This window comes from Salarias fasciatus, chromosome 5 (genome assembly GCF_902148845.1).
Source record: "Salarias fasciatus chromosome 5, fSalaFa1.1, whole genome shotgun sequence".
NCBI classification, from domain to species: domain Eukaryota; kingdom Metazoa; phylum Chordata; class Actinopteri; order Blenniiformes; family Blenniidae; genus Salarias; species Salarias fasciatus.
This window is the reverse complement of record NC_043749.1, coordinates 22,745,461-22,886,014: the sequence shown is the minus strand read 5'-3', so window position 1 is coordinate 22,886,014 and position 140,554 is coordinate 22,745,461. Positions and strand designations below refer to the sequence as shown.

At 42.3% G+C, this 140,554-nt stretch overlaps 9 protein-coding genes and 1 long non-coding RNA gene across 14 annotated transcripts in view; 7 read left to right on the top strand and 3 right to left on the bottom strand.

Moving 5' to 3' along the window:
• Positions 1-18,935, bottom strand: part of LOC115388072 (uncharacterized) — a 19,555-nt gene extending 620 nt beyond the window's left edge. Inside the window, exons 1-2 of the long non-coding RNA XR_003931448.1 lie at positions 18,908-18,935; positions 17,146-17,150 (exon numbers count right to left, since the gene is read on the bottom strand). This is a non-coding gene — a long non-coding RNA (uncharacterized LOC115388072). The remainder of the gene's footprint in view (positions 1-17,145; positions 17,151-18,907) is intronic.
• Positions 10,621-24,338, top strand: LOC115388020 (choline/ethanolaminephosphotransferase 1-like). Of its 2 annotated transcripts, none has more exons than XM_030090947.1 (10): positions 10,621-10,788; positions 13,472-13,774; positions 14,868-15,042; positions 15,587-15,734; positions 15,823-15,964; positions 19,236-19,320; positions 19,619-19,750; positions 20,031-20,189; positions 20,842-20,967; positions 21,606-24,338. In XM_030090947.1, the coding sequence occupies exons 2-10, from the start codon at positions 13,584-13,586 to the stop codon at positions 21,726-21,728; spliced, it is 1,281 nt and encodes a 426-aa protein (XP_029946807.1). In that variant the 5' UTR covers positions 10,621-10,788; positions 13,472-13,583; the 3' UTR covers positions 21,729-24,338. The 2 variants fall into 2 exon arrangements, with proteins under 2 accessions (XP_029946807.1, XP_029946808.1); XM_030090948.1 differs by lacking the exon at positions 19,236-19,320 and adding an exon at positions 18,367-18,451.
• A 2,278-nt stretch (positions 24,339-26,616) lies between these two features.
• Positions 26,617-30,530, top strand: LOC115388043 (DNA damage-regulated autophagy modulator protein 2-like). Its single transcript, XM_030090976.1, has 8 exons — positions 26,617-26,821; positions 28,388-28,605; positions 28,723-28,790; positions 29,304-29,446; positions 29,564-29,741; positions 29,914-29,996; positions 30,111-30,203; positions 30,394-30,530. The coding sequence occupies exons 2-8, from the start codon at positions 28,475-28,477 to the stop codon at positions 30,526-30,528; spliced, it is 831 nt and encodes a 276-aa protein (XP_029946836.1). The 5' UTR covers positions 26,617-26,821; positions 28,388-28,474; the 3' UTR covers positions 30,529-30,530.
• A 2,055-nt stretch (positions 30,531-32,585) lies between these two features.
• LOC115388035 (bombesin receptor-activated protein C6orf89 homolog) lies at positions 32,586-38,428 on the bottom strand. The gene is made up of 8 exons (XM_030090966.1): positions 38,294-38,428; positions 36,729-36,993; positions 36,289-36,454; positions 35,731-35,879; positions 35,435-35,586; positions 35,105-35,240; positions 34,851-34,974; positions 32,586-34,244 (listed from the first exon to the last, which is right to left on the bottom strand). The coding sequence occupies exons 2-8, from the start codon at positions 36,915-36,917 to the stop codon at positions 34,162-34,164; spliced, it is 999 nt and encodes a 332-aa protein (XP_029946826.1). The 5' UTR covers positions 36,918-36,993; positions 38,294-38,428; the 3' UTR covers positions 32,586-34,161.
• A 1,802-nt stretch (positions 38,429-40,230) lies between these two features.
• Positions 40,231-47,432, top strand: nfs1 (NFS1 cysteine desulfurase). Its single transcript, XM_030090945.1, has 13 exons — positions 40,231-40,583; positions 41,596-41,672; positions 41,786-41,902; positions 42,375-42,458; positions 42,907-43,059; positions 43,135-43,228; positions 43,316-43,450; positions 43,643-43,800; positions 43,875-43,980; positions 44,151-44,232; positions 44,554-44,637; positions 44,878-44,967; positions 45,536-47,432. Exons 1-13 carry the CDS (start codon positions 40,478-40,480, stop codon positions 45,597-45,599), a joined length of 1,350 nt encoding a protein of 449 aa, XP_029946805.1. The 5' UTR covers positions 40,231-40,477; the 3' UTR covers positions 45,600-47,432.
• Positions 47,433-48,241: 809 nt separating this feature from the next.
• Positions 48,242-57,364, top strand: rbm12 (RNA binding motif protein 12). Its single transcript, XM_030090921.1, has 2 exons — positions 48,242-48,347; positions 53,448-57,364. The coding sequence occupies exon 2, from the start codon at positions 53,476-53,478 to the stop codon at positions 56,191-56,193; it is 2,718 nt and encodes a 905-aa protein (XP_029946781.1). The 5' UTR covers positions 48,242-48,347; positions 53,448-53,475; the 3' UTR covers positions 56,194-57,364.
• On the top strand, positions 48,249-69,851 carry cpne1 (copine I). Of its 4 annotated transcripts, none has more exons than XM_030090936.1 (16): positions 48,249-48,347; positions 63,455-63,580; positions 63,671-63,850; positions 64,806-64,880; positions 65,081-65,152; positions 65,494-65,577; positions 65,771-65,860; positions 65,948-66,046; positions 66,125-66,211; positions 66,568-66,627; positions 66,712-66,845; positions 67,560-67,614; positions 67,771-67,825; positions 68,079-68,212; positions 68,297-68,533; positions 68,685-69,851. In XM_030090936.1, the coding sequence occupies exons 2-16, from the start codon at positions 63,455-63,457 to the stop codon at positions 68,799-68,801; spliced, it is 1,605 nt and encodes a 534-aa protein (XP_029946796.1). In that variant the 5' UTR covers positions 48,249-48,347; the 3' UTR covers positions 68,802-69,851. The 4 variants fall into 4 exon arrangements, with proteins under 4 accessions (XP_029946796.1, XP_029946798.1, XP_029946797.1 ...); XM_030090938.1 differs by lacking the exon at positions 48,249-48,347 and adding an exon at positions 49,108-49,132; XM_030090937.1 differs by lacking the exon at positions 48,249-48,347 and adding an exon at positions 61,800-61,947.
• Positions 69,852-72,046: 2,195 nt separating this feature from the next.
• fer1l4 (fer-1 like family member 4) lies at positions 72,047-97,753 on the top strand. The gene is made up of 49 exons (XM_030090908.1): positions 72,047-72,175; positions 73,610-73,665; positions 76,132-76,220; positions 76,805-76,905; positions 76,998-77,092; positions 77,210-77,260; positions 77,501-77,653; positions 77,768-77,828; positions 78,149-78,280; positions 78,525-78,587; positions 78,663-78,747; positions 78,824-78,992; positions 79,277-79,454; positions 80,345-80,531; positions 81,937-82,016; positions 82,242-82,367; positions 82,947-83,013; positions 83,386-83,480; positions 83,664-83,772; positions 84,349-84,568; positions 84,655-84,787; positions 84,880-84,980; positions 85,072-85,159; positions 85,252-85,368; positions 85,453-85,605; positions 86,070-86,268; positions 86,403-86,527; positions 87,052-87,186; positions 87,377-87,550; positions 87,703-87,813; positions 88,176-88,337; positions 88,570-88,741; positions 88,874-88,986; positions 89,122-89,238; positions 89,535-89,574; positions 89,942-90,048; positions 91,458-91,592; positions 91,667-91,786; positions 91,967-92,094; positions 92,178-92,348; positions 92,532-92,686; positions 93,560-93,741; positions 93,896-93,981; positions 94,057-94,155; positions 94,266-94,383; positions 94,683-94,806; positions 94,952-95,256; positions 95,975-96,075; positions 96,212-97,753. Exons 4-49 carry the CDS (start codon positions 76,837-76,839, stop codon positions 96,390-96,392), a joined length of 5,892 nt encoding a protein of 1,963 aa, XP_029946768.1. The 5' UTR covers positions 72,047-72,175; positions 73,610-73,665; positions 76,132-76,220; positions 76,805-76,836; the 3' UTR covers positions 96,393-97,753.
• A 2,111-nt stretch (positions 97,754-99,864) lies between these two features.
• Positions 99,865-117,546, top strand: unm_sa1614 (un-named sa1614). The gene is made up of 28 exons (XM_030090919.1): positions 99,865-100,232; positions 103,787-103,859; positions 104,342-104,487; positions 104,722-104,796; positions 105,085-105,134; positions 105,309-105,438; positions 105,548-105,633; positions 105,772-105,847; positions 106,370-106,450; positions 106,579-106,676; positions 108,093-108,162; positions 108,650-108,737; positions 108,945-108,993; positions 109,350-109,522; positions 110,013-110,146; positions 110,237-110,328; positions 110,416-110,602; positions 111,186-111,271; positions 111,378-111,493; positions 112,252-112,319; positions 112,491-112,598; positions 112,821-113,109; positions 113,339-113,509; positions 113,620-113,683; positions 114,163-114,206; positions 114,626-114,780; positions 115,000-115,125; positions 115,291-117,546. Exons 1-28 carry the CDS (start codon positions 100,107-100,109, stop codon positions 115,363-115,365), a joined length of 3,036 nt encoding a protein of 1,011 aa, XP_029946779.1. The 5' UTR covers positions 99,865-100,106; the 3' UTR covers positions 115,366-117,546.
• A 1,268-nt stretch (positions 117,547-118,814) lies between these two features.
• Positions 118,815-139,362, bottom strand: st3gal8 (ST3 beta-galactoside alpha-2,3-sialyltransferase 8). Its single transcript, XM_030090953.1, has 9 exons — positions 139,295-139,362; positions 124,894-125,227; positions 124,115-124,259; positions 123,890-124,028; positions 121,868-122,061; positions 121,613-121,792; positions 121,049-121,094; positions 120,748-120,867; positions 118,815-120,572 (listed from the first exon to the last, which is right to left on the bottom strand). Exons 2-9 carry the CDS (start codon positions 125,039-125,041, stop codon positions 120,405-120,407), a joined length of 1,140 nt encoding a protein of 379 aa, XP_029946813.1. The 5' UTR covers positions 125,042-125,227; positions 139,295-139,362; the 3' UTR covers positions 118,815-120,404.
• Positions 139,363-140,554: the final 1,192 nt, after the last annotated feature.

The following is a 140,554-nucleotide window of genomic DNA, read 5'->3' as shown; positions in this document are numbered from 1 at the left end:
GCAGTAGAAAATTCCAGTTACTTCAGTCCATTTGTGCAAAACCCAACAACATTTATGTTGTCTGCATATTCGACAAAGTTAAAGAGCAGAAAGTCACATTTTAGGCGAACAGAATCAATTTAAAGAAACTTTGATACCAGTTTATTTGATTGTTCCCTTCAAAAGTTTCTGTCCTGGATGTTTATTTACGTGTTTGTGTCAGTCGAGCTGATTTCCACGTCGGTGTGTGTGGTTACGCTGTGACGCGTCGGTCAACTAACAGTTACAGAAAAAGTTTGTGTTGACCCGATTTTTAAATCCGAACCCCCTCAAAAGTATTAAATTATATTCCCCCTGATGTTTTGTGTGTGAGGGTGAGTCGGCTTTGCAAGATATTGGATTGTTTCTCTTGGTAAACGTATAAAAATGACAGCGTTATCTGATGACTTTGCTTTTCTTAAAGACTGTTTGGTGTTTTATGACCGTCACAGTGGCAACATGCAAAGCTTTGCATCAGAACGGAAATGGATGTTTGAGTTGAAGTGAATAAGGCCTGAAATCTGACAACAGGGCTGCTGACGCAATAAAAAAAAAACCAACAAAGAAGACACTGAAGTTGAGGGTGAAAACTGCTCACAATGCAGTCAAAAATCAATCGTGGTTTACTTTTTGTCCCCCCCCCACTCTCCAGCATAGAGATCTAAATGTTGCTGTGATGGAGGTCGTAATCAGTCCTGTGCTTGTCTGATAAAGGGCTAAAAGTTTTAGCCTGAAAGGACGGGAGGTTTTGTTTTGTTATAATGAAGCTGGAGTGTCACGTCAGGAAAACTTTACTGTTTAAGTTGATTCAATCTGACTTCAAATCTGTATTTACATTTACATTCCAGCTGACGTGACGGCAGCGCCGGTCAGTCTGTGGTTCACAGATGTGACGTGTCCAAACGTTTCTTTTACTCATTCCTGGGAAAAAAAGTCCCCAGTGTTTGATTTTACTTTAAAACCCAATGAGCTGCAACACTGTTTGAAATTAATTGGAGTGAGTTTGTCAAACTCACAACTGATTTTTCTAGTCTAATGATATTCTTCTGATAATGACGCCTCGTATTCTCGTCGTCTCCTGCCGCACTCCAATGTTCCCTGATGAGAAAAACACTGCCATGAAACTGGATTTCGCTCCATGTTGTTTCTCCGCTGGTGCAGCTTTCGCAGAGCATTCCGATTCCTCCTCGAAATCAGTTTTATCCACCTTTTTTTTTTCCACGCAGCTCAATATTTTTGAATCCGTGACCAAAATACTCAAACTCCTGACATTCCCATCAGTCGAGCAGAGACGAACTCAGTCAAACAGACGACGAGGCCTCGGTGTCTTTGGTCCTGTTCTGCAGATTCAGAGCTTCCGCTGTGATTTGTTTTTGAGCCAAATAAAACTTCCTGTGCTTCCCTGAATGTTTGTTCGAGTGTGTGTGTGTGTGTGTGTGTGTATGTGTGTGTGTGTGTGTGTGTGTGTGTGTGTACTGGCTCGGTGAAGGTGCGTTTCCTCAGTGTGTGCGTCACCTGTTCCCTCGTTCGCTCTCATCGTCCTCCTGTTTGCTTCAATCTATGCAACAGAATCCTCCAGTTCGGCTCCGGTGGTCCATTTCACCTCCTTCCTCTTCCTCACACTCTCACTCCGTGCACTCGTCTCCGTCTCTACCTACTTTGCGTGTTTCAGTTGTTTGTACAGACAGAACTACGACACCTGTACACTGATGTATGTATCTGTGTGTGGATGCGTGTGTGTGTGTGTGTGTGTGTTTGCACCCCGTGTGCTCACGCACACACACGCAGACGCTCACACTGTTTTCTTTACTCTTTTGTAAGATATGATCATGTGGAATGCCTTTGGTCTTAGTGTCATGTCGTTTGAACTTAAGCTGAACAAAAAGATGATAATCAAGCAACTGAGTAAAAGTTGTTACATAAATATATATATAATATATAAATATATATAAATATATACAAATCTATATACATAAAATAAAGCCATTGGAATTTGAAATAAATCCGTGTCAGGGTGTGATTATTCTCAATGTCTTCACATGATGAGAGAAAGACATTCTGTTGTGAGATGTTGCGAGTTTTCGAGTTCGCCGAGCTTTTTGAAAGCTCTCCGAGAGCTGAGCTCCCTCCGCCCGGTCCCGGGCCAACTGCAAGGCAACACTTATGGAATCATCTTAATTATATTCCTGTGCCAAGTCAGCTGAGCTGGAGCCGGCTCCACCTGGAGCTCCTCTCGCAGGTTTGAAGCCCTCGCTCTGTCATGAAGGATTAGGCCTGCCTGCCGCCCAGACGGCGCTGCTGCTGCTGCTGCTGCTGGTTCCAGCTTGAAGCCGATCTCACCGTCTTCCCCTTCGTTTGCTCCTGCTGTCAAATCCTCTCCTCTTTCACAGATTTGGGTAATTTACTGCAATTACAATCCATTTTAGAGGTCACATTCAAGACATTTCACTTGTAAATGTTATCAAGCTTCCATTAAGGATCAAACACTTTTAAGTAACAAGAAGTATCCGATTACTGTCACTATTACAATTTCATTGCTTCACATGGAGCAGTTGTAGAGCTGCTGTCTCGCTTTTTACTTGGCTGGTTGTTAGCTTTAACATTGTCATTAGCTGTGGTCTATAGAGAAGGGAAGCTGTGTTACTATTTCACTTAACTCCTGTTTACTCGAAGAGGAACAATTAAAACATTTTGCCAATCAGATTAATCAATCACAAAAAAAGTAATCAGTTATTTTTTTTTGTTTTATTTTTTTTTTGCTGAATGCTGTCTAAATATTCCAGTTGCAAAAGCGAACTGGCATTTTTTCATGAACAGTGCAGCCTCTAGAGGGCAGTATCGAGCCTTCCTGAGCTGTTGCGCTCGGTGTCCTGCAGCTGTGCGGAAAGCTGAGAATCCTCCCTCTTCCTCTGCAGAGCTCAGCTGCTCGGGTTAACACTGCCACCGTGTGGATGCAGACTGTGTTACAGCCAGAGGAAATAAAAAAACTCACGCTTCATTTAAGCAGCTGAGAGCTGCAAACGACCTCAATAAATCACCAGTGGAAAGTAAGACAGCTCGGGTAGGAGGTCTGAGATGAGATGCGCAGCTTTTTGTTCATCTCCAGGAATCTTAAAACTTCATCAATTAGTTGGTGTCTCGAAAATGTTTTAAAATCTAAGTGTGGATGATTGATGGTCTCTTTGTAGTCGAGCTGCAGTAAGTTCTCTAACATCACCTGGGACAGCCGTGAGAGGGAAGTTTTACCAGACAGCTGTGAGATCTGCTCTGAGGTTTTGTTAGGAGGCAGGGAGGCTGAGCCAGAGATCGACATGTTGAGAGGTTCAGCAGGAGGTGAGCAGGACAGGTCTGTACATGTGCTGAGGAGAGAGGAGGGATGAATTCAACAGAGGATGTAGAAGATGGAGCAGCCAGGCAGGAGGAGAGGAAAAGACCTCCGAGAAGATCCATGGATGTAATGAAGGACGAGGCAGTCGATAGAAAGAGATAAAGGTGGATGATCCACTGTGCAGAACATAAAATACATGAGTCCAGCAGAATTCATCATAACCCAAAGTTAAGCCAAGGCCTTCTTCTCCTTCACTTCAGTGTGAAACACTGTGGTTGGACGTCTGTATCTGTGTCAGAGTTCATCATTACGTCTGCAGTCGACCCACAGCTGTGCCGTCAGCCTCACTGCAAAGCCTTGATTCATGCGTCCAGCTCAGTGGGAAACACAACACTTTTCTATTCAACATCACACATGTGACCTGTATTTCCTATTTTATCTGCAAATGTTTCACCATGAAGTCTCAAACAGATCAAGCTGTGAGACGTGGCCGAGGCGCAGCTGCACAGAAACAGGAAGTGACTGCATCCAGAAGAGCATCGGGATCAGGAAACCTCAAATCACGGCCGAGTATGAAGCTTCACCCTGAAGCCGAAGCAGCTGTGCAGCCTCTCCTCTCCTCTTCCACAGTGGGACACTGATTTTTGGATGAACTGCTGGAAAGACTTGGCCTGCCTCTGTTTCAGGAGGGTTTTGACCGTGACACACTCGTAGTTCATTTCCTGGACTCGTCTCGGTGTCGATGCTCCAATTTCAGCCTCCGTCCAAAGTCAAACTTATTAAGCCAAATCAGTTAAACACTCCTGCTGCTTTGTGCCCTTTTCCTGCCTCGAGTTGTCTTTAAAGTTTATCATCCATGGATCTGCTTTGATCAAGCACTTTCAAAAATGATCCGAGCCTCACCGTCCATCAACTTTCTTCCACATTATTGCAGTGTTTGATTATGATTAGTGCTTATTCATTATGGATTAAAAAAAGTAATTACCTCAAACTTAACGCGACTGATCTTTTTTGTTTCAATCATTTGTATGTTTTTGATTCTTTTGAACTGTGGTGGATCTCCAGCTTGTTGATTTTCGATGGATTAAACCTGGAAAAGAAACATTTTTTCTCTTTGATAATCTGCTGTGAAAAACATATCTAGATATATTTGGGATGACAAAAAGCAGAGAATTAAATACAAAACCTTACAGTTACCATACAGCATGGAGGAATGGGGTTTCCCTGATTGTTAGAACACTATTATGCAGCTCAGCTGAGACCTCTTATTACCTCCGCCAAGGAGGTTATGTAATCACGTCGGTTTGTTGGTTTGTTGGTTGGTTTGTTAGCAACATTACGGAAAAAGTAATGGACGGATTGCAATGAAACTTTGTGGAAAGGTGGGTCTTGGGCTAACTTAGAATCCGTTAAATTTTGGTGATGATCCGGATCACTGTCTGGATCCAAGAATTTTTTAAAGGATTCTTTATCATTGAGAGATAGGGCAGTCTTTGACATAGTTGGGCATAACTCAACAATAAATGACAAGGGGGCTTCGCAAAAAATTACAGTGTAAGTTCTTCAATGACTCTAAGAGATATCAGCTGCTGATCCAGATCACGGAAGAATTCTGGATACCAGGATCCAGAACAGACAAGAATAGGGGGATTCCGGAGTGTCAGTCACTGTGAGGAAACACATCGAGATATGAACATGCGACAAACAGCTTTCTCCCATACATTGTTTGTGTTGGGGAGAAATAAAATGTTTTTTAGTATATATGGTGTTCTTATTGTTGTTGGTGACTGATTTGAGCTGTGGCGGAGGTCTGCGCTCTCTGAGTGCCAAATTCTAGTTTATTTCTGTAATCCCAAATATTTTGCAGTGTGGAAGGACGTAGAAGTGGGAATGGTGAATATTGTTCCCATTCAAGTGGCAGATTCAGATAAAAAGAAAAAAAATTCTAAATAATAAAAAGACAACATTACTGGGGAAAAGTAAAGATACTGATTTGACAAACCTGGAGGAAGGGATAATGATTTTTTTTCTGCCAGCATATAATTCTGAAAACACTTCCAAAACTATTTCTAGGATCTAAAACTTGAGTTGATTCAGAGAAAGCAATCTGTCTGTTCTCTTCTCTCTTTCTATCCCCTCACCCCAACCGGAATAGCAGAAAGCCGCCACCTCTGAGCCTGGTTCTGCAAAGGTTTCTTCCTGTTCAAAGAAAGTTTTTCCTTTCCACAGTCGCTTATGCTTGCTCATGTGGATCTGTTGGGTTTATTTTATTAAATATATAAGATGGAGAAGTTCACATATTCCCTAAGATTACAACAGTATAAATTCCTGGTGGATAAAATACATTAACCCCCAAAGACAAGACTTCAGTGTATGAGCATTAAGCATTCCCCACTGTTCATGTTTGCACTTTAAATACTTCACATTGTTTCATTTGACACCAGACACCGTCTAGACTGGAAACGAAACATGTTGTTTGTACTGCGGCACTCAAGGCTGTGTGAAATTGTTAAACAGCATAATATTGTAATATTGTTGGTAAAATGTCTGGTTGGCAATAAAGACATAAAATAAAATAAATCAGATGTGAAAAACATACTGTGCTTTTTTTTTACATATAAAAAAAAGCTTTTACTATTTCAGCAGCACTGGCTGATAAATACACTGAATGTATTCAGTTCAAGACTTGAAAATTGGTCGTGCCAACTGGATGTTTTCTGGCCTTGAATGAGTGCAACATTTGAACAATACTCTAAACTAAAGGTGTGAACATGGAGTGTGTGAGTTAAAATCAGATGAGAAGATGAGAAGAAAAAGATAGAAGTACCTGCTGTTCCTAAATGGACCAGATAAAGAGTTTGAGCAGGTTTTGGAGGAAATTTCAACTTTCTCCTCTCTGACCCTGTTTTCCTTGAATTTCTACACGCCGCTGTCATTTACCCCTTAATGGACTGAATCAGCTCTCCTCACTCACTTCTCTCCGCCCACGAGGCTCAGACAGCAGTCGAAATTTCTCGGTGTGGGAAACCCTTCCTGGACAGGGGTCGTCAAGATGACTGCATGCCTCATTGTGACTGTGGCGGCGCCACGGCAACCGGATGCTGCGGAGTGTTGCTATTAATTGGCGTTGAGGTGGTCGTTGCAATGATGAGTCGAGCTCCAGGGGACAAACATCCCAACAGTATGGAGAAGTCTAAACCTGAACTCACAAACAGATTGTTGACGTTCAGGTTGATTCACACTCAGTGATTACTGTTGTCTTCACCTTCAACCACATTCCTCCAACAACTGGAGGGGAGAGCAGCCAGGATTGGTCCAGGAAATAGAAAACTAATAATCCCCCAACTTAATTTTGTTGTCCTTTTCAAAACATTCTGTAAAGTGTGTGTGTAAGTGTGTATCACTCCCTCGCTGAAGTTCAACAGGTGTTTTTAGGTCCACATTAACACAAATGACGAATAAAGAGGCAGGGACAAAGGTGCTGACGTTTGTTTCGTGTGTGTGTGTGTGCGTGAGTGTGTGTGTGTCAGAGGGCTTTATTAAAGGTCTGCAGGCTGCATCTGAAGTCATTTCAGTGTCTGATCGCTTGAAGAGCTGCAGTCGCCATCAGGGACAATGTAAGTACCTTTTTAAAAGTTATCTTTGTAGACGAATCAGTTTGTGTGTGTGTGTGTGTGTGTGTGTCTGTGTGTGTGTGCTTCAGTAAATGTGACAGTTTAGGTTTTTGATGCAACAAAATCACCAATGATTACTCCCAAAGTTAATGTGCTATCTAGTTATCTCTGAAAATCAGTGTTTGGGAAGATAAATGTCTAAAAATGTTTGTTAATTGGAATAATAAGAAATATAAGATCTTTTATTTTCTTAGTCCAATGTTCCATCAAATTGAAACTATTCAGTTAACTTGATCCATGTACAACAGTCACTGTTAAATATTCTGATGTCTTCCAATTTTCAGCCCCGGTACATTAAGTAAGTTTAAAAATCAGTCAGAAATTGGATTTCAAACAATATTTCAACTCCTGCCAGAGTTCTATGAGAGCGTGTGTCCCTAGAGAGCGAGCATCACCTGCATCCCGCGTTAGACTCACAATACTGTTTGAATCTGAAAGGGAAGAGTTTCTCTACACTGAATCGAAGCGACTGCAGTCGTCAAATCTGAGAGTCCTCGCCAGATAAGTAGAAGAAGTGGTTACGTTGAGATGTAGTCTGGATTTGACTCTTTATTAGATCCTTCTGCAAAATTGAAAGTTTCCAATTATCTTGGGAAACCCGATAAACCTGAACCGCAAAGAGGTGGAAGCTCAGTCTGATTGTTCTCAAGAAAAAAAAAAAATCTGCTACATATGAATGTTACAGCCTACGTCTTTTTTTCGAATATTCTTCAATTCTTTATTTTAATTTTTTTTCTGAATCCTTATTTTCACCTGTTAATTAATTCAAAATCTTGAATCATTTTCATGTTTGGTTTCAATGTCGATTAAACAAATATTGGAGCTGACATGTAGTGAAAGTAAGGACTTGAATCTGAGCAGGGTTTGTTGTGTTTTTCCTGCTGATGCAGAAGATGCAGATGTCCCACAGGCCTGTGCGGTGGCTCGCTGTCATGCTACTTGTCATCTTTACAGTGTCGTGTCAGTGTCAACAGAACCAGAGGTGAGACTATCGCTGGCATATGGTAATTGTTGCCTCATATAGTGAATATTCCTGGGGAGTTTGCATGTTCTCCCTGTGCGTGCGTGGGTTTCAGGTGAGGTGGGAATTTCAGTGTATGCTGTTGACCGGTGATGGAACTGTTCGCTGACCAGGCAGCCTGCCTGCTGTGTTCTTCTTCTTCTTCTCCTCGTTCCCGCAGTCGCCGAGCTGTGACTGAACACCAGCTGATGCACGACCGAGGACGTAACATCCAGAGTCTGAAGAGGCTCATCTGGCTGTCCAGCGCCATCGAGGGGCTGCACACCGCGCAGACCCGCTCTGCAGCCTTCAGCCCCATGAAGGTCCTGGACTTGGCTCTGAGTCCAGCTTTGATCCCTGCGTCCGGGGGCCCCCAGCCTGCCCGGGTCCGAAACCTCCTCAGAAACTTCTTTAATCCCTACCTGACTCGGTTGCGCAATGGAGAGCCCTAACTTTACACTGATGCACAAAAATTAGATATTGGCACATCAGAAAAGAAAAAAGTTTGTGTCTATTGTTTGTACAATGAAACACTGAAAACACAACAGCAAGTAAATCTTTTGTGACAGGTCAAGAATTATCAAAAAAAAATGTCTCGCGATTATGAAAGACTTAAGAAGGACATCTTTTGTTTTTTGTACTTTATGTGTCATATGTTTATATGTAAAGATATAATGCTATAAAGATGTTTGTACATATTAAAGAAGGCCAAATCTGAAATTCTTGAAAGAATAAAAGGCTTATGCTGCTCAGACAAGCTGATATCAGCTCATCTCCTCCAAGGATGAGACCAGGGACACACACACCTGCCTGTCCTGAAGGGTGTGGCCAAAGGTGACCTTGCTGTGTTATAGTTATAGTATATGGCTTTTGTAATTGTGCATTTTGATGTATATTTTGACTTTGAATCATAGATAAGGAAGATGGTAAAATCACATAAATTTTTAAAGAAGCACAGAATCTCTTGATCACTACATAAATGACCTCCTGCAAATAGTTTGATTGTTTTCTTTTTTTGTGTATGTTTTTACGTTGTTTTAATATTAGGACTTATATCAGACCTGGTTCCATCAGACATGTGGAGAGAAGAGCAGACGAGGATAAGTGTGCTAAAAACACTCTGTCATCACAGTTCAGGAACAAATCCACTGGCTGAACAACACAACAAATTGTACTGGAGATACAGCGAGAGAGAGAGAGAGAGAGAGAGAGAGAGAGAGAGAGAGAGAGAGAGAGAGAGAGAGAGAGAGAGAGAGAGAGAGAGAGAGAGAGAGAGAGAGAGAGAGAAAGAGAGATACAGCGAGAGAGAGAGAGAGAGAGAGACGTTGGTTATTAGTCATGAACTCAGACATCACAATATATCACCAGTTGGTGAGAGGCTGAGCTGCACACTCCACATCTTGTGTATTTGCACTGGGCAGAAAATTACTAACGGGAAACAAACGGAAAACATCTTCAATAAAATAGATTTTTTTTGTTAACTTTCAAAAAGAGGTTTTGATGTTCAGTATGTGACTTCACTCTTAGTGAGCATTAGGTGCAATCCGCACCAATTCCATCTTCTCTCTGTGCAGTTTCATTAACTTCAGGGTTGCAGGGAGCTGGAGCAGATCCCAGCTCATGTGTAAAGGATTATAGCTCCACCTTGGACAGGTCGGCTCCAGCCCATCACAAGGTAAACAGGACACAGTGTCACACCTACAGTCACCACTTGTGTCAAATGTATGTTTTTTGGATGGTGAGAAGAAATATGCAAACTGTCCTGGACTGAAAACATTTCCACCATGAGACCAGGGTGCTAAGCATCAAACAACTACATTATACACTTAAACACTTGGTGAAATGTTTGCACTGATTAAAAATTATGATTGATTAATGTAAATTTAATTAGAAATGTCAATTTTTGGGTTTGCATCTTTTGTTAAAATCTCACAGCTATACTGCACAACTGAAAAGGTTTTTTTCCTTCTAAATACTATCAGGATTGATTTCACTTTAGACAACACTTTTCCACTGCTTGATCAGTGTTACTCACATTCACACAGCACTGGAGGTGGCTGTCACGCAAGGCACTCAATCCAACCATTGGGAGCAGTTTGGGGTTCAGTGACTTGCTCAAGGGCACATTGATGTGCGGACAGGGGGAGATAGGAAATCAAACCTGCAACCGACAGAGCCACAGCCTCAAGAAATCAGAATCATTCGCTGGCCATTGTCAAGTTCCTCACAGGTCTGTCCCTGGATATGAATTATTGACATTGTGTTAAAAAAATGTTCTCGTTAATCCAATATACGGAAATATTTTCTATTCGCTGATGATACAGATTTATTTACCTTACTAGAGTGACATGTCACAAAGGTGAATGGCAAAAAATAAAAATAAATTGTTTGACATGGTTTACATGTCATATTAAAGTTTGAAAAAAAAAAAACTTGACTAAATCTGAAATTCCAATTTTTTTTAGGCGGTTTTGCACCATGAATCCAAGGCATTGAAAAAACTCGTCGGGTGGCTGAGCTGTCTGCCTGACAGAACACACTCAGGGGAATTTCCCCCCACTGTGGATGAAGCCACGCGAGATTTCCGTGATGGCTAACGATACCTAGCCTTCTGCGTGAACCTCAGTGACACCGGTCGTGGTGGTCCACCTACAGGTGCGGATATCTCAGGTCAAATCTGACGGCTCGCAGAGACGCGCCGCCTGTCAGCTGGAAGTGCAGCCACCGCCCCTCGGACCGTCCGCGGCGCTCGTCCTCTCACCGGCCAGGTCAGTCAGCGTTCACGTCCCATCATCTCCGCAGCTTTTTACCCGTCCCCGGGCTAGCATGTCAGGCTAGCGGCGGCTAGCTGCCGTCACTACGGGGGGGGTGAGGTGTCACAACCGAAGAAGCTTCTAATCCCGGTGTTGTGTTTCTAAGATCTCTGTAACTGTGGGAGATGCATTTGTTGGCATTGCCTTGCTGACACATGTCTTCCGTGGCTGCTCGGCGCGCTGTTGCTACACAAGCTAACAGTGAAACTGATGGGAATTCCGCTAGTAGCCAGTTAGCATTAGCAGTCCGCCGGAGTCAGGTTGGTTGCCTGCTTCTGACAGTCACAGTTTATAGTTTATCAAATCACAGACGCATTTATGAGTGGGTTCATCCCGCTGTTTGTGATTGTTCCAGAGGTATCATTGAGCTGATAAACTCAGCGGGCGCTGATGTCTGTCAGCAGTGTTTCTGACTGGTGTTTCGGGCTGACTGGCTTCCCTGTGAACTGGTGACCGCCCGTCGTTGCTGCTGCTCGTAACAGTTGATATCAAAAAGAGACGCGCAGAAGGCGCGACTCTTCGAAACTTTATTGTAAATGCGGCTAAACGGAGTTCTCCTCCACAGCTGCGTATTTCTGTCTGGTTTACTAGCAGTAGCAACAGAAGCTACGTCAAGCTGGTCACCGGTTAGCCAGGAAACCAGCTAATCTGAAACACCGGTCGTTACATGTCACAGACTCCAGATCTTTCTGTTTGGATCATTTCGGAGGTAAACTCCATTCAGACGAACTCAGGTATCGCGGGCAGTCCACACGTCTACTGGAAAACACCTCATTTAAACCGTGTTGTGCTTCACTTTGAGGTTAAATATCTCTCCAATCGTATAGGAAACGTAGTCAAACGATTTTCTACATGTATTCACAGTGCATGACTTATTCTTGGATATATTGATGCATCTTATGATGAGATGTTTATTATAAATATGTAATTTTACACATACCCAAGTGTGTCCAACACAAGCCTTCTACATGACAAATTGATTCAATCCCATGAGTGTGAAGTATGAGAGAGGAGCAGATCCTTTTACATCTGTTGACTCTATTTCACTCTGTAGTCACTTTGTAATCTATATATCTTTGTCGTGTTTTTGTCAATTTGCAACAAAAGAATGTTTTGTGTCATTTGATCAACATTTTGTGTAATTCATAGAGCTGCAACTGCTGTTTTGTTTCTCATTGCAATCCATGACATGCATTCGTCGCTATGTGTCTGTTTTTCTACTATTTTCATAGTTTCCTCATGGTATCTTATATTCACTAAGGCACCCTGAGATTATTTCTTTTCTTTTTCCGCACCAGTCACTTTTTCAATTCCAGGAGCATCTCTGTCATGATGGACTATATCCTAACTTTTGATGACTAAGAGTTTTCAGACATCTTGTTACAGAACATTTTGCTGGTAAATCTGTTTCCTCGCAGTTCTTTGGTGTTGTTCATATAAAGTTATGATGTGCTTCTTAGTGGTGATTTGTTGTCTCTTGATGTAATCCTGTGTCCTCCTGTCACCGTTTTAACCTACATTTTTGTCCTCGTGGTAGTGTTGTGATTTTCTGTGGTTATCTGGTGTGTTTTTATGTCACTTGGAGGCCCTCTGACCCATGGAGAGCCTTGACTTGTGGCCCCTGGGTTTATTTTGCGTGTTTAAACCTGTTTTGCAGCACAGCACTGCTCCTTGAATAAATACACATAACATTCATCATCCTAAGGTAGCTTTTCTAATGTTTACAGTGCATGTTTGTGGTAGGATTTGGAAGTGACAATTCAACCAGCATTGACAAAATATTGTTTTTTTTTTATTGCCAACAGAAGTAGTTGAACATGGACAAGAAGTGCTTCACAGTTTTGTGTAGACACTCATTTTTCAAACTTAAAGCCACATTTTCACTCAAAACTTCTGTCCAGATATTTTTTCTTTCATGGTTTTTAAGTTCACCAGCTTACATGTGCTGTGTTGATAACTGACACTCGTGATTGGTGGAATCATACGTCCCTCAGTGTACTTTGGAAAGGCTAAATGTTTCGGAAATCTACTGAAACTTTAGATAAGCTCCACCAGGAGCTAATTCTAAAACTGAAGATATCTGTGATTATTACAGTGTGTATTTTAAATAGTTTTCTGCAATTTAATGCAAATGTTTTGATACTTTGAGTTTGCTTAATACAATAAAAAGCAGTTGTTTTTTCTTCACTTATAGGATTTGAAATTGGAAAACTGTCATTAACAGTTTTATATGAAAGATGATAACATTTTCAAGATAAAAATAAAAGGATGGAAATGGAGACAAATGTTGGTTTTCTCAGAAGTGAATTCTTTTATTGTAAGTTGTTCCTAAAAGTTTTCTCAAAATGATTGAATCTGGAAACAACCCTTTTGAAATTCAAAATAAATGAGAAAATAAATTAGCCGTGCTTATGCATGCAAATGCCTACATGTGCCGTAGCATGCATGCATGTAGTATTGCAACATTAAATAAAGAATTAAGTCCGTCGTTTGGTTTGGAAGCTGCTCAGGAACCGATTCCTTTAAAACCAGGAACCTTTAGAAAAGCCAAATTGAACTGTAATCATTATTAGCAGGTTGGTGAATGTGTGTTTCTGCAGCAGGTCTAATGATGGTTGGTGCCTTGGTTTCTTCTCAGGAACCATCCAGCCACGTCCAGCCCCACTGTGGATCTTTAGCCCCGCAGGCAGGACAGTGGCAGAGGCAGAGCCGGACCCATCGGGGAATCGTCCAGCAGGCAGCGGGGCTCCATGAGCGCAACGGGGCAGCAGCAAGGGGGGGCCCTGCGTTCTCGCCGAGGCCTTGTCCGGGACAAGGACCCTGGGCAGGGCATGGGCATGGAGGCGGCCTGCTGGCTGGCCCCCGGAGTGCTGCGCAGGCTGATCGAGCTGCCCTCGCCCCCCCTGTCCCGACACCAGCTCAAGAGACTGGAGGAGCACAGGTGACAGCTACTGCTACTGTGATGTCTGGAAACTCGGAGTGTGTGGTTTTGGAATAGGAGAGTACGACCGTGCCCAGGGGTTAAGCTGTCTGACATAGACGGGTTCAGTGTGTGTGTTTGGTAGATTACGCAACGTGGCTTTCTGACGTTGAGATTTTTTTTTTCTCCTTTTGAAGTCCTCAAAGTTGCAATCAGAGCAGATGCGAGTGAAGTTTCTATCAGTCTGAACGAAGCTGTTTTCAGTTGTGTTTTTATTTTCAATCAAATTAAAAATCAAATAGGGAGTTGTTTTTCTGCAGTTAAAAAAACACTCAGAGGTTGAAAATAGATATATAGAAACTTAAACAGCATCAAGAATTTGTTCGTCGTGCACATTTACAGTCAGCTGCAGGATACATGACTTTAAAAGGCTGCTCTGTGTTTGGTCTGTGCTGCGTTCAGGCGTCACTCAGACCTCAGAGGAGCTCCGACCTGCTGTTTTAACCACGGTTCAGAAGGCGGGGCTCACACCTCCACAAATTCATCTCAGTGATCAACAAATCCCACCAGACATGCATTTAATTTATCCAATCTGACGTTTTACATGTTTTGAATCCCCTTTCATATGGATTTCAGTTTTTTTTTTCTTTTTTATATGCATTTGATCTTGATATGTAAAGAAGGAGAACTCTGATCTGATTTTAAATTAATAGAAAGCTTCATTTCTAAATGCTCAGTGTTCACAAAATCAGACATTTCAGCTTTGATGTTTTTTCTCAGCTCAAACCTCATCAATAGATTCAATCAGTGGCCGTGTTGGATAACTGTGTACAGTTCTTTTTTTGTGTGGTTTTTTTTTTTACATTTTTTCAGTTATGGTTACAAAAACAACACTGTTCTTACAGCACTGATGATGTTTTGTTGGACTGACGACAGCTGATGTTGTTGAACTTAAGGACAAAATCTATATTTTTAAGCTGTGAATTATTGAGTCGTGTTATTTTGATGGTGTGAACCTGCTGGGATGTTTGTCTGTTTTCAGTGAAGAATTGAGTGTGTGAGGCTGATATGTTTTCCAGAACAGTTCCTCAGCGGCGTGTGTCTGTCCTCACAGGTACAGCAGCGCCGGACGCTCCCTCCTGGAGCCTCTGATGCAGCGGTACTGGGAGTGGCTGGTGGGACGGGTCCCCGCCTGGATCGCCCCCAACCTCATCACCATCATTGGCCTGGCCACCAACGTCTTCACCACCCTCGTGCTCGTGTACTACTGCCCGACCGCCACCGAACAGGTCCGCTTTGATGTGGAACAGAAAAAAAAAAAAAAGACAGATTTAAGTGCTGAAAATCTTCTCTGCAGCTCAGAAGGTTTTACATTTAATTGATGAGAGGAATAATAAGTGATCAGCAGAATGTTATTTAATAAAACAAAACAAAAAAAACATATTTTATCACTCTGCTCTGGAGTTCCTCCTCCTGAACTGTCTGTTGTACGTGCTGAGTGTGTGAGGTGTCTCTGAGGTTTTTGAGGTCGAGCTGGGTTAATGGTGGTGAACTGAGGCGACCAGAGTTTCAGCCGCGGCGGTAAACATCCCAGCTTCACTGGAATATCCACATGCCTCACAGTCAAGTTTTCTCTTTCACCCACCTTCTGCCTTGTGACGCTAAAACATGTGGAACATGTTTGAGCTTATGATAACACTTTCCAGGAACTCGATAAACCCGAGTTCTCCGATTGTAAAAGCTCAGTAATGATCAGGCTGTCAGCTGCACATTAACTAGTCAATTACCTTTTTGTGCTTTGTTAAAAAAGCTTTTCATGTGGATGTGCTTCAGGCTCCTCTCTGGGCGTACCTGCTGTGTGCCGTGGGCCTCTTCATCTACCAGTCGCTGGACGCCATTGACGGGAAGCAGGCCAGACGCACCAACAGCAGCTCCCCGCTGGGCGAGCTGTTCGACCACGGGTGTGACTCTCTCTCCACCGGTCAGTTTGGCTCCGACTCCACTCCGCCGTGCGCCGGTGAACCCGAAGCCCCTCCGTTAACGCCGCCCGTGTCCGTCTGTCTCTGCAGTGTTTGTGGTGTTGGGAACCAGCATAGCAGTGCAGCTGGGCACCAACCCAGACTGGATGTTCTTCTGCTGCTTCGCCGGGATGTTTATGTTTTACTGCGCCCACTGGCAGACATACGTGTCGGGAACGCTGAGATTTGGCATGTGAGTCTTTGAAAACTGCTTGGTTTTTTTTTTTTCGCCAAGGGAGTCTATCTTCATTTCTTTGTCTTGTCTGTTACTTGCAGTCATTAAGGGACACAAACAGCAGGTCTGAACATGTGCTCTTGAATACTTATCACGCACTTGAGATTATTTCCTTCACTCTGAGAGCGAAACACTTCCTCCTAATGAAGCCGTTTTCAGTCATTCTCCCAGAGAGCCACTTGGCTGAATGACTGTTGTTCCCATTGATGTAGTATGTCTGGGACACTTTCCAGAACTCCCTTTGCTTTTGACCTATATGTACGATCTCACCCAGAAATGATAGATCAGACGTCTGCAGTTAAGCTCTCGTCTCACATAAGTACCACTTTTATGAGGGAACGTACTGAAGCATGTTGCATTAGATGTGGAGGAAATAGGACAAAACTGAAACATTGTAAACTTTGTTCCAGTGTTGTTTTTGGCAGCCTATTTTGATTTAGTTTTAGTCTTAGTCTTTTGGACGAAATGCTCATTAGTTTTAGTCACATTTTAGTCATTTCTACACTTCATAGTCTTAGTCGACGAAAACCAAATGGGTTTTAGTCCAGTTTTAGTCATTAAAAAAAGGCTTAAACATTACATGAGAAAAAAGACAAAGGGAATTTTAAACCAAACAAACATCATAAAATATACTTAAATGGCACAAAACCAACATAACACATCGATGCCTTTTGAATATTAAATAATAAACCGGACTAGTTTGGTACTTTACAACTTCAATGCAGTGCTTATATGAGCTCTGCCAGACAGAATGAGAGGACTAATAGGAGTTTTGCTGATGCTTTCAGGCTATTTTTCTAATGTCCATACTGATATAAAGGCTGAGATCTTTTATTAAAACTGGTCTGTTATGTTTCTGTGTCACTGATTTGAACTGGTAAGAGTAACTGCCTGTTATTACTTTTGGAGGAGCGATAAAACTGATATTAAGATGGTTATTAGGAAAATACTACCATTAAAACAACTGAAATAAACAAAATTAATTCCTTGGGTACTCTTGATGTTATGAAACACTTTGAAGTCTTCAAAACTGAGGCAAACCTAACTTGAGTTTGATAAACTTTGTAAGTATTCCTTACATGAATTTTCTCTATACAAATTTTAAGCAAAAGTGAAAATACATGTCTTCAAAATAAGACAACACCTGAATTATTCTTAAAAAAAGAAAAGAAAAAGTAAAGATTTATTAGGTACTTGGGGGGGGAAAAAATCTCCACTAATCAACGGTGGGCTCCTATTGCAGTTTCACAGTAAGAACAAACAGTCAAACAGTTGGATTAGATCCTCCGTCTCCCACTACGAGGCGTTCTGTTTTATTTTCTGCTGGATTATGATTGAAGTACATCCATAAATCACTACGTGTTTTCCTCCCGCTGAGCCTCTGTTCGGAAGGTGCTGCCACGCCCTCCAGTGCGCCGGTGCATAAGGTGCAGGCGTGGTCAAACAACGACAGGAAGCAGCTCGTGAATTGCTGATATTTTCAGAGTAAAGCAGCCGGTCTGCGTGAACAAGCTGGGAGAATCGCATTTGTTTTAATTTATTTTGAAAGTCAAAATACTGACATTTTCGTCTCATCTCGTTAACGAAAACAACAGCTACGTCTCGTCACATTTCCGTCTTTAAAGAGATATTTATAGCTCGTCACGTCTCGTTTTAGCCACGGGAAAATATTTTTGTTGTCGTCATCGTTAACGAAAACAACACTGCTTTGTTCCAGTAACTTTTATATCCGAGCTGTTCCGTAAGTTTAGATGATAAAATATATTCATGTTCTAAAGATGTTATTAACCCACATTCTTAAATACTGTAAATACTGGACGTAGGAGAACCGGCAGTGAGCAGGAAACCATTATAGGTCCTGTTGAGGGCTACAGAGGAACAACCAGGACGTGAACAAGAAAACATGACTATGCTGCCTGTGTTGATACAAAGGTTTCAGAGCGTGGTCATAAATACAAAGTGATTACAAACTAATAAGATTCAAAAGAGTGAGCGTGTTCAGAGATTCTCTGAATGTCCTTCTTCACTGTACCACATAATCCAAACTGTGAACAATTCACTCGTCCATCACCGGGAAAACCCACACATGCGCAGGAGAACATGCAAACTCCACACAAGAAAGGTCCTGCGATGGTATCCGCCACACCACCTCATGGCCAAACACGTCTTTAAGAGACCATACTGAAAAAGTAAAAGAGGCATGAGGAAAATACTCCCATCTTTGAATTTTTTCATGAACAAAGTGTTTTAAAGCCATTCAGACGTGGAAGCGACCATCAGAGTGTGAGACGTTTAATTTGATGTCGGTTGTTTTCTTTTGCGGGAGAGTGGCAGTAAATGTGGATGTGTTCTGTGTGTAGATTTGACATAACAGAGGTGCAGCTCTGTCTAGCAGGATTACAGACTCTCACAGCCTCTGTGGGTCCCTGGCTGTGGAACGTGATGGTAAACCTCCTGGCTGCTGCCTGCATGGCTCGCTGCCGCCTGCCTCCACAGACGCTGCTGACTTGCATGGAGTATTCGCTGGATTTGGTGCAAACTGCAGATTAAAGCACGGCTCCGTCATATAAAGGCAACTCGGCGTTCTCCAAACTACATGTGATTTTCCCACATTCAGACCTGAGGCTCCATTTTCATGTGTTTCTTTGAGAAGAACTGCAACACTTGTGTGTTTTCCCCACCACGTCACGATGTGTTCAATTAGGAACTGGCCTTAAAAAAATGCTGCTGCCATTAATAATAGTTCCCATTCTCAATTGGCTGTGAACAGGGGAAGCACAGACGCCTCACTGGAGCCGTTAATGGGTTAAAGTGGGTTTTCTTTTGAGTTTGGTTTTGCTGTGGCGAGCGCCTTCATCTGCAAACAGCTGACTGATTTATGCCTAGGTTGTCCACACGTACACACACACACACACACACACACACCACAAAACTTTCACTCACAGAAGTTCAGGTTCACTCTGAGATGCAGCGATTCAGTTTTCATGTTTTTGACCTCACGTGACTGACACTGGCGGGTTTTATTGACGGAGCCTGTGAACTGCAAAGTCGAGCAGCTCTTCTTTTGACTCATTGACCTCCAAACGTGCGCCTGCGTGACGCCGAAGCTGCTCCATGCGCAGCAGTGTGTGGTGTCGGCGCTGTGCTGTGGAGGGAGGCTGCAGGATGACTGTGTGCTGGTTCGTCACTAATCCTCACTGTCAACTCTCTGCTTTCTCCTCCCACTCAGCATTGATGTGACTGAGGTGCAAATCTTCATTATAATCATGTATTTGCTGGCCGCCGTGGGAGGATCGGCTTTTTGGCAGTCACTGGTAATTCAGCTCGGTTTTAATTCCTGCAGATAAACATCAAGCAAGAATGATGCCATGATTATGCAATGCTGTTTATTGTGGTGGTTTTAATGTAATTGTGAGGGCGTTTCTCCTGTTTGGTTTAATCAATTAACTGTAATAGTTTTTAGAGACTTGTAACAGTGTCAGCCCCGACTAACATTACTCATGATGCTGCATATGAAAGTGAACGTTTTGCCCAGAATTAGTAGGATTAATCTGATCTGACTCCTTTGTGTTTTCTTCTTTAAATTCATTATGTTTATCTCTTGATTTTCAGATTCCGATCCTAAACATCCAGATGAAAATGGTTCCCGCCATCTGCACTTTTTTAGGAGCCATCTTTTCCTGCACCAATTACTTTAGAGTTATTTTCACAGGCGGCGTGGGCAAAAACGGATCCACAATAGCAGTAAGTCTGAAAGCTGGTTTCAGGGACATGTGGTGAGAAAGAGGTCAAGACGTTTAGAGAAATGGAGGAAAGATGGATGGATGGAACAGAGATGACGGATGTACCGTATTTGACAAAGCTTGTTGGAGATGGATGGCATAGCAGAGGGAGAAGCTTTGAAGGAAAGAAGAAATGTACTAAATAAATTTGTTTGCCTTGCCTTTCATCAGAGTGAACTTAAGCGTCTGATCTGATCGAAAGCAGTGTTGTCATTAACTGTGTCTCGGTCCTTCTTTCAAAGGGAACCAGCGTCCTCTCCCCAGTCCTTCATATTGGTTCAGTCATCATTTTGGCCATGATGATATACAAAAAGTCTGCAGTCCAGCTCTTCGAGAAACATCCATGTCTTTATATCCTGGCGTTCGGCTTCGTCTCGGCCAAAATCACCAATAAATTAGTTGTAAGTTGGACGTTTTTTTTTTTTTTATATTTTTAGTTTTTCCTGGAATGATGATGTGCTTTTTGTTTTTATTGTTTCTGCTGCTGCTTCGTCCTGAATCTTCATGACCAAATTACAGAATGTTAGTGTCACAAGTTCTCCTGAACTTGGACTGTAAACAGAAACTGAAAACAGTTTTCACAGCCCCAGCTTGTTCAGGTGTAATAGTGAGGGTTAAAAAAGAGAAAATATTTTTATATGTTCAGATTTTTTTTTGTGATCGTTAATTGAGATAAAATAATTGTTTTGGTGCTTCATATATTTCCATTTCTGTAAGAAATTTGCTCACCTTCATCCTGACTGGCTTTCTTGAGCTTTTTAATGGAGTTCAACCACAGCATGCTGATAAAATATTCATACGGAAAACACTGTTGAGGTCTGAAATATTCATGAATATAATAAATGCAAAATAGAACAACAAAAACAAAGTACGTCCTGCGTCAGAGAGAGGTGACACTGGTGTTTCCAGCTACGCCTGGTAATGAACCTCAGCTTCACTATTCAGTCCTCACTTGAACTTCACACAACTTCTCAGTCATTTCACTCTTTCAGGTGATTTTCTTGTTCTGCAGAGATCGTCTGATAAAGTGTGTGTTGGTTTGTCTGTCCTCAGGTAGCACATATGACAAAAAGTGAGATGCATCTCCACGATTTAGCCTTCCTGGGGCCAGGACTCCTCTTCCTGGATCAGTATTTCAATAGTTTTATTGACGAGTACCTGGTACTCTGGATTGCACTGGTGAGTACAGCTTTGAGACAAATGTCCACATCATGTTTTCACATGTCAAGACAGGAAACGATCAGGGCTCCCTCGACAGCAGTTAGCCGAGTTCTCACTGTACTGTGTGAGTGTAAAAAGTGTAAATCCAATGTTTTGGAGGACTGTTTGAGACACTGTGTGAGACTCTCTGCTGTTAATGTTAATAGTTTGTCCTCAACCTGAAAATACCGAACAGCAGTCGTTCCCAGCAGCTGCTTTCAGCTGTAATTGCAGTGATCGCTAATTTTCTAGTGTTGTGAAGGAACGAAGCCTTTTTCCTTCAAATCTATAAAATGACATAGACATGTCAATCTTCATGTGTAAAACTGTTTTTTTTATTCTGATATTACCACCTGAAATTATATAGAAAATGAACAAATATAGCAGTTTTATTGGTAGAGTGAAGTCAAACTGAAGAACAAAATTAACTGTTAGTTGAACTGATCTAAATGTGAAGCAGAACAGTGATTTTCAGTCTAAACTATGATTATTAACATTTAATTTTACTTGTCGGTTTTTATCTTTGACAGACTGTCAAGTTTCTGTTTCCTTGTCAAACGAAGTGATGTGACGTTTCTTTTGTTGCATTTTGTTTCTTCCCCTCTTTTTCCCCGCAGATCATTTCCTTCTTTGACTTGGTGCGTTACTGTGTCAGTGTTTGCAACCAGATTGCCTGCCACCTTCACATTTTCGTTTTCAAAATCAAGCCTTGCTCAGTGCTCAGCGCCGCTCCTCACTGAGGACACGCCGGCCGCTACTGACTCTGCCTCTTCCCGTTAGTCGCACTCATCTTTTCTTCCCTCTGAATTCCACGTAGAGAAGCAGGGGTGTGGGGGAGCGGTGGTGTAAAGTATGTGCTTCTGCCAACTGAATGTGAGGACAAATAATATATATAAAGATACTGGAATATTACCGTCATTGTTTCCTTTTCCACCTGTGCAGAATTGAATTTGTACCAGTTTCCATTTTCTGCCCCGGTCATCAGAAAAACGTCGCACAGACGAATCTTTCAGGAGAGTACAGGTGCTACTCGGTGTGTACGCAGAGAGAAACATGAGTGTGTTTTAATTGTTTATGTGCAACGGAAGAAAAACAAAATGTATAGAAGATAAATCAAACTCTTTGCTTTTCATGATTATAATTTCTTTTGTAATATTTGCATAACTTGACCTTTTTGCTATTGTAAATACTGAACTGTTACAGTGTTTGTGCTTCTCTTTTAAGTTAAAAAAAAAATCCTGCTTTGACACGTTTATAAGGAAAAAAAAAACAAACAACCCTTAATGTGTGCAATTTTAAAGCAACTTCATCTCCTGCTGGTGCAGCAGCGGAACGCGGCGCTGGAGGAAACTCGGTGTCAACTTGATTTCTGCTTCGTGTAACATTTCAAAGTGTCTTAACGGTTCTGTGCAGAAGATCCACTGCCAGGGTTTTCTCAGTTACATTTGCTAAAGGCTTTCTGTTGGCTGTTTTAGGTCAAGTGGGGTTTTGATGAGTCAGTGTTATCTTTTTTTTTTTTTCTCCAAATATATTCAATTGAACATAATATTTCTGTTCATGCTCCATTACAACCATTTCCTTGTATTGTTTTTTATTTCCATTGTGACTTCAGAAAACAAAGAAACAGTAGCTGGGTGAAATCCACTGATGTTTTTGGTTTTACAGATGTGCGTGAAAGGTCTCAAAATACAGTCTGACTCTCAGGTTTGGATCGACTTCTTTCATGTTAAAGTTGTGCACGTTCGGCTTCACACTTCTGCCGTTCTCTTTCAGCCCTTCCTGATGTTGTTGTTTGTGGGCGGTTGGCAGAAAACGGGTCATTTCAGGAAACGGTCAGACAAAAGTAATCTATTTATAATAAAAGTAACTGATAGCTTTCTTGACTCTTTAAACAGAACTCTACTTGCTGCTCAGTAAAAGGAATCTCGTGATTCTGATTCATATCATTAAAAAGAAACTTGTTCAGTTCAGCAGTGACGCTGCATTAATCCTGTTTGATGCCTGAAAATATCCACCCAGAGACACAGATTACACGCATTAGATCGACAAACCGTTGGGTTTTGTTTTTTTTTTTTTTTTTGATGGTATTTGTTGACAAGATGTCTCGAGCGTCGACAGACTGCAACCTGAACAGCACAGTCCTTCCTGCGTGACTTGACTGGATCAGTATTACAGCGACGTGTTTGACACTCGGTTTCCTCCAAAGCGGCCGCGGCGGCGGGTCGGGTTAACCGGTTCAGACGAGGCCGCACACTGAAGTCGACGGTTTACCAGGTTGCGACTGAGAACCTGATCAAACGTCATACAGCATGTTTTGAAACGCGGCCGCTGCTCGCTCTGCTTCCACGTCCTCATCTGATACTGTTAGTGTGTTGAACGCTGCTGCTGCTGGACGGGACCCGCGGTGAACGGTGGCTCGACGTCCACCTGGAGGACATCAGCTTCGTACTTCTGCATCTTGTGCCTGTTATTTTTTTGTCTTTCTGCTCCATCTTCAGTGCTTGTTGCCTCCACGGTGTGTTTGAAATGAGCCGCGATGCCAACCGGCGTCTTCCTGAGAGTGTCTCTGTCTTAATCTGTGGAATTTGTGTTCAGGTTTTTGTTTGTGAAATGTTTTGACCCATAAGTTAAAGAGCAGCTTCACCGAAACGTTTTGCTCTGTGGTTTGATTCATTTGTTGGTAGATCTGAACAGCAAAGACATAACTTTCAGTTCAAAAGCTGTAAGAGACGTTTGTATGTTACAAGAAGGGGAAGAGTCAAAATGAGAATAAAACTGATTATTTTACATGAGAAAAGTTGCAGTTGTTGAAACGTGTCATATTCAGAAATGTTTGAAATGAAGTATTTAAGAACATGAAAGTAAAACAGAAAAAAAATCTGTTCCCTGAAGTGGATGGATGAAAAAATGTTCCAACTAAAGCAGATATTTATGTGAAAATTCACATTTTCATGTAAATTAAATAATCCTTTTTTTTTGTACTAGTACCAGAAGAATGAAATTTTAATGACAAAATTATAATTTATGTGAGTGAAGAATATAAAGCAGGTATAAAATGTCTTCATCAAATATGGAAAAGCTTTGGTTATAGTTGTAGTCTAAAGGTATAAAGAAAAAGTTAACCTTTTCCGAGACGTCTGCATAAAGACACTTAAATTTTTCGTTAATTTCTCAAAGCTTTGGGCTTCGCAGATTAAATTTAGCATGATTTTATACAGCCTGAAACAATAGATGACTGTAGTGTGGCTGCTGCGGTTTCAGGGGAGTCCTCTGTAGTAAATGGGTGTAATTTCATCTTCTTAATGAAAAAAAAAAAACAATACATGACAGCTGTGTCTCACTGTAAGTGATAGAGGAACTTACAAAACTACTCAAGTCTGCCGTTTGGAAGTACATTTTATTTACAAAGAGACTGGTAACTTTAGACAGGGTAATTTCACTTCCAGCAAAATGAAACTGAAAGGAGGAGCTCTGCTCACTTAAGACTCCAGAGAATGAAAACTGATTCATGAGGGGTGTGGCCGGCGTCATCGCACATCAAGCTCCTGCTTTGCTCAAGTGTTTTAATTTAACCGAGTGCAGCTTTTATTTGCAGTAGATTCTCTGCAGCTGGTGTCTGCAGTGTTTAAACCTCACCTGCATGTGTGGATTCCTGCTGTACAGTGTGTAACCTCGTCGGTGTCTCATGATGACTCTGTTAGATGCAGTGTTGAAAGCCGCGGCTCGTGCATTTAAAGGTCTGTGTGTCGGCTCAGTAAAAGTTTGCCTTAAACACGATTGTTCTCTGTTTTGTACAGACACAAAGTCTCTCTCTCTCTCTCTGTCTCTCTATCGGGGTGTGTTGCCACTTTCCGCGTGTGTTTGCTCTGAGAAGCTTTGTGTAAAAGTTTGTTTTCTTTTGGCCAGACTGCCAAGCTCAGGTATTTCACCCTGTGTGCACGTAGCTGTGATCTTAAGACGACCGAGGTAAACCAGATCACCTGGAAAATCTCTCCTTCACCGACCAATGCAAATAAATTTCATACACCCACCTGCAAACAGGTTTCTGCTTGTGTTTTACTGGGAACGCCACGCCGGTGGAGTCTTGGAGGAATGAAAACATCGCCTCACACAAAGATCCTTCAGTCTCAAAGGACAGTGCGGGTGTGTGTGAGAGTGTGCAGGCCTTCTTAACTGGATTAAACAACTGCATTTTCTCCTGACAGTTGTCATGTTTTATTGTTGTGATGGCAAAACATTCATGATTCATCTCCTCTACTGCTTCAGCACACTGGACAGGTCAAGAGTTCATCACAGAGAAGACGATGTAACAAACAATGAACTTTCAGAGCCACCTGTGACTGGAAGGAAACAGATCTCGAAGAGAACATGCAAACTCCACAGGAAAAACCTCCAGTCTGAGGATTTCTTTCTGTGAAGGCGAGAGCGCTGACTCCACTGAGCAGCCTGTGAGAGCAATGATCAAATATACCACAAAAAGAGGAATGCGGACCAACCTAAAAGAGGCTAAATGACCCCAGAGACCAAGACCACAGAAAGATTTCTCATTGAAACACAGGAACACAAAGCAGTTTCAAATGCAAAATGACAAGGAATAGATACAGAACAAACATGATGTTCAAACAAAAAAAAAAATTAAATTATGAAATGTTCAATAAGAGATGCAAAATGATAAAACAAAAGGAATACACCTTCAAAGACAGACACAATCTAATCCGAGAAACTTGATCTCACAAACAAGAAGCTTCAGACACTAAAAAAAATCCCAGAAGAAATATCGACCTCAGTGTGACTCAACACACCTGCAGAAACAGAAAACCGCTCCTAATGAAATAGGCAACAACAGGAAACAAGACTGCCACGTCTTAAAGTAACTCTAAATGACCAGCACTGAGACATAATGATTGCAGAGCTGCAAACCGACAGCCATGACACACAAACAGTCACGGCTATTCATTCATTTGATTAATTACTTTTCCACACTCTCATTTTACACAAATGACTTCCATCCTACTTTGATTGGTTAACAAGCCAAATGTTTTACATGGTTATTTGCATTAATTTCCATTCAGCAGGCCCATTTGTAGACATAGTTTTTGAAGTTTGTAATATTAGTCTATATTGTGTCCATCAAATGGATTTGTTTCAGTTGGCTAAGCAGTCAGTCACAGCTGTCGACAATGTCTATTGAACTGTATTTATCAGAGGAGGGATGATTAATCTTTAAAGAACAATTAAAGATTCAGGAAAAAAAGGTATTCTAAAAACTTTGACTGACCCAAAAGAGCAAGCAAGGAGCAGCAACTGGAATTTCATCTGCTGTGACGAAAGTGATGATTATCATCACATGATCACGTCATAAACACAAGACTGGTTGCTGATAACAGGTGGAAGACTGGTGGTTCTTCAAAGCAGATGTTAATAAGCCATTCTATGTGCAGTCTGCATGTTCTCCCTGCGCACGTGGGCTTTCTGCGGGTACTCTTTCTTCTCCATAACATGGGGTCGAGGTTACCTTGTGACTGTATCTGGGATCGCCTTACCCACCCTGCAGGTCGCACTGAGCTCCCGTGCAACTCCTGGGAGTCTGAACTCGGGTCTAAAACGCCCAATGACATTATCCTGACTTGCGCATGCGCGCTGCATCAAAGAGGAAGCACAGCGAGCCTGTCACAAGTTTTAAGTTTGTATTTTGAAATAAGAAGTTTCTTGATACGGAGGATCACTCACCTTTATCAGGAGTGTGCGGACATGAATTCACTCCTTTAATGACCGGATCTGAGCAGCGCACCGTGTGATCGGACGGGAATGACCGCTGGAGGACTTTGATAACGTGAGTTTCATTATGTTGAGTTAAAAAAGAGAATTTGTGAGAGTTTCTCTTTAAATCTGTCCGTTAAATACTGACAGAACTGCACAGAAAGGTGTAAATATCCAAATTATGCTAATCTCTATGCTAAGATCAACTAGCTAACGATAATAGTTGTTGATAGATTTTTCCATTTTATCCTCAGGTGTGTTTTCTATTTAACGACAGCCGATTTATTTCACACATTGTTAAGTATTCTCTCCACTAATGAGATCTGATGTTGGAGCAGGCTAGTGTCTCAGTTCGGAGGATATGTGTTAAATGTTGGGGTTTTACAAAGGAGTTTGGTCTGTTCCGCCCACTCAGTCAGAGTGAGTTTCTTTGAGTTTCATTTCTTCACTGGGATTTTTTTTTTTATTTCCTCCTCTCTGAATCACAACTTTATCTGTCTTTATGTAACAGTAATTCACTGACACTGGTGGAACTCATGCAATGCTATTACTGTCCAACTTTGCCTGTATTATTTAATTCAGAATATTATTATTCTTATTATTAACTTATAAATAATACAGCTAAAGTTATCAACTCGTGTCTTACAGGGTGGTCAGTGTAGATACAATGTAATGTAGTAGTTAATTAAAAGTCTTTTTAGATTTAATTTCTATGAATCTGTATCCCCTCTGTTATCATCTAGTCTAAGTGAGACTAAAGAGAATTCAGTGTTGAAAAGCTTTTCCAGAACTTTATTTTTCAGGGCTGATTTGGTGGGTCGCATTTGTCGATCTAAAACGTCAATGTGTCCTTTTATAATTTCAGACACACCAAACTGGTTCATACTGAAATGTAAAAGTATTTCGTGCTTCTGAAAGCTCTTCCTTTTCTGCGATTCAGATTTAACCAGATGCAAGTGCTGCTGCTCTTCTGATCACGTGCTTTTTTTGGTTCCCAGCAGCAGCATTCAGAAGCATTGTTGTCTTTGACCTGCTATGATGTTGGAATGAAGAAGTGAAATAAGATCATGTGTCCAGTCAGGTGCATTCAGGCTCCATCTGAATTCCAGACGTGTTGATATGCAGAGTTCATGAAAACACAGTTCACTGCAGTTCAGATAATCTTAGTGATATGTATTTTGCAAGTGTCAATATTGAAATAATGTTTGAAATACATCATGCAGCCCTGCTCAAGACAACGTGGTTAATAATTTTAGTACCCAAACCAGAACACAAATGCAGTAGAGGCGAGCTCTAGTAAAAGTCTGAATACATATTTGTATGCATAGAGGCAAAGCCAAAGTTTTCTTCATGGGTTATCTGTTTAATAATCTGTCATATGTGTTTTTTATATGCTCCATATGCCCTTTATATGCTTTATTTTTGTTTAATACTGTAAATTTAATAATCCTCTGTCTCCCGTCTCAAGTCTCATGCATGCTTTGATTCACATCATGTGGTCATTTCTGCTTTAATACTGGACTATGAAAATGTAATAGATGTAATAATAATAAGGTCCCTCTTTATCCTGCAAATCTATGGCGCCCCCTAGGGGCGGCCCTCAGCACACTTTGAAAACTAATGATGTTGTATTGAACAGGATACAGTGGACCAGCATCACACACACACACACACACACACACACACACACACACACACACACACACACACACACCGGGAGGAGGCCATGTGGTGGTTCCAGGAGGGCCTCTGCATCCTGCCGGCAGCCCTGGTGATCTGGACGGCGGCGTCCTTCGTCTTCGCGTACATCACGGCGGTGGTGCTGAAGCATGTGGACCCTCTGGTGCCGTACATCAGGTCTGACCTGCAACACACTCCGAGTGCACGTGGCGAGCGCTGCACTTTTAATGATGAGGTCTGTAGTAGGTCTGTTAAATCTGAATCATTAAGATGAACTTCTCATCACTGTTGCAGTGACACGGGGACGGTGGCACCTGAGAGATGTGTGTTTGGCATCATGTTGGACATCTCAGCCTTTTTAGGTAACACACACACAAACACGCACACACACACACACACACACACACACACACACACACACACACGCACAGTCTTGTATTTCTATCCTTGTGGGGACCGTCCATTGACTCCCATTCATGTCTAGCCCCTAACCCTGACCCTTACCCTAACCCTAACCCACACCACAACAAAGCCTAACCCTAAAGAAATGTTTTTGCACTTTTACTTTTTTCAGTAACAACAACATGGTCAAGAAAACACTGTTTCTCCTACTTAGGACCGGAAAAAGGTCCCCACAAGGCACGTCGTTCCACGTATTGCTATCCTTGTGGGGACATTTGGCCCCGACAAGGATAGAAATACAAGAACACACACACACACACACACACACACACACACACACACACACACACACACACACACACCTAAATTCTCAGAATTCTTTAAAAAAGGATAAACTAACATCTGGATTCATTGATAATAATATTTTCGCTCCTGGACTTGCTCCACGCGTCCTGCTGTGGCCGTGTTCGCAGGCATAGCCACAGTCTACGTGCGCTACAAGCAGGTGGAGGCTCTGACCGATGAGGAGGAGCCTAAAGTCCACAGATTGAACGGCTTGGGGCTCGTGTTGGGCTTCATCAGCTCCTTCGGGATGTGCGTGGTTGCCAATTTCCAGGTGGGTATGAGTACACCAGATGTCATTTCGATGCCTGTCATTTTGATTGCTTCTATAGATGTGCTTTGTTTGTACAAACATACAGCCAGTGTTAAGAGTTGATGTGTGTCAGAGCAGAAGACCACCCTGTTCTCCATGCACCTGGTGGGCGCCGTGCTGACCTTCGGGGTCGGAGCTCTCTACATCCTGGTCCAGACGGGGCTGTCGGTCCTCATGCAGCCCCACATCCACAGCAGGACCATCTACCTGGTGCGTCTGGGCATCGGACTGTGGACCCTGACCAGCATCGTCAGCAGTATCCTTGAACCGGGCGTCAACGTTCATCACCATCATCAGGAGGGAAATTACTCACGAAGTCAGATTTTACAGAATAAAGTGTATCACAGTAATGAATCAGTGAAGCACTGAAAGCAGTGAGCCACTGAAAACATTTTGACTTTGAGTTGTGATTCTTAAGAGCGGCTCAGTGTTCATATCCTCCGTCATCATGTACAGCAGCCTGGTCGGAGTGGACGTCGTTAACAAGCTCCACTGGACTCCCGGAGAGACGGTCAGTAGCTGCCCTCCAGCTGCAGATGACTGTTTTCCTTCGATTCTGAGTTGAAGGTTCAGTTCTGGAAGTAAAAGTTTTCTGACACTCAGGTCGGTCCTCTGTTCCTTTCAGGGTTATACGCCTCACATCATCAGCACCGTGTCTGAATGGTCGCTGGCTTTCTCCTTCATCAGCTTCTTCCTCACCTACATCAGGGATTTCCAGGTACTTTTCTCGCCGTTCAGCAGCTGAAGGTTTCGGTACATTAGGCCTGGTGTGACGGATTGACTGAAAACCGTCACATTCATCATTTTAACCCAGCTGCTAGGAGGAAGATGAAATTCTTTCTCTATCAGTTGGACAACCTCAACCTTCCCGCTGATCATTTCTTTGATCTGTTCTGTTCTTGATGAAGAAAATAACCCTGCGAGCAGAAGCAGACCTGCAGAGCAGCCACCTGTACGACTGGCCACACCACGGCGTCGTCTCGTCACGCCCCGGCAAGCGGGAGGTCTCCGAGTCGTCCCCGCTGCTGGCCGGAGCCACATGACCGCGGCGGGTTTCACCGTTTTTAGACGTATTTGAAGGCTTTTTAGAGAGTATATCCTAACGCTGTGGTCCGTTCAGCCGAACACGTCTTTCCTCTGACGCTGCTGTTGGTTCGGGTCAGAGGTGATCTGAACGAACCCTGTAAATTCAAACATGAAGCTTTTGCACTTTATGATATCAGATTTGAAAATTTATATTTATAAATCTTAACCACTTTTTATTTACATCTCTGATTGAAAAAGTAATGTATTAAATGCTGATTCTGATCCAGTTGATTGATAAACTGTTTACAAGTTGAGTCTATTCGCTTCAGTTTAGATTTCTAATGGATCTGATAATGATTACTTCACAGAACATTTATTGAAGGTAGATTTATGACTTCACCAAAACTTCTAAAACAAATGAACAGAGCAATAAAACCTGCGGTTAAATATATTTACCCTTTTTGTTTACAAAATCCTGAAAAGGAAATATCAGGACTTTTAATAAGTGCTGTCTTTTCTATTTCATGATTACAGCTTTTTCTATTCATAATAAAAAATGCTGTTTATCTAACGAGCCTCACAAATGTGTTTTTCTCTCCTGAAATGCTGCATTTTATATTTTGATATGAGAATCGGCCACCTGATATAATCTTTTACGAAAGAATTGTCCTGTGTGTTTTAAAACTATCATGTTTAATGATCGTATAATTTGGGAGTGTCCTGTTGCAGTGTTTTAAGACGGATGTGAAGCATACCTCTTAAAAAACTGTGTCATGTTAAAAGAGTTAAATTGTGGCTCATTCGTGTTACTTGAAAAAACGAACTGGATTCAAAACATATTTCCATAGTTCCATTGTTTCTTCTCTTCAGCTGTGCATTTCTAGTTGATTCTTAGTCAAGGTGTTTTTTTCCTCATGGTGGACTTCAGAGTCCTGAATCTGCTCAGTGTCTGCTTCTTGTTCTGGTTCACTCAGGTCACTTTGCTCCTAAATAGAAGGAACTTTAAAGGTATCAGTTTCAAACTTCAGTACAGGCTGCTCTCGCATCTTGCTGGTGCTGAGATCCTTGTGCTCCTCAGTCTCTGGAGGTTCTGGTTCTCCATGGTCCTCTGGAAACTGCAGAATCCTGGTTCTTCCTGTTTCTCTTTGATCTGTGGAGGTTCTGGTTCCTCCTGTTCTAGACAGTAGTTTGTTTCCCGTTTAAAGAGCTGCTCCTCCCTACAGTGACGGTGCTGTAGAAGCTCTGCAGGGACAAAAAAGTACAGGATAAAATTTTAGTTGCATTACTTCTCCAATTCCAGTTAAAATAAAAAAATAAATAAATAAAAACCTGGGACTCCATGCTTCAATCTAATTTAAAAAAATAAAATACAGCTTTTAAATGTTTTCAGGAAATGCCTCTTCAGAAAACATCAATGTCCACAACCATCAACCACCACCTCCATCACTACCAGACCCATGAGCAAGGCAGTACTGGGAGCACTCTCTAACAGGCTCAGAATAGATAAATGTCCCCTGCAGGGTTTATTATACTTAGAAAATAAGATTTACAATAAGGAGTAGCTGTGAAGTAGCAGTAATGTACGCGTGTGTGTGTTGTCCTGAATACGACAGTAAGCACACCTGGACAATAATCCTGTTATCTCATCAGCACCTTATCATGGATTATCTCAGTGAAGGACAAGTGTTCACGAACAGACTTAGACAAATTTGTGAACAATATTTGAGAGGAGAAGGTCTTTATAGGCAGAAAAAGTCTTGGATCTTTGAGTTCAGCTCATGGAAAAAAAAAAAACCCTTTGAGTCTATTTTTTTTTCTTGGTGTATTTACAGCCGACTTGAGGAGGAATGTTTTATTGAAGGGGAATAGAGATGTGTTTTTCATTCAAGTGTAGTGCTGGAACTCATCTTCTGGTTGCTAATTTGTTGCTGTGGACTCTCTGGAGAAGACAAGACAAAGTCACTGATGTGATGGATGGATGAGACGAGACAGGCTACATTTAGAAAGCAAAGTCTGCTCATTTCTAGAAAACTGGCAGTAACTGTGGGGTTTACAAAATAAATGAGGAAACTCATTCAAATACATGGCAAGTTTTATTTTTCTCAAAAAACTATTACATTTCTATGTAAAGCGGACATCTTAACAGCAACCCCCTGATTTAATTCCAGCTGAGATGTGAAATTTGTGGAATACACAGACACTAAAACAAGATCAGGGAGTTTATCCTCAAAACACAGAAGCCGATTTAACAAGCATTAACTTTGGCAACCTGACCCAACATCATTCAGATTTGAAAACCCTGATTACGCTGATCTTCTCCATCTATACTCCAAAAATATAGACACCTGGTAATTAAATTTATTATTTCAACATATATACAATCATAACAATAAATAATTATGCTAAAATTAGAGAAGCAGTTTTGTTTATTGAGCAAAATCAAACATCGGCTTTCACCTCTGATGCTGTAGGCTGAACTCGTCCTACTTAACCCAGTTCGGAGATCCCTGCCTCTCTGTAAATGAAGCCCAGTCTTAGAAGTAAGACAGCTTTTGAAATACAGCAGCAGCATCTCGTCCTCTATAGACCCACAAGTCATGTGATTTTCAACAAAAACCAAATTTGTGCCGCAGAGCATTTAGTGAGCGCTTCAGCTGAGATTCTGATTTAAGACGAACAAAAACGAGGAGCTGGTGTCTGTTCACGCTCCAAAGAGGCCCCTCCCTGTCCCACAGATACAAGAAAAATCGCTGCCTGCATCGGTGGTTTTGAGTTGTTGCGTTGCGCCAACACACTTGTTGTCCTGCAGAGCTCGAAGAGGTCACATTCAGCTGTGCTGGAGCAGAGACATGTCAAGCATCATTGTTGCAATGCTGCTTCTGAATGTCAAACTTTCAGCCGACTGGGAGATTTGAGGCATTGTGATCAGCAGCACTAATTCAGCATTAAACGTGACTAAAGTACAGTAATGTACAAAAGTTTTAACAACCAGAAAGAAAAGGGTGATTATCACCATGACTAATGCATCGTTCTTCTCTTCATTGCACGGAACTGTCCCAGATAAAACTCAAATCAGGCCTTCATATTTGGAGGACGCTCTTTTCTGAAAACTTTTGCACAGTACTGTAAATCACTTGAGGATTCTTATAATGGATTTGCTTCAAACTGTCTCATTTGGAGACATTTTCTGGCTTTGGCACAAAACGACCCAAATATTGTGCCCGGTCTTGTTAGTTTTTCCCCTCTGACCAGGGAAAAGGCATCGGTGAGCACAGCAGCAGGCCAGTGTTTAAGCCACTGAACACGTTGCACATGTGTGAAGGTCTGGGATCATTGCAGCAACCATCTAGGAGGGGAAAACTGGTTCAATTGCTGGAGGTCTTCATAAAGCTATGGCACGGACGCATCCAGGACAGCTGCGGGGAGTCAGGCGCTGATCTCCACCCGCTGTCGTGTTTGCAGACGTGTTCAGTTCTCTGAGGGAGACGGGAGGCGGAACCGGGCAAGAAACATCGGAGGGCGTCATTATAAGGCATCAGTGGGCGGAGCCACAGGAAGGCAGTGGAGCTCCGAAAGCCTTCCATCAGAGCCCGTGTCTGCGTCACCCCTGCCCTCCAGCTCTGAACTATACGTTTCGTTCGGCCGGAGGGTTAAAAGGCCGATCCGTCGCAGATGATGTTCTGGCCTCGGCCTGGGAACAGCTCCATCTGCCAGTACCGAGGGTCCGCATACACTGCAGAGACAGACGATCACAGCTATTAGACTGCAGTTTCAACGCTCATGTTCTTAAATATTTTACTCCCAAATATATTAACGTCTCCCGTATAGAAGATATTACATTAAATTAATTTAAACGCAGCCATATGTGAACTGGAAGTGATGAGTTTTCACCAGGGGTAAAATGAATTCTGAACGGTAGAATACACTGAATGGTTCTGTTAGATGGGAGATTAGAGTCATGCCATTTCCTTTTCTGAAATCTCAAGTAATACTTTTATTTTCCTTCACTCAGAAATATTATTTTAAAAACAGCTGTGCTACTTTTTCTCAGCTTTGTGCTTAATAATAAAAATGTTTTGGTAAATGGGTAAAAAGAGAAATGCATTTGAGAATTATGTGAAATTCTATTTATATTTATTACTGCTAACAATCAAGCGGCATGATGGACATTTTGTAATATTTTTGTTGTAAGTGAGTTGCAAACAGAATTAATGGTTTAGTCAGGGATCTCAGTCCTAAGAGAGGATTTTCTGCTTTAAAGTAAAAAAATAATAATAATAATAATCATACAACATCACACTGGACTAATACGTTGGTGTAGAGGTGCTGCAGAACTTACCCATGTCTCCTGGTGAGAGCCACAGGTTGAAGGAGCTGCAGTGTTTCTGGCAGCGTTGAACCGGCAGCACTCGAACCGTTGGTAGCCCCTCGCCCACCACCAACCAGCCCAGGACCCCGACACCCTGAAACAGAGGCAGTGCAGAGCTCACACAGCCTGAGAGTCTGTTTGTGGGGGAGGACTCAGTAGTGAGATCATTTTTCGATCCACAGTTCAGTGCTGCAGTGACGCGACGTCCGAACCTGTGGACTCACCTTGCTCTGGGAGTTTGTGCTGTGAGTGACGAGGCAGCGCTGCAGGATGGTCCCAGCACTGTCCAGCAGGGGGCAGAGTTCAGCCTTCGGGAAGAGCCACCTTAACACTTTCTCCCTGGTCCCAGAGCTGAACCTCCTAGAAGACAAGCCAGCGGATTACTGTCTTCATAATAAATCACCTTCATCATCAGCAGCAGCACTGAAACGTCTTTGTACCCTGAAGAAAAGCAACTTTAACTACAGGTACCAGGTACTTTTGGCTGAAATAAGACAAATATGGACTTTCAAAAAGGGAATCGAACATAAAGTGAGTGGAACTGCGTAGCGTACCAGAGCAGGGTGAAGTTGGCGGGTCCCTGAGGCAGGCCCTGGTTGTTACTGTGCAGTCCGTCGTCGTCCTCCAGTAGGATGGACATGGAACCGGAGTGAGCCAGGTAGAGCTCCTCCAGCTGCTGCCGCTGGATGCTGAGGGACTCGCCGCCCTGCAGGCAAACACACACCAATGGAAAATATATCCCACTGAAGAGACGCAGGATGTGCAGGTGAAAAGAAAACTCAGAGAAGCTTTGAGGGAGACTTTCACTTCATCGTATATGACTTGATAGACAGACTGATTGACCTCTGACCTTGAGCAGGACGAGCTGTGGCCCCCGGCGCAGAGTCACGGTCCCTCTGAGGCTTTCTGGGACCTCCAGAACTGAGGAGATTTCTGCACAGCCTGAACAGTTCACCAAACTCTGCCTGAGAGAGCCGGCGCTCCACCACTCATGGAAACCTGCAGCAGAGGAAAAAAAAAAAAAAAATCAGTCAGTCAAGCTCATCTTTTATCACAGAGTAAAGAAAACGTAACTAAGCCAAAAAAAAAATCTGTGAATATTGTGTCAATATTTCAAATCTGAATTTTGTGATTTTTAATATTGTTTACAACACACTTGCAACATTCATCCTGACAGACTGTTTAAATGAGGAAGCAGCCTGCCACAGCCAAACCTGGCTGAATGAGCATGATCCCTACTAACTAAGTCTCAAATCTTCCAGTTCAGCACATGAGATAGTTATGGTGCATTGAAAAGAAATCATTTCAAAACGAATTACGTTGCTAATCTGTCCAGGGTAAAGAGGTATTGAACCTTGTCCTTTACAGAGTAAAAGGACATCTGAACCACTGCAATCGTGCCACACACCCTGCAGGTTGTACTTCTTGGCGATGGGCAGCGAGAGCAGACGGACGTGGCTGAGAGGGGACGACCAGTTGTAAGAGCCCAGGTTGACCAGTCCCAGCTGGGGGGCATTTTGAGGGTAGGTGAAGGCCAGCACCACCACCAGCAGGAATCCCACGGCTACCACAAACTGCAAAAACAGCCAAGATGAATTAGATGAGAATGCTCCATCTCTCAAGACACATTTAGCACTGGTGCAGTGTTTCTTTTAAGAGCAAATTAACAACAATACAATAAGATGTTATTACTAAAAAAAAAAAAAACTTTTTGGATACTAAATGCTCACACAAACAGTCCATCAAACTCATCTTCACAGGAGATACATCATTCAGATATATTCAGTGTTTTCATATTGATCGTAGTCATTGACGGAAGGCATCTTGTGCAGATTTAGAGAGCCTGACCTTGATGGTGGCTCTCAGGATGGGGAACTGTGGGGGCTCCCTCCTGGGCTCGTTGGTTTCCAGGACCTGCTTGATGAACCTCTCGATCTCCCTCTCAGACATGCCGTAGCGGTAGCCTGACTGGCGAAGGATGTCGATGCTCTCCGACAGTTTGTCGTAGATGCACGGCTCGCTCGTTGTTGTTCCCATGACGACAGGAGACCGGACCGGCTACTTGTTGGTCAAACACGTCGGTCTTCGGCTGGTTGCAGGAGCATGGTGTCGCCTGTGAAATCATTTGAGATGTTAAAAAGTGCCAGCTAGTTTTCATAATGTCTATCAGTGTTTGTTGGTATTTGGATATTTATTCTGCTGCAGTGCACACATTAAAAGGAAAGAGATCTAATAATTTTCATACAGTTAAAAAATTCAAGCAATGAAACTGCTGTATTATTTCTCATTTCTATGCACTTGTTAACCACCATTTAAATCAAAATGTTATAACATCTCACAGGTCTGGATTATAAGGATAACCACAACAATGCATTTTACAGTTCCAAAGAGGGATTGTTGTAAATTTAGAGATGTAATTTTACCTTGTAAAGGATTACAAGGTTGTTGTTTTTATTATATAAGAGCTGGATGATGCACCACTTTGAAGTTTGGCTTCCTATTGTCTTTATTTTCAATGCTGATCCTGATTGTAACCCCATCACACACTGCTTACAGGACACCAGAGCAGTTTAGGATGTAACAACTGGATTGTGAAAGTTTTATTAAGACACACAGTAGGATGTCTTGTGTCATTAATAGATTTTTATTTTTTTTTTAACTTTTGGACAGTTTTCAGTTCTAGGGAAATTGTATTTTATTGTTTCTTCATATTGACTTAAAAGAAAACAAAATTGAAAAGATATTTCAGGACAAAACGTGAAATTAAGAAAATTGGAGATATTTTTATGTTGACCCATTTGATCCAGGACATGAAGCCTTCTTTCCCTCGTTTTAAAAGTCATTTTAACTTTATATTCATTAGCAATCTGTCAGAGTTCTGTGATCCAGTGATGGATTATTCTTTGTCGTGTGTGACTGAGATGTTTCCCTGTTTTTAGAGACTCCAGATTCACAGAGCAAACTGCAGCAAGAGTCTAAAAAACACACTGAGGATCGAGGAACCAACCTCAGGGTGACAGCCCCGCTCTGCTGGCATGACCTTGGCAACTGTATTGTTATTCTCAACTTTCCCTGTCAAACTGAAGGCCTCCCACATCTTAAAATCTGATAACAGCAGACTTGAAGAAAAAGACCCAGAGAGAATCAAGCTGGAACAGGAAACAAACGTAACGTAAAAAGCCCAACGACACAGTGTCAGTTAACCTGACAATCAGTCAATTCACAGCAAAGCCAGTTTATTCACCCGATCCTGTGAGAAACAGGTGAAAGCAGAGCGCTTCAGATAAGAGAAGAGTGTTGTTCAACAGAAATACTGAAGTCCACTGACAGGTTAGCTCGTCTCTGTTAGCGTCGTATTTCTTCAAATTCATGACCGTAAACACACTGCAGAAACAAGCTGAAGCCCTCCTCACCTCAAAGCGAGATCCACCGCCGCCACATGAGCCCTCTCATCTCTCGCGTCGTTAAATAAATATGTTTTTATGAGTTTAAATAGAAACAAACTGCCTAGCTAGCCGACATAGCTGCTACACACGGACTATTTCTTCTTCGGGCTTGCAGTCAAACAGCAGAATACGTTTTTAGCGCCACCAGCTGGCTACACGTTGATTTTTTTTTATATGTTGCAAAACAAAAAATACTTCTAACAACAAGCACGTTCTTTCATCTGGAAACGTTTCAAACTGCAATAGAATAGAATAGAATAGAATGCCCAATTTTCTAAACCTTTTATAAGGAAGTATTCTCTTTTGATCTAATCAGTTATTTCTTCCATCAAAAGAGCCTCCAATTTAAACCTACACTAAGGAACTTTTCAACCTTAATAAAACATTTTAATATCTTTTGTGATGATACTTCGACTTACAACTAGTTGAATGACCCCTCTGTCACGGGCTGAGGGCGTCAGTATTGCTTTCACTTGGACTGAGCAGCTGTGAGGAGGGTGGTAGGAACCCTGCACACTAACAAGCTCCAAATGTGCGAACTGCTTTACGGCATGCGTCACATCACGATATAACATTGTTTAGCCACCGTTAGATTCATTTAGATTCATTACCTCGTCGCTATCCGTCCTTCACACAGCCACTGGAAACAAATGTAGGCGAGTTTAGTCCGACAGCATGCCACCGGGAGCAGCAATTTACGACACCACGTGCTAGGCCTCATGGGAACTGTAGTATTCGGTCAGGCAAAACACTACCGCTTTTGTCCACTGGCGCCGCCAAAATCAACGAAAACTGAAAGTTCCTTAGTGTTGCTTTAAAGTAAAAGTATGGAAACTGACGGAATAAGATACAGACATGAGCAAAATCCAGCTAAAAACATATGTTTATTTTCCTCCTGATAAAATGTCCGTCTATTTGTTCATCAGTATGGTGCAGAGGTACCATCACAATTGTCCATTAAATTATCTATCTATCTATCTATCTATCTATCTATCTATCTATCTATCTATCTATCTATCTATCTATCTATCTATCTATCTATCTATCTTCATTCTGCCTCTCAGCTGTTTCACAGCTTCCTGGGGTATTCTTTTCTAATTTAAAGCGGGTGTAGGAATTGCCGAGAGTAATATATAACATATGTAACATGGGCGGAGAATTATTTGGAGATGAACTTGACCTAAAATCAAGTTTTGTAAACCTGTGTCAAGCCAATCAGGGAGCGGAAGGTCGGTTTAGACCCCGCCCCATATTAGACCAAAACAACGCAGATTGGCCAATTAGAAGCCAGAACGCTCAGGAGAAGTCCCGCCTCCGTTTCCGTTTCTTGTGCAACAGTGAAACAGCGTCGGCAGAGCTGCATCCAGGGATACACATGGTGCGTCAATTTTCACAAAATTACAACAGGAAGCAGCGCTGAAAGATTATGCCTGGAATATAAACCTTCACCCTTGTTTGTAATACTTAAATTCCCAAAGATACACAAACGATAACCAAATAGAATAGACATAAAGGGAACAATTTATTAATCCTAGGGGGATACTTTAAAGTGTCTCTCCACACAGAATATGTGGAATTCAAGTCAAAATATCAAATTCAACTAAATAACATTTAGCATGGACCAACAGAGTCCAACAAAATGTGAGGGATCTCTAATCAAAAGGGCCACAGATGTTTTACATCCGTGTGGTTAAAAAGGCATTTTTTCCGTTTTGATTACACTTGACTGATTATTGAATATGTCTCAACTTGAAAACACATTTAAGTATATTTACTAATTTTATGAGAATGTATTTTACTTTTATGAAGATTTCTACTTTTACGAATATTTATTGTACTTTATGTTGATTGTATTTAGGGGAACCTTTGTTTTGTAAGGCCACACCGGAAGCTTCCTCCCCGTGACGCTGTACTTGACGTCGACCGTCCGCAGCCTGGAGAAAAGTGACAGGCGGCAACGCAGCGGGCATCAAACCGTACCTCACCGTGAACTTTTGTTGTTGATCTCGACTTTTCTCCACATTTGTTCACCTTCACCCGCGGCTGGAGCTGCCCCGGGTCGGCTCACGCTGCTTGCTTGTTTGTGCTCAACGTGCTGTTGTTGTTGACTGAGGTCAGCGGTTCTCCAGCTGAAGTCCATCCGCCGACCAGATGCTCTCCCCGGGCAGGACCGTCTCCTCTCGGCTGCTGAGGCCGGCCTCGTGGCTCCCTCTCCGGCTGGGTTGTGAGCGGACGGCCGCCAGCTCTTCACGACAAGGTAACCGGCATAGGCTCCGGTATTGGTCCCACACAGCAGCTAGCATGGAGCTAATCCCAAAGTGACGCAGTTTAATCTGCTAGCAGGAAACTTTATAGCACGAAAACTGGGAAAATGTGTTTATTAATGACCAGTGTGAACCGCGCGAGTGATCAGAAAGCCATCAATATCCGTTTATCACCCTCGTAAACAAGTCAACAATAACTGTTAAACCTACAGAAATCAATCAACAAATCTGTAAATTAAGGAAAAAATTTATGAGTTTATTATCAGCATTATGAAACTATTAAAAAACTAATTTAAATGCAGCAAGACTCTTAGTAGGCGATCATTTTAAAGGGTAAGGAAATTAATGGATCAATATAGGCATATAAAGTTATCAAACGAGCTGTCATCATATCAAATAAGTTAAAAATTCCTATTGACCATTATGCCATAGCAAAACAAAAAATGTAAACTGTCCAGTTCAGGAGTAAATTAATTGTTTGCTTACTTTAACAAAACATTCACAGTGCTTTACATCAGTCTTTTGGTATGCTTGTTAAAATACACTCTATCCCAAAGAAGGAAATGGTGATAAAGAGGACTGATGGGAACGCTTGCTTTTTCAAAATTAGGCAAAGAAATATGTGCTATGTAAGTGCAATCTCTATTATTTATTTGCTGCTAGACTAAATAAGTCTACTTGGATGCATAAACGTATTTGTTATGAATGAGACCTCATCAGTGACCCTCCTGTGACCTGACATTTTTTCCTGAATGTGATGAAACTCTGAGGAAACCCAGCAGAATGACTGTTATTGTTTGCAGGGTTCCTGCAGATCTTGCAGGCAAAAGGGATGTTTAGTTTTCCCAGTTAATCATTAAATGTGTTCACATTTGTGGTGCTTTTGGATTTTACAAATGTAGTTGGTAAAGTTGTGAAACAGGCGTGAAGTTACATTGTGCATGCTTTCAATAACTAAAACCCGATATTTGCTTTAATCCTGAGGGAATGTTGTTTGTCCCACAGAGTTGATCAAGAAGCACGAACTGGAGAAAGATGAGCTCCGCCCCCTCTACATGGACTTCCAGGCTACTACACCCATGGTACCTCTTACACCCTTTTTACCATGGTCGCTGCCGGCTCAATGGACGTCTCAGCAAAGAAGTAAAACCTAGTTTGAACCTAAACTTGTGTGTGTGTGTGTGTGTGTGTACAGGACCCCCGGGTGCTGGATGCCATGTTGCCGTACCAGGTGAATTATTATGGTAACCCTCACTCCAGAACACATGCCTACGGCTGGGAGAGCGAGACCGCCATGGAGAATGCCAGGAAGGTAAAGAGAGAAAATTATTCCTCACCAGACAATCCAACGTGGAATCTCGTCCCCCGTTCACATCATTTCAGGGTGTCAGTCACACTTGAACAAAACCTACAAACCGAAACAGCCAGAGAGGCTTTAAGGTCCAGTGTGTAAAATTTTAGGAAGTGTAACTGCCATGTCATGTTGCTTCCCTCAAACTGATGCCGCTGCCATTTTCCAGTCATTGGCAGCTTTTATATGCTCAGAGTCCACTTTAACTTAGACTAACCATTCAACGTCTTTGATTAAACTAAAGCTTAAGTTACATTAAATGAAACCCACATGATAAAAGTAAATTTTCAGATTTAAAAGAATAAAGATTTTGGGGTGAAGTAGTTCCTGAACAGCAAAGACTCGTCATCCATAGTGACAAGTTGGGCTTTTGCCTGTGCTGAAAGACGATACGAACAGAGTTACTGACTGAATGATGTCTCCCTCTGAGCAGCAGGTTGCTGATCTCATTGGTGCCGATCCCAGAGAGATCATTTTCACAAGCGGAGCCACCGAGTCCAACAACATGGCCATCAAGGTAACGCTCCGCTGCTCCTCTTCATCACATCTACAGATGTACCTTTCTGCCGCCACATCTTGAGTTGTGTTTTTCCTTTCATCAGTAGGGAATCACAAAGCTTCTTTTAACCTGACTTCTGTCATTGACCAATTTTTTTTCTTTTATGCAATGACTTAAAAGTTGGAAATAGCCTGTTAGTTTAACAGATAAGATTATAAAAGACTCACTTCTTTTGGTCAAAGTTTCTTTGTGCACTCCTTGAATCATAGTGAGATGGTCATCATTGTTGCTTTAATAATCTATGAAATAGAGTGCTTTAAGTTTTTAGGCTTTTTTTTTCAGAAGAAAATGACAAGAAGGGAGCCCATAGAAAACTCATGAGGAAGTGGACGGAAACAGTGAAAATGCAGTTTAAGAAGAAAAAAAGTGAAAGCATTGATTTCCAGCTGTTGTTGCCGTCCTGCAGGGAGTGGCCAGGTTCTACCAGGCCAAAAAGCGCCATGTGATCACCACACAGACCGAACACAAGTGTGTGCTGGACTCCTGTCGAATTCTGGAGTCAGAAGGATTCGACATTACCTACCTGCCTGTTCAACAGAACGGACTGGTGGACCTGGAGGTACGCTCCAGCAGACACACGTTACATTTACACGCAGAGGTGACTGAATTTAAGAAAAACGTTGTGTCTGTTCAGCTGTTGGAGGCGTCTATTCGTCCCGACACCTCACTGGTATCGATAATGACCGTCAACAATGAGATCGGCGTGAAGCAGCCCATCAAAGATATTGGTAAATAAAACATCAGGCTTCGTCAGCATCTTAGATCACAGTTCCATTTGGACCGAAGGTCTTGACCCTCATTCTGTCTGTTCGCAGGTCGGATATGTCGCTCCAAGGGAGTCTTCCTTCACACCGACGCTGCTCAAGCCGTTGGAAAGATTCCCATCAACGTCTCGGACTGGAAGATTGATCTGATGTCCATCAGCGGTCACAAGATCTACGGACCAAAAGGTTAGCTTCATCGTCTGAATTTTGAAAAACACCAAAATGACAAGTTGTGAGTTTATGCCTTACTAGTCACTTGGTGAAAGAAAATGTTGTATCATGAAAGTCATCATAACAAATGTGCATTGATCAAACCGAATGGAGTTGCGATTCCTGTAAGTTAGACTGTAGCGGTTCATTTTCTGGCTGTGTGTGCAGGTGTGGGCGCCCTGTATGTGCGTCGCAGGCCACGCGTGCGTCTGGAGCCGCTGCAGAACGGAGGCGGACAGGAGAGGGGGCTGCGCTCCGGCACCGTCCCCACACCGCTGGCCGTCGGGCTGGGAGCCGCCTGCAGCATCGCGCAGCAGGAGATGGAGGTCAGCAGAATGCATGGGCTCAGAAAACACTCCGAATGTCCTGCTGCTTCATGTGAGCCTCGCTGTGTTTGCAGTACGACCATCAGAGAGTGAGCTTGCTGGCCAACCGGCTGGTTCAGAGGATCGTCTCTGAGATTCCTGACGTCGTCATGAACGGAGATCCAGAACAACGCTACCCGGGTGAGTATTGACGAAAAGGACAAAACAGTGATATGAGCATTTTTATTTTGTTCCTTTTTGTCCCTGCTGAATACACAAACGTGAAACTCTCTTGCTGTCTGACTGTTCAGATTCTCCATGGATGTTCTGACTTTTTCTGTGTGTGTTTATCATTTTGTGTGTCTTCTCAGGCTGTATCAACCTTTCCTTTGCCTATGTGGAGGGAGAGAGTCTGCTGATGGCACTGAAAGATGTTGCTCTCTCATCCGGCAGGTCAGCAGTGAATTTTTAAGATATGTGAACATAAATTAGTACTCCAAAACAAAGGTTCATTTCAAAAGACCAGGGAGGTATTTTGTTATTTACCTGACAGTTTCGGCAGCTGTCAGCTGTCTTCTTCAGAGAGTCACGTGAAGAAGACAGCTGACAGCTGCCGAAACTGTCAGGTAAATAACAAAATACCTCCCTGGTCTTTTGAAATGAACCTTTGTTTTGGATTATAACTTGTAAGACCAATGAACCTTTTTGGACTATAAATTAGTACTTCTCGACATTTTTAAAGGTAAATGATTTTTTGTGTGTGTGCGTGCACAGTGCGTGCACATCGGCGTCTCTGGAGCCGTCCTACGTCCTCAGAGCCATCGGAGCAGATGAGGACCTGGCTCATTCCTCCATCAGGTACAGACTGTTTTTAATCCTAATCCTGGAGCCAATAATAGCTTCTATAGCAATATTTAATCAGAGCCTTGATTGGAATCAGGCTTAACCTTTCTTATATTTTCAGTCCTTTTTATGTCACTCCATGGTGATGTCCTAACAGTCCTCTTTCTTGGTTATGTGTCTTACCTTCTCTCACATCTGGTCGTTCGGTTGATACTCAGGCCCATCGCTCTGCTCCTGTGTTTGTGTCTGTATCAGGTTTGGTATTGGCAGATTCACCACAGAGGAAGAAGTGGATTACACCGCAGAGAAATGTATCCATCAGGTCCGCAGACTCAGAGAGATGAGGTGAGTCCAGCTGACTTTTCATTGTTGGTAAACTTGAGCTACTTGGCAGAGGTTAGATAAACCTTTTAGATGAAAATACCTTTGAAGACTACCTTTATGTCCAGCTCTGCTTCTTTTATTCTTTCCTTAAATCCATTGGTATTTCACACTGCGCCATCCCAACTGGCTTTGCATGAGAGATACCCTTGAGACATCAGTAATCCTCGAGGCATGTTATTGAGCTGTGGGAGAACCAAGAGAAAACCCAGGAGCTGCGTACATTTTGCTTATAAGACAGGAATGCTGACTAATACACCACTGTGCGGACCTTATTATTTTAGTTTGTAGCAATATTCCTGGAGCTTGACACCAGCACAGCAAGTCTTAGTGTGTGTTATGGCTATTAAAAGGTGGATCAGTAGCACATTTCCTTTCCTTTTCATCACCAGCGCACAGACTTCGGTTGCAAATGTACATCAAACGCACTGCTGTCTGAATTAGATTTTTGAAAATCTTGTTTGCATTAATTGGCGACGGCCATGTTGTGCATATTGGCCTGTAAATATTTCCCCCCCTCTCTCTCTCTCAGTCCTCTGTGGGAGATGGTCCAGGAAGGCATCGACCTGAAGAGCATCAAGTGGACGCAGCACTAGACTTCCTCCACCTCTCGTCAGCTTCCTCTCCTGTAAAAGACAAAGGAAACCTAGGATTGGACCTTCTTTTTTTTCCCATACAGAAACACGCACAAGCTTCCTGTGTAACTTGAAGTCCATTTTTAGTTATGTTCCTCCACTTACTTTACCTGGAGATGATTTTTTTTTTCTTCCCTCTGGAGAGTTGAACACCACCACAGTCCCTGCTTCTGTTGCTCACCAGGTTGCTTCTGAATATTTACTGAGGAGTTGTCAGAGGTTGCGATGGCCTTGAGGGATTTTTGGCTGCAAACGTGTGTGTGAGTCACTCCAAAACAGTGGTGAAACGCTGACGGTCAATTTGGAGCTTTGACGAACGTTAAGCTGCCTGCCACAAAATTCATGACACAAGTTCCTCGTGGAAAAATTCCAAAACAATCGGACTGCGGCAATTTAACGAGCGAGATTACACCAGCTGCTGCTACATGTTACATGTACCTTTTGGTCTTTACTTTTTATGCACGTCCATCTCAATAATGGATGCAAAAGAAATCCATGTGACTTTCGTATACATGATGTTATGATTCACCCTGCATCCGTCAAACATCATAACAAGCCTGATTTTCTGTAATCTTACTTAAACTGACAAACCTCGGGAAACGTCTATAAACAGCCTTGAACTCACGCAGTGTAACGGCATCCTTTGTTTGTCTTTGTGGGGCCATTAGCTTTCTGTAAGCCAGACATCCTGATCACTGGTTAACAGCGGGTTCATTAAACTCTTTCACTCACTTCCGAGTCTTCTCATGAAACAGGAGATTCTGATTGAAGCCGGTCACATATAGAATGATCAGACACATGGTTGTGCAATGTAAGAGGCATATTTACCCATCTGGAATAAGATATGTGAAAAATTCATATTTATACTTACTAAGTCAGATTGCAGTATGTAATTTATGTTTATGATAGTGTTGAGAATGTATATTTTTAAAGCTACACTGTTGGTTACTATTATCATTACTATCAATAATAATATTGTTTCTGAAATAACTTAAAATCAATATCTCCCGATAAGACACAGGCAGAAAAGAAACTGATAAGATCGAAGTGCTCCAGAACCTATGTGCCACAGTTCAGAGAGCAAAGAACAACTGAGAAGAACTTTAAAAAGAAACTTATAAACTATGATTTTGTAAATTCAGAGACTGGTATCAATAATTTGAGGTTCTGAAGCACCATGAGGAATATAAATGTGGTGAAATATTCCCAATGTGATGTTAAATCCAGGCACGGCAGACTAAGTTAATAACGAAGCTTTGAGCTTTCGCCATCAAACCATTCAGATGATATGAAACAAAGGAAAGAGCAGCACTGTTTCAAAAATAAATAAAATAACAGCATTTCTCAATTTACAGTGTGATCGCATTCCCCCTGATATTTTTAGTCTGTTTCCTCCATCTCAGCTCTCAGTCTTTTGTAACAATAACGTTTGAACAGTATGTCAGTGTCACATCAGCTCTTGGTGGATGCAGTGTGAGCAGCAGCAGTGTGATCATTGTTCATCAAAATACAAGTTCACTGTGAAAATAAGATAAAAGCCATAGTTCAGTCTTTGGTCACACACACCTCAGAGTGTTGGTGGAAATGTGTTTGATGATCTCAAAGGTCTGAGCACAAACTGTACAGTTATTAAATGTGAATCTCCACAAAATGTCAGTAGATTTAGAAAAGTCTTGCATTGCACTGATGTAGACTAAACCTCTGACCATCATATTTACCATCGTATCTCCAGCTTCCATGGTCTTCTGCTGTTACTCATTGATCCAGTGTTCAATAAAGTTGCTGCTTCATGAACATACTTTCTGCTTTTGTTGCGATTTTTGTTTAGGTTCCTCTCAAAGGAGGGTAAATGGATATTTCTAGTTAGTATGCAACAATCCAGCAGCACTGTCACTGGCATACATTGTCTAACAGGGTGTTTCTGACTGTCACAGAAATGTTTATTATTCATCACGTTTCTTTTAAACAGCAATTTTTATGCTGAAGTGCATGTTTTTGTATTTTATGAAACTTTCACATTTTACAACATTATAGATAAAAGATAGTAGACCCAACATCACTATAATACTTCAATACTTTCATTGCTTAATGTATCACAAGATGTGTACATTTTCTGTTATTTTTTTAACTTCAGACAGTTCTCATGTTGCAGCACTTTGAGAGGGTAATCTTGCAGCAAATGTAAAGCACACCGCTGTGGTGTCTTCTGCACAAAATAAAATATACGACAGAATTAAAGAAGATGAAACCAAACTGTGTAGGCGAGGAGAGAAGCCCAAATCCTTCCTGTAAATAAACATTACCGTAATGGAAATAAAGATAATAGTTACAAGGAACAACAGCAGAGTGAGCAAATTAAATATTATGAAAAGTTGATGTTTGGATGTGGTAAATGACGGTATTTTATGACAAGAAGGAGAACTTGTAGAAAGTGCCTGGAAGGTGTTGTGTATTGTTGATTAATCTGTACATAAATGTAGTTTGTTCAGTATTATAAATGGATTTGGTAAAAGTTTAAACTTGCTATTTAACTCTTTAGCCAGCAGGGGGCGACACTGTTCCGAACCTGCCTCTTCTCGTTTCATCACGCCTGCTATCGCGATATTTGCGCCGACATTTCGTGCAGCCGCAGCAGCACTGCAGAGGGAAGAAGAGAAAAGAGCTCCGTGCATGAGTTAATCACCAGTGTGTTTGTTGAGAAATTTCTCGGTAAGAATTCACCAGCGGCAACCCGCTTGATGACGCTCACACACCGGGAGCGGAGTGCGCCTTTGGCCGCTGAAAGCACGGCCCTTGTCGCTTCTCCGCTCCAGCACACTCATACAAAGCAGCTAAGTGGCTAAGTGAGCGTAAAGCCAGTTAAGACAGCTAATTTAAACCAGACTTACCAACAGTTAATCATGGTAAATACCTAGCAAGTTTCGATCCACTGTGTATCTATTTCTTTAGGTGCCTTAATGCAGGTTTGTGCGGCGTGATGTTTTTAAAGGAGTAGATTAGAAGGGCTTCGTCAGGCCTAATAAAATGGTGCCTTAAGTCGCGCTAGCGTGTTAGCCGTAATTCAAATTGGATGCCTTTCATTGGGAGTTAGCTCGTGCAGTCTCCTTTATGTATGGACCACAAACTGTATGTACTGTATCACTTTATGGACTCATAAGGATGATTTTGTGTTCAGTTTTTGCTTTACCACGGTTTAGTTTTCGGCTCTCTGATCACACAGGCTACGCCCCCAGTGGCATGACGTCACAATCCATAACAAAACAGCCACTGATGGGTGTAGATATTTGTTTAAAAAAAAAAAAAAAAAGTGTTCTGATGGTGTTGTTTGAGTGCTTCTGATCGATTTTGGACATCAGACACCTGGACGACCTGCGCTAGACGGTGTACCTGAACGCCTCCCGTGGTGACACAGCTGCTGCTGTTCTGCTCAATGTGCTGATTCTGGTCATTTTCCTTGCTGATTTGTTCTGCTGCTGCAGCACATCTGCTTCCAGGTTTGACATTTTGCATTCGGATATGGTCTTCTGGAGATTTGGTTTTCCCGAATGAATATTTCAGTGTCTTAATTCCTTGCTGTCATTTGGAACCAGTCTGCTTACTCTCCTTTGATCTCTAGCATCAAGAAGGGATCTTCTCCCAGAGAACTGCTGCTCGCTGGATAATCTTTCCCTTTTCACATCGTTCTGTGTGGAGCCAGAGACGATTTCATTTTAATGCTTTGGATTGCTGAAATGTGATTGACTGGAGCAATTTAGCAGATTTTTGTAAATTTTGCAAAGTTACAAATAGATGAATAGATTTTTTTAATCAAACCAAATTTTGAATCTAAATTAATATGCAGAGTTTCTAATAATTAATATTTGCAGATTTTTTTGTAGAATATAGAATTAAAATATGAAGCATAACAAGGAGAGATCAGATGAATTGCTGCATGGTGTATGTGTAATTGTTATTGGTTTTATGCAATGATTGGAGCTATGCTATACATCATCTATCATGCTAAAACATTTAGAAAGACAAGAATTCACCTTATTTAGGAAATGTTGGCCTAAGCCTGTGGTGTAAATGGACCACATGCAGTGAACAAGATTTCGTCCTACTTCACTCATCTCAGCCTACACAGTGTTTAGCCCTCTGTGTAACATGAGGGCTAAACACAATAACATTTCACAAAATAAAAGATCACTTAATTATTTTCATATTTTTTTCCTAAAAATTAACTAAGTTTAAAAGGCTAAAACTTATTTTTTTTATGACTAACAGATTCCAGAGATAAACAGATAATAATCACTTCGACCTGAAAATATTTACACTGTCATTGCAAATTTCCTTTTTTTTCCACCATCCTCTTCAGTTCTTATGCAAAACACAGTTGGCTTTTTGCCAAAAATGTATTTGCTGCACCACCTGTTCGGATGTGGTTTTTCTGTTTTGACTTGCTAATGTTTCATTTACACCACAACTTTAAAACAGTTTTCATAGTTGCACGACACCTCTAAACCAGGGGATTTAAGCTCTGCACCACATCGTTCAAAACACTTCTGCTTAGACACTGTGGGTGAAGTACAGAGAACCCTGAAGGCAGACCTGGCTAAAGTTGTGTTGTTTGTGAATCCCATTTTATAATTCTTCGTTTGTTTGTTTTTTATGAACAATAATAATTGCATAATTGCAATATATACAGGTCAGAGCGGTTTGGCATGCAGGTCAGTATTTGAGAAATCTGATGCAGAATAAAGAAAGGTGGACTAACCTTTGCAGTTGCTTGGATGTTTGTTTTTTCTTTTTTTTTTTTTTGTATCAGGATCTTGGTGTTAAATCTGCAGGTCAGTGGGGCTTCATGTAAGCTGGACAAGAAGGTTTTTTCAATTGTGAAAGAAAGGGTTAAGGTAAGGTGTGAAAGATGGGCTGTGTTAAAGCCATGTAAGGTGTAAATAAAGGCTGAAGATGACAGGTTATCATTCCAGCCTGTTTTTCCACATTTTTTCGTTGTCTTTGTGGGACGTAAATGTGGTGTGGTCTTTTGAGCGATGGATCTTCGATCTCTTTTGATTAGATTCACTCTTCAGTTGTTTTCCTTTTTTACGTGTAATACGAGAAGTGAATTGAGAATTCTGTCTGGTTTTCAGACTTTGCTCGAGGTTGCGCTTTGCGTCCTTTGAACTCTGTTTTTTCCTTGCTACCTGACTGGAGAATGATGCTTGAATTGAACTTTTTGTTTTCCTTCTTTGAATTTGTCCCTTGCAGTTGTCTCTTTTGCAGTTTTTTTTTTTCTGTCTCTCACTGCTGTTGATGTTTCTCAGGGTTTGGTATTCAACACCAAAAAGCGATGTGAGGGGTATTGTGAAGGAAACTGACGAGTGTGGAAGATATATTTTTGGCAGGGCTACACTCTGCATCAACTTACAATGGTGGTGATAGCAACTGATTTTAAGCTTTTAATAAGTTTTTTTTATGCTGAGTAGGGTGTTTAGAGTTCATTAAAAGATTCATCTCGGGGTGTGATACAGTCATTGGCGGAGCGAGCCTTGTTCCTATCGCTGCTGCTCAAATGGATGTTTTGTTTTTCTACTCTGCATTGGCTGACATACTCCTCTCCACTTCATCGCTGTTGAGATGCTGTCTTTATTGCTGTGCTGGGAATCCCTTGCTGATGACGCTGTGGTTTGCATAATGCTAATGTTGCTGTTGTAATCGTAACGTTACTCTAGTTGAACTTGTGCTTATGTGTTTGGTTCACATGCCTTCGACATCGCTTTTGTCAAAATGTTATTGTTTCTCTTACTGCTTTGATGACTTACTGCTGTTGCTCCTGAACTCAAGATGCTGATGTTTTGTTGATGATGTGCTGTGTTGCATACCTGCTGGTTTGAAACTTTGTCCATGTGGTGAACATTCGCAGTCAAAACGGAAATGCTTCCTGATTTCTCGGTGATGCTGAGGATCGAGATCTCATCGATTTTGTTGGTTGCCAGATGGCTTTGGGCTTGTTATTTTGCGTTTGCAGATTGTTGCTCTTTTTTTGCTGGTTGGATGTTTGTTGGCTATTGGACTGTTGGGAAAGCTCAATCTGTGCTGTATGGTTTATTCTTTGAGGGAAGTTTGGGTTCTATATTCAATTTCTACGATATATTTGCGTGATGACATGTGACTTTCGCTCTGCTTTCCAATAACATTAAAGAAAATCACATTTTCTGTGGTTAAACTCACCCAGGTTGATCGTGCCTATGCTGTTATTAAAGTCATCATTTTGTTTTTAGGCAGAAATCTTGTATCGCTTTGAGTTTGATCGGGAGCCAACCGCTGATACTGAATTGACACATTGAATAGACACACTGTTTGATAGGAACAATCCTTAAATATTACCGTTATAATAATATGTGGTGTAGAAGGCTAATTTTTTTTAATGTGTTGAATAAATATGTGGTTTTCTAACCGTTTCACTATCCTACATAATAGTTTAGTTGCTTTGCTGAGTTGCAAGTTGCGTGAGATTTGGGAAAGTTAAACAGTTGCACTAAATATGGTGCAAAAGCTTACTTCTTGAACAAGTTCACAGCTGTTGACTGACTTGGGTTAAACTCATCGAGCACCTCAGCTGAAATTGAAGGTCAGATTGAATCCAATGGGAACTTAAAAAAAAGTGAAAATGGGTTTCAAATACTTAATCTTACCAATAAGCATACTATACATTAAGGATCGACCAATTATCGGCCGATATTGGGCATTTTTCTAATAATCGGCATCTGCCTTTTTTTCCACCAATAGCTGATAAAATACATTTATTTAAAAACGTGCGCTTTGAATCATATATACAGACATCTCTCTCTCTCTGCCTGAAGTCACTACTCTGGGCTGTGTAACAATGTCCCACCCACAGCTAAATTTTGATGCCAAAATGTTCATTTTTACTGCAAAAGAATATCGGTTCGACATACAGTACCCCGGTTATCGGTTTCCATAAGTATCATTAATTGGCATCGACCTTAAAAAAAGCCATATCGGTCGATCCTTACTCTAGATCCTAATTTCCAGAAATGTAAGTTGTATTAAAAAAAGAAAAACGTAAAGTATAACTGGGTTTTTCAAAGATAGCCTTATAAGCAAAAGAAGCTTTGTAACTTCTTAATCTTAGACCCCATTGTGATGGCTTCCAGAGTGTAATAAAGCACTGCTGCATGCTCGCATTGCAAGCAAGAAATTGCAAGACAAGAAACTCAACATATTCTGTTTAAGTTTGTATAAATGAGGAGGGTTGAGTGGGAATGTACATATATCGATGCAGGGTTGGCTATAAGTTTGAAGCATTTTGTTAACCTGAAAATGTTTACTTGAAGTCTTCCAGTTGATGTCTGTGCTATTTAATTTTATCCATGACATATTATTTCATGTTTAGGATTGCATATTTTGTGGTCTAACATAAAGCTGATGTGCAATGCTTTGGTTTATTATTTCTGAGACAAGTAATTTTAATATCTTGAAGAATACCTGCAAAGCGTCCGTTTTAGTTTAGTTTTTGGCCGGCTTCCTCTCAATTTTGCTATGCTGTCACCCGTTCCCCCAACCCTTTTAAAACACCACTGGTTTCCAGATGTTGGCTCCCATAAATGGGTGCAAAATAATTTGGGGGTGGGAGTTTGTTTTTTGTTTTTAATTACTGTTCTGAAATAAATTTAGTGTAAGGGAGCAGTTGACTTGTGGCTTGATTGGTCTGCAAAGTCACATCTGCATGCACTCTAATGATATCTGGACACCACTGGTCTCCTTCTTTCTGCTCTTCATCTGACAGTAGTGTTGCTTTTTCCCCAGGTTGTAGGGCTGTTGTTTAGCAGTCAGTATGGCGGTAGTCATCAGGCTACAGGGTCTGCCCATAGTAGCCGGCACCATGGACATCAGACACTTCTTCTCTGGCCTTACCATTCCTGACGGGGGAGTGCACATCGTGGGGGGTGAACATGGTGAAGCCTTCATCGTCTTCGCCACTGATGAGGACGCTCGACTGGGGATGATGCGAACAGGTGGAGCAATAAAAGGCTCTAAAGTGTCACTTCTGCTTAGCAGCAAGACCGAAATGCAGAACATGATTGAGCTCAGCCGTCGTAGGTTTGAGGCAGGAGCAGGGGCTGTCGAGATGGCTGCACCTGGAGGGGGAAATGCCAACCGACAAGCTGGAGCTGCCCCCATACCCACAGTGCAATCTGTTGCAGGAGGGAGAAGTAGCGGCCATGGAAATCAGGCATTCGGTAACACTCCTGCCTCAGTGACTGCAGCAAGTTCATCTCAAGAGCCACCAAGCAACAAGGCAACTGCAAGTTTAGCCAGTGTGGTACCCAGCTTCCCGAACAGTTACAGTTCTGCCCCCACAATTACAACAGCTTTGCCATCACTCAATGCAGGTCCACCACCCATCCCCCCACTTCCCAGTATGCCATCCATGCCCCCCATGCCCACGCTTCCCACCATTCCTGTTCCTCCTCCCGTGTCCTCCCTCCCTCCTGTTCCTACCGTCTCTCCATTGGCCCAGGGTCCACCGGTGCCCCCGATGTCACATCTCCCCCACATGTCTTCTCTACCTCCATTCAACCCATCTCTTCCTCCACCTGCAGGACTGGCCTCTGGCCTCCCTTTAGGATCACCTAACCCGATGCTGTTTAACCCTCTCTCTCCTTTGGCTTCGCTTGGACTTCAGGCCCATATGAAGGCTGCTGCTGCTGCAGCTACTGGAGTAGCAGTGGGCAATCCTGATGAGTTGTTTGTTCTCCTGCAGAACCTGCCGTTCTCCTGCTCAGAGGTGGAAATCAGAGACTTCTTTCGGGGTTTGGGGGTGGATGGGGTTCGTCTGTTGCGAGATGGACAGGGTCGGCCAACTGGCAGAGCTATTGTCAAGTTTTTCTCACCACAGGACAGTTTTGAAGCTGCTAAGCGAGGAGGTGGCATGATGGGCCAAAGATTCATTGAAATCACTCCAGGCTCTGAACGTCAGTGGGCTAGCGTCACAGACAGTGGCACAGGTCATATTCATCACAACAGCGGCAAACTGCATACCAGCCATGAGCCCCATGATCATCACCACCGCCGTGGTAATGTTGGGTCTGGAGGCAGAGACCAGCGAGGACGATCACGATCTCCTCATCGACAGGACTACTGTGTCTACCTTAAAGGCCTTCCATATGAAGCGGATAAGAAACAGATTAAGGAGTTCTTCAAGAATTTGAGTGTTGTGGAAGAAAGCATTTATATTGCTTATGGTCCTAATGGTCGAGCCACTGGAGAGGGCTTCCTAGAGTTCAAATCAGAACAGGATCACAAGAATGCCCTTGGCGCCCACATGCAGTACATGGGTACCCGCTTCATACAGGTTCATCCAATCAGCCGAAAGGGGATGCTTGAAAAGATTGACTCCATCCGCAAACGTGAAACAGTGGGTGATGGAAAAAATCAGGATGGGATGAAAGCTCCTAGGAATTGCGCCCATATTACCAACATCCCTTATAATATTTCCAAGAAGGATGTTCGGGCTTTCCTAGAAGGTTTAGGCATTTATGAAGACACCCTTAAGGTACTGACAGATGACAATGGCAATGGTCTAGGACAGGCTATATTCCAACTGCAAACTGAAGAAGATGCCTGCAAAGCCGAAAGACTGCACCGCCAAAAGCTCAATGGCCGTGATGCATTTGTGCATCTGGTGACCTTTGAGCAGATGAAGGAAATTGAGAGAAATCCCCCACCCCAGAACAAGAGGGGCCAGCGCAGCCACAACCAACAGCATCAAACTCAAACGCAAAATCAGCACCAGCACGCCCAGCACGCCCAGCCTGGCCCGCAACCAGCACAGATAAACCCTTTTCCTGGCATGAGTGGGGATGAGTTTAGCTTTCTCAGAAACACTATGGGCAACATCAATAGTGCCCCTTTTGTGGCTCCATTTTCAGCCCCAGGGAATGGGCTTGCTGGCCCTCCTCCTCTCCCTCCATTGGCCACTGGGCTTGGTGATGTGAATCTGAGTGTGGCTCCACCTCTAGTTGCGGGCCTTCCTGGAGCACCAATCTTGGATCCCCCAGGTTTTCGGCCAGGGGCTCCGGGAGGAGCCCCTTTCAGTCAGGATGGACTGAGAGGCTTAGTGCCTTTTGAGAATACCAACAGAAAAGGAGCTGGAGGACAAAACCGAGGTGGAGGGGCAAACAACAACCAGGGCCGCCCAGGTGGTGTACCAGCTGGCGGACAACAGGGCTTCTCTCCAGGGCCCGAAGGTCTGCGCAGCCCGCCTCCCCCCGTAGGACCCAGCAACCCAAATGATCAACGTGGTGCTGCTGGTCCCACAGTAGTAAAGCTTCAAAATATGCCGTTTACTGTGACTGTGGATGAGATTATGGACTTCTTCTATGGTTACCAGGTGCTGCCAGGCTCGGTGTGTTTACAGTTCAGTGACAAAGGCCTCCCAACTGGTGAGGCAATGGTCGCCTTCCAAAATCATGAAGAGGCTACTGCTGCAGTTATGGACCTTAATGACCGACCGATTGGCTCTCGTAAAGTCAAGATAAGTCTGGGTTAAAGCTGCACAATAAAACCGAGACCTGAAGACTGTAAATAGGATTTCATTGTTGCCTGGATTAATAGTCCAGGTATTGCAAAGCCAATTTAAACCATATCTCTTAACTGTTAGAAGCCCATCTTAGAACTGTCTTTGTCCTGACTGTCATTCATTACTGAAACACCTCCCTCTGTAGATATCGGCAGGTAAGCCCACCCCGCTTTTTGTTCAATAGGAGGACTGTGATTCAGATTTGTCTTTTTTTCTGCCGCTGCTCTGACTCTAGTAGCACAAACTGATGACGATCATGGTTTGATGATGTTGTTGATAAATGTAGTGGCAAAACTGATCCTTTCTTACTTGGTTTCTATCATAATGTCAAGTCCTGAGTTGGCACGCTGAACACTCTGCTGTTCGTGTTGGTAACATGATTGTAAAGTGGCTGATAAACATTGTTGCTCTATACTGTTAAGTATGCCGTGCTGCTATGGTTTGATATTCACATGCTCTGATGCCATGGTAATATCTTAACATGCTCTCTTACTATTGCTATTGTAAAGTGATGAACAGTATGTTGCTTTGATAAAAAAAAGTATGTGCTGTTTCAATGGTAATGTTGTACATGCCCTGTTGCTACACACACACACTGCTCTGGTAAATGCTGTTACTGTGGTTTAACATGCTGTAAGTGGAGGCCCTTCTACTACAGTGCTTTAATGCTATGGTAAAGTCTTTACATTTCGCATTGGCATGAAGAAAAATTGATCCATCATGATGACATTTTTCTGTTCTTATATGGTAAAATGTTGATACTGTTCTGTGCTGCAACATCTCTCTGTTGCCATTGAAAGAAGCTGGAATGGACAGATTACTGTATGTCAATTAGGATTCTGATTTATTGCCCTCCCTTTGTCACATTTTTTATAATGCTGTATTTAAGTGATGCCACCATCTCCGCCGCTTCCTTTTCCACAGCACAGGCTCACTATTTGGACTTAAGAGCACAGAGATGAAGTTTGTGTTTTTAGTTTGGTTGCTTTTTGTTGTATGTGTATTTTTTCTGACTGTTTTACCTTTTCCAACTCATTTTTGTTCCTAGTGTCATTTTGACCAAACTTGTATCCTGGAATAACCATACGTGATGTGGAGTGTCCTTCGCTTTGGCAAATAAAAGGATGTTCCCCTACCTGCAGTCAGCTCTTTCTGACTTCTCACTGTGTGATGATGGAAACTTGTCTGATTAGAGATGAAGAGATGGAAGAATGGCTGATTTGTTTTGGAATGCAGATTGCTTTTTTTAAATTACCACTTCAAAGGCAATATTCATACCATTAAATGTCATTGTAAAACAACTACCACAGCATGCCAAAGAAATCGGAAATAGCTTTTTATAAATCCCACAGGTTAAATATTCCTTTCTGCTAATTTTTTTCCCATTGCCAGAGGAGAAAAAACATCTACCCTACAATGATGCTATTTGAAGATAACGTAAAAAACTGATCTTTGTATGGTGTAGCAATCAATATGTAACCATAATGTAATCAGTAATATAGTGTTGGCTCTTAAATGTAATATAACCAGTGAAATAACTTGCCAATGAAACAGAAGAAAATAAAATGTTCACAACTATAATGAAGAGTAGCGTTGTACATATCTTCAATGAATTAATCACAGTTATACCTTCCAGTGCACCTATTTTTGATAATTAGTTCAAATATTTGATGATGTACTTGTAGCAAGATATTACATTTAAAAGGACCAAAATCATTGTGTTATGAGGTGTTGTGTTATTTTATGTTGTATTACTGGTTGCTACAGTAGTTAAACTTTACAAACCAAGGTTTTGTCTGATGCAAAGTAATTTTTAGTTTGTCAGACCTCCTGGTGCATAATATTGCAAGTGACCGTTTCATATCCATTAAGTTAAAAAAATAATAGTTCTTCATAAATCACTTATTACAATCTTTTACTTTAGTTCCTGTAATTAATAGTTCTGTCCCCTTTAGTTTGTAAAATGCATATAGATAAGTTATTATGCAACATAACACTTGAATGTGAACTTTATGTAGCATTATGGTAATGCTGTAGGGTTTCTTTTTAGCTAAATAAATGCTAATGTTAATTACTTTAGAAAAACAATCATTCAAGTAGACTTCATCAAGTCTTCTTGTCTTAAAACAAAAAAGTCTTCCTTTGCACCATGAAAAGAAAAATTAAGGCTGAAAACAAAGTGAACCAAACTTATGTCCGATTTCAGCGTTTATCACCTCAAACTGCTGTGAGCTTGTGTGATGTGCTTCATCCTGGTCTTGTTTCCTTTTTAGCTCTTATAGTTTGTCATGAATTTTGTTGTATTCTATCAAACCAGTAGAAAGCATCTGCAGAGATAGTTTTGTCTGAAGAGGAGCCGTCTGCTTACAGGAAGTGCTTACCAGGTATTAAAGAAGTGTACCTGTGAATGTGCATGCACTTTGAAAGTCTGTGTGTGAAAGAAGTTTGATCGGTCTGAATAAAGTGAAGTGAAACACCATCCTGAATGATGGGGGTGCAGATGACTGTTGTGCTGCTGGTGTGTGGACACAGATGACGAATGCTCTGGAATATTAATATGTTGGGATGATAGATTTGTGCAGCAAATCAAGTGTGTGTGGGAGAATTAAATTTCTGCTGAGTGACTGCACTGACCTGTTATTCATGGAGCTGCTGAACCCCCCGCCCCCTTTCCCTTCTCCTGATTAACTTTCAAACCAGGCAGATCTGCAGGTGAGTGACAGACATAACAGGATTCATAGAAGCACACAATATCAGCAACATGTAGATGTGAAACTTTGATCATTAACAACGCAAATTAAATCTTGGGGTCTAGTTTGTCATGCAGCATTAATGCTTTGTAAGAAAAGTAGCTGGCCAAGATGTGTAGCTGCATGATACAGTAAAGCCTGCATTTCGACGTGAGTCGATAATGGATCCCATCCTGTTGATAGTACATGTACTTGGTAGATGTCATAAAATAGCCAGTGGGCAATATCCTGCTGATTGTGCAGGGTCATTGAAAATGGATGGTCTATAAAGCATAATATCGTATGTAGATATCGATGCATTTGTATCTGGTAGCTTGAGGTCTGCATATTATTTATGTAGTATATGCAGACACTTTGATAAAAAAGACTAGGTCCTGTACAAATGTATAATTTTACTCATATTGTCACTAATGTGTCACTGTCATCTGACAGAAAGAAGGTCTGACTTCAAACCCAGGTTGAAGGGTCTTTTATGTGCAGTTTGCGAGTTCTCCTTGTGCTCGCATAAGGTTTTTCAGCTTTTGCCCACAATTCAAAGACATGCTTGTCAGTTGGCAGCAGGTGTGCATGAATGTATCGTATGTCTGTGTTGGACTTGCCCAGATGTCTGTCATCCAGTCAGCTGGGATGGGCTTCAGCTCCTGCAGTTTCACTCTCGATAAAGCTGTTTGGAAAATGGATTGATGATTAGTTTTGTTTTTTAAGTACTTGTATTAATAAACCTGCGCTCTGAAAGCTTTGGTGAGGTTTTGCTTTTATATATGTGCTTCATTTCTTACCGAGTTGATAATTATTTCAGTGTTGCTTGTGATTAGTAACAAATATGATTTGAGGACAAATGACTGCCCACATGGTCTGGTCTGGACTTCAGTTAGTCCTCAGCTTTGTATTTTCTCCAGAGTTTACTGTGATGTATTTAGGATTCTCACATAATGAACGATGGTCTGTGTAGACCTGAAGCAGGAGGTCAAGGTGTGTTTGAGAGTAATTTACTGAGATGAACACAGTTTTTCTACAGCTCCCTTTTTTTCCCCTTTGGGATTTATATCTTTTGCTTTTCCTGCCAGTTTGGTGATATGACACTGATTAGTTCTAATAAACTCAAATGATTTATTTTCTGATTGAATATCAGCTGCTCATGTGTTCAGGTTCTTTATTTCTCACTGTTGATTTTCCTTAAGCTTTTTCCATTTTCTCTGTGGTCTCCTCGGTGCATATTTTAATTTCACACATAAGGCATCCAGTGGCATTTTAAGTATGAAAGCTTAAAAACCCTGGTACAGCCATGATTGGTGTGAACATTTATTCTTCAGTGTGAATGAAGATCAAATTATTTGGATTTGTGGAGATTTCATTGTCTTTATGGCACCTATCATAACAGTCACACGTCCCCACATTTACTAATTTTGTGCCATATCTGTGCCAATAGAATAAACTTTATTAATCTCACAGCAGAGAAATTTACATGCAAAGCAAGCATCAACAGAAGGCCTTGAGATAGTACTGAGTGTTTGATGTGGTGTCATAATTATGTCACTTACCTGATAGCTAAAAAAAGCAACTAAGATATTTCAAATATGCTGTACATCTGGGTATCACCAGAGAGTCCATAGTGTCTTAAGATAGTCTGTTTGCTATGCAGTCTTCCAAACTGCATCATTTTAGTTCAAGTTCCTCTTTATCTTTAAGAAAGACACTAGAAGCCCAACTAATTCATGGTCAGCTTGGCATCTACATCTCATCACACTGAAATGAATTACACTCAAGAGCAAACGACTAATCTGTTGCACATAGGTAATTTTTCTACGTAAAACTTGTATGAATACCTAATTTCATGGTCGACTGCAAACATTTTTCAATTTCTATTAGGAGGCTGATACTCATGTAAATACAAAGGTTCATATATGCTAAAAATACAGAATATTATAATTATATCCAATAGCAGTCTGCAGGATAGGCTTTCTGCAGCACTCCTTACTAGTTAAACCAGTAGTGCCAATCAAATATTTCTGTGGAATGAACTCTCAGATGCTGATTGCTTCGTACGGTGCTGGCAGAGAGTGAGCAGCTTTGGTTCGGTTCATCTGGTGAAAATTGGAACTTTATTGATGGCTGCTGTGCTGTTCTTGCTGTTTGTTCTGCATCTTCTACACATTACTTGAAATATGTATATATTTAATTCATAAACTTTTAGGAATAGTATGCAGGCATGGTTTAAAATCCATATGTTCCAGTTGTCCTCTTTCTGCTGTGGTGCTTGTCGTATGTTTCAAAGTCTGATGTTCAGTTTTGGGACGGTTTCTGTTCCTCCCCCCCCCCCCCCCCCCCCCCCCCCCCCCCCCCCCCCCCCAAAAAAAAAAAAAAAAAGACTGGAGGTTGAAATCTGTTTGGGCCTGTGACTGTGTGAAAGGCTTTTGTGTGGTTTTCTCTTGGTGTTCCTGTTTACCCCCACAGTCCAAGCATGCGAATGAGGTTAAGTGATGAAACTGAAAGGCCTGTAGGTGTGGGAGTTTGTGGCTTTCTGTTTGTCTGTGTGTTTGATACGTGGTGGTCTGCAGACCTGCCCAGCCTTTTACCCGCGACCCTGAACTGGATGTGTAGAAGAGGGGAGGAAGGTGTTTTTGTTTTTTTTTTTGTTGTTAAATCTCTGGTGGTTTTCTGTACTCATAATAATCAGTCGATGCTGCTTCCTTTCTGAGTGGGCGCGTCTGGTCTGTGCGTGTTCTTATGACACGTCATCACGTTACTTGTCCGTGAGGGGCGTGATTGACAGCCGTATCCTCCAATGAGCGAAGCGGACTGCAGCGGCTTGTCCAATCAGAGAGTCGCTGGTGTTGCTGCATGTTGCTGCCGCTCCCTGTTTGCTGAGGCAGATGAAGCACGGACACCAGCGGGACTTTCCTGCATTAGTCGCGATAAAAACACTCCTCTGTGCTTTATTTCTTTCTTAATTAGAGAATAACGCCATTTCCAGGTAACGTCCAGAGCACTTCTAAGTGTGTTTGATTTCACTCTGTGTATCTTTTTCCTGTTCCGGCCCGAGGGAGTGGTTGTTCCACGCCCTGCTTTTTGTTGTTGGGGGGCTTAAGAGAGAGGAAATATAACGGCTCAGTTGAATTACAAAGTTTGTATTGACAGATGTCCTTGTTTGGAGGCGTGTGTGTGTGTGTGTTTGTAATTTCAGCTGATTTGGCAGTTCTCACAGCTTCTTGTCAACCTCCCATGTCTTGTCATGCTGGTGATGCGTTCAGGCGCCAGTGCAGACTCAGTTCATTCGAGTTGAGATGAATTTAGTAAGAGTTGATTCTGTAACACGTCAGGTGTGTTTTCTGAGAGTTTCAGCATTTAGTTTGGTCAGACCACAGTTCATCATATGAGCAAGTTATCTAATGAAGAAATAGCAAAAAGAAGATCAACTATTATGACATTGGAGACTGACTGAAAAAAAAGTTTTTATTTTCCCCCTGCATGGTAAGAATACTTTAAAAGAAATCAAGTCTTAGAACAAATTTTAACGTTCAAGTAAAGCTCTTAAAAAAAACAATTGTTTTTTTTTTACCATATACAAATGTTTTTAAACAGTTAAAGATTAAGGCAAAGCATGACATTTTGGGTCATTTAGTGAAGGTCACTATGAAATTCTCCATAGTGTTCATCCAGCACATCCCTCTGAAATGAGGCAGGTAGTAATTGATCCATTGAAGCTTGTCAGCTTTTATAGCATGTAGAAAAGATAAATTACACGGTGATATATTGTGAGTCACACCATAATAGGTCAGTGTGTTGTTAGTGAGCAATTAAAAGGTTGCGGTCATGGTAAAGTGTCTGTTGAGCTCTTACTACTCCAGATAACGAGAGAAACTCCTTTATTATGGTGCACAAGTGGACTGTTGATGATTTATGTGCAGGAACTGTGTGTTATGATGAATCGTCGGTGTTGAAAGTGTGTAGTAGCTTTGGTTGCTTTCTTGGTTCATGGCTGGTTTTGTTGGTAGTAATCAAAAGGGACAATAGTGCTTCTCTAAGAAACAGATACAAAATCTTATGAAATTGTATTTGTTCCTGGGGGTCAGTCTGAGTTCACTCAAGGTACAATTTCATAATATGAAGAATAAGGCATTTTTCACAATATTGCGACAGTGTTGGATCCTCTTTCTGCTTACTAGGACTTTGAATGTGAAGCTACTTGAAACTTCAATGCTGCAGAGAACACAAGGAAGCTGACGGCTTATTATGAATAAACAAACCTGTTTTAGCAAAGTTTGCAAAAACCTTGTTCACATAACACCGCCTTCAAAAAAGATACCTGATTTACACATCTAATGGCTGCGGAGAAGCATAAGGGTGTGTTGTTTTTGCAATTAATTTCTTTCGGTGATGAGGTTGTCACGCTGGATGCAAAGCTTATATGCTAATGTATGGTTGTATGCAGTTTACCTGCTCAGTATATAAAGCTCGATTCTTCATTTGCCCCCTCTCAGATGGCGGACTGTGTCTCAAAAGTGGAGCTGAGCATCTCCTGCACTGACCTGCTGGATAAAGATGTCGGCTCCAAGTCCGATCCTTGCTGCGTGGTGCTGCAGAAATCAGGAGGGAACTGGATCGAGGTAATGTAGCCATCAGTCCAGGATTGTATTTGTTTTTATTTTCTGTAAGATGATTAACCAAAAGCGCATTCCCCGCTCTTTCTCTGACAGCTGGGCCGCACGGAGCATTTGACCAACACCTCCAGCCCTTCCTTCAGTGAGCACATCAGAGTGGATTACCACTTTGAGACCGTTCAGAATCTGAAGTTCGGGGTGTACGACATCGACAATGCCACCTCTGACCTCAGCGATGATGATTACCTGGGAGGGGTGGAGATAACGCTGGGGCAGGTACAAAACAGAAATAAAACACACCTTCCCAATATTTAGGCAATTTATGTTAAATGCCTGTTTGTGTGAGCCAATTGTTTCAGTTCATTCTGTGCAACAGCCAATCAGCATTGTCCTGTTGTGTGAATAATAATGTAAAGGCACCTCCCTTTTGAGGCCCATGAAGTCAGCCGAGTCATGACAGTTTGTAAGATTCGATCTCAGAGTGATGAAATTCATGAATGAATGAATGTTCATTTTTTTCTTGAGCAAATCCTCCATGTCTTCCCAGTCTTAACCAGGTCTGGGCTGTATTGTCCAGCCATGTTAAAAGTTTTTACTAATGTCGGTATTTATGTCAAATCATCTTTGATACCTTTCATTCAGAAGGTCTTTACACAGCCAGCAATGTTTTCTCAGCTTGGGATTGATTCTGAAATCATTCCTATTCAATGCATTGTGACATTGTATTGAAGGCAATGCACTGTGGTTTGTTTATTTTTTTCTGAGATAAAATGATACTTTTTGAAAATGTTTGAATCGTGAGATTTACATTTGGGCTCATGTTGATCCTTTAATAGTAGATAATAAAATGTAAAACATGACAAAAATGTTCTCATTTAAAATATTAGCAATGGATTTTCAGGAAACAAAATTATCACTAAAGAAAGCTATGCAATACTGAAGTTTTTTTTTTTTTTTTTTTTTACAATGCAGCCCCAAAACCTGAATAAAATATAAACTCAAATAAAACTTCTCTATCACAATTTGCAAATATGTCATAACATTTTGTCTAAACTCAAAATAAATCTGTATTACCAGGTATTACTGAAACCGTTTTTTGTTTTTTTTGTTTTTTTGTTTTTTGTTTTGAAGAGTACTACTACTTTGCTCTGTAATACTCACACTGCCCTCTGCTGGACTTAATGTGCAATTATATTGTAGCTGAAGCTTCTTCCTCTTCTGTGTGTTTCAGATCGTTTCCAGCAAATCTATCACCAGACCTTTGCAGCTGAAGAAGGACAAACCTGCAGGGAAAGGAGCCATCACTGTATGTACAAACTGTGTGTGTGAGGAGGTTTCTCACTGTAAACCTTTTTTTTTTTGCAATAGAACTAAAATCCACTGATTCCATTTCAACTCAGATATATCGAATTGGACTTTTTGTCCTCTTGGAATCAGTGTCAATAAAGCATGATGGTGATCATTGCAACTGTTGTGTGAAGACTAATTACCTTTTTAATTCTGTAGATCACAGCGGAGGAGATAAAGGACAACAGAGCGATTGTACTGGAACTGGAGGCGAAAAACCTCGACAAGAAGGTAGTTCTGCTTCTGCTATTGTCGTTTTTGTTGCTGTGATCCAGTCAAGACTCTGCTGCACCAATTTAAATCTGTATTAAGTTTTAAGTACCTACTAATTAACTGTCGTATTGTCATTTGAGTCTGACACAGTAAATCTAAAATTTGAGAACAAGCAACAATTTGAAAAGTGAAATCAATTTAAAAAAAAATAAATGACCTTGTAGATAGTTTGAACTGTAGCAAAACTTGCTACACATTCACGAATCCTGTTTGTTAATCTGCATTGTCACAAAGCCAGGAGACTGTTTCTGTCATCTTTCTGTATAATTTGACAGCATGTTTGTCTTCTGTCTATTCAGGATACGTTTGGAAAGTCTGATCCATTTCTGGAGTTCTTTAAAGAAGGACCTGATGGAAAGTGGAAACTGGTCCACAGAACCGAGGTGCACACAAACAAAACATACAGTATAAGGCGATATAGGCAATCTTTTACAAACATGGTAATCATCTGTATTTACAAATATTGGAATTTGCGTGAAGCAGATTTTAAAAGACATGAGTGATTTTCTGAGATGTGAAGAAATTGCGCTAAGGCAGATCCCACATGATGTGTATTAACTGTGTTTTTGTGTGTAGGTGGTAAAGAACAATCTGAATCCCAGCTGGAAAAAGTTCACCGTCCCTCTGCAGACCTTCTGCAGCAGCGACCTGGAAAAGCCCCTGAAGGTCTCACCAGTCTGAACCCACCCTCACTCATAGCTGCCAGGCACTTCCCCAACAGTCCCATTAACGCCGCTCCTCCTCCTCCTGCAGGTGAACTGCTCCGACTACGACAGTGACGGGTCACATGATCTGATCGGCACTTTCATGACCAAAGTGTCTGAGCTGCAGAAAGCAGCACACGGCTCACCGGTGAGGGAGCCGACCATCATGGGCTTTGTTTAGTTCTTATTGGCTGGTCAGACGTTTCAACAGTGTGCCGTTTTCCAGGTGGCGTATGACTGCATCAATCCTGAGAAGCAAAAGAAGAAGAAGAGCTACAAGAACTCAGGAGTCGTCTCAGTGAAGAGCTGCAAGGTAGAGAGAAAGCATTGCCCACAATCAGTGGTTGGAGTTACTGAATATGAGCCGGGATAGTTGTCAGGTGGAACTTTCTGTCATTCAGAAAAAGATTACTCCGGCTCTAAACTGGTTGGTTTATATTATCATGTCACAAAAAAAATTCATCTTTGAGGAAACCAGTAGAAGAACTAGTCCCACCAGATTATGACCACAACAATATTAAGCAACCTTTACAGTCTGACATTAAAAATTAAAGTGTAAGTCACAGGTCTGTGTGCAGGACTTTAACTTACCACTTTTATTTTCTATTTGTTTTCCTCTATAAAATAATAATGAAGCAATAATGATCTATTCCCTGTGCTTTCTTTCAGATGGAAACTACCTACTCTTTCCTGGACTATGTGATGGGTGGCTGCCAAATCAACTTCACCGTATGTCGTCACCGACAGACCTGGGTGTTTTTGACGTGTTACGTTTTGAAGATTTCCTCTGTTAATCTTGTCTGGACTCTGCAGGTTGGGATTGACTTCACGGGGTCGAACGGCGATCCTCGGTCTCCCCAGTCTCTCCACTACATGAGTCCAGATGGGCTGAACCAGTACCTGTCAGCCCTGTGGTCTGTGGGTCAGGTGGTCCAGGATTATGATGCGTGAGTGGACACTGAAAGCACAAAATACACACTCATGACGACGGCATCTTTGGCATACATTCCAAAGTTCGTAGCTAATTGAGGTTGAGACTCATTGCACGTAGGAGTGTGTTAACAATCACCCTGTAACACGAACCTGAATGGGTTTGTGTTACTGGACACTAGAAATCCCTTTGTGTGGCTGCAATGTGAATGAAATGTATTTTTGTGTTTTTTCTTGGATTTGGAAACATTAAAAAAAAAAACCTTTTTCACCTGGGCAGATATTGTGTGTAGAATTGTGAGGAAGAAGTCGTTATTCATTTTGGAAAAAGGCTGCAACATAAAAAAATGTGCAAAAAAGTGAAGTGCTTTCGGAATGCACTGTAAAACCAACCCTTCTCAGTCCTTCATCTTGCTTTTTTTTTCGCTGCTCATGTTGTCTCCTCAGATTAGTTAGACTAATGGTTATTGGGTCATGAGGTAAAGGACTACAGTGACCAACCGACATCTCCAAATAGATGAAGACTTGATCTGGAGAGGGAAAGATCAGGAAGAGACTCAGCAGTCAGTGCATCGGTAGTTCTTATGAATAAACTGAAAAGGTTCCCAGATTATACATGTGATATTTTTACTTTGACTCTTGTTCAAACTCTGTCTTGATTGTTCCAGAGAATAAAAGTACTTTGATAAATTTGGAATTACATAGTATTTCTCATTGATCATATTTTTCAGTGACAAGCTCTTCCCAGCGTTTGGTTTTGGAGCGAAGCTGCCTCCAGACTATAAGGTCAGTTATACTTTGTATAAGACTGTATTTATCAACGCAATCCCACCTTTCTTTTTATCCCAGAAACCACTCTGAGTTTTTTTTTTTTTTTTGTAATTCATTTTTTTGATCAAACTATATTTCATTCATATTGAACTTGTGTTATTGATCTTGCAGGAGGCGAACCACGAATTTGCCCTCAACTTTAACCCCACTAGTCCTTACTGCCAAGGTAAACAGACACAATAAAGGCTCAGAATTCTGCTCTTCTTGGTATCTGATCAGCGTGTTGGTTTGGAACAGCGTCCTCTGGTGGATTGAAAATCAAACACTCATTCCAGCTCATTAGACCCTTAAACGTATAAAAGGCAGTGAAGTGTTTTCTCTCTTTTCTTGGTTCCCGTATTTCAGTTAATTTTTTTCAGCTTCTTACCAAGTCGAGCATATTTTCATTTATTGTTCTGCTGTGTTTTGGTCCTTTTCAGGCATCGAGGGGATTGTTGCAGCCTACAGGATGGTGTTGCCTAAGCTGGGGTTCTCTGGACCGACTAATTTCTCTCCGCTCATCAACCACGTGGCTTCGCTCGCCGCCAGCGCTGCACAGGCCAGCACCGCTTCTGTGAGCAAACACAGAAAAAGCTCAATTAAAATATTACCAGGAAGACACAGCCTGACTTTGACAGATACTCGTATGTTTCCACAGCAATACTTAATCCTCCTCATCCTCACTGACGGCGAGATCACCGACTTCGATCAGACCAGAGACGCCATCGTCCGGGCGTCCCGGCTGCCCATGTCCATCATCATCGTCGGGGTGGGACCGTACGACTTCAAAGCCATGCAGCTTCTGGACGGAGACGACGGCGTTCTGAGGTCGACGGTCGGGGAGGCCACCGCCAGGGACATCGTTCAGTTTGTCCCCTTCACAAAGTTCAAAGATGTAAGTGGAAAACAGCGGTGCAGTTTAAACCCGGTTCAACACATCACGCACTATTTTCTTCTTGAACATATCAAATCATGACGAAAGGCTAAATAATGCTGACACCTGAGCAGACAGATCAAATATTAACGTCCCCTTTCTTTCTGTCCAGGCTCCCATGGCTGCGCTGGCTCAGTCGGTCCTTGCCGAGGTTCCCAACCAGCTGGTGTCTTACTATAAAATGAGAGGCCTCCCTCCACCAAACCCAGTAGCTGCTCCTAAATCCTAAACCCTGCACCTCATCCCCACGGTCCCCCCCACCGCTCCTACACACACCTCCTGCAGTCACAAAGCCCCCCACATGCATAACGTATCCCCTCCTTCATTCCAAACGCAGATCCTGCCTCCCACTTCAGCCTCGAACATTCTTTGAAGACCAACCTGATGTATTATTAGCCAATCAGGGTGAAGATCAGTCATCCTGTTTTTGAGGGAATGCCAGTTTTATAGTCACTTTGTTTCAGGTGCTTTTTGCCGATAGGATGGATGAATTAGTGTAGATTAGAGATTATATTGACTTCTGCTGCTTCAGCTCTTAACTATGCAACTCACATGCGTTATCCTGGCGCGTGTTTGATAATCACAGAGCCACACCTGCACGCAGAGGCGGCCATTTTGGCTCAACATTCCTCCACCACCATCCCAATATAATTGTGATTCTTTCCAGAAGTAATTTACCAGCAGTGAAGTTTCAGTAAAGCTGTTGAACGTTTTTTTTTTTCCCCCTTTCATTCCTTCACACCCAGTTTTACTGCAGCCTCTCACAGACGCTGGAGTCGCTGCACATTCATGTTTTGGTGATGGTGGTGTTCTTGGACCAGCCCTGTGTGCTTGTGCCAGGCTCTGAGTAGCTTCCTAGATCAGGTGCCAATACTTTGCACGTAGCTTTTGCACTTAATGCTGGAAAACTGTAAAATGAATTATGTTTTCTACTCTGAAATAGCTTTACTCCTGCTGCCATATTATGATCTGTACTGTTGGCATGACTGTTGCCGACGAGGTGCTACAGTGCAGCCTGAATGTTTCGAGACTATTCTTTCAAGATTCTCAGTGCTTTAGCTTCCATTTTGGCTTCCAGCGCAGAACTCGCGAGTCACATTTACAGTGACATTGGCATTTTTGTTCCACACAAATTCAATGATCAGGTTTCTGTCTTTGATGAATGTAGCTTCTTCTGAATGTTATACCTCTGCTATCGGGTCACACATGTCAAAAACCAGGCTCTTGTGCATCTGGTTAAAAAGCAGATAGATTAAAGCAATGCTTTCAGAACTGTAAAGTGCCTTATTGAATTCATTCTGACAGAAACTCCTGCTGGGAGCCAACATGGCCGCCGCTGCAGCACAGTGACATAACAGACCGTAGCGCTGTTAGGGTCCTTCAGAGTCACGTGATCGAGCAGCGAATGTCTCAGAAAGTCAGCCATGTTTCTTTTTGTACCAAAGACGTTCCTAATCTACATTCTTCCTGTAAAGTCGAATGGCCAAGCAGTAACATCCAGTGTCAAAACGCAGGTTTGCTGTAATAACATGCTGTGCTGCACATGGCTCAAGTGAAGCCACTTTTCACCCAACAGTAAAAATTTGTTGTGACGATCGAAGCCGGCTTTTAAGTTTCTTTAATTTCCTTCTGGTCACATATTGTGCTGTCGATGTCGAATCAGTTTGTCATCCCTAACTTTAGCTTAATTTTTCTTCTTTTGGAGACATTTTTGTAGGTTATCTTAGGTCGGATTTTATATTTCATCTTGTTTACAGAGCTGAGATTGCTTTCATTACAGAAACTGCTGTTAGGAAGAAAACCATGCCTCTGTTTGGATCATATAGACAGACTTGTTTTAGCTTTGTGTGTATTTGTATGAGGTGGGAAACTTGGGAAAAAGTCTTGGTAGGAATTATTTTGCCAAACATATCAATCTTGTATTCTTAGTTTTGTTGCTTAGTATTTCGTCCTCAAGTTTTTCGTCAGAATTTTCAGAAAAATTCCTAATAACTGCTCTTGAAAGTTTGTATTAGCGATGGAGCTTGAAAGTGTGAAGAAACTGTCAATTAAGAAAAACCGAGTAATTAGATATGTATGATGATTTATTTGAATTACAAAGAACTACACCTCCCACATCGTTCCTTTTTTTGCACACTTCGCTTAAAGCATTTGACCCACAGCAATATATAACCACCAGCTGTACTGCTTAACATACAACTAACCACTATTTACTAACCTGTGTAACCAGTATAACCAGGAACATCCGCTGTGTTTGGAGTACTGTTAGAATTTAAAGATTTAAAACAAAACAAAACAAAAAATGAGCTGGAAAAATGTATAAAACAAAAACAAACTTTGAGCTGGAAAAATGTTGATTAAAATTCAGAAATATAGCAGCTGCTGTTAAACCTTTTAATTCCAGTTTATTCCAGCCTGCTTTCCGTTTGTTTGTTGGTAAAACCTGAGCAGATCTCAGATATCGGGGTGGATGTTCAGATTTCTGTGTGAGGATCGCACTGGTGGCCAACGTATTGTTTCTATGTTACACTTGGGGATCACATCCTATTCCGTTTGGAACAAACAGGCAGCTGTCATTTTATATAAGTTCTGTCCTCAAATGTTTTTTTTTCCCCACAGATTTCACTCCAGACCAAGTCAATTTATTTGTTAGCCAAAGTTATGAGTGCATTTATTCTGAAGCCAGGATCCTGTTGAAGTGATGCACTTGTGTTAGAAATATTTAATATTGTTTTATCTCACAATAACAAATTATTAGCTCAATGCAATAATGGAAAACTATTTTAGAACAGAATATGAGCAGTTATTTGGATACTATAAAATAATATTTAAATCACAAGGTTACATAAGCCAAGTATTGCAAGTATGATGCAATTTCTTTTTTCTAGTTTTGGATAATATACCTGGAGAACTTGTGACATTGTTATGCAAACATTGTATCCGGTTGTTTTTGTCTGTTTTCTGCCTTTGAACATTGCAGCTGAATGCACGCGATCAGAGATTTGTTCATTAAAATGAGTAAAGAATTCAGAGTAATCAAGTTTGACTTGTTTTCAACACCGTAACCTGAATATGGTCAGAACAGAGATATTGATGACCCTGACACCCATGTGCATGTGCTCATTGCTGAGAATTACAGACAAAATAAACTCTTTTTGTCATTATTAATTGTCAGACTCATTTGTATTTTGGTGTTGTTTTTACTATCTCCATCTATTTATTGATGCTTTTTGTAACTGCCGTTCTATTCTGTGTTCTTTTGTTAAATGTGATGGTTGTTGAAGAACCTGTCACTTCCGTGTGTATTTTTCAAGGATGGAACTAGTTGAGCAACTCTGTTTGCTTTCTCAAACATTAGCGAGGACCTGCCCCGACACACACACACACATACACACACACACACTTTAACAAGCTCCACAGTCAGGTTTCCCCCTGCTGAGGAGGAGAGACGGAGGAGATCCGATGGCTGGAATCCACACAGACGCCATGCAGACAGACTGACCGACTGACAGCTGACCCTCATCATGTCCATCAGCGTCAACCTGAAGAAGATCTTCAACCTGCCGGGTCAATCCGACAGGAAGGTCGAGCTCTCCTTCAGAGGTAACAAACCGGCCCGCTTCTCTCACCTGTCTGGACTTCTCCCTGTTTTATTATCTGAAAGCCGCTTGATTGAATCCTATATGAAGGATTTATCTCATCCTGTTCAGTTAGAATTCACTCAACATAACGCAGCAGCAGGCTGCCGTGCTGTGAGGAGCTGCTGGGGTTGAGGGTCCAACTCCAGGGGCCGCAGTGGGATTCAAAACTTCAAATCTCCAATCCCAAATTGACTTCTCTGACCTTTAGTTTAACCACTGCTCTTTAACAAACCAGTTCTGAGTGAAAATCCATTGAAGAGTTTCACCTGTCCCACAGTGCAGTGCAAGTTACTGAAGGTTACTTATTTCAAGGTAATAGTTCTAGAGACTTTAAAAATAGTTTAAAACTTCATCACTTTCATATTCTCCTCTTCAGTCAGCCTTCACCTGAACCGTTGATGTGCACAAATCTTCAGTGAGGAGTGGACACAGAACAGAAACATTGTTACAAAGGACAAGTTGTATTCAGTTACATGAATAATTGCTCACTTTAATAGTTTTACACAACCATACCAACACTGTCAGTTTGTAGCATTCCTTTCAATTTTCTGTCTAAAATATATGTTTTGAAGCACATTTCTCATCCACATAGCAATGTTTATTTTTCATTGTATTGCAACAATATTGGGCACTTCAAAAATAACACAGGTTGACTCAGATTCACACTCAGTAATCTCTACTGACATGTACAATGAATAAGAAGTGAAAAATGTAGATTTAAAAAACAGGAATTTCCCTTTTTTTTAACAAACCTAATTGAGTACCCAAAAAAATCAGCTAATAATTGATCTTATAAGGTAAGGGTAAAAAACATGTGGTGCTTTCTCTTGTAACAAAAATAGCAAGTCTCATGAAACTGACTGAATTTTATCAGTCACTCACATGTTCCCATGAAAAGCTAAGGCATACATAAAGAATTAAAGTGGCGTTGTTCCCAGTTAATGTCCAGTTTTTTGTTTTTGTTATTTGTTACAGGTGTGGAGAGGACTTGAGTGCGCCACTTTTGATTGATACTTGATTTCTTGCTCTATATGAACATATCAATGTCTCAGTTTGTTCTTAAAGTGTTGTTTTTTTCTAACAAAAGAAAGCTGCTTATGATGCACACTTCTTTAAGAAAGAGATTCGTTGAATGTCTGGTAGATCCTTTCCCCTGTCTCCGCTCCAAAATCAGAACTTATTTAATGGATTTTATTATTTATTCATTTATTTTTGATAATCATTTTGTCAGTGTTGACATGTACCAAAAGTCTTTTTGATTTTAGTTTGTATTCTTTCTTCTTTGTTTTCAGCTCTCTTTGCGGTCAGATTAATCCTTACAGATATTTAATCAGAGGTAAACAAAGCCTTGTGGTGTCAGTGCTGTTTCCATGTTGACGGTCTTTATTTCTTCCAGGTTTTACCCATAAAACCAGAATCCTGCACTGTGAGAACGTGGCCATCTTCAACGAGGTCAGTGACATGGATTAATACCTTTCAAACCTGCTCGAGGAAAAACCCCGTTCAGCTGTATCCGAGCTGACGAGATGCGATAAAACTCAGGAAACCAAAAGTGAAAAAATATCACCCAACATTTGTTGTGCAGGTAAAGTGGTGAGGACAGTTCCAGCTGACTTTGGATGAAGAGTGCAAACATACACAAACTCACACCTACAGCCAATTTAAACTGTCAAGTTCACATAGGCCTGCTGTTGCATTGTGGGAGATAACTGCAGAATACCAACACCTTCAAATGCAGAATATATAAACTCCACACGGGAAAGGCATAAAACATTCATCCTATTTGCTTGCACCGGCTCAATTCTTCAAACATTTTTGGACTTTTGGGATTAAGATTCACTTCTACATACATTTTCAAGTTGTTTTCAGGTTGTGTCCTTCATTTTTAAGTTGGCATGATAAAGATATAAAGAATGATTTGTGTCAACAAGGGTCCTGAGAGCCAGAACTGCTGTGTTTGAGCAGGTAGCCGTTGCTGTTTGCCCGCTCCAGATTGAAACTATTTTAATTGAGCAGATGGGAAACTGTACCCCTCCTCTAGTACACATGGTCGCACACAGACACTCCTTCAAAACACACATTCACACAACTGCCGCCATCCTACTGTATCCAGCGGCAGTCTATGGAAACCAAAGCTGGATTATTCATAAACTGTTGCACAAGAATGAGGTAAATATGAGAGTAATGAAAACAAGATAGGAATATGCACATATAAACCGATGTGCACAGGTGCTGGATTAAAAATAATATTAACAGAGTCCGTTTTGGTTGGTGATGGAAAAGACAGGACATCAGATTAAAAGGGTTAGAGACTCGTTTTATCAGTGATATTAAAACACAATACTTCATATTTTTTTTAATAAATAAATGTAATGTAATATTTATTTGAAAAATTAAATGCCAGAACAAATGCATTAGTTCCACAGTTTTAGTAGCTTTAGACTCTAAATAGCTCCAGTGCACTAATGTCATTCATTGTTTATCGATCTGTCATTTGAAAAATGCAGAATATCCATTATTCAATCAAAATGCATTAACTGGCCTGGGGTAAACATGAGCGTGATGAGAGAGAACAAAGTCTTTTCGCTGTTGAGAGTTTTAAACCCAGATTCCTTCACTAAGAAATGTTTTGATGTGTTTTTTGAATCTTCTGGTGAAGCAGCTTTAATCACTATACAGAGGAGATATTTTTACCCACCCCCTGAAGTTCACTATGAATAGGCAAAGGGAGAATAAATCCACCAGAGTATAAATCACATCCTTCTTCTGTGCTTTATCTGAGAAACTCCTGATAATGAGCAACAGTTTTCTATGTAGTCGTCTGGGCGTCTTCCACTGAGTTAATGTTGCATTTGGGGGCTTTCATTTCTAGGTCTCACTCCATTCTTGGTGTTAGGTTCGCTTTTTGGAGTTTGTGTGCTGATTCTCTGCCTTTACCGTTATTTAATGTGTATTTTAATTGTAAATCTAGAGGGGAAATTACAGCTTTCTTAACCTAAAACGTAAACATTCATGTCACAATCGCAGTACTTAAAGGTGCTGTAGGCAGGATTCCGCATCTCCGCAAGATGGCGATTTGACCAATCTAGGATGGCCATTTGAAACCCAACACAGCCAATCCTGTCCTGTTTTCTCTGACATCACGCCCTTACGCAAGTTAAGCCCCTCCCACAAGAACGTGCGACGAACACCCCTCGACCAATCACGGTTAGAGACTCATGGGCTCTTCTGATTGGTCAAAGATACCTGGAGCTGTCGAGATTCCTTTTCAGCTCAGAACAGAGATAGACAGAAACGCTGCGCCCTCACGGTAGTGCAATTATGCTACACTCCTAAAGGATTATCAATGGATACTCTAACATTTAATCCAAAGAAAACACAGAAAAATTAGCATTGACTAGCAAAATCCTGCCTACAGCACCTTTAACATTCAGGCAAAACCATGTAGGAAATGTGTTTGATCATCTCTCAAATACAGCTTTATAAGTCTGTTAAAAGCCTGGCGTGTGGATATAAGAAACAGAAAATGTTCTACAGTAACCTCAGTGTGATGAGAGCCTGTCTGTGGTTTCTGAGTATCGGAGTTGTTTTTCAGGTGAGTGTTTGTTCTTCAGGTGTGGCCAGGCGAGTGTGAGTCGGCCCCTAAACACACAGAATGGCTTTGATGGGACTTTTTTTTAATCTGGCTCCATTTTTTGAGGGGGAAAAGATTCATTTTGAAAATCACAATTAATCACAGCATTTCCACCTCTAATCACGATTAATCACATCTCGAATTTCATGTATAAAATTCTGATGTTTTGCATTTCAAGGCCGCTTGAAGGTCATAATATGAAGCATTTCTCACCAGAAGTGTCCTTAGTTATAACAGATTTTTTGACTGTTTGCTCTTGTGTGTGTGTCTGTGTGTGTTGGCAGTATTTCCGATGGCCTCACTACGGTAAAGGGATCGGTGATGAAGTTTTGTCTGTTAAAGTGTACAACTCCAGTAAAGTCTTCTCTAATAGGTAACACACACATACATACACACACAGACACACACACACACACACACACACACACACACACACCATTCGCCAACATATACTTTGAGATTTTGGAATTCCAAGTATTAGAATTAGTATTAGTTGACAAAATTTGTGTTTTTATTATTAACCATCAGTTAACAGTGTATTTAATTCAACAAGGGAAGTCACTCCTTATCAATTCTGCCCTTCGCACTTCTCAATTAGGAAGAAATATTTTCGACTGTGTAGAAATGTGAGCCAGCCAAAAGGTCCTTACTTCCCTGAAATGCCCTTTTTCAGATTTATTTTTTTTTTAAAAACACTTGCTACTGTTCTCACATTTTAGTAAGTAAAATAACACAAATACACACAATTTGGATGAATTGAATCACACAATTTAATTTTCACATGCAGTAATAAATTGGTCCTGGACATGGACAGAAAATGCAACAATTACATATTCAAATGCATGTTGAAGCTCATAATTTGTGTGTGTGTGTGTGTGTGTGTGTGTGTGTGTGTGTGTGTGTGTGTGTGTGTGTGTGTGTGTGTGTGTGTGTGTGTGTGTGTGTGTGTGTGTGTAGACTGCTCGGTCAGCTGGTGATCAGTCTCCAGCATGTGGTCACCTCAGGGGAGGTTGTTGCTCAGAGAGCCCCTCACTGATGCCAACTACAGCCTGACTGATGTAAGGAATCACACAAACACACACAGACACACAAACACACTCTGCTGGGTAGACACCGTCGGGGTCGTGGTGACTTCCTTGACTTGTTGTAGATCTTCATCGAACTCGACATCCGGTATCACCCAATCGAGGGAGCAGCAGGACCGTGGGACGGACTGGACTTCCTCAAAGTGGAGGACAAGGATGAGTAAGAGGGAGACTTTAAATCCAAGTACAGAAACTTAGATAAGCTGAGAGACTTGAATCAGAGAGAAAATTATTTTTCATCTTACTGTGGTTTTTTTTCTTCTTCACACATCCTTAGATCAGCTCTGGTCATCAGAAATAAAGCATTTGAGGAACCTGGTGAGAACAGGTGAGAACCATGGGAATCTTTATCTCTGGATGTGAGAGGTTCAGGAGTGTGTGAGCCTGGTCGGCACTGAGACTGAAACATATCACAAACTTTGGGACTTGTTAACAGCTCAGAGGTTCACTTGTTAAACTGGCGTGTGCAGCAGTGGTGCAGGAATATTTTGGATGCAATGTGTGTAGTTACCCGTGAAGACAGATAAACACACACATACAAATACAGATCTTCTTGTTTTCTTGTCAGTGTGAAGCCGGTGACCCGTCCAGACCAGAGGGAGAGGGAAGCTCGGCGAATCGGCCACAGTCTGTCTCCACTCGGAGAAGACGATGACGATGATGACGATGACTATTATGACGACGACTTGGACTTTAACGTCATTTTCACCTCCCTTCTGAGGTCAGTCTGGCTTAAGTTGCGTCACAAATTTTGTTACTTGTTGGTCTTCAAAATAAAATGTTCAACCTATTTGGTTGATGGATGAAACTGTCCTGCTACATACTGTCGCTGCAGTCGTTGCAGGCCGCTCACCAGAAGTGCAGTTGCTGCAATGCCCAGAGTTAAGAGCTTTCAGGTGAGGGGTTTTTTTTGTGTGTGTAGATCATTTATCTCACTGAGTTGTGCAGCTCAGACACAGTTTCCCCCGGGAAATACTCAGTGGCTCTTGAACCCTTTTCAAACTTAGTTGATGTAGTAATTATTATTATTATTATTGTACATTTTATTTGCAATGCACTATATATAATCAAACATATTAAAAACATATTTTGAAAAAATCTCAAAGTCCTGCTTGTGAGGATAAAGAAATAAATGCTTAAAAACAAAAGCTAAAATCACATAAAATCAGTACGTAACTGTCCCTGGGAGCCGAACAGAATCCTTTGGTGTGTGTAGGTAAACGTGACCATCCAGGAGGCTCAGAAGTTGGCTGGAGTAAACATCAACCCTGCCGTTTTTGTCAGACTTGGAGGTCAGAAAAGAAACACGGGGACGCAGAAATCCACCAACTGCCCCTTCTTCAATGAGGTGAGTGGAGGGCATGGTGGGAAAATGACTGACCACAAGAATAAGTGCTGTGGTACAGTGGAATAATGGTTATGGTACAATGTAATGTGAAGTCTATGGTATTAAACAGCAGTGAACAAAAGAGGTTAGTACTATAAAGTGGAAATCAGTAGTCTAAATTAATTGCTTAATGTGACACATAGGATGGATCAAGGGAAGGATAGGATTAGTGTAGAGCTTTTTAACTTTTTTCTTCTTTTTTCAGAACTTCCAGTTTGAGTTTCAGGAGTGTTCTGAGGTCTTCTTTGACAAAGTCATTGAGATAAAGGTGAGTTCCACTGTTTTAATATAACTGCTACCATGATGGCAGCCTGAACTAAACTGGGATGCTACTTCCTGTCAGGTGGTCCATCGGGGGATTCTGGCTTTCCTAATGACACACATTGGAACTTTTAAGATTGACATTTCCACCGTGTACAACCAGCCAGGTACCAGTGCTGCTCATACTGCTCTAACCTTGCCCAAATGCTGCAGTGGCCTTTGACTCAGAGTTTGCTTCTTCAGACCATCGATTCTACCAGAAGTGGGCTCCACTGACCGACCCGGCCGACACCAGGTCAGGGATCAAAGGTTATGTTAAAGCCACCATCAACGTGCTGATGAAGGGCGACGCTCTGACCATGCCCAGTCTGTCACCATCGTCCTCGTCTGGAGCCGCTGAAGACATCGAAAGGTCAGCGATAAAACCTGAATAACAAGTTCTCCCTACCTAAAAACAAGAAATGATGGCGGAAGTCAGGAAACACTAAAGTCTTACAAGGTCAGCTGGTCCCAAAATAAAAATCACCAACTGAACAATGAAGTTAATCTATTATTTTTACTTGTGATGTGCTAATTCAGCACAAACTTTCAAATCTTTAGAGAAAGTAAATCTTTGATGATATAAACTATATGGTATGAACTTATGGACAGCTGGTTTTATCTGCCCAACATTTCTGATGCTGGACTTTCCTCCAGAAACCTGCTGCTTCCTCGTGGCATGCCCTCCGAGCGTCCGTGGGCTCGGTTTCGTATCCGGATCTACCGGGCCGAGGGTCTTCCCACCATGGGGGCGGGACTAATGGCCAAGATGTCTGTCTCTGACCGGGCTGTGTTCATTGACCCCTACGTGCAAGTGACATTCGCAGGTCAACAGGTACAGGAATTTGCTGACCCTGAGTGTGAACAGGAAGCAATGTAGAACAGCTGTTTCTATATTTTAATCACATTTAATGGGACTTTGCGTTGAATAATGTATAATTTTGTGTTTATTTGTTGAGACAAGGAGCACGGAGCTGGAGAAAGTCCTCCTAATCCTTCCTTCAATTTTCTCTCAAAACTCCAAAGTCTGCCTCATCCTACAGTCAGGGACCAGAGTTAAACGATTAAACTCCCAAGTCACCCAATCAAAATCAATAAATCCTGATTCGTGTACAGTGGATGGGTTAGTGGTGTGTGTATTCGGTGTGTTTGAATATTCTGAGTCAATGTGGGTTTTTAACCACAATGCCAAGGCATGCTTGTTACAGTTGCTTGGTGGCACCGCATTAGCCAGCAGCATGTGGGCGTGACGTCTTTTGTGGTTTTCTCAGTGGGCTCTGAAATGAAATGGTAACTTGTCACAAGTGCCTCCCCTGATAATTACACTGGTTTGGCTTGAAACGGGCTCCATCAGCCCCTTTACAAAGCAAGCCTGGGTGAAGAAGCTCAAGAGGATTCATGGATGACAAAAGATAAAACTGAATATGGTAATGAGATGGAAATGAGATTAATTTAATAAATGGCTGAACTATGTGGTCAGATCATAGTTCAGTCTCAGAGTCTGTAAAATCACTTGCTGCATCAGTGTTTATTAATTTGACCTTCAGCAGATACAGACAAGATCTAATCAGGTTTTGTACAAAAAGCTTTTCTATTCTTCAGTATAGTTCTCTTCTATTGCTGTTCATCAAAAGTCATTTTGTGTTTCTTAAAATGTCAGTGTTTCTTCTCTCTCGCTCTCTCGGCTCTCTCTCTCCTACGTGGGTGTGTTTTGTGTATGTTCAGGGGGAGACATCAGTTGCCAGCGCCACCAACTGTCCGGTTTGGAACGAGGAGATCTCCTTCATTGAACAGTTTCCTCCTCTGGCTCAGAGAATTAAAGTCCAAGTCCTCGATGATGCCAAAATGGGGGACATCGCTCTGGCAACACACTTCTTGGACCTGCAGCAGATCTCAGATCCCACTCGAAATGGTACCAGTTAAAATTCATTTCTTTGGTGAAATAAAAACTGTCGAGAACCTTGAAGGAGTGCCTGCAGATACCCGTGTCTCTGTGCTCTCTCTCTTTCTCTTTTTCTCCTCTCTCTCTCTCTCTCTCTCTCTCTCTCTCTCTCTCTCTCTCTCTCTCTCTCTCTCTCTCTCTCTCTCCCCTGCAGTGCCCTCCACACCACCAGTACCCTTTCCTTTTAAAGGAAAGTTTCTTCCTTTTAAAAGGGAGTGTATTGGTTTTAAAACCAATTGTTACCAACTCCTCAGACAGGAAGGTTCTAAATGACATCATCATCTAATTTGCATATCTAGGTCAAATTAGATGATGATGTCATTTAAAACTGATACATTATTGTGAACTCCTCTGTCAGGAAAGTTCTAAATGACATCATCATCTAATTTTCATAGCTGGTCTTTCTAAATCAAATTGACCTTTATCATCAAGACCAGTGATGGGAGAAATTGCATTAAAATCTACACCGTTACTCATGGCGTTACTATTTTTAGTAACAAGTAATTTAACTAATTACTTTTCCCGTCTGTACAATGCTGTTATTGTTAGTGACAATAATATGAGTCGTGGTTCTGTTACTATAAGTCACCACTCTGTTTGGTTTTTCCTCCTCGAGTCCAGCTGAGCTGTGGAGCATGAAGTTTGTGTTCACAAAGAAGGAACCGTATTGATGCAAAGTGTGTCACATGGCGGGACAGATACAGTCATAGATCATTCAAAGGCAGCTATTAAATGGAAGTACGGACATCTGTTGACATACATTCATTGTGTTTATTATTCTTTTCAAATATAGAAACACTATCTACAGTTACAAATCAAATTTTTATGCTGTCTTGTCTCACACAGCACCATTTGAATAATTTAGAAATAATGTAGCATTTCCTTTTTGGAATTTATTCTGCCAAGTGTCCATTATTTTGATTTATTGATTGTAATAATCATATATTCAGTTTTATAATAAGTAATTGAACATGCATTTTAAAGTTCCATTAAGAGGGGTTTGAAATTCTTTGACATATTTAAACACTTTTTTTTTAAGTGGGGCAATAATTACTTCATGAGTTACTTTGAAAATATTGTAACTCAGTTACTAACTCAGTTACTTTTTTGAAAAAGTAACTATTAACTATGCCTAATCAATTTTGAAAAGTAACTTGCCCCACACTGGCCATAGTGCTTAATATAGTGAACCTCAAACACATATTTTTGGACTGTTGGAGGAAACCAGAGCACCTGAAGAAAAGCTGCTGCACCCTCAGAGGAATATGCACCACACAGAAATCCACTGACCCAACTCAAACTGAGAATTACTGTAACACAAAGAATCCCTCTTAATATTGTGCAAAGTGGATTTTTTTTTTCCTTTTGTCTGCAGGGTTTAACCCCACCTTTGGTCCAAGTTGGGTAAACCTTTATGGCTCTCCTCAAAACTCCACTCTTGGAGATGTGCACCAGGTAAATAGCATCATTCTTTAATAACATCATTGTACACAGAGAACTTTATTCAATCCAAACATTACAGATGTCTCTCTGCCTTTAAATCTCACTTACAGGAGAAAAATGCAAAAGAAAATATTCATCCAAAACGTGAAGCATTTAATTTCCTGAAACCTTGTGATTTAATTTCATTTAATGACGAACAGGAAATTAAACAGCGAGAGTAAACTTTCTTCTGTCCAGGCTTTAAATGAAGGTCTGGGTCAAGGAATCTTCTATCGAGGTCGAATCCTCCTCGCTCTCTGCATGGAGGTTTACTCGTCCCCCGCCGCTCTCAACACGGACACAGGTTCTAGTGCTGCAGCAAAGGTATCTTACACCACACTCAGGCTGCTTGTGCACTTTAAACATCACTGGAATCATGTAACATTGAGTCCTAAAGGGCCAAAGTCAGGCAGCAGATGTAGCTCTGCTTCTGCCTTACTGTAGTGAGTTGCTGTTGAAATTGATCAAGATAAAGTCTCTTTATTCTGGTACTGTTGGAGCAGTAAGACATCAAAATCATGCAGGAGAGTTGCTCCAATAACAAGATCATATCTCAGATATTTCAAAGGCAGCAGTATAGTGATGTGGCAATTAGCAATATTACATCCAGCAAAAGTTTTCTGTGCTCCTTCCCTTCCACACATTGTCATCTCACCTCATCGCATCTTATTTCTTCTAATTATATCTCACTCCATCTCATCCCATTTAATCTCACCTTGTCTCATCAAGTCATATCATCTTATTTCATCAAATCTCACCTCATCTCATTTTGTCTCACTTCACCTCATCAACTCACTGCTGCAATGGAATCTTGTTGTTACTTAAGTAGTTCTCAGCTCATTTCTGCAGCTGTCTCATGTTCAAGTCGAATAATCCTCTGTCAACTGTGTGTAATCTGTGAAGATGAAAGGAGCTTTGGGGAAACTGGGATTGAAGAGGAAGAAGAGCAGCATGAAGGACAGGAAGGGAGGTGAGCCCACTGACTTCACAAAGAAGTCTTGTATTTTGTTTTCCAATTGTTATTAAAAGAACAAGCAGCCCATCTATAGACTTTTTGAGCATTAGAATTGCAATTGCTCTCTCATATATTCATGTTTTCATAACCCTTATATGTTTATATTATTGTATAGAACTGTCAAGGTTTAGAAATATCTTATTTCTATATATAGAATGCAATGCAATGCAACAGCTTAGTTGTTTAGCTTAATTTGTTTTCCTCCAGTTTTGATTCACATGTGTGATGCTTCTCTACATAAGCAGGTTAGTTCAGGTATTTAATCATTTAAGCAGCACAGAATGGAGCATCGCCCGTCTGTTTACTCTGCTGCTGTGGTGCCTTCAGGTGGAGGTGGAGCAGATGAAGATTTGGGTGAGGCACGAGAGGAGGTCCCTGAAACCGTGACTGTGGAAGTTGAGGAGACTCATCCTCTGCCCGAGGTGACTGCTGCCCCCTTCACTTTTACCGTCTCTTTTATTGGATTTGTTTGCCTCTTTTGTCATTTGTACACTTCACAGGATCCATTAATGGATCCTGAAAAATCCTGAGTTTACCCAGTGGGTAGAAGAATTAAAGTAAAGGAATTTAACAAGCTTCACTTTGTGTTTGTTTGTCATCTTCAGGGCTTTCTGGGACAGAAAGAGGAGTTTCTGCTGTTTGCGTCTCTGTTTGAGGTCACGATGATGGACCCGTCTGTGGGAACCAAACCGCTGTCTTTTGAGCTCTCTATAGGTGAACAGTATTATTCAATACAGTGCAAAATACTGGAAATGAGAACCTGAGTCCCAGTTCCTGCTAATGACTTTAAAAAAGGAGTAGGATCATTTTTAGTAGTTACTGCAAATAAAAAGCAACTAGTCTTGTTACTATTACTAGTCTTGTTCGAAGAACTGTATGGATATAGTGTCAAAGCGGCATAAAAGCCCAACTAACTACCTCTAAAGTTACATCTGTTATTTGGAGAAGATGCTACGATCATTCAATGCCGGTTCTTCAGATAAACAGAGTTACAATGAGTCACTGTAGATCAAATCTACTCAACTGAAAGCAATTTTAAACGCACGGCAGCAGTAGCAATGTTGCATTCCTCTGAAGATCCAAATTTCACTGCAATTTTCCTTTTTGTAAAAAAAAAAAATAAATAATACAGTATACGTTATTGGTCATTTTGGAATAAAACCCAATTTCAGCCACACTTGGAGAGTTTCTTGCCCGTTAATAACTTTTGATCCTGAGCTCAGCAACATTAGAAAGGTGTCATTATATGTCCTCTATCATGGTCTTGAGCTGTCTAACTGTCCCCTGCAGGTAACAACGGAAAGGTGGTGGAGGTCGGGGGATCTAAAAAGGGCCAAAGCAAAGAGGATCTGAGGAGGAGTCGGGAGGAACTGATGAGGAGCAGGGAGGACCTGAATGAGGAGACGCAGATCCTGCTGGAGTCGGAGGACGAGCTGGAGGTGCAGAATCCTGAACCTGAAAACAGATCTTTGTCTGCTGCCATGAGGCCCCAGTCCACCGAGTACGACGGGTAAGCAAGTAGTTCATTCCTCAGTTCCTAATAAATTCCACCTGCCATCTGTAATCTGTGTCTCCTGTGTGCTTCTTGTTTCTCAGGTCATTCAAGTGTCTTCAGCTCCAGCCTCCCTCTGTGAAACTCAAGCCTTGCCTCTTTGTCTGGAGTCAGTTTGAAGATCACTGTTTTCGTCTCTATCTGGTCAACTTACTCAGCAAGATGGCCGACAGACTAGTAAGTATAGTTCAATCATTTCTGCGTAAAAACGAACACAGATGAGTATCAGTCCATGCTTATGTGTCTTCCCTGTGACTTTCATCTTTAAGGAGATCGGGCTGAACGAAGTGGAGATTCTCTTGAGGAGGCCGAGGAGCAAAGTGAAGGAGCGTCTGGTGGAGGTGCTGCTGGAGCTGGTGGCCTCCTGCAGGTCAGCCTCCCTCTGATAGCCAAAGCATCGCTTCAGTCTGGTTTTATCTGGTTTCACCATTTTTTTGTTCTCTACTCTCTTTTCTCTGCAGACAGTTCAGCATTTTTTCCGAAAAGAAGTCTCAGTGTCGCCCGAACTTGCTGGACAAATGCAGGAAGGAGTTCATCAAGAAGAAGCTGGTGAGTCTGTGTCCCGCTGCGTCTCACTGTTTCCTCATCAGCGTCTGTCCGTCTGTCTGTCTCTGGATGACTGACTGTCCGTCTGTCCTCAGGTTCTGGTGGCCAGACAGGCGATCAGAGCCAGGAGACGCCTCACCAGAAAGACAGCCAAACAGCGGCTGACTGACAGCAGGAAGCTCCTGAAGAAACTCCGTCAACTGGCTGCAGAGGTCAGAGGTCACACCGAAGTCGTAAATCATACATCAAGTCACACGTCGTCTTACGCGATGTCTTTCACACCGCGCTCTCTCCAGCCGCAGAGTACAATCCCAGATGCTTTTATCTGGTTACTGAACGGAAACAAGAGGCTGGCCTATGTCAGGATCCCTGCCCACTCCATCGTCTTCTCATTGGTCGAGGAGCAGAGGGGGCGGGACTGCGGCAAAATCACCACACTCTACATGAAGGTAATCGTCCAGCCTTAGAGTTGTTCTTATTTTTGTGTTTTTCTTGCTTGCTCCATTAATCCGACTGGTCTGTCTTCTCTGGATGTGGATTGCTGCTGTTAGAGGGGGATTAGAGTTCAGACTCGACCAGGCAGGAAATGGGTCCTTCGGTGATTTGATTTCACAGACATCAGGAAACAGACTGAGAAGCAGGGGACAGATAGTAGAAACCAAATCCAATCATAATCAGTACTGCCATCAGCATCAAAGTACTATTGTACCAAAGTAAAATTGCCAGTGTGTTCCAATATTTGCTGTTTAGCTTCTTGTCTTTCATTTAAAGTTTCTTTTAAACATTTTTTTTAATGAAAACATTTTTCACCCAAGTTTATTTGTCATTTTGCTGAGTGAGATTCCTCAGTGATTTGTTGAAAATGTGAATACTTTGCTTGTTGTTCTGTCTCTGAATATGTTTGTCTCTCCAGTCTCCTGGAGGCTCAGCGATCGAGATTTTTGCAAAGCTGGAGGTTTACCTGTGGCTCGGTAACGTTAAGTACAGCAAAGATGTTATCAGCGGCCTGCCGGAGGAGTTCACGCCAGTGTTTGAGGAGGAGTCGGAGGAGCAGAGGAGGCCCGGCAGCTCTCAGGGGAAGAGGGAGCTCCCCATCAGTCTGTCCTGTCAGGGTGAGTCAGCTGGACATCTGCAGACTGAGCACAGCTTTTTCACTCCATGGTTGGTCTTACATGTTGGGTATGGACAATAAACTGCTTTTAGTTTGGGAAATTTCCGATTTTTTTATCTGCCATTGTCTCTGCAGACAGCAGATACTTCCAGCTGCGGTGCCACCTGTACCAGGGGAGAGGCTTGCTGGCTGCAGACGATGATGGTCTGTCGGACCCTTTTGCCAAAGTGATCTTCTCTACGCAGTGCCAGCGGACCAGGGTTTGTACAACATTTACAGAACTGATATAGTGGAAGATAAATTAATCTCTCCTCGAAACATTGCATTTATTGATGAACTCCGCCTTTTGGTTTTTCGTACAACACTTTGCGGCTGTGTTTCCGCTCTTTAAGGCCTTACTTTTGTGATGCCAGTTTTCCAACTAAAGACCCACTTAGACACTCTTTAGTGATGGAAATTTGTATGTGCATTTGAGACATTGTCATCTGCCACTGCCTTCATGCAGCACTCCCACACATCCTTACATTGGCGTGATTATCAAGAAGCACATCCAAAGGACTGCAGCATGTTATTGGTTATTTCTTCTGATGCCAAGGCAACATGATATTAGACATTCTTATATCCAAGGACACATTCATACCATCTTTCCTGGAAGCGATCCACTATTCCTGTTGTCATCCAAGTTACCTTGGTTGCCTTTTTTTTTTTTGCATGAGAAATGCTGCAACACAGAAGCCTGAGAAAAAAGGTGTTTCACATGTTTGTTTCTTGTGTTTGTGTTCAGGTGTTGTCGGACACGGTGTCCCCCGCCTGGTGTGAGTGTTTGCTGTTTGACAGAGTTCTGCTGGAGGGAACAAGAGAGCAGCTGGAAGAAGACCCGCCCCTCATCATCATCAATATTTACGACTACGACTCTGTGGTAACTCTCCACCCACCTTCTGTTTTGTTTTTTGTACCACTTTAAGTTGTGAGGAGTTAAAATCCCTTCACTTTTTGTCATTGGAAGAGTTTCATGGCATTCAGTTGGAGCTTTATTACATGATCGTGAAATGTATGTGTGTGCGTGTGTGTGTGTGTGTGTGTGTGTGTGTGTGTGTGTGTGCGCGCAGGGCCGACCGAAGCCTCTGGGACGAGCTTTTGCCGAGCCGCAGTTTAAAACAGTGGAGCAGCTCTACCAGAAGCCGCGACTCCGTTTCTACGACATCAGTTTGGGACGCGTCCCGGCTGGAGAGCTGCTGGCCACCTTCGAGCTCATCGAGCTGGACTACTCTGGGTTTGGAGAGGTGACGTCTCTCTGTCTGTCGCTGCTGATGAGCAGAGTTTATCAAAATCCATTGACATTCATCCTAAACCGCTACTATCATTAAAAGAGGTCAGAACAGACCGTGTGAGCCGTCTGTTGTCAGTCATGCAGAACACCGTGTCCTCTCTGCAGCCCTGTCTTCCCAGCAGTGTGGATCCTCAGAAACTCACCTACATGGAGGAGCAGAAATATTATATCATTCCAGACGGCATACGGCCCGTTCTGAAGACCTTCAGGATCGAGGTCTCTTCACACACTCACGCACACACACACTTTTTCTAAAAGGTCACAAGTCATGATGATATTTACACCAAAAGAGAAGAACAGGAACACTCAGGAGAACCGTGTTTTCTATCTGTCGGGGTCATTGCATTGAACGATCATTTCCTGTCAACTGAAACAAACTCAGTCGTTAGTAGGCTTCTATTTGGCAAAACCAAACCGTAATCTGACTTCAAGCCATGTTTTCACCTAAGAATAGTAGAACTTAAATTATAAAGACCTCATTTTGCTCTCAACAAGGTTTATTGGACTTCGTAAGAATAGTGGACCCTACAAACCAAACACGCTGCAGGATTACACGTCTTTTTCTGTTTTTTGTTCAGGTGTTGTTTTGGGGCATGCGGGATTTGAAGCGAGTGCAGTTGTTCGAGGTGGAGCGGCCCCTGGTGAGGGTGGAGTGTGCGGGAAAACAGCTGGAGTCGGAGGAGATGGAAAGCTACAAGGCCCACCCCAACTTCAAAGAGGTGGTCGGCTACATCGATGTGGTCAGTTTCATGATATTAACGCCATGAATATTGCATTAATGCATAACAACACCATGGAACATACCAAAGGGAACAAATAGAGATGAAAATCAAATTTTTACTTGAGATTTGAGGTACTGACACCACCTTGCCTACTCAGTTGCAACACATCATGGAGAAGGATTTTTTTTAATACAAAAGTTTACTTACTAATTGTCACCTTCCTACCTCCTCTCCTCATTGCCGTGAGCAGGAGCTGCCGGAGCAGTCCTACCTCCACCCTCCTCTCACAGTGTTTGTGGTGGAGCATCGGGCGTTTGGTCAGCTGGCCCTGGTCGGGTCGCACGTCGTCCAGAGCCTCATGGACTATGGTCCGAGGGTCGACGAGGAGCCAGATGAGGAAGAGGAGAAGCCAAAGCCAAAAGGTAAAAACTACAACAGTGATAGAGGCAGAAGAAAATCGGTCTATATCACCATGAAAACTGCTGTTCGTCAGCCTGTTTCGTACGATATGATTTTCAACACCTGAGTTGAAAAAGTTTGTCGCGTCTCACCAGTGAAGCAGAATCCACCCAAGGACAACCCGTTGACTTCAATGAAGAGCTTGAGACTCACCAGCCTGTCGGTCGCGCAGTCAGTGATTCCCATCAACCCCATGAAGCTGGTTAATGTACGTTTATTAAACTCACCGTCAGCTCCTCCACTCAAAATTAAAAAACCTTAAACCTTAAAGGCTGGAACAACATGAACCAGAGTTTCCACAGCTGTTGATTCGTTGCTCGTTGATGAGATGAAACTCTTTTAGGGACATTTTCAAAAGCTGAAGAAGAAGATAGATGAGCTTGAGGAGGACGCGCCTGAGAAGGAGGAGCTGGACTGGTGGTCGAAATATTATGCATCAGTGGAGGAGCTGGAGAAGCTGGTGAGTCACTGATTCACCTGTTTGTCTGAATGTTTGTGATCAACATCACTGATTCAAAGAAATAGTGTTGGTTTTTTTTAAGTGGAAACATTTTCATGAGTTTTCCAAATCATGATAATCAAATAAAGGATTTAATGAATAAATTTGTATTCTCATGATACAGAGAAAGCATGATCCAAACCAAGGGTCAAAACTAAGAGAGAAAACAAATACATCAAAGAGAATTTTAACATCATAACGTGTCCTTTGTGTAGACGTCATTATTGAAATAATAAATATTTTGTACTCATTTGTAGGCAGCTGAGCAAGAAGAAATGGAGGAACAGGGAGAGACTGGTAAAGTTGATTTCTGACGGTGAAATTCTGTTTGCCCCAAAGTTCTGGTAAAATGTTGAATTGATTATGTTTTTAATAATTTTGGAGTTAAAGTACAAAGATCAGCCACTGTGGTGATCAGTTTACAGGGAGTGCACTCAGCTGCAGTTCCTCTAATGTCCACTTGAGGCTGCTAAGATGAGGTGAGAGCTGGAACCAAATACAGGAAGTGACAGAGGACTTGATGATTTTGACTTGTTATGCACCACACAGACTTTTATTCTGATATTCAGATACAATGAACCCAAAAGACTAATACATCTTATTATAACAATAATAATCAGGGGTTGTGTTTACCACTGTCAATAAAGTTTTATTCTTTACACAGATGGAGGAAATCTGAGCATGAGGAACATTGAAGAGGAGGAGGAGGAGGAGGAAATAGTGGTGGTGGAGGTTTCGCCTCCCAAACGCAAGAAGATTGCTACTCTAAAGGTGGGAGTGTCAAAGTAGCCTAATCCTTTGATCTCATGCCAACCTTATGATCAGTTCTGACTTACATTGTAACAGTGTTTGAAAGAAATCTTAAAACTGATTCGGGGAGTATTTTTCGACCATCCGTCTCTCTTTTATCCCAGATTTCCTTGCTTTGAAGTAATGAAAACACCAAAGAAAAAAAATGCATCCATGTTTTATAGTGATTAATCCAAGTTGGCATTATGAGGCGCCTTGGAGGCAGGATACACCTTAAAGAGGTCACCAGTCCATCACAGGGCAAACACAGAGAGACAGACGGCGAGACACACTCACATTCACATCTGCGTGCAAGCCAGAGTCACCAGTTAGCCGCAGATATTTGATCTGTGTGAGGAAACCACAGTATCCACAGACAACCCACACATGCTCAGAGAGCACATGCAAACTCCATATATGCTTAAATATATACACATCTATAGATACTTACATCTATAGATGCCTAAATATAAGAATATTGTCAGTGTGCAGTGAGAGTCCTAACAGCATGCAGCTCAAAAGAAATAGTAAAATGATAAGATCAAATACACAAACACAATAAATGAAAGCTATTTTGAACTAGAATTTGGCACTCAGAGAGCGCAGACCTCCGCCACAGCTCAAATCAGTCACCAACAATAATAAGAACACCATATATAATAAAAAACATTTTATTTCTCCCCAACACAAACAATGTATGGGAGAAAGCTGTTTGTTGCATGTTCATATCTCAATGTGTTCACCTCACAGTGACTGACACTCCGGAATCACCCTATTCTTGTCTATTCTGGATCCTGGTATCTGGAATACTTCCATGTAATCTGGATCAGCAGCTGATATCTGTTAGAGTCAATGAAGAACTTACACTGTAATTTTTTGCTAAGCCCCCTTGTCATTTATTGTTGAGTTATGCCCAACTATGTCAAAGACTGGCCTATCTCTCAATGATAAAGAATCCTTTAAAAAATTCCTGGATCCAGACAGTGATCCGGATCATCACCAAAATTTAATGGATTGTAAGGTAGCCCAAGACCCACCTTTCCACGAAGTTTCATTGCAATCCATCCATAATTTTTTCCGTAATGTTGCTAACAAACCAACAAACCAACCAACCAACCAACAAACCGACATGATTACATAACCTGCTTGGCGAAGGTAATAAAAACAGATATAATGATGAAAGTTTCCGATAAGGAAGTATAATACAAATAAGATAATCAAAGAAGCAGTCTGAATAGATTGTTTTACCTTTCACACCCATTCCTTATGATTCTGATATTTTTATCTGATGTGTCAACAAACTGTAAATTAATTGCTTCAGTTCAATCCTCCCTCAGTTACACCAAAAAAGAGAAATAAGCAATTGAAATAAATTACAAACATGTGCTCAGCTGTATACAGGGGAGCTGGAGTCCGAGTTCAGGCAGTTTCAGGACTGGCTGAAGATCTTCCCACTCCAGAAAGGCAAGGCCAACTTCAATGACGACGACGATGATGATGAGGAGAAGGTTATGGGCAAATACAAGGTACTGCAGACATGGAGCTGTCTGTCTGTTAATCCACACAGGAAGTGTCAATGCTCTTTATTTTCTGTCTCCAGGGATCTTTCAAGGTTTACCCAATCGATCTAGAAGACACAGAAAACCTGAAGTGTGAGATCACCAATGGAATCCCCAGAAACACTCCGATCAAAGTCTTAGTCCGCGTCTACATCGTCAAGGTTCCTGTTTGACTCAAGCTCATGTGAACAGACGAGATTCAATGCTTTTAAATAACTGAGAAAACATTTATGTCTCTGGCTGAACCATGTACTGTAGGACTCAACGCTGTTTAAAGTCGGTACAGCGTTGCTCCTCTACTGTCGCTTCCACTGTGTTTTGTTTCTGTTTGGATTGGACAGGCCACCAACCTGGCTCCTGCGGACTCCAACGGGAAGGCTGACCCATACCTGGTCATCCAGGTGGGAGAGCAGAGTCTGGACACCAAAGATAGATACATTCCCAAACAGCTCAACCCGACATTTGGAGAGTCAGTACCGGTCCGTTTAACCGTCAGTCCACCAATAAATGTGCGACTCTTTTCCTGACTGCCTGCTGCTGTTGGTCTCCCAGGGTCTTTGAACTCACCGTGTCCTTCCCACTGGAGACCGAGCTGCAGATCAAGGTCATGGACCACAACTTTGTTGGCTCCAATGACGTGATTGGCGAGACACGGGTTGACCTGGAGAACCGGTTCTACAGCCGCCACAGAGCCTCCTGCGGTCTGGCTCTGTACTATGATATGTTAGTACCACCGATAAACCAAACCATGTATCCAGTAGCAGAACGATAATCGAAGATCTGAAACAAGCTGATGATTATAATATTTTTTATGGTTTACTTCAAAACCCACTTTTTCAGTTGGGATGCTATGTATGTATTGTAATACTCTCTCTCTGTCTCTCTTTCTCTCTCTCTCTCCCCTAGGGACGGTTACAATGAATGGCGTGATGCAAAGCGGCCGTCAGCCATCTTGGCAGAACTCTGCAAGGAGAACGGCATCTCATCTCCTGAATACAGGACGTCTGTTGTGAAAGTCCTCAACAAAATCTTCAAGATACCACCCGATGCCGTACCTGAAGGTAGGACAGGCGGACAGCAAGACGAACTAGCAGCTGGAGAGGCAGGTTAAGGTATCCAGTTGCTTCAAATTGGCCCGAGGTGATCAGAAAAACAAATAGGATTCTGGATATGAAAAGCTTAAGTGAATCATTCCAACAGTTGAATTAGTGGGATGTGATTGGCAGTTGTCATCAGTAAGGATATTTTGTGTAAACTGGGTGAGGAGAAATTTAGCCAGCCAAGCTAACAGGAAGCTGGGTTTTCATTTTCTCCTGGAGCGTTGAGCCCAGATGATCCACATCTGGCAAATGACAGTTTTGCTGTTAACTTAACAGGAATTTCTTCTCCGCCTCAAACCCTGGTTTTATCTGCTTAGGCCTGAGTGTCAGTTCACCGCAAACATATAATCAAGCTTAAAGAGATAGAGGCAGGGGCCTTCGCATGCTTTTTACACTCATGGTAAAAGCTTTACACTTTACACTCATAGTGCAAAAACAATGGATAACAGAATATACATGAACGGTTTGCTTTTTCATCTGCTGACATTGTTTAACGTGTCCATATTTTTTTTCATTTCATCAAATCTACAAAGTGGAAGAATTCCTTAAATTCATACATTTGGCTGATTCCATTTCTGCTTTTTTTGGGTTGTCGCCAACATTTAAATGCTGGTATTCACACTGTCACAAATTTAATGTGTTAACATTGGTGCTGTAGTTTTCGAGACCACTCTGGACTGCAGACCACATTTTCAAGGCCTTGGTCTTGACTCAGGTTTGGTGGTGCTGAGTACAACACCATGAATAATAATAGTAATAGTAAAATAAAACTTTTTGCTCAATCATTGATATCAAGCGTCAAAAATCAGCCTGTTGTTGTTGTTGTTGTTGTAGCTCTGTTGAAGAAGAACAAGCGGACCGAAGATGAGGATACAGAGATGGAGGAGCATTCTGCCCTGAGTGTGCTGCACCGCTGGGGGGAGATGAACGAGTTTCTCCCCGGAGCCCTTCCCCTGGTCCCGGAGCACGTCGAGGTCCGGTCTCTGCACAACCCGGACAGTCCTGGTCTGCCGCAGGTGATCAAAGCTTCTCTTGAAAGACTTCTACCCGAGTTCCACTGTCATGAACCCTGTGTGTGTGTGTGTGTGTGTGTGTGTGTGTGTGTGTGTGTGTGTGTGTGTGTGTGTGTGTGTGTGTGTGTGTGTGTGTGTGTGTGTGTGTGTGGGGTAGGGTTATCTCCACATGTGGGTGGACATGTTTCCCACCGACGTTCCGGCTCCTCCTACTGTTGACATCAAGCCGCGGCTTCCTGAACAGTACGTCTCCACATGGCTGCGGTAGACTGGGGCGGAGTTGGACGTCTCACGGTGTTGTTGTTGTCACTGCGTCAGGTATGAACTGCGTGTGATCGTCTGGAACACCGACGACGTGTTTCTGGAGGACGTGAACCCGTTCACAGGCGACCCGTCCTCAGACATCTACGTGAAAGGGTTCGATTTGCACTCACACTGATTCGGTGTCTCTCTTCTGATCAGTTGTCTCCGTCGAGGTAACGTCGTCGATATCAGTCGATCAGCTCATGGTTGTTTTCTCTGTGCAGCTGGATTAAAGGACGCGAGGACAAGAAGCAAGAGACAGACGTCCACTTTAACTCGCTGACCGGAGAGGGAAATTTCAACTGGAGATTTATTTTCCGCTTCGACTATCTTCCTACTGAGGTTTACACACACACACACACACACATACACACACATAAACACACACACACACACTCCAGATTTCCACTGTCCTTCACTTTAGTGCCTCTTAGACTAAAACTAATGACCGCTTTTCTTCTGTCATCTATTTTCTTATCTGTAAATGATTAATTGTGTAATTTGAGAAACGCCTGTTCCATTATCACGGTCACCTACAGCCATGCACAGATAAAGCGCGCCTGGAAGTGATTTGGACTAATCAGTTAATCAATCAGTTCTTTCTGCTTGTCAGAAATAAGTGTGATCCTCTCCCCCTGCAGAAAGAGGTGGTGTATAAGAAGAAGGAGTCCTTCTTCTCTCTGGAGGAGTCAGAGTTTCGGCAGCCGGCTGTTCTCACCCTGCAGGTCTGGGACTATGACAGAATTGGATCCAATGACTTTCTGGGTGAGAAACAGACAGATCGGAACTCAGATATGGATTTGCAACAAGCATTTACATTTATTGAAACTTCAGTATTTGAAAAACACTCATAAGAAGCTTTCCTGTTTCTCCCCTGATGCCCACCTTAAAACTAAACCTCCTCCCGAAGGCTCCATCGACCTCCGTCTCAATGACATGGTGCGACCCGCAAAGACATCGAGCAAGTGCACGATTAAAATGGCGAAGGACCGGGCCAGTCCTCGGTTCTCCATCTTTCGCGCCAAGAAGATGAAGGGCTGGTGGCCGCTGATCCGCCAGAAGACCGCCAAGGACTTCGAGAAAGAGGAGAAGGAGAGGGAGGAGGCCATGAAGAAGGGCGGCAAGAAGAAAAAGAAGCGCAAAGACAACAGGAGCAAGTTGAGACCGGAGGACATCCAGTACACCGACAGCTTGGGCAACACTTTCCTCTTGATGGTACCGAAAAAAAAAAAACACTTTTAAAATCTTATGGCATCTTAGAAAAAAAAAACAAATTAGAGTTAACTTTTACCAGCAAAACAAACAAAATGATCAAAAGTTTTTAGAGGACTTTCAAGGTAAATTAATCTCATGTGTTTGGTTTGCTATGCTAATGAAGTAGCATTAATCGCTATAAAGGAAAAGATTATTAAACGTTGCAGCAGCAATAATATTAATATCAACAGTAATCAATTCCACATTAGCTTGATTTATATATATATATATTTCTTTAGTGGCATTGATTTGAATTCGGGAAATTCCACCCTGAAAACCATTGAATAAACTTTCTGGCTCAAATACTGCAGCAGACAGCAGACACCTGTTGTTTCAAGACTGCTGAAGCAGCAAAGAACACTGTGTGTGACGTCCATTAACAATCTGTTCTAATGTGTTGAAGAACACAACTGCAGCAACACGGTGGTTCACATTTGGAGTCTTTGAGGTTAAATGTTGTCCTTTCTCTAAAAAAAAAGTTGTAATATAAAATGATGTCTCACAAAGCAGAGTTAAAACTTCATTTAATGTTTATCAGTCCTTCTGAGGAGCTGATGCTCATTTATTGAAGCAGCTGATTTTAGCATAAAATAAGTATTATTTATAGAAGATATAATAGTAATTCTGATTTAATGATCAGTTTTAACTCCTTGTGCTGACACTGATTATCTGTCTGAAGGGAAAGGTGGAGGCGGAGCTTCAGCTGTTGCCGCTGGATCAGGCGGAGGCCAATCCAGTGGGTAAAGCCCGCAAAGAGCCGGAGCCTCTGGACAAACCCAAGTATGACTCCTTCATGGCAGCACCTTTTCTGCTGTGGATTTTCAAATCTACTGGATTTAATGTTCTTTAGGACAGTTCTTTTGATTTCTGCAGACTCTGTCTGAACACGTGTAAACTGTCCTCCTTCGTGTTTCAGACGTCCCACCACCAGTTTCACCTGGTTCATCAACCCGATGAAGACCTTCGTCCACCTCATCTGGAAAAAGTTCAAGAAGTACATCATCTCTCTGGCCATCCTAGCTGTGCTTTCGGTCTTCCTGGCTCTGATGGTCTACACTCTGCCGCAGCAAATCACCGCCCTCATCGTCACTGGATGAAGAGACCGAAGGGGGGGTGTTCATGCTCCTCATGCTGAAACGTGCGAGTGTCAGAAATACTCCTGTAAATCTGTAAATGAAAGCTTCGCTCTCACTGCACTGCATTACACAGCATCATTAGTGGCGTCAACGCCAGCAACTGTTTTATATCAGAGTCCATCGTCACTGAAGAGCTGATTGGAAAAAAAAAGTGATGTTAAGAATCAGCTGATTAAATATTTGCTTTCCAGTTATTCTTCTTCTTTCCATTCCATGCAATTATAGTTTTTTTTCTCCATAAATTAACATGCATTACAAGATACAGTCCTCACTGTTATTTTGATACTGTGACTTCAGTGCGTTGAATCGTTTTGATACCAGTGTGCATCTCAATGAAGTAGTGGTAGTATTTTTTATTTTTTTTTTTGTATGGAAAAGTTATCTCTGAATGAATGAATATAATATGAAACAGTCAAATGACTATAGTAACTACTGGATTTAATTCTTGATGCATCACCTACGTATTCAGAGGCTGGAATTGCTCGCCACATTCTGTGATTAACATCAGATCACTGATTGAAAATAACACTGGTTAGATATGCAAAAATGTTTCTAGCTTGAATTTCACTCAGATGAAAATTCAGCAGGAGACTGATCATAGAAGGTGGTTTCTGTCTCTACAGATTTGTGATCAGTTTATCGCAGGATTGTCCCTAAAGATTCATTCACCAAGTGATTACTTATTTAGGAATAAAATGAAGTACATACATCATATACCACAATACTTTCCAAGTTGTTTTGAGTGACATAAATCAAATCCATTTGAATCAAACATTTAAAGTGGAAGTTGATACAAGTACAAATTTAAACCTTTCCTTCATCAATACATTCCTCTTCTACGCTGCTTTTTCCAAATTTCATTTACAAAGCACTGCAGTGGATTTCAAGTCAACAAATGTAGACGGCGGGGAAGGATCTCACCAATTGTCGACTCGCCAATAAACTTCAAGTGCATGTTTTTGGGCCGTGAGAGAAAGCCCTCATGTGCTCAGGGAGAACATGCTGACTTCACTGGGAATATTGTCTCAGTGGTGTGAGCATGCAAACCACTACTGCCCAACTTCTGTGGTTATTTGATGTTTTCTAATGGTTTTTTATGCTTCACCTGTGTTCTCATAACTCTGCCAGATCTGTTTTCTTCTGTTGTGGTTTTCCTTCTTCGTCTCGTTTTAATAGTTTTCTGCTTTGCAGCGTGCAGGCCTGACATGAAAACACCGCTTGTTGTTCATGCACCGTCTCAGCTGCACTGTGTTCTGTTATATGTCCTTGTTTTTTTTTTCCTTCTTTACAAATAAATTATGAGATCAGCTTGTTCCATTCAACATTTATTGGCTGAGACGTTAACTGGTACGGACACACATAAATATAGAAACCTCAATAAAGTGAACTGTGTTCTCAACCCTTACCCAGAAAAGATACTGAAGACGAAATTTTCAATTTCTGCCATACCGATCAGTTAACTTTATTTTAAGAACAATGTGTTCTCAGCTGTCTATGTTTTTAACCACTGGAAGCACTGGAGGTTTTCTCTGCACCTGACAGGTCACTTCATCTTGTCCTCACTGAGAGGATCCATCATTATAGACGAGCATCGGTGCAGCCTCCAGGCCGTCCCATTACAACAGCAAACCATGCATCGCAGTTTCATCATAGTTTGCCCTGTGAGGGCAGTTTATAGACAGGCATCAAAGGGCGTCTGACATACAAACAAAGGTCCCTTATAAGAGGAAATCACCTTTAGCTATACCCACGGCAGAATTTTGGGCTATTCTCTCCTTCTGGGCATCTCAGAGGACTTTTTGTTGCCTGTTTTGACCTGAGTGCTTCAGAGGTAGACGGGCGCAGGCTGCATTAGAAGGCTGAGGAAATCTGCGAGAGAGTCTGGTGTGCTGGTCTGTCTGAACAGCAGGAAGTCAGAAATAGTTTGTTTACTGAGGTTTTCTCTGATTGTTTCCTTTGACATGATGCTGAATCGTGTTTGGACAAACTCTGGGTCTTTGCCTCCAAAAGGAAATGATTCCAGGAGAAAAGTATGAAGGGAAAGGGCTGTTGGGAGGTTTTTTTTTTTTAATAATGCTGGTCTTGTGACATGAGTGCAATGAACTCAGCTCATGTCTTTTTCTGTTTTCACGTCTTTGGGTGGTCATTTTTCCTCTTTTTGCAGTCCTTCCTACTTCGTTTAGGGTTTTTTTTAAACTTGTTTGTTTGTCCTGATGATCAGACAGCTCGATGTGTCTTGATGTTTTCAGTCTTATTTGAGTTTTTTTTTTTTTTTTTTTTTTACCATTTAGATCTTGTTGCAGTCATTTAGACCATATCTGTTTATGGTGATTTGGCATATTTATTTATATACAAATTTATTTTTGCTAATTTTGTTTTGTTCCATTGCGGTCTTTAACTGATTTCTATTAGTTTTGTTTTTCATCCTAGTCGTTTTGTGTTTTTTGGTGGTCATTATGGTCATTTCTATATTCTTTATGGTGATTTTATATTATGTTAAGATATTTTTGCGCCAATATGTGGTGATGTTTACTGTTTTTATACTAATTTGATGTAGTTTTGTGTCTGTGTGAGATTAGTACTAGTCTTTAATGTTTTTTTTTTTTTTGCTTTTTCCTCTCTAACCTGTGCACATCTTGTGCATGTATCCGGATAAGCATAGTTGAAAAAAATACATTAGTGGGTTTTTCAAATGTAAAATTAGTATCTTAATGAAACCATAAACAGGATTTTAGATTAGGGAGCTTTCAGCGGTTAATCCTTCTAATCCTATTTGCCTGCTTTTCTTTCTTATCCTGGGGGAAATAAAATAAAGAAATAAATGAAATTGGCCTGTAAATGTCTTCCAGCTGAAGTCCGGGTTCGACTCTGAGCACAAGCGGTGATGTAATGCGGTGCGGGGGTCTTCCAGTCCGCCCAGTCTTCCCACTGCACCCCCGTGTCAGCAGGGCGCGCCGCCGCGGCAGAGGGCTCCGCCGCTGTGCACCGGGAGCGCGCTTCGGCATGCGGTTTGAATAAAGAAGCGAAAAAGCTGAAGGGAAACATCAGCCGGCTGGAGGCGAAAAGACATGAGAGCGTGGCTGGAGAGGAGAGCAGACGCCGGTTCGATCCCCTCCTCTGAAGCCGGTCCCGGTGTCCGGTGCCTCCGGTTCTGCGCGCGGCGGCTGCTGCGCTCTTTGTCAGCCGGCCACTCGCTGCCTTTTCTCTGAATGAAGACGTGCCGCCGGGTGTAATGTACTACTAAACCGGGAGTGTTTTAATTATTTATTTATTTTTCTCTCTGCAATCGGAGCAGCTCGGCTTCTTCTTTTTTTCTTCATCCAGCTGGATTCATTCATCTTTTGTTGGGAGAAAGAAGCGTTTTGCGTCCAGACTGAGGAGGAAACATCACATCTCCAGTCATCGCTTTTATTATCAGCGTTTTTTTTTTTCTTCTCTGCACGGTGGGAGAGTGGACCTGACTACAGCTGGATGCTTACACCTCTGCATTGTGTGTTTTTGAAACCATTCAGAAATTCTGACTCATTGTCCCTGACTCTGCGTCTCGCCCGGCGTCCTCGCTCTTTTGTGTGGATCTGATCAGTCGGACCCGGTCTGTGTCCGCCTGTGTCCCGGTCCCGTCCCGGTCCAGCTGGGTGTGTGTGTGTGTGTGTGTGTCCCGGGCTGAGGAGCACCATGCCAGAGTGTGTGTCAGTGTCCGAGTTCGTGCAGGAGGTTCAGGAGGACTGGAGCTCCCCCACCACCTCCTCCTTCACCTCCAAGATGGTCAGCTGCAGGAACACCGTTTACCTGCTGGAGGAGGTCAGTGCGCACGCGGGGGAGGAGGGGGGGCTGATTGTAAGGGCAGTGGTGTGCAGCTGAAGGATTCAACAGGATTCATACAGTTTATGCATGAGAACACCCATCCATCCATCCATCCATCCATCCATCCATCCACCCATTCATCCACCCATCCATACCACAGTTAAAGGTATAAGGCCCCCAAACCAGAGCATGCACAGATGATGACACCAGCTGGACTGAACTGCTCTCAGGTCTTCATGTCACTGCTTTGACCCTCAGTCACTTCTCCATACCTGTCCTTCAGTTCCACGTTGACTCCTGCTCTGTTCAGTGCACCAGTTTTATTCCAGGCTGGGTCCTTTCTCTGCAGAGTTTGCATGTTTCGCCTTCGCGGGTTTTCACAGAGTAGTGTCGCTTGACTGGTTTTTACTCAGGGTGGGGTTGGCAGTGAAGCTGAATGGATGAATGGATGAATGGATGAATGGATGGATAGATGAATGCATGCCCTCATTGGCTGACATTTCCAGCACAGCCTGAATCAAACTGGATTTATGTTCTGCTTTTATACACAACATTAAATAGATCTTTTTAAAACACGGGGATGGTGATACAGCTGCCAGCCTGGTTGATAATCACTCTTTTATGGTTTTCATTGGTTCATGCAGCCTGGTGACACCATTTGGTGCCAAACCCTTTTAGTGAACACCTGCAAATTCACAAAAGATTCAGAACGTACATCCGTTTAACATTCAACTCAAATACTCAATGTGAACAGGAAGGAAGCAGGATCTGTTCACTTTAATGGAATTGTACCATAATATTGAAACCAGATTTTGTTTCCTCCTTCCATAATTTCAGTACAAGAACGACTCTGCTAGTAATGTAAAACTGTGAGGCCTGCTGTAGCTCAGGTGAGAAACTGAGGACCTGCCAAACAACAGACACAGTTTCAATCTTTGTAGTAATAACAACTGAAAACGAAAACATGTTCCACAAATACACATATACAGTAACAGTATATTTGCAGAGATAGAAGAGTTCACTGCCAGACTTCACTGGGATCTCTTGATCTTGAGAAATGTCTCTGTTTCTTGTCAGTTCCAAAAATTGCAGGGAATTTTTAAACTTGAATGGTTCGTATTTAAATCTAAATCTTAAAGTCCAGATTCAATTTGTCAGTCTGTTACTTTTCTGGATGGAATCAACCTATTTGAGTGAAATGTCACTATAGTTCACATTTATATTTCACCATCACTTGTAAAACATTAAGGTGAAATGCAGAAAATGGAGCGATTGATTTATTTGACATTTTAACTTTATTTGTGTGTCAGATGGAAAATTGTTTAAATTATTTTTATTTGCCAAAATGAAAAGAAATGACGAAGATTTTGCATTAGATGTAAACCTTACAGTCATTTTCACCATCTTGCAATGAAACAAAGGTAAACATTTGGGATTATGATGTGGCTATTTCACTGGAGGTCAAGCTGGCTCTACTGAACAAAATGAGTCTGAACCCTGACCTCAAGACCTTTCCATCCAGGGAAGGTAAACGTTCACCACACAGATCACAAGTCCGTCACATGTTCAGCACAGGGAGGCAGACAAAGGTCCACTCACACAAACACAGCTTTCACCAATTTGCTCTCATTTCAAAGCTTCTGCGTTGTGGAAAGAAGCTAATTGGATAAATCGACATATTGGAAATTATACAACCCCCTCACTCACTCTCTGTAACACTTCCTCTTCTTCCTCCCTCTTCTTCAATCACACTGTTTTGATAAAATAGTGTGTTTTACTGCAGGGAGAAACTGATTGATCCTCAGTTTAGGAAAAAAGATGATCATCCAGTGCCTTTCAAACAGAAGCTTTACCACCTGTAAATGAGGAAAGTCAGGAAAAAAAAAGAAAAACCTGATAATTTGCAAAAGTGCAGCTTGATTTTCTCAACGTGACGCTCAGAGTTTGTGCCTGTCACTGTGAGGCTCTGAGGAAATCACAGCCTCGGCTGTATCCCACACTGGGCTGGCGAAGAATTTAATGAGTTTTTGCAGCAAGAACTTCTTTTTATAGGTACATTATCTGCAGAGAAGATTTCTTGTGTGTGAATATCTTCTTCCTCCGCCTGAAAATGTCAAATCCTGCAGCTTCTGACAGCAGCGATATCACTTGAGATACTTCAGACGCTGAGATTTCTTCAACAAGAATAGACGATGAAATGCTTGAATTTCAAACGTGCTCAGGATTTGTTTCGCACGTCTTTTCTCATTAAGCAATTGCAGAATAGTTACTTCAAGTGGGAAGCATTTCTTGTTTTTTTGTGCACAACCTGTTGCAACAATACATTTATTGAGAGACAATTTAATACTAATGATTGCTTCACACTTGATATTTCGATCTGCTCTGAATGTTTCACTGAAGATGTGGCGGTAAGATGATTTACTTGTGTGACGTAGCGTATTTAGACTCAGTCCACACACTTTTTATTCCCTCAGATCAGAAATCCTCAGTGGGTCGAATGATGTTGGTTAATAAACAAATGTGTTCAAACATTTCGAGTCCTACCTTTGACTTTCTGGAACTTTAACTACCACAATCTCTCTCTGCTGACTTTCATGTACAGCATCTCTCTGTTTCCTTTTCTTTTGACGATCTCACTGCTTCATTTGTGAAGTTGCTCTGTTTCCGCGTGACGTGTTTGGGTGGACGCCTTAAACCAGTTGTAAGCCCCCTCCTCCTCCTCCTCCTCCTCCTCCTCCTCCTTCTCAACGGAGTCACTGACCCGAAGACTGGCCTGAAAAACAGACTCAACACTCCCCCAACACCCACCGCCCACCCCGCCTCTTGTGTACCACCAACAGAGTTGGCATATGTTACCACGGCAACAGATTATTCCCAATTAGAATTCATTGTTATTGTTATTCTATGGTAATGTGGAGTCGTCAGAGCGATGGCTACTACCAGGATTGTAAATTAATCTGCAGCCTGCATGCTGGTGCTGACTTCAATTGGATGTTTATTGATTAGAGCCATTGATGCTGCGATCTGCAGTAATTGAGACAGAAGCAGCAGCAGCAGCCATTTTCCCATGTCAAAAGACGTTATATGAGAGCATCTAAACCGGAACTCTCAGAATTAACCACAGAGGTGGGGATTATTTTACAGAAATGTCAAAATGCTTTTGTTTTTTTTCCACATTTGAAGACTCGGTGTTGGACTGAAGCTTCAGTTCAGGTCAGGAGCTGCTTCATGTGGAGATCAGTGTCAATGAGTTGATGGTTTTCACCCACAGGAATGTAGCTGTCTGCTGTCAGAACAAAGCTCGTCCTCTGTGTGTGTGTGTGTGTGTGTGTGTGTGTGTGTGTGTGTGTGTGTGTGTGTGTGTGTGTGTGTGTGTGTGTGTGTGTTGAGTCAGCAGGTGAAATGCCGCTGCCCCCTACACACACACAAACACACACACACACACACACACACACACACACACACACACACACACACACACACACACACACACACACACACACACACACTGTCGATCCACAGACGAATCATTTGTCTGCCTATTTGTTTAGGTTCTGGACAGTGACCGCTTGGTGCTGCAGAAGATGAAAAAAGCTGCAAAAGCCAAATACACATCAGGACAAGGTACTCACACACACACACACGCACACACACACACACACACACACACACACACACACATATGTATGTATATATATATATATATATATATATATATATATATATATGTGATCACTATTCTGATCCATATTGTTTACCTGACTCCCGACCTTTACATAACTTTGAAACATGTTCTCACTAAAGAATTTATCTGAGTTTAGTCACCGGCTTAAAGTTAAATCCACACAATGTAAGTTAAACACACACAAACACACACATTATCTTAGCGTTACTTATGCGGCCAACTCATTAGCATAATGCATTCTCCAGCTCCTTATCCTAACCTTAATCACCTCAAGTGAGTGCTTTACCCTGACCCTTCCTCTGACACACACACACACACACACACACACACACACACACACACACACACACACACACACACACTCATGCATGTACACAGGTACTACATCCTTTGCTAAGACTTTGTACTGATTCTCTGTCAGACCACGTCTCCCACCTGGAGCAGTACATCAACTCCATGGAGAAGCTTTCGGTCAACTGTCACTCAAACGGAGAGACGGAGGTCGGCTCGGCCTTCTTCCGCTTGGCGGATTTCTCTAAAGAGCTCCTCTCCCCGATGAAGAACCAGGTGAGGCCGGGGCCTGGTTCTTTGGGTTTTACAAGTCAATTTTTTTATTCTTAATGTGTCATCAATGCCAGTGTGTTTGGGCGATTGTGTGTCTCTCTATGTCTGTATTAGCCCTGTGACAGACATGTGACCCAAGACTTTTTTATTCATTTGCATTGATGAAATAACAGTTCTTTTATGGTTCAACAAAATCCAAACAACAGTTCAATTTTCCTGACTTGTCTTGGTCTACAGTTGAAGAGCATGCTGCACAACATCAACTTCTTCCTGGACTCTCTGGTTAAAGGAGACCTGCGGGAGGTGAAAGGGGTGAGGGCTTTATTTTTACCGTCTCATTTCTTCTCCGCCATGCAAACAAACTGCAGCAGTGAATCTGTTGTTTCAGCAAGCAAATCACTGTTTGGTGCTTCAGCCTCTCAGGATAGACTTTGTAATAACTTCTTGTTTTATTCCTCCTTTATGTTGGCCTACGAAGAGCTGCCGCGCACGTTTTCACAATAATCTGTAATTAAAATAGTTAAGGAATGTGTTCAGAAAAATTCATTAGATTCATTATGTTGAATGCCGAATGCAGTTTTTCTCTTTACATCTCTGCAGGACCTGAAGAAACCTTTTGAGAGAGCGTGGAGAGATTATGAGAGCAGATTGTGAGTTACAACAGGAAATTATTTCAGACGTTCCCCGCCTGCCGATATCTGTTATTATACTTCTGGAGTGTTTTTGTAAATCCTGAATAAACTCTTATCAGCAGCAGACAGTCGGCTCTCAGATGAAGCATTAAATGTGTGTGTGTGTGTGTGTGTGTGTATGTGTGTGTGCAGTAAGCAGGTGGAGAAGGAGAAGCGGGAGCTGGCCCGGCAGTACGGGATGGTGAGGAGCGAGGTGAGTGGAGGAGAGATCGCAGAGGAGCTGGAGAAGGAGAGACGCTCCTTTCAGCTGAGCATGTGCGAGGTCAGTCAACCTGCCGTCACTTCTCCGTCTTTCATTCTCCGTCAGCGTCTCACGCTCTTGAGACGTCCGGCCTTCTCTGTCTGACAGTTCGTCTTCTTAATTCTCCCAGTATCTGATTAAAGTCAACGAGATCAAGACGAAGAGAGGCGTGGACCTGCTCCAGAACCTCATCAAGCATTACCACAGCCACAACAAGTACGAGCTCACACACACTCCTGGAGCTTCAGGCTGTCAACTGGCATGGCTGTATTTACTGCTTCTGTGTGTGTGTGTGTGTGTGTGTGTGTGTGTGTGTGTGTGTGTGTGTGTGTGTGTGTGTGTGTGTGTGTGTAGCTTTCTGCAGGAGTGTGTGTCCACCACTCAGAGGTTGAAGCAGTACATGGAGGAGCTGAATGGAGTCCTCAGCACGGTACGGCACTACGTCACAGATCAATGAAGTGGACGATCACATGACTGAATCTTGGATCTGATTTAGCAAATTATTAAGATCTGTCAGAGCCAATGTCATTGTCTCTTTCTTTCATAAAAGTTGTGGCATTAATGTACCAGTAACTGCTAAAAATTAGCCATTATAGAATGTAAGTGTTGAATTTCTGTTTTCCTATTTATGTCCGTCTCAGTAATATGCATCCAGCTGTGTTGTTTTGTTGCTGCTGCTGGGACGTATTAGCAGAACCGTCAACGCTCTGTGAGTCAGTCTAATGACTCATTAAGTTAATCTAAAGTTGCTCCACTTTTGAAGGAAATTGCTGTATAAGACTGAACGCTGAGAAAAATTGTGGCCCCCTGGACAAACGCATCTGATTCAAGTCTAAATGTCATCATTGGAGAATCTTAGTTATAGACATGAAAACAGCTGCTGTTTGGTCGACTGGTCTTCGGCTCTGTTTCACCGCTGGATGAAAGCGCTGAGCTGTTTGTGCGTCTGCAGGTGAAACAGCGTCAGGAGGAGGAGAAGCGGCAGCTTTGTGTTCTCAGAGATCAGCTGAGGCCCGTCGTCCACACTGATCAGGTCAGAAAACGCCGCCGCCGCCGAACATGACGGCACACTGCTGTTTGATGGCTGGTTAATGTGTATGTGTGTGTGTGTGTGTGTGTGTGTGTGTGTGTGTGTGTGTGTGTGTGTGTGTGTGCGCACAGGACTCTCTACCAAAGCAGGTGTACAGCATGCATCAGCTGCTGGGGGACAAACAGTATGGAACAGAGAGGTCTGGGTTCCTCTACAAGAAGAGTGATGGGTAAATGTTTTACTTTACTCCGGTAATTTTTACTAAGTTTGAATGGTCTTTTTCCTTTCTCAAATTATACACTCAGGCAATAAGTTAAATTAGAGAATGTGAAGTAGATTTTTGGAACAAATTGCCAATGGCATTAAAAAAGGCTCTATAAAAACAAACTAAAGTCGTGGAAATGTGTAAATAAAGTTTAATTTGAATCACAAAGTGTGATTCTCTGAAGAAGCTTCCCCATTTATATATCTCCTCCATTCTACTGGATTGTTTTTATGGCTGGTGAAGAAAAAAAACAACAAAACATTATTATTTCCCCTTGTTTTACAGATCATGTATATAATCCACATTAAATGAATATATATTAAAATGTAAAGAAGTGCTGCAACTTCAGAACAATCTAATTTAACACTTATCTAATTACACTGTTAAAGTAATTAAAATTTCACAAAACAAACCATTTTCGTGTGAAATCAGAAGCAACGCAGCTGGATTACACTGTAACCATAAAGAATGCAGCGGGATTACCAGACTCACTGAAAAATACTGTTTACGTCAACGAGTGCAGTCGGAAAACTGAATCCTCTGAAAAATGTTCGGACTTATCCCCAACAAAACCCCCACCGGTGTTTCACCCCACGCTGAGCGGCTGCGTGTGTCCTTTGAAGATCAGATCTGATGTTTGCTTGTTCCTGCAGAGCCGGATGCAACATGTTTTCATACTTGCATTTTACATGAACCATGATGCATTTCAGTAGTCAGGCTTCCTAAAAACTACAGTATCTAAACATGATTCAAGAAGCACAAAATCTTAAGTCTCTGTGTCTTACAGGACAGTGTGAGTATGCACCATTTATAATTATGCAGTGTCTCAATAGCTATCAACGCTTCTCCACATCGAGCTTGATGCTGTTATCTAACATTGTGTCCATTAAAGTCGGATGGAGCTCTCGCCTTCAGCAGTTGTCTCTGACGGTGTCGGGAAACTTTTCTTTGTTTTGCTGACAAAGTTTAAGGCTGCACTGAAGTGTCGGATGAAGTTTTGTATCAAAGTAAGCGGTCGATCCTCCAGGCTGTGTTTTTCCACTGGATTTAATGCAGCTTCATCAAGATGCTCGTGTTTCCTCGGAGGACAAAGCTGAAGAACGACAGTCTCGCTTCGCAGTAAACACTGCAGATTTCAAACAATGACAGTACGATGCTTGACTGCAGCAACTTTTTAGTGTACAGTAAATGAGTACACAGGCTTCAATTACACAAATGCTCCAGAGCAAATCCAGCTACATGAGTCTTTACAAGGTGAGGAGAAGCCAAAGTCTGAGCCCCAGATTCATCCTCAGAATGACACGATGAAGCACAAAACACACAGAGATATTCAGTATCATCGCTTTTTAAGGAATAACATCGTGTCCGTTTGTGTTTCAGATTGAGAAAAATGTGGCAGAAGAGGAAATGTTCGGTCCACAACTGTTACCTGACCATCGCACACGCTACCGTGAGTGCAGCTCATTCAAGCTGTTCATCCTGCCTCTGTCCTGTCTGTCCTCTCTTCTTTCTTTACTGGCTCTACAGTCCTCTGCTCAGTGAAATTGGAAATTAAATATTTTTTTATTTGGTGCAGTGAAACTATCGTGTTTTTCTGAAATGGTTGATTTTACCATTAACAATATTGACTGAAACTCAAGCACAGAGAGCTGAGAGAAAAAAACACACAGTGGTTATTGATGGTCATTAGTTCTACTTTGTTTTCATTGGAAACAGACACACACACCACTGGATTTGTCGGATGTGCATTTATTTATTGTTTAGTTGGACTTTGGTCAAAACTGCTGCTCAGTAAGGTTTTGTGAAAACACTATAATGCTTTTTCTAATAATGGCAGCAGTCACTGGCTTTTGGTTTTTGTTCTTTTACAAATTTTGCACAAAAGGTAAGAAAATCTGTTAGATGAAGATTAAGCTCCTCCTGTTTTTCTCTTTCAGCCTAACAAACCTCCTACCAGACTGAACCTGCTCACCTGTCAGGTTAAACCCAGTGTGGAGGACAAGAAATGCTTTGACCTCATCTCCCGTAAGACTCACAGAAAAATGAAAAAATAATCCGACGCTGCAGCCGGAAAACCTATCTGAACAACTTCCATGTTATTGTATTTAGTTTATTTCATTCTGGAGACCTTTTTTTAAGTGTTTCATACATATGAGTTGCATTTATGTGTAAAAATTGACTTTACTGATGAACAGTTCACATCATTGTATTTAATCCAACTTTCTATTTCAGATAATCGAACCTATCACTTCCTGGCTGAAGATGAGGCGGAGTGTGTCGCGTGAGTCAGAAAAAAAAATCCTAATTTGAAAAGATTTATCAGATTTTACTTGTCATTCAGCAGTTTTTGAAGATTTGCTGGTGTATGAGTGGAAGAGGTTCCAGATGTGGGGTTAGGGACCCTCTTGGTGATGAAACCAGTCTTTACAGGAATGAGCCGAGGTTCTACCTGATATTAGATTATCAGAAAGAATCCCGATGAAACTCTTCATATCATCTACATCAGAGCTCTGGAAAACTGTCTTTTTTATTTTGTTTATGTAAAATGATTAAGAGCACTTCTGAATGATCCAATAGCTGAGTTGAGTCTAACCCCTGTCTCAGCGCCGGGCCTGACTCTGCTCTCGGTGTGTTCAGGTGGATCTCGGTGCTCAGTAACAGTAAGCAGGAGGCTCTCAGCGTTGCTCTGGACGGGGGGAGAAAAGGAGGCGGGGGTCCCGAGAGCAGCGTGGAGGATCTGACCCGAGCCATCACCGACGACATCCGACGAATGCCTGGAAACAACAACTGCTGCGACTGCGGCGCCCCCGGTAAGGATCAGAGGAAACACATCCACTCAGCAAACAGTCAGAGAAATCAGTGAGATGATTTTTATCATTAATCATTTGGAAGATACTTGAAAAGCTGCTTTAATTTATCTTCAATGTTACAAAAATTATCTTGTCAAGGTCCTATAATTGTATCTTGATAAATAGTGTGAATAAACACTGAAGGTGATCAGATTTGTCTGTTTTATCAAATTTTACGATAAAAATAACCAAGAATGTGTTAAAAATTTAAAAAATGAACAATTATCAATCTGCTATGAATGTGTGAGCTGCAGTCAAAGATGCAATCAAGCTAAGATGAATTCTCAAAGTGTTCAGTCATGTCTACAGAAGAAAAAACCCAAAGTTGTCAGGTGAAACATTTCTTTAAGCTATATATTCCTGATTGGGATTTTCACTTCTTGATTTTCCTGATTCTTCTTCATTCCATTCATTGATCCTTCATGCATCTCCTGGGTTTTGCTCTGTGCAGACCCCGGATGGCTGTCCACTAACTTGGGCATCCTGACGTGTATCGAGTGCTCAGGGATCCACAGAGAGATGGGGGTCCACGTCTCCAGGATCCAGTCTCTGAGCCTGGACAGCCTGGGGACCTCGGACCTGCTGGTACGCTGGACCAGTCGGTGCATCGGCAGATCTTTCCTGCATCTTGAAGAACGCAAGTGGTGATAAACTTGAGTTAACTCTCTCTTCCAGTTGGCCAGAAACGTTGGTAACTCAGGTTTTAATGAAATCCTGGAGGCGAACCTGCTGAGTCCGTCACTGAAACCTTCACAGCACAGCCACATGTAAGGCCCTCCATCACACACTCACACACTCACACACTTAAAAGCTGGGGAGATGTTTTATTTATGACCAGCGCGTTTCCATCGCAGGGCGGAGCGGAAAGACTTCATCTTGTCAAAGTACCAGGATGTTCATTTTGTGAGGCGGGGCCACAACTCTGCCTCAGCGCTGCGACTCGGTCTGCAGGAGGCGACGAAGAGCTGCGACATCTACAGTCTGATCCAGCTGTACGCTCAGAAGACCGAGCTGAGCCAACCGCTGCACGCTCACATACAGGTACGCCTCAGTGCACATGCAAATACACACACGGACAAGTATAGGCAGATGTAGGCGGCCGTACGCAGAAACAAACATGTACAGACTAAAACACACAGACATACATTGTTTAAGCAGACAGTCAAGTATAAACAGGTTGAGTCGAGCGCAAACAAAGGAAGGAATCATGCACTATTCATCACAGTATACACATGCAGGTATAGACACGAGTGTATGCACACACAAACACATGTCTACACACACATTTACATATACAGGTATGCACACAATTTCAAAGAGATTGAGGTTAATCTGCACAAAATTTGCACACAGTTATGCAGCTTGTAGAGGCTTTGAACATGCAGATGCATACACAGGTATGTGTACAATTTTAATGTGCCTATAGACATTTACACAGACACAGATATAAACAGACAGGAACGTAGAACCAGAGCTCAGTACTGACCACTGTGGCGAATGTCGAGAGTTACTATGTAGAAAGATAAAAGAGGCATAATAATTAACAGTTACTCACATGATGCATACACATAGGCATATGTCTCTATACTTAAATGAATACATGTCTTTTTTTTATTGTGACCAGGAAAAAGGAGAAACAGCGCTTCATCTCGCCGTCCTGTTGGCTGACAGGACGTCGCTGCACATCCTGGACTTCCTGGCTCAGAACTGGTGTGTGTGTGTGTGCTGTGACCACGTGTGAGAGTTGTGTCATTGTTCACAGCATCATGTTTAACTGCGTGTGTTTGCTGCTGGGCGTTTTGTCTTTTCCTTTCAGCTCAAATGTTGACGCACAAACATCGGCAGGAAACACGGCGCTGCACTACAGCTGTCTGCACAACAAGAGCGACTGTGTGAAGCTGCTGCTGAGAGCCCGGGCCAACCCACACATCAGTAATACACACACACACACACACACACCAATTATTAATATACTTTATCCCACACGTAAAGAATCCTGTCTGTCCCGGGCATTTTATAGAGTGAGGAAATTATGACACATGCTGCATAATTAAAAATGGAGAGTGGTTTAAGGGAAAAAACGTGTCATTCCTGGATGGCAAAATCATTTTCTGCTTATTTCAAATTTAATAGTTTTATTCACAAGGAGCCAATTATACCCAAGTAATTTCACAAGTTTAATGACATTAAAGTTCCAATGAAAGTGTCAAAAGAAAAAGTCCTGCAGCAGCAGTAAGGATAAGAAGCAGAAGCTCCCCTTTCCACAGGGGAGCAGTGGTGGAAACAGGCTCAGAAGTTAACAGATATCTTCTTCAATGCATTTGGGATTCAGAGACGGTAAAAGAGTGAAAAACAAGTTAGAAGACAGGAATAAATCAGCGTAGCGGAGGCTGACAGAGTGAGGAAGAGCCAGTCAGGAAGATTTAATTCCATAGTCTCAGATAGCAGGAAAGGTAGAATAATGAATGAACTGCAGGGGCGGCATTAAATGGATTCATCAAATATACTTTGAGAAAATGTGGAAATGCACATCTGATCAAAGCACTATGGCATTAAATGAAATGAAATGAAGTTTCTGCAGCAGAAATATTCTTTCATTTGTCCTCAAAACGTGAAAAACATTGTAAAAACATGTTTTCCTGGTTTTCTTGGTGACGCCAGTGTGTTTGTTTGCTGTCGGCGTGTTTCAGAGAACGAGTTGGGGGAAACGGCTCTGGACGTGAGCCGTAAGCTGAAGCACGGCCTCTGTGAGAAACTGGTGAGCTTCTTCCCCGTTTCCATCCATCCAGCCAAGGCGTTCGGTTTGGATCACTCCCTTTAATTTATTTATTCACTTTATTCAGTTATTGAAACAAAATCCAAATCATTCCAGCAAAATAAATTGTTCTCCAAAGTGAAAAGTTCTTAGTGACTCTGACTGTGTGTGCAGCTGCAACAGGCTCAGTCCAACCAGTTCGACCATCACGTGCACGTGGAGTACGAGTGGAGGCTTCGTCACGACGACCCCTACGACAGTGACGACGACTTCGACGACAAGGTAGTTCAGTAAAAACAGTAAAGTTTGATGACTAATCAGCATTAAGTGACACAATCTTCTTTTTAAAGACAGTTTCTTTCTGTTATTTTGTTTATTTTACTTTCTGTCTGTTCATTATTTTACCTTTCAAGATTTCTACAATAGCAAAATAGTGAATGCAGTTAAGTCACACAAATGCCAAATTCACCCAAAAGTTTGCCTTGTTCTCCCCATCCTCCCCAGAACGGCCCAGTGAAGAAGGAGCGCTCCTCCTCCTCCTCGTCCTCCTCCTTCACCCCGTCGTTCTCCTTCTCCTCCCGCCCCTTCAGCTTCAGCCAGTCGTCCTCCTCCTTCGTGGCCACGCCCTCCTCGGGACCGCCGTCGCTGGGGGGAGCGGGCGGCGGCCTCCTCAGCGTGGGCAGGCGGTTGGCCATGGCCATGGAGCTGCACAGCCGCCCGGCTGGCTCCGCCCCCAGCCCCCCACCTCCGCCACCGTCCTCCCCGGCACCCCCGCTGCCCCCGAGGGTCAAAGGTCAGCTCAGAGTTGTAACATGGATAGAATCGAGCCAAACTTTTCGGATTCCTAGATATGTGTCCCTTTATTATAACTGTACAATCAGTCTCATCAATCAAATGTTCATTTTAAAATATTTTACTGCTCATTGGAAGAAAATCGGTCCCCCAGCTCTCATCGCAGGAGCCTGGAGAACAGTGTGAGTCTGAAATGGCGACGTTTCCTCTCCTTTCTCTCTCGCCTTCAGCTCCCAGCGTCCCTCCTCCTCCTCCTCCGCCAGCTGGCGCCGATCAAACCGGGGAGGAAGAGGAGGAGGAAGGCGAGGTGTTCTTCTCCCTGACAGGACACAAAAAGACGACACCACCCCCTCCGATCGCCGTCCGGCACAAGAGGAGCTGCTCCGAGTCCAGCAAGAACGGTAGCATCAGGGAGACGCGTGGGGCAATTCATCTGTTGGACTGATACTGTGTTATTAAGTCTGAGTATGTGTGTGTGTGTGTGTGTGTGTGTGTGTGTGTGTGTGTGTAGATTATGGGTTGCCAACCAGTCCCAGGATCTACAGCGGTCCAGACTCCTCCTTCAAGAAGTGTGTGTGAGTATCGGAAACAGTGAATTTCAAACAGCTCTGCAGGAAACACATCCGATGAGTCTGAAGCTCTTCATGGCTTCACAGATTTACAGGCCAAAGCAGTTTCAGCTCTTGATTGCTCTCCAAAAACACCACACTTTTGCAAACTTCACTCAATATTCATTCAAGAAGCGACGTTCGCCCTTCATCAGTCGAATGGTTAAACAGTCATGACACATTTTATCCCTAAAAGCGCTTCACAATTAAAAATGTAGACTGAAAAATATGAAAGTATGAAACAGACAGGAATAATATGATCGCAATAAAATATTTAAATCTGATGAAACAAACATTTAAGTAAAATGTCTTTAATATTGAGCTAAGTATAAGCTGATAGTAACTGGACTCTCAGTTCAGACCACACTGCTCTGGAGAAGACGGGCTGAATCACTGCAGGTAATAAAAAGCGTCTCCCTCTCCTCTCCCTGTCTGTGTGTCTGCAGCCCGGCGTCTCCTCTCAGCTCCCTGACTGAACGACCAGACAGAGGTATTTCCTGTTCCGAGCCTCAGTCTGCTGCAGCCGTCGTGCTTCACCTGTGACTAATGCTACCTGACAGCCTGCAGCCACGAGGCTGAGCAGCGACAGAGGCGGTCCGGAGTGGAGGGAGCAGGCTTCACATCGCAGGGTTATTCATGTTTAAGTCATTCGCACAGGTTGATGTGACTCACGACAAAATTGGTGGCTTTGAACTGATGTCCAAACAGAAAAAACTAAAACAAAACCCAAAAGAAATAGGCCCTCACACACTTTTTTTTGTATACTAACACAGATTTATTTATATGCTATATGTTAGCCTCACTGAGAATTACTGACATACCCAACTCATCCAGTTGCTGCCTCGATAAGTTACAAAAGTTTTTTTTTGTTTTTTTTTCAATAATAACAGTGATTTCTCTCTGTTGGAGGTTTTCGGCGAGCGGAAAGCGACGGGGCCTCCTCCTACATCCTGCATCCCGCCAGTAAAGCTTCGGCCAATGGCTCTCCAACCAACCAGCGCTCGCAGAGCTTTGAGTGCGACACCAGAGGCCCCGCCCCTCAGCCCCTTCCTCGCAGGTCATTGGTGGGTTCCTCAGAAACGCGTTAACTGAAAACATCCAACACTACTTACACGTTCTCAGACCTCGGATACATTAAATTAGTTGTTCATCCGCTCTGCACTTATTTGGAGGAAGTCATTTTACATACCATAGAACTCTCTCTCTGATGATTTGAATTATTTACCTCATACATGACTTTATTGGGAGGAGCTGTTTCAGTGTTGCTTGTTTCCGCCCGACAGCCTCGGGGGTCGAGCACCCGGCGGGTTCAGGCGCTGTACGACTGCCAGGCGGACCATCACGACGAGCTGAGCTTCTCTGAGGGCCAGGTGCTGGTGGTGCTGGGACAGGAGGACACCGACTGGTGGGTACGTATCGCCGGCCAGCCGTCTGATCACCACGGAAGAAGGCTTTACAGAGCTGGATCTTTCAGGATTTTGTGTATAAAGCAGGGGTTATATGTATATGTGTGTGTGTGTGTGTGTGTGTGTGTGTGTGTGTGTGTGTGTGTGTGTGTGTGTGTTCACCTCCAGCACGGTTACATCGAGGAGGAGCCCGACCAGAGAGGATTGTTCCCGTCCTCCTTCGTCCAGCTGCTCACTGACTGACAGGAAGTGAACCTGGAGGTCGGCAGGCCGCCGTGCAGCCGGCACCAGATCACATGAGAACGAACAGATCCAGAACCCCGGAGCTCCAGATGAGCACAGCTGATCCCTGACCTTCTGATCTGGGTCCTGCAGACAAAGTGGGTCCAGCATCCATGAAAACGTTTCATGACCTTGGATGGAAGAGTCGGACTCTGCGGCTCCGGTCAGGTCAGAGCAATGCTGCGGAAGAGACTGCCTATTTAATTTATTTATTTTATTTATTTCCCCAAAAGAAAGAATATTTTGATAAGCACACTGATGAAGTCAGATCCCTTCAAGGAAAGGGTTTATCCACAAATCTTTTATTTTGAGGTTGGTCTTGAAGTATTTTTATTTTATTGTATTTATTCTAATTTAAGAAACGTTAGATTAGCAGTTTACTCTTTGTTGATTAAAAGACTTGAGAATTTCAACAAACCAGAGCACAAATGATATTAAGGTAAGTGAAGACCAAAGCTCCACATTCAGGTACAGCCAGTTTTTGTGAATAGAGGATGGATTTCACAGCAGATGAGGAACAGATGTTTGCAGCTGTGCGAACGTGGACTCAGAGAAGAAGAGAGTCTGGTGCTTCGCGTTGCCTTCAATGGCACGACATTTAAAAAGACCTCAGCGAGCATGTTTGTTCTCAGTGTCTGCTTACAAAGTGTCTAAACGTGGCTATCTCCCTGCCCGGTTCCATTATAACAAGACATTTTCCTCATCACGCCGTTAAAACCTGTAAACAAGACATTTTTACAAGACAAACCAGCAGAACTACCAGGAAATCTCACTCGGGTTAAAATACTGTTACTTAAAAGATACTTTACTCTGTAAAAGCCATGCAAGTTCTGAGAAAATCTAACATTTCTGAAGGAAAAATACTGTTTGGTCTTTTTTAACAAGTTTTTTTTTTTATTGTACTGAACACATCAGTATTTGGTCTTATCTGTATTTATTCACAACAGTGAAAGAATTAAAGAAGGTAGAAGGTTAGAGGCGTATATGAAACTGTTTTACTACAGTGAACTTGTTACTCACAGTTTTTTTCAGCAACTCCTCAGATCTCAGTAAAATAATTGACTCACACCACATCCTGAAAAACTAAATGATTCCATTTTTTTTATACCTTGTTTTTGTTGTTTGCGGGCTGCTGGAGTGAATCTCAGCGGACTGGGTGAAGGCAGGGTAAACCAGACCACAGGGAAAACACACAGAGGCCGTCACACAAGCACACCATATTGAGCAAATGACCAAAGACGTCCTTGGAATGTAGGAGGAAGCCGGAGGAACCAGTTAAAACCAGGAAACTCCACACACGAAGACAAGACTGGTTTGAAATTGAGCCCAGATCTTCCTGCTGTGAGACAGCAGTGCTAACCACTGGACCGCTTTATCTGACATTACACTCACACACGTATTGATGTTTCCACCTGATCTGATTGTGACTGTTTCACTGGTACTGGTTCACTAAGCTTTCCAGTAGAGACGGGCGATTAGGTGTGTTCACAACTACCCCGACATACACTGAAGAACATGCAAACATCACATCTTTGTGGTGTGATTGCTGTGAGGTGGCAGCGTTGATCACTTCACTCGTTTTCTCTCAGAGCCTTCTTTCCTCTGAAGCGCCGTCCGTCCATCTACTGTACCGCTCCAGTGCCTCACGCCCATGGGCAATTTAGGGTCGTCAGTTAACCCCACATGCACGTTTTGGGACTGTGGAAGGAAGAAAAAAGTAAGAAAAAAAAAAAGACACACACATTCAAAGAGGAAATGTAAACTTTGCACAGAAATGCACAACCCTCTCACACACAACCGTCTGGCTCTGAGGCGAGAGTCTTCACCGCCACCTGATACAAGGTTCCCACACACTCTTCATCAGTGAATTCTGACAATGTTTGAATATTTGACTAATTTCCATGAATTTGAGTAGTTAATACGTAGTTTGTGTAGCAGAGCATGAGTATTTGAAGAATGTATTTTGTATGACATTAGGCATGTTTTGTGTATTTTCATGAATGTTTTTTTTTTAATTAATGGCCTAAAACTGTGGTTTATTAGAGGCGATTATGATGAGGTGTATTATTTCTACACTACGGGAACCCTGTGTCTGTCATGAAACACTTTCATGTTGATGCTCACTGGGAAAATAAAAACAAACAAACTGAGGATGAAGTGATGAAAAATATCTTGTTATAATGAGACTCAGCAGAAATTCACTGCCGCGAGTTGAAGTTTTTACAGACACAAAGCATCTCAGCACAATGTTTATCATCTGGGTTGATTGTTCCAACTGTTTTGTACAGTTTTTTTTTTTTTTTTTTTTTTTCTGAAATAAAACTCTCAAAGTCAGTTTGAGTTTTGAGTTTCTTTATTTCAAAGTGACGGCGTTGGATCGGAGTTGCTTTCTGTGGTTTCTTCTGAAGGGTCACAGTGTTCCTGTCTGTTTTGGCATCTACAACTTAAACCGAGAGTCAATAACGGCAGGCTGCTAAATGACGCTTCACTCTGTGACCTTTTCGACGTGATGAGCTGGATTAAAGCTATGGCGACTGAACACACGTCACGCACACGTCCCGTTTGGTCAGTGGTTGTCGCTCTCGATTACAAGCAGCTGATTGTTCGATTCGATCGATTTCCAGTCTTAAGGCAGTCTGAGGATCACAACTTTGGATTTAAAGTTACAACAAACTTAACAATTAGGCGTGACGAGGTAAAATAGGCCCGCGGCAACTTGGCGCGTCACTTCAAAAGACCTCGCGTCCAGATGTTAAATCCAGCTCGTTACGCAGCGCGGCTGCTCGCTCTATCATTTAGCATCTGGACTCCAGTTTACGGCACCTTCAAACGCTCCTCATCGGCTCGTCAACTGGATCATTTCCCAGTTTTTTTTTCCAGGCAAGGCAACAAAGTGTTAAAACTCAGGAAAGTTGGGAACAAGGAAAAAAAAAAAAACACAAACCCAGCAACAGATGTTTCATATTAATCCAAAAGCTTCTGGAAACTCAGCAGTCAGATTTAAAAGGCCACGTGATTTCAGACAAACCTGGTGAAACAGTCCAAACCATGAAAGCAGCAGAAAACAGCATCCAGATACTAAATCAGCATTCGTGATTATTCGTAAATACACAGTTTGTTTCAAACTACGCGTTTTAAACCTGGTATTTTATTGTTTCTGCGGGAAACAGGAGCGGAGCAGAGGGAGTGGTTTGAAAAGGAAACAAACGAGAGGAAGGTTCAGACTGCGGCTTCGTCATCGTCAGCGTGTAAACCGAGTGACGCCACGGACATGTTGGAGATTCACTGTGCAGATTATCAGTCTCAGGGCGGTTTCACACTGACATGCACTGATTTAAAATCAAGATAACCGAATGCCACCGCAAAACACAAAAACAGTATGGCATCATAACGTCAGGGGATTGTGCAACAATGCACATTCTTACAGCTAAAAGGCACATCAGCTACTACACTTTCATCTTTACCACCAAAATACAGATTTTTTTTTTTTTTTACTGATAATGACAATTCCAAAACATAAAACTTAAAGTTTAAAATTGCATATAACTCATATAGACATCATAATCTAATAAACTGTTTCCTTTCTCTAAAAAATGTTTTAATCTTTGAAGAGCGGACCGGATTATTAGGAGTGGGGTTATATGAGACATTTATCAATATTCAGCAAACTACCAGCAGAGAGCAAATAAAGTGTAAACCTAAATGTGTTTTGTTGGTGATCTCCTTGCTACATGTTTTATCCTTCTTATAGTTTTGCATAAAGACCTTCTGTTTTAACTCCCTGTGTGTGTTAATCCAGCAGTGAAGGCCTCGTGCATCCCCGCTACATATAATCCGACACCAGCTTGTTTCTGCGATATGTAGCATTCAGAAAAGGAAAAATAAAAAATTGAGCTAAAATTGAATTTATAGGGGAAAGTCTTTTACATCTTGAGTGTGAAAAGGTGTCGAAGCTCCTCACAGTGTAAACATTCAGATGACTGCAATGGACAATCTGATATCTCCTTTGTACATTCACAGTATCGCTCACGTGGTTATTTTTGGTTGGACTTTTCTGGAAATTGCACTAAATCTTCTACTTATAGACGTGTCATTTGATAGAATGTGTTGAAATCTCTTTGTTTTCTTGCTCCAATAAGCTGATACATGTTTGCTACTACGGTTTAACAGTCTGCAGCATCTCTCACATCAACTATGAATTTGTTTTTATTACTTAAACCAGCGATCTGGAAAGTGATTATTTACTATCACACTTTTAAAACTAATAATTTACTCTTTTTTTGTTGAATGAAATCAATTGAAACCCTGCAGAATAGAAAAACCAACAGAAAGACAAACAAACAAACAGATTTCTCCTCCTTGTTGCCTCCAGGTCCATATTTGGCCGTAACAGGAAGTGTAACATTGGCTTACAGTCTGAAATGGCAAAAACAAAACAAAACCTTTATCTTCAGTTGGCTTCCTGCAGGTCAGGACGGCTAGTGATAAAAATTCACTTAGAATAAAAGGATGGATTATAAACGATAAAAAATGCAACGATGTGGCTGCGCAGCGAAGCCACAAGACAGACTCAGTGAACAGTTCCTTCTTCAAGGCAAAGTGCTTTCATTTAAAAGAAAAACAAAAAAGAAAGAGGCTAAATCTGTGTCTATAAAATCCAATAAAAAAATAAGTGAAAGGTCTGTGGTTGTTTCCCGCTCAGAGCAAAGCTTTCTTCGTGGTTGATCCCAGCAGTCGCAGACGGCAGGACGGCTCCAAAAAACGTCTGATTCTTTAAACTGAAGTGGAGTTCTTTTACCCATCCACCCCAAAGCTGCTTCCACAGGCTCAACAGCGCCCTCTACCAAGCAAGGCAGATGTGGTGATTGATAAAGAGACAATGCAGGATCGGATTCTTCTTAAAAGGTCCCTAAAGCAGAGTCAGACGCGGTCCAGAGCTGGCTCAGATTTGGGTGCTTGGTGCCGCCGGTTCGCGGGAACGCGTCCCCGCAGCCGAGTGGTCACAGGTGCAGGCTGATTTTGCCTTCCTTGGCGAGCTGGTGGATGACCTCCGTCTCGAAGTCGGCGCTGTGCACGCCCGTCTTCCTGAAGGCTCCGGCGTAGCGATTGTCCTCCCAGTAGTGATGCCAGTTCCCCTGCTGGTCCGCGCCGTAACCGAACACCGACACCTGGAGGCAGGCACGATGGGAGGTCAGGAAATACAACATAATCCTGAATAACGCACTGAGCTGCCAATAAAGATGCTCGACCCGCTGTTGAAAGTTTGTCGCTCTCTGAGCGAACCGACAAACATACTTCTGCTCGATGCATTTGGATCAGTTCTAACTGGCTTCACTTCCCCACCTGGTCGCAGATGTGAAGAGCGAAGACGATGGCCATCATGCCGGTGGACGGATAGCGGCCGTGATGCTCCGTCCAGTGATCATGAACGTATTTGAAAAACACGGGGTTCACCACCAGAACCTGAACACACAGAGATGGTCAGCAGGTGCAAAGGAACAGGAGTCTGACAAAACTACTGAGAACACAGTTTAACTTTCACTTAATTTATCATTAAGAAAAACTAGCTGATGCAAAAAAAAAAATTGAAAACAACACTGAATGTTTTGAAACTGCAGCAAATTAGTATGGAAAGTTTATTTACCTTGTCTTTATCAGCGTTGATTCTCTCCCTAACCCTCATGTAGGTCCTGAAAACACACACACCACACACACACACACACAAGATTCATTCGAAAATCTGCAGTGTCAAATAATTATTGTGAATTCCATTCACGTAAACTCTAATGTAGAAAAATGCACGTTTAAATCTCTGTATTTTCATTTCCATCTCTGATAGTTGCAGGTTGAACAGCTGACCTCCATACAGAACATATCAATAAAGACATAAAGAATATCAATACGTTGTTACTTCTTTTTGTTTCTGCCCTCTGGTCTACTTGATAAGTTTTAATGACTTGCAGTGATTGAACAGACTCGCTCTACTGTGTGCTTATTTTGGAAGCCTTTTTTCAAACAAATAAAACAAAAGCAAGAATATTATAGGTGCTATGTGCGTTAGTGCATACAGTCCAGTAGGACATGGCACATTATTTTTATTACAAGGCATTTAAAATCTGGAACAAAAATATTGATTATGGAATAAAAAAAGCCTTTACTGTCTGTTTAAAATACATCATGGAGCGTAAACACATACTATATGTCTTACATTTTGACCTGGCCGGTCGATAATGCGCTCGTCACCCACTCCATGTCTCTGAGTTTGAACGGCAGCAGAACGAGGCTGACGCCGTGCTCGATGTCGACGGCGCTCTCCGGGTACAGGAAGTGATGCGTCGTCCGGTTCCCCACATCGTTTTCAAACCCTCGAGTCACCGCCTTGTTCATCCTGAGGAGGAGAAGGAGGCTAAGACCTGTGTGTGTGTCTGTGTGTGTGTGTGTGTGTGTGTGTCCAGAGCCATACCGGATCACGGTGTCATGCGAGTTGATCAGGTTGCCGTGTGCGGATTGCCGCAGGTTGCCGGAGTTGCCGACCACAGCACAGCTGCGGCACCGGGAGGGGAGGGGCCTGTAGTCCACAGTGGGCGGGGCAATGACCTTAAACATCTCCGACATCATTTCCTCTAAGGTTTGATCGTTACGGGATCGCTGCAGACTCTAAAGAGAAGCACAGATCAGAAAATCACTGTTTGAGATGAGTTTGAGCTCCAATTACATTTAAAAGTTACATTTAAAAATTAGTAAAAACTAAACAGTTCTCTGGTCTTTACGTGATGTTAAACTTTTTGTTTCATTTATTTCTTCCAACCAACAGGGGACAATTCGATGTTCTCTTAATCCTTTTTGCTTTAAAATGAGCATTTTCAATTTTGTAGAGTTATCAGATTGTTTAACTGATCACGTAAACAGCATAATTTGATATATTTTTATCAGATTAAAGCCAGTTATCTATTTATGACATATTGGATCGTGTGATTATAAAACACAATATATTTTCTCCCAAAACTCTGACATCTTTGTGCATTTATGCCTTTGTCTTAATTTCTTCCTGGTAGTTAATTCATTAGGATCTCGGTGTGCTTTGAGGTAAAATGTGGAAAGTAGAAGTGACGTAAACTGACGCACAATAATCGTGAAGTGCAGCAAAGAAAAACGTGACCAGAAGTCCAGCAATGAAAATTAAGTCACCACGCAATACATCCTGAATCTGGATAATTTGAACTAAACTCAACAAACAGACTGAAACATGTAAAAGAGAGATTTTCAATGTGGTATGTAAACATCAGCTCAAAATATCACAACTATGTGATTGCTCTCAGTGATTTGATCAGGAGTCTCACTGATCCAACATTAAATATCAGACAAACTATGACAGATCATGAACTTTTCACTGAATCATTAATTGAGAAACATATAATGGAAAAAGTTGTTTTTTTTTTTTAATCATACTGTATTATATTATATTACAGTATAACTGTATCTTGCATCTTTGGAGATTTTTATTTCATTTTACACATAAACAGTAGAAACTGCAAACTCTGGACTGCGGGGCTGACTGATGATACTGGCAGCATTACTCCCCCCTCCCTAACGCCCCCTCCTTCTTTTAATCTACTAATGGTCTCTGCAGAAAGACCTAATCTATAAAAACAGGGGGAAAAAAAAAAAAAGCCTTGGACGTTTGTCTGCTTATGCAGACCGCTGACAGCATACACTGGGAGACAAACATGAAACGTTTCAATCTTCTGAAAATCCTAATTTGCATTTCTGGTCCTGAATATTTACAGAAACGTCGTTAAGTTTGAGGCACTTCGTCACATTGCTGTCAGATACCAAGAGTCTTTCTTCCGCGCTTCAGCAGACGTCTCGGTCCGCAGCGTCGGCGCACCGACGGCTGCAGCCTGCAACCGTTTCCTGTGAGATGACTCACGCTTGATCGCTATTAAACTACAGCCAATTACTGAGCAAAGCGAAAGAAAGAATGGCTTAAACCATTCTCAGTGATTTACTCAACAGTTAGAGCCTCAATATTGATTAGACCCAATAGGATTTAAGTGCATAATTTATTAGTTCAACTGTAATTTAAGGTGCTTTTGGAAATTTGCAGCTAAGCTGCTGTGTGTTCTAAATTTGAAAATTAGCCTGATTAATTAGATAAAAATTAAAAATCTGCAGAAAACTGATCCCATAATCTGTTTAAAAGGACCGAGAGTTTAGCAAATGATGGACGGGGACCTGCGCAGGGTCTGTCATATGCTAAACTTTCCCTTTCATAGACGGATGAAATCAGACAATCAATACTTCAGCTGAGTAAAAACTTGCAGCAATAATTAGGGTTTCAATTGATCACAGTTAGTTATCATGATTGATCAGATGTCAGACCGAGGTGAGAAACAGCTTTATTGCAACTAACTGACAATTCCCAAACTCCTGCACAGCTCTGGGAAGCATGAATAAAAAGCAGTGGAGTTTTTTTTGTGCTCACCAGCCACCATGCCAGAGCCTCGGGGTCAAACTTGTTGTTTTTGTATCGGAGGACGGGCTCCTGTTTAGGATCGTAGCGCTGAGCGAACCACTTCGAACCATCCAGGTCAGAAATGCAAGACTCAGAACAACCACAGGGCCTGAAACAACAACCGACACAGGGAAGTTAAGCCGGGGACTGAACTGGAATCATGGGATATGAGATCCAGGACGTTGAGTGTATCACCTCTGGCTGGAATCAGGCTTCTCTATGAGCTGCTTCTCTCCCTCCCCCTTTATGATTTCATCCTCGGCTTCAGACAGGAGAGTTTTGGGAGGACTGGGTGTCGGTTCATGGATCTGGTGAGCATGAGACGCTGTGGGTCTGACTCCTGCAGGAAAGAAACAAGAACGAGAGTCATAAACCAGTGCATCATGGGAGCTTTTGTGTCCTTTTATGTCTTGCAACTTCCTCAATTGAAATGACAATATTTTCCCCCTTCCCAAGAACTAAATTTAACCTTAAGACAAAAAACATATAGCAGGTTAAAAATGGATGCTGGATGCTTATTAAAATCGAGTAATGGTAATGGCAATGAATACGTTCACTGGTCAGCATCTAGATTCACTTATATAAATAAACACAAAAGTGTAGCCAAATGACCAAATCCCCAACATATACATGGAAATTACTTTTAAAAAGGAAACAAAAAATGTGGAATGTAAAATAAGAATCCCTTTCAAATGAAATATCATCTGCTATGCAGGAGAGTTGATCATTTAAAAAATTGTTAATTATAACATTTACATGTAATTTAGTGGGTTGAAATCACAAACTGGTCAAGAATATCAGTTTTTTTCCTCTCAAACTCTACATGAATAAAATTGAACAGGAATTTGTTTACAGGGCAGATTGTGCAGATTGGGGTGTGGTGGAGCAGGTAGACATTTAAAACATGGTGATGAGTCGGACCAGGACTGCAGAACACACATTTCGCCCTCCTCCTGGTCAAAGCGCCTCCTCACCTGCCTCCCTGCTTGTTATCGTGGTCCGGCTGTTGGGCAGGGCTAACGGCAGCTGGAAATGTCTCTTGTGGATTCCCTGACTAGCGAGCATGAGGATGAGGATGGCAGCGATCACCACGGCAACACACAGTTTCTTCCTCAGCAGCATGGCTGCACGGACATGGGCGGCGGGCGGACGGACGTGTCTCTGAGCTGTCACTCGATCAGGTTAAGTCAGCATTTTGGGCTTAGTCGCTTGTCGTCATCTGGACATTTTGAGCTCTGCTGTCGTCGCCCCGCTCTGCTTCACCTCCATGAAGCCTGAGCGCCGCGTTCTCACTGGCCGGGATGGAATCTGAGGTAGGACATAAAAGAAAGCAACAACATCATGAAAACGCATGTCAAATAAATGACAAATGAAAATATATTTAGATATTAAGATATTTTTCTTCAGGGACTTAGTTACACTCACTAATTTTCACAGTTCTCCCTGGATGTATTTTTCATTGTCAAAACAGTCAAATCATCTGCCGACATCGGACAAACTAATCTTCATTTTGTGTAACTCGATGATGAAAAGACAGAAGTGACGGCGGCCATGTTTCAAGCCGGCGGCCATGTTGGTGACGATGAAAGGCACAATCGCATCATCCACAACATGAACAAACGCCTCAATCTCGGAAACCAAACAAACGGAGGAAACAGAGAGGCCCAGCCCTGGATGTCTATTAAGAAACAGTCGCCCATTTCCCCCCACTTCCTCCCCCACAGCACCTCCTCTCCACCTCCTCTCCACCTCCTTCCCTCTCCTCCCCTCCTGCAGGAATGTCTCCCTGCAGACTCAGGCTCTGAATACCAATCAGATCTGGACTCAGTTCAGCTTCTCCTGTTTCAGCCCGACACTCCGCTTCAATATAGCTGTTCTTGTCCCCTGTGAGTGAGTGTGTGTGTGTGTGTGTGTGTTCTGACCTGTCAATTTGTTTCTTGACTGCTGTGTAACCGTTAGCTCTCACACTTTATTTCACACTATATGATTGTTCTACTGGGGGACTTCAACGCCCACGTGGGCAGCGACAGTGAGACCTGGAAGGGGGTGATTGGATCGCACGGCCTCCCCGATCTGAACCCGAGTGGTGTTCTGTTATTGGACTTCTGTGCTAGTCACAGTTTGTCCATAACGAACACCATGTTCGAGCACAGGGGTGTCCATAAGTGCACTTGGCACCAGGACACCCTAGGTCGGAGGTCGATGATCGACTTTGTTGTCGTGTCATCTGACCTCCGGCCGCGTGTTTTGGACACTCGGGTGAAGAGAGGGGCAGAGCTGTCGACCGATCACCACCTGGTGGTGAGTTGGATTCGCTGGCGGAGGAGGAAACCGGACAGACTTGGCAGACCCAAACGTGTTGTGAGGGTCTGCTGGGAACGTCTGGCGGAACCCTCTGTCAGCATGGCTTTCAACTCCCACCTCCGGGAGAGCTTCTCTCATGTCCCGAGGGAGGCTGGGGACATCGAGTCCGAGTGGACCATGTTCTCCACCTCCATTGTCGAAGCAGCTGCTCGGAGCTGTGGTCGTAAGGTCTCCGGTGCCTGTCGTGGCGGCAACCCCCGAACCCGGTGGTGGACACCGGAAGTAAGGGCTGCCGTCAAGCTGAAGAAGGAGTCCTATCGAGCCTTGCTGGCTCATGGGACTCCCGAAGCAGCTGACGGGTACCGGCAGGCCAAGCGAACTGCAGCCCGAGCAGTTGTGGAGGCAAAAACTCGGGTCTGGGAGGAGTTCGGGGAGGCCATGGAGGAGGACTATCGGTCGGCCTCGAAGAAATTCTGGCAAACCGTCCGGCGCCTCAGGAGGGGAAAGCAGGTCTCCGCCAACACTGTTTACAGTGGAGGTGGGGAGCTGCTGACCTCAACTGGGGATATTGTTGGACGGTGGAAGGAATACTTCGAGGACCTCCTCAATCCCGTCGCCACGTCTTCCGTGGAGGAAGCAGAGGCTGAGGTCTCAGAGGTGGACTCGTCCATCACCCAAGCTGAAGTCACTGAGGTGGTTGGCAAGCTCCTCGGTGGCAAGGCACCGGGGGTGGACGAGATTCGGCCTGAGTACCTTAAGTCTCTGGATGTGCAGGGACTGTCTTGGTTGACACGTCTCTGCAACATCGCGTGGCTGTCGGGGACAGTGCCTCTGGATTGGCAGACCGGGGTGGTGGTCCCCCTGTTTAAAAAGGGGGACCGGAGGGTGTGCTCCAACTATAGGGGGATTACACTCCTCAGCCTCCCCGGGAAAGTCTATTCCAGGGTACTGGAGAGGAGGATCCGACCGATAGTCGAACCTCGGATCCAGGAGGAACAATGCGGTTTTCGTCCTGGCCGTGGAACAGTGGACCAGCTCTATACCCTCCATAGGGTGCTCGAGGGTTCGTGGGAGTTTGCCCAACCAGTCCACATGTGTTTTGTGGATTTGGAGAAGGCATTCGACCGTGTCCCTCGTGGTGTCTTGTGGGGGGTGCTCCGGGAATACGGAGTCCGGGGCCCCTTGTTAAGGGCCGTCCGGTCTTTGTATGACCGGAGTAGGAGTCTGGTCCGCATTGCCGGCAGTAAGTCGGACCTGTTCCCGGTGCATGTTGGACTCCGGCAGGGCTGCCCTTTGTCACCGGTTCTGTTCATAATCTTCATGGACAGAATTTCTAGGTGCAGCCAGGGGCCGGAGGGGTTCCGGTTCGGGAACCACAGGATTTCATCTCTGCTTTTTGCAGATGATGTTGTCCTGTTGGCTTCATCGAACCCGGACCTACAGCATGCACTGGGGCGGTTCGCAGCCGAGTGTGAAGCGGCAGGGATGAGGATTAGCACCTCCAAATCCGAGGCCATGGTCCTCGACCGGAGGAAGGTGGCTTGCCCCCTCCAGGTTGGTGGAGAGACCCTAGCCCAAGTGGAGGAGTTCAAGTATCTTGGGGTCTTGTTCACGAGTGGGGGACGGATGGAGCGTGAGATTGACAGGCGGATCGGTGCAGCGGCTGCAGTGATGCGGTCGTTGTATCGGTCCGTCGTGGTGAAGAAGGAGCTGAGCCGAAAGGCGAAGCTCTCGATTTACCGGTCAATCTACGTTCCCACCCTCACCTATGGTCATGAGCTTTGGGTCATGACCGAAAGGACAAGATCCCGGATACAAGCGGCCGAAATGAGCTTCCTCCGTAGGGTGGCTGGGCGCTCCCTTAGAGATAGGGTGAGGAGCTCAGTCACCAGGGAGGAGCTCGGAGTAGAGCCGCTACTCCTCCACATCGAGAGGAACCAGCTGAGGTGGCTCGGACATCTGTTTAGGATGCCTCCTGGACGCCTCCCTAGGGAGGTGTTCCGGGCATGTCCCACTGGGAGGAGACCCCGGGGAAGACCCAGGACACGCTGGAGAGACTATGTCTCTCGGCTGGCCTGGGAACGCCTCGGGATCCTCCCAGAGGAGCTGGAGGAAGTGTCTGGGGACAGGGAAGTCTGGGCATCCCTGCTGAGACTGCTGCCCCCGCGACCCGGCCCCGGATAAGCGGTAGAAAATGGATGGATGGATGGATGGATGGATGGATGACATTCATTTAATTCCTTTAGATTTACCACAATCACAGTTCCGTTTCTTTTTCTAATCCTCATCCAAACTTCGAGCCAAGTCTTCTTCTTCCCACAATTTGATGATTTACAATGTGTGGACTGGCTTTCCGAGCCATAAAAGGACAGTGAGTTCCCACAATGTGTCCGAGTAATCAGATTTATGTCTCCACACAATGATTAATAGAAGTATTCACACACACACACAGTGCTAATAGTATTACTTTTGCCTCGTCAAGCACCACTAAAGCTCCTGTAAATCTGCACCGTGTTGTTGTATAAAAGCAAAAGCACACGGCAGCAGACTAGATTTAACCAGGTCCTGCACTTCAGAACAACTTTGAACTACTGACCGCTTCAATGAGAAAACTAGGAAATCTGTGTTTTTTTTAATATTATATATATATTTTTTTATAATTGAAATTTACAAACACAATTTTCAATTGTTCATCAAATCACCCTCTCCTGTAAGCATCAGTATTCAGCAGTCTGCGGGGTTGCATTGGCTTCATTCATCTGTATTATGTGGATTTATGTATTTGCTTTTATTTAATCGGAAAACAGACAAAAACAAGTTGGTTTGGGCTATTTTTGGCTCAATATTTTTCGCTTAAATTGAAATTAGGATATTTCTCTGTCATATTACTGCTACCATAATCATGCAATATGCATTTTTTCACAAGAAATTTGGTTCCAGTCTTAAAAGGGTTGAATGACTTGCATAAAAAAAACAAAAAAAACCCCACCTCTATTACTATTTTACCACAATACAGCTCCAACCACTGTAACTGTGATTTTGGAAGCAAGATCAGACAAGTCAGGACTGATACTTATTTTCAGATTAGTTACGGTTGGTGATTTGTAACGTCCCCAGGTGTGAGAGGCAGCACACTCTCACAAGAGAAAGTTCCTCTGAGAGAGCGGATTAGCCTTTGTATTAGCATGTTAGCGCAGGGCTCAACTCTGTGCCATATTGACTGTGCAAACCTGCCCCAGTACAAAGGGCTTTGAAGACAGAGGCAGTTCTGGAGAGATTGAAAATTACAGTCAGGACCAAAGAAGACAGAAATGCATCAATCAATATGGACAAAGGTCATTCTGGGTCAAATCAGGTAATTAGAGAAAATACAAAGATTGAAATGTCTTTAGCTTGCTTTCTTTGTTTTTTTTAATTTATTTAATTTAAAATGGCATGCTTATATTTCTTGACATTCTGTAAAATGCCTCACGAGGCCCCCCGATTCTGCAAGATGTAATTTCTAGAAGGTCAGAAGTTCATATACTTGTGAAACTGCTCACAACACACGTTGAACTTTTTAGTTCTCATTTTCAACTATGAGAAGTGTTTGATTGACGGCTCACAGTTTAACAGTTTCCTGGTTATGGCGCACAGAAAACTGTAAAAAAAGATCTTTAAATTCTTCCTGTGTACGGAGTTCCTCAGGTTTCAGAGTAAGAATCCCCCCATAATCCCCCAAAATATATATGTTAGTTCATTTGGCATTTCATTGTGGCTGTATGTAAAGGCAGGGTCTTTCACAGAGAGTCCCAAATTAACGTCAAAAGGTATGTTTTGGACTGTGGGAAAAACTGGAGTACAAGGACAGAACAAGCAAACTCCACACAAAAAGACCCAAAGCCTCTCTTTATCCCTTCACTTCCTTTTATCTAACTGGGTAAGTCCCATTGAAATCCAGAGTTCTTTTCCATGTGAAGCCTCCTCAAAACAGCAGCAACAGCTCAATCTTAGAACAGTCGCAATAAGAATCTGAATTTCCAAGCCCAAACAACCTTGTAAACAATGAGTGTTTGAAGCGATTGCAGGAGGAGGTCAGATGAGGTGAAGCTATAAATCATGCTCAAACAAGTCCCGGAAACAAACCATTTAGTGACTCAGGTCGAGATGAATTGAGTAACTATGGCAGCAGATAGAGGTGTTGTGAATGCAGTCAGAGGTGAGATGCATGCACGGACTTCAGTCACCTGAGGACAGTAAATCTGGAGGTTTTCAGAGATGGACAGTATTTTAAATGTGCTCAATATCATATCATGTCTGAAAAAGCATTAAAAAAAAGCATTCAGATAAAATTTCAGTCCTATTCTAAAAGCAAAATAAGGCAATGCAACATCAAGCAATCCTGTCCGCTTCACTGTTACTTTCCCCGTTTGAAGTCTTTGACGTACACGTGTAGAAGCCTGATTAGAGACCCCATTACCCTCATTACAGCAAAGAAAACGTCTACTTAAAAGGCCATAAACGCTCCTCCTCGACACAGAGCCAGCAGGACAGTGAAGAGTTAATGACTGTCAGCTGAGTCACAGTCTGGATGTTATTTTAGGGTCTGGAGAGAGGAGGGGGGGGGGGGGGGAGGGGGGGGGGGGGGGGTGAAGGTCTCGTGGTTTTCTGTGCTGAGAAAACTCTGTGACCACCCTGTTTTTCCCCGTGACCTCTGACCCCAACGTTGACACCAGTATGGAAAGCTGGAAAACAACGACACCACGGAAGAAGAGCGATGCCAGTTCATACACAGAGACCAAGACGAAGACTTATTTTACTGCTGACACAGTTTGAACAAATCAGCCACCCACAAAGACACAACTGTACTTTTTTTGATAACAGCGACAGGAAATGACATTAAAGAAACATTTCTGCTGCAGCACACGTTTTAAAAAGAATAGTTCCAATAGTTCCAACTTTGATTATTCAAGTCTAACCTTTGGATCCTTTTTCTTATCAGTGTCCACTTTTCCAAACTCCCTGGAACAAATGTCCATGAAAGTAAACTTTCCCGGCAGCTAAAGACTCCCCCCAGTCAGTTATCTGTGTTTCCACAGTGTTTAAATCATCGTAGGAGAGCCGGAAAAAGTGGTCACTGGCCTCAGAGAACAGCAGCTGTTTCTCTGTGGCATTCCTGTACATGACAACATAAAACAACCTCACACTGCACAGCCTGCTTCTGCTGTAGCCGAGCGCCACATGAACAGATGATCTTACAATCTTAGATGATCAATGAACGACGAACATGAACGACTAATTGGACACTTGTCAAATTTACCAAACATGAATGGAAAATGAAAAATAAAATTAGAATTTCAGGAGCCACTGCTAAATGAAAACTTAATTGCTGTGAGGAACTCCAGTTACTGCAATCACAAAAGTAGTCGCCACTTAAATCTGATCCATTTTCGGCTTTGAGTTTGAATTTGGTTGACTTGAGAGAGTCGGCCAGCAGCAGCGAGCGCTGGCAGCTCTGATGGAGCAGAGTCACAGAGTGCAAACAGCGGAAGCTATTAGCTTATTAAGTTTGCAGCACAGCCTGTCCAGCTTCATTTACCCTCCTGTGTCACAATATGAACTGCTCACTGGAGAATTGCGCTGTGCCCTGAACCTGAATGGATGGGACACGACGATTCACCGCAGAGTAGACTGCACTCAGGAAGGCAGGATCCATAATTCAGCAAGAAAGGACAGCGAAAAACAAAACTTTGTCTGACAGCAGCAGCGTGTGCTTTTGAATTTCCATGAAGGCGGCAGGAACGAAACAATGACATTACTGTTCAGTGTCACCGACCCTGAACCGGGTGTAAAACCTGAAGGGCTGTGGAGTCAGAGGAAACACAGGTTCATGTCTTCTTCTCTTTGTGTGAGGACACCAGCAGCCTGAGGACTGAGTCTCGCTTTAGCTCGCAAATATCTTCTCTAGCAGCCAGGACTGGCTGTTGATGCGTCCTTATTCTAAAAATGGCTTTTTAAAATTTCAATTGGTCCCCACATTGAGAAACCTGCACACACACACACACACACACACACACACACACACACACACACACACACACACACACACACACACACACACGCACAGTCTCGTATTTCTATCCTTGTGGGGACCTTCCATTGACTCCCATTCATGTCTAGCCCCTAACCCTGACCCTTACCCTAACCCTAACCCACACCACAACAAAGCCTAACCCTAAAGAAATGTTTTTGCACTTTTACTTTTTTCAGTAACAACAACATGGTCAAGAAAACACTGTTTCTCCTACTTAGGACCAGAAAAAGGTCCCCACAAGGCACGTCGTTTCACGTTTTGCTATCCTTGTGGGGACATTTGGCCCCGACAAGGATAGAAATACGAGAACACACACACACACACACACACACACACACACTCTCTGAAGTAACTTTAAACACTGACATCAGCAACAATTTACCCATTTCCTGTTAACTAGACTAGACAACTCATCATTGCTTGCAGTCACTTTGAAACCCTGCAATTTTATAGAAGATGCTTTATTAGTCAAATGAACCAGTATTTCATAGACTAACCGCCCTTGAGGGTTTAGCTGTCTGGGTTTTTCCTAGGTTTATTTTTAAAAGACACAGTCAGATTGTAGAGGAACGTTTGATTGTGCCCTGTAGAAATACAACTTTGAAGTGAAGAGAGCTCGCTCGCAGTCCACTAACAATCTATGTCTGTAGCTCAGATTTAGGGTCAGTCTCTATAATTACATCAGCTCAAATACTGACTCACAGACTACACAACCTGCATCTCCGTCTATAATTATGTTGGCTTCAATGTCCCGTTTCAGATGTCACGTAAACCTAAATATCACAAGTACACAGTCACACAGGAGGAACTACAGCTACAAACACACACAGAAACAATTTAGGGATATTACAGGGTCTCAAAAAGGGGATAAAAATAAAAAAAGGAAAAAGAAATGAGTAAGCGATTTAACCCTTTCTACATGTGAAAAATGAAATCATTATATCCTAATGAAGCAAAGCTACAGTTTCTTGCTTGAAAAACAGAGAAACAGAGATTATTTGACACACCCATCACCCACCATAACTAGCGCAACTTCCTGATTATGAAGCGTGTATGAAACTCCGCCATGACTTCAATGCGCGGGCTGAGCAGTGAAAAGGGAAAGTGAGAAAACACACCCCTTCAGAGAAATCTGCTTCCTGTCAAATAAATTCTTTTTAACACTTTACTTGAAGCACCCGGTATAACGCATTATAAGTAGTTATAAGCACTCACAATGCTTTATAACTCACTATACAGCATAGGGTTAGGGTTAGGGTTAGGTCCTGATGTTATAAAGCATTGTGATCATTTATGAGTGTTTATAACTATAGTTATACAGTGCTATAACGTACTTATAATGTCTTATACAGGGGTGCTTCAAGTAAAGTGTTACCAAATTCTTCTTGTAGAGTTTTCCAAATAAATCTGCTCCCACTTCGTAATTTGATGCTATTAAATGACATCAAGACTGACAACTGCAGTCAATAAAGTCAAATGTTTCTTTCATGTAATTTACTCTCCCTTCTGTCAAACCTCACAATAAACTGTTGGCCAGCAGACTGCATATAACCCAGTACTTTGGAAATCAAAAGACAGCAAAACAGAGGGAGAGAGACTCTAATTACCACATACTGAGGAGGTTTTATGCAGCGTAGCAGCACTTGAGCAAACTCCGGACAAAACACTGAGAGAACAATACAGGCGAAACACAGACGTACAAGAAGAAAAAGATCATTAAATGACTTATTTAATGATAAGAAGACACATTTGAGTCCATTTAAATTCTAGAAAGTCTTCAATCTGAATGCCATACATGTGAAAATGTTCTGGTTTATGGCTTATCATGCTGAAATAAATATTGGTCTGGACACACTTGAGATTAAATTTCAGAATTTATTATAGGCTGGCTGATATTTCTCAGTGTTTCATCACTTTATATTGGACAAAAAAAAAACCAAACTAACAAAAAAAAGTGAATAATATAAAATTTATAAAATTTGAATCAAGCAAAGTGGAAAACTGTTGCTAAAAGAAAGTGTACAATACATAAAAGTGTACAACATAAAAATAGTACAAAAATGCAGAATAAAGTATGTAGTAAAATAGAAAAATGAAAAAAAAACTTTTTTTTACAACAGCAGTCATAGCACAGATGAAGTATTAATAATGAATTATATTCTATAGCTGTGAAAAAAAAAAATTTAATTAGAAAAATAGGGATGATGGCCATGTTTGAAATAGTAAATGGAATGGATAAAAACAGTGAAGAAATAAAAATGTTAAAAATCTAAATATTTTCATATTGTTGTTATTATAATTATGATCAGTATTAGTAATATGAAAATTATTTTGAAAAACTATTTCAGATTATGGTAGGTTTAATGAATATTGGTATGATTGTCATTCTACTGCTGTACATCCTGCAGACGAGTATCTGTGTTAAAATGTGGGCGGTTTGAGGTTAAACTGACACCAACAAATTCAAAAGTCTGAGGAAACGGTTGATGCCACAAAGAGGGAGTGACACAACCAGATAAGTACAGACTGCCAGATGAGCCCGGCAGCGATAATAACGGAGCAGACTCCCCGACAGACTAAACAGTAAACAACTGGGACTTCATGTACTGCAATACCCTGCATTAGTGTTGACTACTATCAAGAAATACACATGACTACAGTACTGTGTTACAACAAAATATATATATGTGTATCAAGTTTTTAAAGGACGGAATATCCTCCACAAATGTTTCTGATGAAACTACACTAGAAAGTAAAGCTGGAGAGAAAGGTACAGGCCAAAACGAGTCCAACAGGATGCAGCTTTGTGCTTATATTATGTCCCTTTGCTGTATGACCTATTATGACCTAACTATGCAGTACATCCAGGTGATACATAAAATCAAACGTTGATTAAAATGAGTAGAGATAAGCACCACAGTCACACAACAACTGTCTCACACAGGTCAACTGCAAAGAGAAAAATGACTTATAGCGAGTATTTGTATTCAGGCCACAGGTGACATGAGCTCAATGGTTGATACTTCTGTATTTAACTGAAACCACAAAAACCACACCTACGTTGATATTTAATCCAATTTCCTTAATTTAATTTGGAGAAGAAGAAAAAAAAAAGAGGAATAATAAGTCGGTGCAGTGGTTAGCAATGAAACCTGTGTTTCAGTAGAGCTGACATATCACTGCCTCTGTGAATGGCCTTTCCTTGGTCAAACTTCTTTATTGAAACAATGTCATAAACAGCTAAAAGTGTTATAAAGCTACCTACGTCCACAACACTGAATATATATGAGGAGATCGGAGTCCATCTGGCCGACTGAGTTTTTTTTTTTTTTTTTTTTTTTTATCATCACAACGAACCATAAAAAGACATTCAGTGCTGGTGGAAATGTGGGACGAGGCTCCATTCAGACGTCGGTGAATGAAACTAAAATACTTGTCGTCACCCTCCATTGGAAAACATACATTTACAAACTACTGACTCCACAGTATAGGACATGCACGTAAACATATGGTTTAGGCGAGCTATTCTTAAATGGTAAGTTATGTTTAGTACAGCTGCAGTGTCTAAACCTCTCAACACAAAGAAGAGCACAAGTTCAGTGGTAGAGAAAACAAAAGCAATGATCTGAGGAGATTTGGAGGAAAGTGATATGGTTATTTTTCACTTTATTCCTAAGAAGCGGGCTAGTAAGGGGCACACCGAAGGAGCAGTGCAGGCCTGAGGTCTGGCACCGTCACAGAGGAATCGATTGAGGCCATTTTTAATGGCACGGTTTGAATAAATTTGTCCCATCAGAGCAGAGGTTCACTAGAAATCATTAGAAAGTTGCGATTTTCTCCTCCGAATAGGAGCGGTCTCTTCCAGGGTGTCATGGGGCAGCAGTCTGAAACCAGATCTCCTGAGGTTCACAGTCACAAGTGTTCCATTTGAACTTGTGAAAAAATTGTGGACTGACAGGTTAGACGAACATTTTCACCTTTATCACTCAACACCGTACGAGGGAAGTGCCTCCTACAAGAATGCAAATCATTCTTCTGGAAAGTTTCAGAGATTAAGAGACCCACAACAAAGAGAACAGGCTATTTTGACAGCACTGCTATCCTTTGTGTGGGGGAATTTTCTCTTTCATCGATCATCTGGACCTCTTAAAACTAATAATTTCAATGTATTTTACAACCAGACATGCTAAGAATTACCTTATTCACACACTGTAAAACATAAAATAAATAGACATGATATCCAATAAATGTTTTACTTGACAGAAATTTGACCAAAATTAGCCCCAGACAAAGCACAGATGTTATGAATACCACACATCCACCATCCATGTGTCGTCAAAATCAGCCAGTAATGCATTAAAATTCAGATCATCAGATGTCATTTCATATCTGACATCAATTGACAATGAAATGCTGCTGAAGTTACTAATTCGATGTTTGACATTCAAGATGAATTCCATGCCCCCGAGGCCAAGGTGTGAGCGTGACTCATTTTATCACAAAAACATGTTGGGGTGTCCAAGTTTTTAAAGGGTACAAAAAGAAAGCAAACCTGTTGGATTTAAGGGTAACACTTTACTTGAAGCACCCGGTATAACGCATCACAAGTAGCTATAAACACTCATAAATGATCACAGTGCTTTATAACCCACTATACAGCATAGGGTAAGGGTTGGTTAAGGTTAGGTCCTGGCATTGTGATCGTTCATGAGTGTTTATAACTATAGCTACACGTGCTATAATGGCATTAAAATGCTTTATAAATGTACTTCTAATGTGTTATACCAGGTGCTTCAAGTAAAGTGTTACCAATTTTAGTGTTTTGCATACAGGAAGGAGGCACCTTTCAATACTTCAACATGATTACACACGTACACTGCAGTTGCATCATCTTGTACTTTTTCTCAGCCAAACTGTGATCCAGCAAAACAAAGACATTTTCAAGTCTGCTTGACATGTCAAAGCTATTAAAATGTTAAATGTTCTTATTATTGTTGTTTTTGTGACGTTATTAACCAAAATGTGAGGGGAGGAAAATTACAAACATCTTTCTACATGACATAATCATCATTCAACAACAACCCAAGTAATTAAAAAAAAAAAGGATCTAATTATCACTTTTCCGGCTGTGCCAACAGGAAGTGAAGGTATAAGTGAACTGCTATTGGACTACATTATTTTTTAATGGTGAAAACGTGAGTGTTCATATTAGTATGTGCTATCCTCCTAATTTGAAACAAGTCAAAATCAAGGGCTTTAATAGCTACATTAATTGATATTGTGCTGTGTTATTAACATTTCAAGGCTCAAGGTTACTTTAATCATACTCTTGGGCAGATTTGTTCTGTGGGAAATGATTGCATTTGAAATAACACAAAACCCATTTTTATCTGTTTCATTTTATTGTAAAGGATATTTCAAAATCAGCTTTACTTCACTGACTTGTTATTATTTATTATCACCTTGTTAGTAATCTGTGAAGAACTTTAAACTGTACTAAAGTGAATGAAAAACGCTATACAAATACAGGCCACTGAACAAAATGCATATTTGTATGCCTCAGAAAACGTCAGTATTACTGCACTGACAGCAGTCTGAGGAGAATTAAAACAGACTTTTACTAGAAACTGCTGCCCAAGTTAGGGCACTGAGCTGCCAGCTAACGGATATTACAGGGAGTATAATGAGAAACAGAGCTCAGAGAGAGCCAGCCGCACACTAAACAGGTTTTATGAGGAGTGCTGGACTGTCTGCAACGGATTCCACCAGAAAAAGAGGTAAAGCTGGTTCCAGGACACTGAAAGACAAAACTAAACCTGGTCCTGAGACAAAACTGGTCCCAGGACACTGACAGGAAGTGGCAAAGCTGGTCTATAACCCTCACAAACAGAGGTAAAGCTGGTCCCAGAAGCCTGACAGATGATCCTGACAGACTCAAGTAAACTTTGGTTCCAGGATAAAGCTGTCGGGGATGAATAATGCGTAAAGGGGTCAGCCATTTCAGCTCTATACTGGCTCATTGTAATGTCATTACCAAACTTGCAAGATGTACTGTTAATATGTAAATATACCAACTATTCCAGAGATAACACTCACGTTAGTGTCTCAATAATCCCTGATAATGATATCATCTTTTAGTTGGCAGCTGATATCAATACCAAACTGTCCAGAATAAACTCCACCCTGTTGGACTTTAACCTGTTGGGGCAGACCCCCACAAGACAAATGGAATAAACCGATTGCTACACATGAGGTCCGGATACCTCCAGGGAGAGACACCCAGGGGACTGCCCTGAGGGTCTCTCTCCACTGAGTCCAGCACGCTGAACATTATGTCTGACTATTAAATTAACAGAAGGAATCTCAAGTCATTTGTTTGGTATTTTTATACCAGGTAAAGAATGAAAGCCCTTGGGGGAGACGGCGGACGATATAGTTCCAGGCTCCAACAAAGCTGGTCCCAGAAACAAAATAGGACCCTGACAGTCCGGGGTAAAGCTGGTCCCAGGAGCCTGACAGTCTGAGGTAAAGCTGGTCCCAGACCCCTACAGTCCGGGGTAAAACTGGTCCCGGGAGCCTGACAGTCTGAGGTAAAGCTGGTCCCAGAACCCTGACGGGACACTGACAGTCCGATAGTTCAGAGAGCAGCAGGACAGGAGAGAAACTCTGGAAACAGTTGGAGCCCCTCTCGGCGCCCCGTTACGTCCTCTGCCTCTTCTTATTCTGTCCGAATATTTTCCTCACCAAACAGCAGAGACATAAATAAAACCGCGTCACAGCAACAATAAGAACAGGCATTATAAATAACTGAACACTGAATTAAAGTCAGAAGTAAACTTTGCGAAGTTTGGGAGCTCCGAGTTTCTGCCGCGGTCCCACACGGAGACACGCCGCCGGGAAACGGGAGGTGAGCCGGGGCCAGGACGCGCACTGACGCGGTTGAAAAGCCGGTAAAAGGGGCACAAAGCTCCGTTAGGAGGAAGCAGAGGAGGACTTACGCGGAGGAGCAGCAGCGGAGGAGGAGGAGGAGGAGCAGGCCGAACAGCTTTTCTTCTTCTCTTTTGTGAGGCTGCAGGCTGGAGACTGGAGGAGGAGGAGGAGGAGGAGGATGATGATGATGCAGAGCAGAAGCCCCGCCCACATGACGGAGGGGTCCTGAGTCGAGGGGGCGTGGCCAGGAATAAAGTTTTTCTTTAAGATTTAATTTTCATTTTTTTTTTTTTTTTTTTAGATTGGGGTTATTCGTGTCAATTTCAATGGGCTTTATCATATTTACTTTAAATGCAAAAATGCTGGCCACATGAAGGATTTTTGTATTTTTTTTCTTACTGTACCTAAATGTTGATGGAAGTTTCCCCATAAGTTAAAAAAACAAAAGCAACAGCAAACGAAAAAAAAAAAATCAAACAAACAAAAAAATCAAACCTGTTTTAAACCTCTTTACTGTCGAAATACACAAAGAAAATCATCTTATGTGTAGCCAAATTTTCCTGTTTTCACAGATCAGCACTTCAACCTTGTCTTAATCTTTATTGTTTGCATTGTTGTAAATGTAAAATCTGAAACTTAAGTCACTGCAAATTTATATCCCAGTGAAAACTTTTCCTGTTACATGGTTGTGTTTCTTCAAACTGGTGGCTCTTGCACAAACAAAGATTCCAGTAAAACCTGTAAGTCACAGATCCTTCTAGAACTTTCCATGGAAGTGAAATTTTGCAAATGGAAAGCTTTTGCGTATTGTTTTCGTCTTGTGACTCATGGTTGTTGCAGAGTAATTTCTCTGGAGGCTGCACAGGAGCACTTTAGCTTGTTTGTGTGTCTCATTTATTCTAGTCCCAGAGGTACAACACACACACACACACACACACACACACACACACACACACACACACACACACACACACACACACACACACACACACACACACACACACACACACACACACACACACACACACACACACACACACACGGCTTCGACCCACAGCCTAATGCTAGTTTCATTGACCTTATGTTCACATACCTGAAATAACCTCATAATGATTTAAATCTGACAAAGACAGAAGTGTTCAGTCATATCTTCATAAAACCATACTAATGTTAGTAACTCTTGTATTTTTGACATGACACTTTGGTGTATTTCTAAGCAACACTATATTCTCGACACCGCATCAAATTCCTTGTATTTGCCTTGTATCTCCTCTGATTCAGATTCTTTCCACAAGTGAGCTATTTGCAAAAATTTGACTAGATTCAAA

What these genes read in the sequence shown, in the direction of transcription:
- LOC115388020 (XM_030090947.1), top strand. Translation starts at nt 13,584, where the DNA reads ATGAGCGCAACGGGGCAGCAGCAAGGGGGGGCCCTGCGTTCTCGCCGA. An exon ending in CGGCTTTTTGGCAGTCACTG is followed by an intron (nt 19,321 to 19,618) that starts GTAATTCAGCTC and finishes CTTGATTTTCAG; the next exon opens with ATTCCGATCCTAAACATCCA. An exon ending in AAATCACCAATAAATTAGTT is followed by an intron (nt 20,190 to 20,841) that starts GTAAGTTGGACG and finishes GTCTGTCCTCAG; the next exon opens with GTAGCACATATGACAAAAAG.
- LOC115388043 (XM_030090976.1), top strand. Translation starts at nt 28,475, where the DNA reads ATGTGGTGGTTCCAGGAGGGCCTCTGCATCCTGCCGGCAGCCCTGGTG. An exon ending in CCTGACCAGCATCGTCAGCA is followed by an intron (nt 29,742 to 29,913) that starts GTATCCTTGAAC and finishes AGAGCGGCTCAG; the next exon opens with TGTTCATATCCTCCGTCATC. An exon ending in ACTGGACTCCCGGAGAGACG is followed by an intron (nt 29,997 to 30,110) that starts GTCAGTAGCTGC and finishes TGTTCCTTTCAG; the next exon opens with GGTTATACGCCTCACATCAT.
- LOC115388035 (XM_030090966.1), bottom strand. Translation starts at nt 36,917, where the DNA reads ATGGGAACAACAACGAGCGAGCCGTGCATCTACGACAAACTGTCGGAG. An exon ending in CAAGAAGTACAACCTGCAGG is followed by an intron (nt 35,880 to 36,288) that starts GTGTGTGGCACG and finishes CCTCTGCTGCAG; the next exon opens with GTTTCCATGAGTGGTGGAGC. An exon ending in GCCAACTTCACCCTGCTCTG is followed by an intron (nt 35,241 to 35,434) that starts GTACGCTACGCA and finishes CTTGTCTTCTAG; the next exon opens with GAGGTTCAGCTCTGGGACCA.
- nfs1 (XM_030090945.1), top strand. Translation starts at nt 40,478, where the DNA reads ATGCTCTCCCCGGGCAGGACCGTCTCCTCTCGGCTGCTGAGGCCGGCC. An exon ending in CAAGATCTACGGACCAAAAG is followed by an intron (nt 43,451 to 43,642) that starts GTTAGCTTCATC and finishes CTGTGTGTGCAG; the next exon opens with GTGTGGGCGCCCTGTATGTG. An exon ending in CGCAGACTCAGAGAGATGAG is followed by an intron (nt 44,968 to 45,535) that starts GTGAGTCCAGCT and finishes TCTCTCTCTCAG; the next exon opens with TCCTCTGTGGGAGATGGTCC.
- rbm12 (XM_030090921.1), top strand. Translation starts at nt 53,476, where the DNA reads ATGGCGGTAGTCATCAGGCTACAGGGTCTGCCCATAGTAGCCGGCACC.
- cpne1 (XM_030090935.1), top strand. An exon ending in AACTGGTCCACAGAACCGAG is followed by an intron (nt 65,578 to 65,770) that starts GTGCACACAAAC and finishes TTTTGTGTGTAG; the next exon opens with GTGGTAAAGAACAATCTGAA. An exon ending in CCTTCACAAAGTTCAAAGAT is followed by an intron (nt 68,534 to 68,684) that starts GTAAGTGGAAAA and finishes CTTTCTGTCCAG; the next exon opens with GCTCCCATGGCTGCGCTGGC.
- fer1l4 (XM_030090908.1), top strand. Translation starts at nt 76,837, where the DNA reads ATGTGGTCACCTCAGGGGAGGTTGTTGCTCAGAGAGCCCCTCACTGAT. An exon ending in CACCGTGTACAACCAGCCAG is followed by an intron (nt 78,748 to 78,823) that starts GTACCAGTGCTG and finishes TTGCTTCTTCAG; the next exon opens with ACCATCGATTCTACCAGAAG. An exon ending in TCCGTCAACTGGCTGCAGAG is followed by an intron (nt 85,369 to 85,452) that starts GTCAGAGGTCAC and finishes CGCTCTCTCCAG; the next exon opens with CCGCAGAGTACAATCCCAGA.
- unm_sa1614 (XM_030090919.1), top strand. Translation starts at nt 100,107, where the DNA reads ATGCCAGAGTGTGTGTCAGTGTCCGAGTTCGTGCAGGAGGTTCAGGAG. An exon ending in ACCTGCGGGAGGTGAAAGGG is followed by an intron (nt 104,797 to 105,084) that starts GTGAGGGCTTTA and finishes ACATCTCTGCAG; the next exon opens with GACCTGAAGAAACCTTTTGA. An exon ending in TTCAGCTGAGCATGTGCGAG is followed by an intron (nt 105,439 to 105,547) that starts GTCAGTCAACCT and finishes TAATTCTCCCAG; the next exon opens with TATCTGATTAAAGTCAACGA.
- st3gal8 (XM_030090953.1), bottom strand. Translation starts at nt 125,041, where the DNA reads ATGCTGCTGAGGAAGAAACTGTGTGTTGCCGTGGTGATCGCTGCCATC. An exon ending in TCGCATGACACCGTGATCCG is followed by an intron (nt 121,793 to 121,867) that starts GTATGGCTCTGG and finishes TCTCCTCCTCAG; the next exon opens with GATGAACAAGGCGGTGACTC. An exon ending in CTCTTCACATCTGCGACCAG is followed by an intron (nt 120,573 to 120,747) that starts GTGGGGAAGTGA and finishes GCCTGCCTCCAG; the next exon opens with GTGTCGGTGTTCGGTTACGG.